Here is a 142,145-nt window from a genome sequence, read left to right as displayed (position 1 = left end):
CACACAAATGTAATGAATTTCTCAGAAGAGAATGCACTCCTGGGCAATAAACATTAAGAAAAGATGTCAATTTTTAAAGAGAAATGCACATTAAATGCACAATGCTATACCATTTTACAACCACCAAACTATCAGAAATCTAAAAGTTTAAATATTCGCAAGTGTTAGTGAGAAGGAGGTCAACAGAAAAATGCATACTTAGAAAATTTAATCTGTAAAATTGAGCATTTACACATTTTACTACCCAGTTTAAACAACTGGGACACATCAAAGACACTACATCAAACAGTACATTTCATAATCATAAAGTTAAGTAGAAAAAAACAAGTCACAGAATGTTATTTAGATTAAGCATAAAAATGCCAAACAAAAATTATTTGGGAATATATAGGGTCTGGCAGAAGTAACGCTTGAGTGTGGTTGGTAGGGTAATAATATGATTGTAATAATTTATGGTTTTAATTTGAACATTTCACCTAAAATGTCATATGGTGTGCTTGAGTGTGATAGTTATGATACAGAATTACATGCTCATGATTTTGTAATTAAAAAGGGGTGTTATTTGTGTTGGACCCTGTATATTGAAGTGGTAGAATTATAATGGAATATTCAAAATAGTAATGTAGTCCTGGCTGGTGTGGCCCTGTGGATTGAGTGCCAGGCTGCAAACCAAAGGGCCACTGGTTGGATTCCTAATCAAGGCGCATGCCTGGGTTGCAGGCCAGGTCCTCAGTAGGGGGCATGCAAGAGGCAACCACACACTGATGTTTCTCTCCCTCTTTTTCTCCCTCCCTTCACCTCTCTTTAAAAATAAATAAAATATAAAAAAATAGTAATGTGATGGGAGGGGGCACACAGATCTCTAGAAGCATATTAATGTTTCATTTCTTAAATAAATGGTGAATATTTGAGTATTCATTTTACTGTCTTTTAAGTCACATCTATATAACATTTATTTTTATATATATATGAAAGTGTTTTTAAGTAGATATGCAATATAATATGTGTTAGGTGTACTATGTAGTGATTAGACATTTATATACCTTACAATATGATCACCACACTAAGTCTGTCACAATGCAAAGTTATCACAATATTGTTGATTATATTACCCTTCACCTCTTTCACCCATCCCCCCACCCTCTCTCCTCCCCTCTGGCAACCATCAGTTTAATCTCTGTTACTTTCTCCATTTTTGTTTTGTTTTGTTTATGTGTTTTGTTTTTTTAGAATTCACACATAAGTGGAATCATATGGTTTTTGTCCTTCTCCAACCTATTTTAGTTAGCATAATACCCTATAGGTTCATCCACATATAAATTATATATAATATATAATATATATAAATTATATATATATATAATTGTGTATCTTACATCTTCACCCATTGTTTCCATATCTTGGCTATTATAAACAATGCTGCAATGAACATAGGGGTACATATATGTATCTTAATTAGTGCTTGAAATTTCTCCAGATAAATAGTCAGAAGTAGGATTCCTGGGTCATATGGTAGTTCTACTTAAAATTTTTTTTTGAGAACCCTCCATACTGTTTTCCACAGTGGCTGCACCAATTTACAATCCCACCAACAGTGCACAAGGATTTTCTTTTTTTCACATGCTCACCAACAGTTGTTATTTGTTCACTTTTTGATAATAGCCGTTCTGACAGGTGTGAGGTGGTATCTCATTATGCTTTTGACTTGCATGTCCCTGATGATTAGTGATGTTGAGCATCTTTTCATATGTCTGTTCAACGTGTATATGTCCTCTTTGGAGAAATGTCTATTCATACCCTCTGCTCATTTTTAATCATATTGTTATTTATATTTTTGTTACTGAGTTATGAGTCTCATATATTTTGGACACTAACCTCTGATTGGATATATTATTTGTAAATATATTCTCCTATTCAGCAGGTTGTTTTCTTGTTTTGTTGATTCTACACTTTTCTGTGAAGAAGTTGTTTAGTTTGATGTAATCCATTTGTTTATTTTTGCTTTTTATTTTCTTTGCTTTAGGGGACATATCCAAAAAGATATTACTGAGAGCAATGCCAAAGAGTTTACTTCCTATGTTTTCTATTAAGAGTTTTATGGCTTTAGGTCTTCCATTTAAGTCTTTAATCCATTTTGAGATTTTTTGGTATATGATGTCAGTGATCTAATTTCCTTTTTTTGTATATATCTGTCCAGTTATTTTCACTCATTGAAGACACTGTCATTTTTCCATTGTACATTCTTGACTCATTTGTAATAGATTAACTGACCATATAAGTGAGGGTTAATTTCTGGGCTATCTATTCTGTTCCATTGATCTATGTGTCTGTTTTTGTGCCAGTACCATACTGTTTTGTAGTGTAGGTTGAAGTCTGGGATCATGATTCCTCCAACACTGTTCTTTCTCAAAATTGTTTTGACTTTTTGTGGTCTTTTGTGATTCCACATCAATTTCAGGATTACTTTTTCTAGTTTTGAAAAGAATATCATTGGTGTTTGATAGTTATTGCACTGAATGTTTCTATTACTTTCAGTAATATGGACACTTTAACTATTTTAATCCTTCCAATCCATGATTATGGTATATCTTTTCATTTATTTGTTTCCTCCTCAGTTTCTTCCTTCAGTGTCATAGTTTTCAGAGTACAAGTCTTGCATCACCTTAGTTAAATTTATTCCTAGATATTTTATTCTTATTCATGTGAATATAAATGAGATTGTTTTTCTTTATTTCTCCTACTTATAATGAAATGTGATGGATTTTTTATGTTAACTTTTATCCTGCTGAAATCATTTATCACTTCTAATAATTTCTTGGAGTCTTTAGAGTTTTCTATATATAGTATCATGTCATCTGCATTGAGTGACAGTTTTACTTTTTCCTTTCCAGTTTGGATACCTTTTATTTCTTTTTCTTGTCTGATTGCTGTGGCAAGGACTTTTTTTTTAAAAAAAAAGATTTTATTAATGTTGTTTTAGAGAGAGGGGAAGGGAGGAACAAAGAGAGGGAGAGAAACATCCATGTGTGAAAGAAACATCAACTGGTTGACTCTCAAATGCACCCCTACTGGGGACCAAACCTGCAACCCAGGCATGTACCATGATTGGGAATCCAACCAGTGACCATTTGCCTTACAGGACAATGACCAACCAAGCCATACCAGTCAGCACTGTGGCTAGAACTTTTAATACTGTATTGAATATTAGTGGTGAGAGTGGCATTCTTGTCTTGTTCCAGATCTTAAAGGCTTTCAGCTTTTCACCATTAAATATGATGTTAGCTATGGATTTGTCATATATAGCCTCTGTTAAGGTAAGATTCCACATTACACATTTTGTTGAAAGATTTTATTGTAAATGGATGTTGAATTTTTTCAATGCTTTTTTCTGACTATATTAAGATGATAACATGATATTTTATTCTTATTTTTTTTAAAGTAGTGTATACATTAATTGATTTGCTGATATGGAGCCCTCCTTGCATCTCCAAATAAATCCCACTTGATCATGATATATTTTTATGTACTGTTGAATTCAATTTGTATTGAGAATTTTTGCATCTATGTTTATCAGAGATATTGGCCTGTAATTTTCTTTCTTTCTTTTGTTTTCCTATGATATCTTTGTCTGGTTTTGGTATGAGTATACTGGCCTCAGAGGATGAATTTGAAAGTTACTTCCTCTTCAATTTTTGGAATAGTTTGAGAAAGACAGGTATTAATTCTTTAAATATTTGCTGAAATTCACCTGTGAAGCCATCTTGTCCTGGACTCTTGTTTGTTGGGAGTTTTTTTATTCCTGCATCAATTTTATTTCTAGTAATTGGTCTGTTCAATTCTCTGTTTCTCCCTGGTTCTGTCTTGGAAAGTTGAATGTTTCTAGATATTTATTTCTTTTAGGTTGTTCAATTTGTTGGAATATAATTGTTTACAGTCTTCTTTAGGAGACGTTTGTATTTCTGTGGTGGCAGCTGTAACTTCTCCTCTCATTCCTGGTTTTATTTATTTGGGCTCTTCTTTTTTCCTTAATAAGTCTGGCTAAAAGTTTGTTGGTTCTGTTTGTTCTTTCAAAAAACCAACTCTTAGTTTTATTGATCTTTTCTGTTGTATTTTTTTAGTCTCTATTATTTTTTCTCTCATCTTTATTATTTATTTTCTTCTACTTACTTTGGGTTTTGTTTGTCTCTCTCTTTTTAAAGCTTTTATTTATTTATTTTTAGAGAGAGGGGAAAGGAGGGAGAAAGAGTATAGTGGTGCAGACATTGGCTCACAGTGTCCAAGTAATTATGGATGAAATGAGACATTCACACAGATGACCGAGTCCAGTGGAGGAAAAGGGACAGCATGGCTTTTCTCTCAAGGGGAGTAAAAGCCTTGGCCCTTGCTGTGACCAGCCTTTATTGGGTTTCTCGGCACATTACATGATGGTTGTCATTTATTATGTACAGGTTCACTTTAGGTGGTTACCTTTTGCAGAAAACAAAGGAGCCAATGCCGCTAATCACATCACAGAAGAGGAATATTTGCAAATGAAAAGGCAAAAGTGGTTGAACCAGTTACACTAATCCTTGGAAGGTTTAGCAGGGATTTTAGGAAGTTACTTTGCAGTAAATGTCCTCAATTCAGGGTGAGGGAGTTTTTTAGCAAGAACAAGACTCAAAGCGGCCTAGGCACATTGCAGGCCTGATTCCCCATGGGAGAACCTATCCGTGGGCGTGGGTCCTGTGCATCTCTGAGTAGGAGCTGGGCCCACACCACGCAGAACAGTCTCCTACAGTATAGGGAACCAATCAGTACAGCAGTGGCAAATGTAGCCCAGTACTGATCTGGAAAATCGATCATTGTGAGGCAATACACAGGAACCAGGTGTGCAGATCGGCATTCCCATGGGGAATCAGGCCTGCATTGTACCAAGGCTGCTATGAGACTTGCTTTTGTTAAAACTCCCTCACCCTGAGTTAAGACTACAGATGTTTAATGTGTATCTCTGAAGCAACTCCTTAAAGTCTGTGCTAAGATGTCCCAAGGACAAAATGTAACCAAATCAATCATTTTTATCATTTCCTTGCATTTGCAAATTTTTCTTCTTTTTTGTTGTCTGTAAGAAGTAATCACTTAACTAAATCTAGAAATAATGAGAACCTTCTTTGATGTAATATGACTGGGAAGCAATAAAAGCCTGTCTAGGCAAGGGTCGGGGTGCTCTCCCCTTGAGAGAGTAGCTGTGCCATCCCTTTTTCTCCACAGGACTCGGTAGTCCATGCAAATTTGCTTACCTCAACCATAACACACAAACTGTGGAGGGCCAGAGTCTGCATCAAAAGAGAGGGAGAGAACACACCAATGTGTGGTTGCCTCTGATGTGCCCCCTACTGGGGACCTGGCCTGTAACCCAGGCATGTATCCTAGACTGGGAATTGAACTGGTGACCCTTTGGTTGGCAGGCCAGCACTCAATCCACTGAACCACACCAGCCAGGGCTTGTTTTTCTTTTTCTTGTTCCCTTAAGTCTAAAGTTAAATTGTTTATTTGGATTTTTCTCATTTATTGAGGTAAGCCTGTATAGCTGTGAACTTCCCTCTTATAACTACTTTTGTTGCATTCCCTAATTTTTAGAGGGCTGTGTTTTTGTAAACCAGGTGGTGAAAGACAAATACCATATGATCTCATCATTAACAGGAACCTAAACAACAAAAGAAACAAGCAAGCAAAGTAGAGCCAAAGACACTGAAATTGAGAACAGGCTGACAGTGATCAGAGGGGAGAGGGGAGGAGACAAAGGGGGAAAAGGGTGAAGGGTTTGCAGGAACAATTATGAAGGACATATGGACAATAACAAGGAGGGGTGGAAATGGAGGGAAGTGGGGACGGCTGGGGTGGTGGGGAGGGGTGGGGGGAAAAGGCAGAAAACTGTACTTGAACAACAATTTAAAAATATGTATGTATAAAAAAGAAAGTTGTGTTTCCATTTTCATTTCTCAAAGTATTCTTGGATTTTCTGATTGATTTCTTCAATCCACTGGTTATTTGGTAACACATTTTTTAGTCTCCATATTTGTGTGGGTTTTTTTTTTTTTTCAGTTTTCCTCTTATAGTTGATTTCTAGTTTCATGCCATTGTTGTCAGAAAAAAATGCTTGATATGATTTCAATCTTCTTGAATTTATTGAGATTTGTTTTGTGGCCTGATATGTGATCAGTCTTGGAGAATGTTTCATGTGCACTTGGAAAATAAAATGTGTTCTGCAGTTTTTGGATGAAAAGTTCTATAAATATCTATTAATTTTTTATGGTCTAATATGACATTTAAGACCATTATTTCCTTTTTAATTTTCTGTCTGGATGATCTGTCCAGTGATGTTAGAAGTGTACTAAAGTCCCCTACTATTATTGTGTCACTGTTAATTTCTCTTTATGTTCATTATTACTTGGACATTATATTTATGTGCTTCTATATTAGGTGCATAGATGTTTGTAATTGTTATATCTTCTTGGATTGAACACTTTATCATTGTTGTACCCTTGTCTCTTTTTACAGTCATTGTTTTAAAGTCTATTTTGTCTGATATAAGTATTGCTACCCAGCTTTCCTTTTGTTTTTATTTGCACGGAATATCTTTTTCCAACCCTTCACTTTCAGTCTGTGTGTATCTTTCAATCTGAACTAAGTCTCTTTTAGGCAACCTACAGATGGGTCTTGTTTTTATCTATTCAATCATGCCATGTCTTTTTATTGGAGGATTTGGTCTACTAGCATGGCCTGTTGCTTTGATTGCTATGGAAGTCCTGCCTGAACTGGACAGTCCCGTGGGCATGAGCACCTTCGTGCCCCACCAATTCTCCCTCACTCTGTGCTGGCAGGGCTGCCAGGCAGTGTGTATACTGTGGCTCCATGGTGGTCCCACTTCTGCTGTGGGAGGGGCAGCCCAGTGGGTACGCACAGCAATGGCCTGGTGTGGGGAAGCCTCAGTACCCTGTTAGATCTACTAGATCAAGCTCCAGGTGGGGAGCTCTGTGTGTAACCACTATGGTACCTTCTTGTTCCTACTAGAGCTGGTTCAAGGAGTGGGGCATGACAAGAGACACACTCCTGCAGCCTTGCAGGTCAGCAAGAGCACCTGGATGGAGCTCCCACATGTGCTATCCTAGTGCAGGGGGAATACAAACAATGGCACTCAGCGGCTCCTCAATCCTGATTGGTTCCCTCAGATTCTGCACACACCCTGCAGCTCCCCATCTCTATGCACCTCTAAGCATTTTTCTTCTTTGTTGTACTGAAGCTGTTGAGTTGTCTTTCAGTTGTCTCTAAGGAGAAATTGCTCTAAATATAAATATGCATTTGGTGTGTTCATGTGAAAAGGTGAGCTCCATGTCTTCTTAACTGCCTGGACCCACCTCTTGGACCCATCTCTCAAATTTTTGTTTTAAGAAAGTAATAATAATAAAGTAAATCTAGATACTTATTTAAATCTAGATACTCTGTTCCAATTGCTCAGGTGGGATGCTCTGCTTTGGGGACATTGCTGAGTGAATGTGAGATGAAAGTGTTGCCCCTTTGGAGTCCACTCTGGGGACACCTGGGGGCTGTAAGGGCTCTGAACAAGCCAGGGCATGTCTAACCCAGTGGACAAATTTCATGACATTGTACAGAACATAAACTCAACAGTGACCCCACAATGGCAGGGTCAGGAGCACCAGTGCTGGTAGACAGATTAGACTTTACAAGTCTCTCACTTAGTGAGGTTTGGAAGCAAAAACCCTAGGAAAACCCCCAGGGTTCTTGTGCAATTTGGGGTAGAAGGGCAGAGTCAATTTAATAAGGGCATTTAGGAGCCCATGGGATTAACTGGAAGAAAATTAAGGCTTTGTCTCAAACTGCTGGGGCAGATGATGATGGGTACATTTGAGGGAGGGCTGGCTGTCTCACATGCCTTCCCATGAGCTCAGGCAGCAGGTGCTATAGGGCCGTGCCATGACCCTGGACCTTTCCCACAGCTCCTCTTCCATGGAGAACAGCCCTCTCCCCAGCTGAAGCCACCTCAGGATGAGAAGTTAAGGTTTGATGGTAATTTAGAGCTATCAGGAGATCCTCCATTTTGCAAAATCCAGATTTGAGCCATAAACAAAATTTTCTTCAGGAAACAAAAATAATTTCCAAGACATGGCTGGTAAGAAACATAGGTTTAAGAGATTAGGATTAAAAACCTTAATAGTAACATTGCTTGATTCTCACATTCCTATCTTGGTAGAATTACCTGAAACAGGTTATTTTAGCTTTATGTACATATTTTCTGTTTAGGGCCTAATAGAATATTCAAAATCAAGAATTTATCATTTTAATTGTAGTTGCTCTGGCTCACACTTGAGCATTTGACCTTTATTGCAACCCCTCTGGCACAGAGAGTGTTGTCATTTTGCCTTCCTGAAGGATGAAAAATCTCACGAGGGCTTCTGAAATAATAGTACTTCATACCAAGGGTAGGTGAGGTGCTGGATGCAAGCGAAGCCCATGAGCCATCACTGGTTCTAAATGTCTCTTTGTTACCTGTATCACCACATATGATGCTGTGGGTCTCAGGCTTGTGAGATCTTAGGCCAGTTCTTTCCATTGTGGGTTTCGTATGAGTGTGGAAAAGAAGAAAACATAACTTTATTCTTATAATCAGATTGATATTTGTCAGGGTGTGGCCATGATTGAGGGCAAAAGTCAGTTCCCTTGTCATTCAGCTTACATCATCAACTACTTTTATTTTTACAAGAATAGGGTTAAAATCTCTCACCTGGAATAACAAAATTGTATGAGACTTTTAAATACATTTTTAAAGATTGTATCTATTTATTTTTTTAGAGAGAGGGAGGGAAGGAGAAAGAGAAGGAGAGAAACATTGATGTATGAGAGGATTGCTTCTCACACATGGCAAAGTGGGCACGTGGTCTGCAACCCAAGCATGTGCCCTGACCAGGACTTGAACCAGTGAATTGAACTGATGACCTTTTAGTTTGTAGGCCAACATTCAATCCACTGAGCCACACAGCAGGGCAAGACTTTTTAAATTTTTGTTTGTTTCATCTTCTCAGGACATAATTTATTCCATCATATCTTTGAATTGCATGTATTGTAAAATCTAGTGAAAGAGAACTTTGCAAATTTCTACTTAAAACAGTTTAAATGATCACTATTTTAAGAGTATGCACTAAAAATCTTATTTCTCAGCTTTAAATGTGGTGATATACTTAAATATTTGCCAATAATTTTCTCTAAATTATGAGCAAGAGGAATTTTTTCCCCCAGGAAGGTTTTTCTTTTCCTGACTTAGGTAAGAAAGTGCTCATCATGTAAGCCCACCAAGAACCCTGGTCTGTCAAAGGATCCTGGAAGAAAGTGGCTGTGGATGAACTGCACAAGCAGGGCTGCCACCATTTCTGATCTCTATGCCACGGACTTTGAGCCGAGAGCCACAGGGAAAGATGCGAGTTACTGGACTAATGTTTTAATCCCTTCTTTAAAGGTTTATTTTTTTTTTCTCATAAGAAATTGTTCAACCTGGCTTGTGAGGTTCAGTGGATTGAGCACCAGCCTGTGAACCAAAGGGTCACCAGTTCAATTCCCAGTCAGGGCACATGCCTAGGTTGCAGTCCAGGTCCCTGGTTGGGGGCATGAGAAAGGCAACCACACACTGATGCTTCTCTCCCTCTCTTTCTCCTTCCCTTCCCCTCTCTCTAAAAATAAAGAAAAGAAAAGAAGTTCTTCAACTATAACCACATATTGAATGGTAAAACAAGGACCAGGAATGGGGGTTCCTGGTCCAGTTCCTGGGGGTTTGGGAAAGGAACCAATGGTGCCCCCTTAACATTTCAGTTATAAATATACATCTCCAAGTTCTCCCACAGGCTCTAACTGGGGGAGCTGCCTCCTAACTACAACATGGATCAAAGTCACACCCATCTCCCTGGCTCTGTGCAGGCTGTGAAGCCAGCCTACTGTTATTACTATGCAAAATAAATCTCAATCCCTGTGCTGTAGCTTTTCCCAGCCCCCAAGCCAGGCTTATGGGGCAGCCGGGGAGGGAGGCCTGCAGCCTCTCAGCCTGTATCCTGCTTTGAACCTCATTCCATACCCGTTACAATATACACCCATAGTTCAAGTGCAGACAATGAGCCATCTGAACCACTGCCCAAGAATTAGTCAGCCAAGTGTATGAGCTAAAGTGGATTTTCAATATTATGAGACTATAGCAATCCCATTAGGACCAACAATTTGTATCAATCCTGTTTGCATTTCTCAAAGCTCCTCCCAATGTCTAGTACAGATATCTAAATAGAGTAAGGGTACAAAAAATTGTCAATTGGCCAATATAGCATTGTGTGATATAGCATTAGCTGATATTAGCTAATAAGACTCAAATGTCTACCTAAAGTAAAAACACTGATGGATTTTTTTAGAGATTTTATTTATTTATTTTTAGGGAGAGGGGAAGGGAAGGAGAAAGAGAGGGAGAGAAGCATCAATGTGTGGTTGCCTCTCATGCACCCCCAACTGGGAACCTGGCCTGCAACCCAAGTATGAGCCCTGACTGGGAATTGAACTGGCAACCCTTTGGTTTGCAGGTCCACATGCAATCTAACTGAGCCACACCAGCCAGGACTGATAGATTTTTTTCATAAATACACTATCTTGTATACCATTGTTCTCCTTTTTCTACCCAAAGAATAGCAGGTTAAAAAAAGAAGACAGCACAGCAGAGTTGTTGTTTTTTTTTAAGTATGACATTTCCTGCCCTAAGACAAACCAGTATTTGTCAAGTCCTAAACAAATACAGGAAAGCTTAATGATTTTGATTTCTGAAACTGTACAGATTTGGGTTTGAGTCCCATTGCTGCTACTTACAGACTCTGTGACATTAGGCAAATCATCTGTCTTTTCAATGTCTTGATTTCTTCATCTGCAGGGTGGAAATAATAATGACCCCATGGAGGTTATATGTTACTTTAAAAATGTCTCTATGCCAAAGGTATTTAGTGTAGTATACTTTCTGCTGGGGAGTAAATGCTCAATAAACAGTAATTCTATCAGTCACTTTCAGGGCCACATGCATGTTCAGGGAATAAATTGAAGTAGTCTTCCTATTAATCGTGGCGATACTCCAGCTTTCTAGTCTATAGGAAGCAGTCCTATAGATAGATGCTTTTCTGTAAGTCTGTGCTAGCCATCCTTGCTTTCTTCCCCCTTACCAGTGTCTGAGTTTAGTCCTTATCAAATCTCACCTGGAGAACACCAGTGCAGATGGAGGAAAAAGTCAGTGACACCTAAGTGTTCTCAGCCCCTCTGCCACAAAAAGGTTTCATCTTTATCTTCAAAGTTTTCCACCAACTTCTGAGCAGAGCCAGATCTTGCCAGGGCCAGTTTCCAGATTCCTGTGGTACAAAGATGGGAAACTGGGAAGAAGGATGTAGGCCAGGTGAGCCAAGGGTGGGAGGAACTGGGTTTGCAGTGTGAGAGGTTTGCACCATGAAGTGAATATGTGCACAGAGATTATTAAACTCCCAATGCTATTCTAAAAGTTATGGATACAAAAGAAAGCAAAACACATCATTCCTACTCTCCAGTTGCTCCCATTTAGGGAGTGTGGATTGCTGAAGAGGAAAAACTGCCACAATGTGTAGTTACGTGCCTTGAATTGTATTTCCTTTAGCATTTTTTTGAAGCACAAGGAAAGACTAGAATTCCTTTTGAAGAAAGTTACTTTTAAAAATAACTTTCAGCTACTGCATTTTGTTTCTCAGTGTGAAACCCTGATGAGGCTGGGCCACAGGGGGCTCTGTTAGTCTGTTGTTGTTGTTGTTTTTAAGATTTTATTTATTTTTTAGAGAGGGGAAGGGAGAGAGAAAGAGAGGGAGAGAAACAACAATGTGTGGCTGTCTCTCGAGTGCCCCACACACTGGGAACCTGGCCCACAATCCAGGCATGTGCCCTGACTGGGAATTGAACCAGTGACCTTTTGGTTTACAGAAAACCAGCACTCAACCCACTGAGTCACACCAGCCAGGGCTGTAAGTTTTAATTATTATATACTCATCTCCTAACCAGTTGCCCAACCTCCAACTTTGCCCTTTTCTACATTGCTACCAAAGGATGTCACTAAAACACAAATCTGACCATGCTCTAAGTTAATCTAGTGCTAACACCTTCCGTTGTTGTCCATTGCTTCCACAACAAAGTTTAAGACCTTCCATGGTATGGCCCTACCAACTTCTAGTCTGCTTTCTCGTAAAGGCTCCCTGATTTTCTCTTGGCTGCCACAAACTCTGGCACAGTCCACCCCTGGTATACACAGACCATGCACTCAAGGAGAATTCTCAGTACATTCAAGTGCTTTGCATTCAATGACCTCATCCCTGCTATCTCTCCCACTCATCTCTGGAAATTCCTAGGTATCCTTCAAAATTCCATTCTAGAATGTCCTGTCTGGGAAGTCTTCCTGACTCACCCTCAGTAGAGCTAATCTCCCCACCCTTCTCCTCACATGCCATTGCCTTGGATTTTCACTATTGATTGTGAGTGATTCTGGCTGAAATTTCTGTTTTCCAGGGTTGCTTGGACAAAATAACTGGCTAAACATGCTGCTCCTCCTTCCCACATTGCTACATATCTTTTGGCTCCTTTTTACTCATCTATTCCTTCTAATATGTTTGTGTATATCAGGAGAATACAAACCAGGATTGGAAAACTCCATATGCCCAGCACACACCAGAACTCCAATAAATATATGTGGAGTGGAAGAGACAGGGTTGTTTGGGCCCTGTCTGCTGGGGATAGTCTCATACTTGCTTGGGCTGCCACTGTGTTTGGGGGCCAGATACCTAGGTGTGTGCCATATCTCTACCCAGGAACTCTCTGCCACCTGAGTCTTCATTATGAGTTGGAAGGACGTGGAGGCTGTAAGAAAAGGTCTGCAGCCAGAGATACACTTAAGGAGCAAGAGAAGATTCAGGAAGCTAATCTGAAGATATTTCAGGATTGTTTTCCCCCTATTAAATATATTTAATATTTTTTAATATGGGATAAGACAGGTATCTTCAGATTGCAGTGTAGTGTAAATATCATACATATCTTTAGTGAAGTGCATCAAGAAATGGTACTCACAAATCTGATTGCTTAGTCAGAACTGCAAAGATCACAGATTTTAAATTTCAGGTCTCCAGGCTAACTATAACAAGTTGTAGGCTGGGAGGCCCCAGGACCTCCCAAAGGAGGGCTTGTAATGGGGTTCAGAACTTGGGGTGTCTGGGAATATAGGATATCCCCTCACACACTAGTCTAGCTAGGGGATGGGAAGTGTGCAGCATGGCCATTGAGATTTGCATATCAATAATAGCTAGTTTCATACCCATATGCAAATATGGGTATTTTGATATCAACAGCAGGCTAGCCAGGGAGATGGGCGTGACTTTGACCTGTGATGTAGCTGGGAGGCAGCTAGATACACCCCTGTCTGCCCCCCACCCCCCCTTCCTGGATTACAGAGCCTGTGCCAGACCTTGGAGATGGTTCACTCCATATTGCTGGTCCGTGACTGTAAAGACTAACTATGGCAGCCAAAAAAGGCAGATTACGGAGTGCTGGCAGGTGTACCCAATTGTGGGAGGAGTCAGAAATAGGGTTATGGAGGAAGCTCCTGGCTGGGATTTAAACAAAAAGGCAGGCCTCCATGTGGGACAGAGACAATGGGGGACAATGGGGGACAATGTGGGACCATGTGGGAAGGAAAGGGGTGAAAGGACTCTCCTTGGAAGCTGTGAGGAGGTGCCACGTGGTTTTGGATTAAGAACTGGAGATGGTGACGACACAGCTGATGCTGCTAGGGACTTCAGGAGACCTGCCCAGACAAACATGGATTATTGGGAGGAACTGGGAGTCTAGCCAAGCTACAGACTTCTATTTCTTTTTCCTGAGATATGGTCCCCTTGTCACAGGTGGGCACAGGTAACCAGGTTCTTAGTGATCGGGACAAAGAATTGAACAGAACACCCAGAGTTCATAGAAGAGAACATGGGAGCAGGCCAACTCCAAGCAGAGATTGACCTTATGGGCTGGAGGGACTTTATTCTTATAGGGAGGATCCTTTCTGGCTAGTTTTGGTGGGCTTTTACTGAGTATATACAAGTAGTTGCATTACTTTAAAGCTACTGCACATGTGGTTTCCCATGATCCTCCCCGATTGGCCACCAGGGAAGAGGGTCCCACAGTGCTACAGAATTAATCCCCGTTTCTCCTGGGGTCCCCTGTACTAGGTTCACCTTTCCCTAAGCCAGAGAATTATAGCTCTCCATGCTAGAGACTGGTGAAAAAGAAAAGAGTTATTATTCAAGTTATACAGACTAAAAGTAATGACTTAATGTCTTTGTTAAAATCCCAAAGTCCCTTGAAACACCCATAAACACACAGTCCTTCCTTCCCCGCTTTGCCCAGTCTGGGGTACCGTATCTTAGGAAAATAGAAGTCTGAGGCTTAGGCAGCTCTCGGTTTTTCCTAGTAATTTGTGCTCAGCTGGCAGGCCTTCCTTAGTTCCCAGCACCATTGGTTGTGTTGCCAGGAGCTCCAGCTAAAGCCTTGTGGTGATTCTTCTCATTGCTGCGGGGGGAGGGGGGAGGGGGGGAGGGGGGAGGGAGGGTGATCTCCCTTTCTGGGAGAGCGGCGGCAGCAGCAGCAGGAGCACCCAGAGGGCTAGGGTGGAGCTTGTCGTGTCCTGGCCAGAGCAGGTGGCTTCGAGGTTGGCTGAGCCCGAGCAGTGAGAGGGCGGGCGCAGTGAGTGGAGGCCTGGCGGTGACCTGGTGCTCCCGAGTCACTTACTGGTGGCCCCTTCTCAAGGCCGCTGCTGCAGAGCTGGCTGGGACTCGGAGCCAGGCAGAGGAGCCACAGGCGGCTGCATCGTGGACGGTGTCTGCACGGCTGCAGGAGTCCCCACTCTGCTAAAGCCGCATGGTTCTCTCCTTGGTGGCTGCGATCCTCCCTGCACTGCCACAGCTGCGTGATTCTCCCTCCAATGGCTGCCACATCTGGGTTTAAATCCCCGCGTCAATCTTCCTCTGCAGCCCCATTTCTGACTCCTCCCACACTCGGCTTCACATGCCAGAACTCATATCCTTCCAGCTTTACTGGGCTGCCATCATGAGTCTGGGCAGGCGTGGCCCCATGTCATGGAGCCAATCTTCTCTGAGCTCCCATGCAGGCAGGCGCTATAACTCAGGGGACCTGCCCCCCAGTTACATCTTGGTGGGGAAGTTACTTCCATTCCCCTGGCTCAGAGCTGGTCACAGCTATTTAACATATCTATGGAACCAGTTAAAGGTTATAGATATGTTAAATGACCACACCAGAGGGTAGCTGCAAGGCTGTTGCTATGTGAAACAGCTCTCAATGGCCCTGCTTCATTTGTCCCTTTCCCCAACCCTCACCTGGGGTGGAGGGTGAGGACATTCTATATATTTTTCTAATATTTCCTGGACCTTCCTTTGGGCACCCTCCTACACCCTGACTGGCCTGGTTTAGCCAGGGGAGGAAGGACTGTGTGTGTGTGTTTGTGGGTGTTTTAAAGGGACTTTGGGATGTTAACAGTGACATTCTGCCATTGCTCTAAACCTGTATAACTTTTGAATAAATAGTTCCTTTCCTTTTTACCAAACTCTTGTTACAGAACAGACAAGGGGGGCCTGGGATGATATACTGTTATTTAAAAGGCCCCCAGATCCGTCATGTCCGCCGCCAGAGGAAAGACATCTCTCAATGCTAGAGATTCGTGAAAAGGAAAGGAAATGTTTATTTAATGCTATACAAACTTAAAGTAGTGACCTAATGTCTTTATCAAAAATCCCAAAGTCCCCCAAAACACCCACAAACACACACAGTCCTTCCTTCCTTCCCCCTTTGCCCAGTCCAGAGTACCGTATCTCAGGAAAGGAAATAGAAGTCCATGGCTCAGGCAGTCCTCTGGTTCTTCCCAATTAGTCTTCCATCTCGACTGGGAGACCTCCCTGGGTTCCCAGCACCCTCCTCTGAGTTGCCGGGATCTCTGCTAAAACCAGGTGGTGGTTCCCCTTCTAAAGCTGTGGGGGTCCCCACTCTGTCCAGGCCTCGTGGTTCTCCCTCTCAGGGCTGCGGGAGTCTCCACTCTGTCAAGGCCGTGCGGTTCTCTCTCCTAAAGCAGCACGGTTCTCCCTCAATGGCTGAGCTCCTCCCTATTCTGCTAAAGCCGCATGGTTCTCTCCTCTCAGGGCTGCGCATGGCTCACCTCCTCAGGGCTGTGCATGGATCTTCTTCTCAGGGCTGCACATAGTTCTCCCTCTTCTGCTAAAGCCCCATGGTTCTCTTTCCTAAAGCAGCACGGTTCTCTCCCAATGGCTGAGGTCCTCCCCATTCTGCTAAAGCCGCATGGTTCTCTCTCTCTGGGATGCGGGAGTCTCCACTCTGCTAAAGACGCATGGTTCTCCCTCCTCAAGCAGCATGGCTCTCCTTCTTAAAGCAGCATGGTTCACCTCCTCAGGGCTGCACTTGGCTCTCTCCTAAATGGCCACCAAGTCTGGGTTTTAAATCCCCGTGGCCAATCTTCCTCTGCAGCCTCATTTCCGACTCCTCCCACACTCGGCTTCACATGCCAGAATTCATATCCTTCCAGGTTTACTGGGCTGCCATCATGAGTCTGGGCAGGTGTGGCCCCATGTCCTGGAGCCAATCTTCTCCGAGCTCCCACTCAGGCACTGTAGCTTGGGGGATCTGCCCCCAGTCACGTCTTGGTGGGGAAGTTACTTCCATTCTCCTGGCTCAGAGATGATCACAGCTATTTAACATATCTAAGCGACCAGCCAAAGGCTATAGATATGTTAAATGACCACACCAGAGGGTAGCTGCAAGGCTGTTGCTATGCAAAACAGCTCTCAATGGCCCTGCTCCATTTGTCCCTTCCCCCAACCCACACCCTGGGTGGGGGGGATGGAGACATCTTAAAATCTCCTGGACACCTTAAGTTCTGGACCCCATTTCAAATGCCCATTTGGGGTCCCCCTTCTTGGCTGCACCCTGTAACACTCTGGCATTGAGAGCCACAGTTCCTACCTGGCAGCAGGCAACACAAACCTAGAACAGAAAGATCCCGGGGGAAGGGGCTTGTTTTGGTGACAGTATCTTGGGCCCCAATGGATACATTCTGTAACATAACTGTGGCTAAAGGGCCCTTTGTCCCCTGCGGTGAGTTAAAGACACCTTCCTCAGGTTAACCCTGCTCCTTCCACAGTACAGGCCAGCTTTGACCTGGCATAGCCAAGATGAGATTATCAAGGTCATTTAGGTTTACAATCCACCTGACAAGTCTGGAGAATTTAAGAAAAGTTCTCCGTGTCTCTATTTACCTCGGTGATCATTACATAGTATTGTTTTGTTTTTCACCTGATTCTCAAATTCATAACTGGGCTAAGTGAGTCAACATGTCCCAAGATACTGATTCTAACCTTGTGGCTTGGCCTGTTCTTTGGTCAAGCCACTTAGTGTACACTGCGCATCCTGGGGCACTCTGTACCCATGCCTGCATAAAAGTGCCTAGGCCCCAGGACCTCTGGATCTCAGCTAACAGTTTTACTCACTCCCAAGGACTGGAGTTGGACCTAGACAGCCAGGCTGTGCGTATGCTGCCCTCTGGTGGCGAGTCCCGGAGGAAGCCTCGGGTTCAGGGTCGGCTCAGGCCAGTTCATTTAAGGGATTCCATGTACTCTAGCTCTGCAGAAATGGGTGCCTCACAACTCCATTCTCAGACTGTTCCTAGACACCTAGCCTAGGGGTAAGCTCATTTTTTCATTGAACACGGATCATAACAATGGCTAAAGTCTATAGAATGCCCAGTGTGCTATGCACTGTGTGACATAATTTACATGAAATGTGTCATTACTCTTCACAAAAAGGCTCTGAAGTAGGCATCATTAGTGGTATTCCTGTACATAGATGAAGAAGGCCTGCTCTTACAGCCATGTGTCATTGCATCTGACCTTCCCTCCACTTCCTGCCCCACCTCCAAGCAAAGCAGCTGCTCCTGGGTCTTTGATGATCAATTAGTTTTTGATTCTGGATATAGAAATACAATTAGGATTAGAGATGCTATTTTGCCCGAATCATTCTCAGTCTAGCACTGTGTGAAAAAGCTCGATGGCTAGCTGACACTGCCCTCTGAGAACTGATGAAGTGAATCTTTTTAGATGGAGTCGAATACTACTAATCTTTTGTGCTATGTTTTCTGCTGTGTGGCAAATTGAGCACACCTATGCTGAGGCTTCAACAAGCTGATAAATGCCAAGGAGAGTCCAGTGTCTCAGCGTATTTGAAATAAAGCGCAGCTTGACAGAATTGCTTCAGGAGGTTGATCTTAAAGGAATACATGGTAGGAGAGAAACATTCTAGGGAAAAAATGTTTCAACTTAAAAAGAAGATTGGTTAGTGGTTTTAAGAACTAAATTCTAAAGGAGTGAGGGGCTTTAGGCAATTACCACAGGAAGCTGCCTTCTCTCTTTACTAGTATTTACACCACAATTTGTCCCTGCCACAGTCAGAAATCAAAAAAGTTGTAGGTATCTTAATTACAGGAAGACTTGCACATCCTCTGCCTTTTGACCTAACATAGGGCTGGTTTTTAGTTAACTGGCACTTAATCCTTCTTGAAAGGGCTTTGGAGAATTTGTATCTCTGAGTGGACCTCTAAGGGGGTGGTTTCTAGCTATTTTTTTTCTGACTTTGTGACTTTAACACTGTGTGCTGAGATTCTGTGAACTGAAGTCCTTTCTTTACCCCTCAGATAAGTTTTGCTCCTGAGGTCACACCAGACAAAGACAGGAAAGAGATGGTGGCACTGTGGGCACAGAAGCTGACAACCATCTGAAAGGAAGAGCCTACCTACTGCATGCCCCCTTGGTACCTTGGCCAATGACATTCAACACAGCCCACCAGAGGTATATTCTACCTCCAAAAAGTTGATTGAATGTACTTACTGTGTTAGTTATCACTTTATTGCCTCTTGGACCTGAGTGCCACCTTTAATATATTTGTTGTGTGATGAACAGAATTCCTTTAAGCATGAAGGCACTTGTGGCCCAGCTACCTTGGTCCCTCCCAGCTGATGATCGTTTTGCAGATGTTGCTCCTCTACCTGCACTCCCCAAAGTGGACTGTTACTCGTCCAGCGACTCCAGACCAGCTCCAGCTTGAGCTAACCAGCACATTTCTCTGCCCTCTGTGGGCTGAGCCATACCTGCTCCAACAGGTGTGAACTCTCCACCATTTGTCCTTCCATGTACACTGTCCCTCAGCCCAAGGGAACCTTATGGAAGTTCCCTTATATCTTATGCCTTGTATCTTAGTCACGTTTTAAAAATCATAGTTAATAATTCTTTTATTTAAACTGCTCCTGTTTAACCCCTTGTATGCTTTCTATCTCCTGACTGGACCCAGATTGCTAATCATGATGTGAACACAGGCTTTATGATAATTGCCCCAAATGCTAAAGAACTCGCGTGAATTAGTGAGCTTTATGTTTTACACAGCACAATCAAATTTTTCTAACTCTGTAAAGTCTATTCTGAAGATACCTGGATTCATAGCCCCATGATACAATCTGGGGAACATATTCTCCACTTATGATTATTTTAACTATATTTAAAACTATGATTATAGTTATGATCACAGAGTTACATTTTCTTCTACTATTACTATTTTTTCCTTCAAGACAATTTTTCTAATATGACAATTTATTCTTTCTAACAAGACAACTTATGAAGAAAAAAATCATTATATTTAATACTCTTAATACATTCTTGAGAATTTATCCTTTAAAATTACTTTAAAATCACCAAGTTATATATTGTTTTTAATTGAGGGAATGAATCGTAAATATAGGTTGATTAAGCACACTATTTTGTTTATTCTTGACGTGCAATCACAGTATAAACCTAATAGAAAAAATAAGTATAGTATTCTGCACAACATATAAAACCTGGTCATGAAAAACTTCATATGTAAGGAATACTATATAAGTCTCAAGATCTGAGCAGGGTCTAAAGTTTTACCCTATCTACAAGCCAAGAAGTTAGCCTGTCACATCCAGTTTCACAGATGCTAGCAAAGTCCATTTTATGCTCTTGCCTCCTGTGTCAAATATTTTTTCTTTTTAAATTATATTTTATTGATTATGCTATGACAGTTGTCCTGACTTTTTCTCATTTTTCCCTGTCCACCCAACATCCCCCATTCCCTCTGACAATCCTGCCACCTTAATACATGTTCATTGATTGTGCATTTTTTGGCTACTCCATTTCCTATGCTGTACTTTACATCCTTGTGGCTATTCTATAATTACCTATTTGCACTTCTTAATCCCCTCACCTCTTCACCCAGTCACCAAATCCCCCTCCCATCTGGCAACCATTAAAACACTCTGTACCCATCATTCTGTCCCTGTTCTTCTTGTTTGCTTAATTTTTTAGATTCATTTGTTGATAGATTTGTATTTATTGCCATTTTATCATTCATAGTTTTGATCTTTTTTTCTTAAATAAGTCCCTTTAACATTTCATATACTAATGGGTTGGTGATGATGAACTCCTCTAGGAAGCTCTTTATCTGTCTTTTGATTCTGAATGATAGCCTATCTGGGTAGAGCAATCTTGGCTGTAGGGCCCTGCTTTCCATGACTTTGAATATTTCTTGCTAACCCCTTTTAGCCTGTAAAGTTTCTTTTGAGAAATCAGATAACAGTCTTATGGGAACTCCCCTGTAGGTAACTAACTTCTTTTCTCTTGCTGCTTTTAAGATTATCTCTTTATCTTTAACCTTTGGCATTTTAATGATGATGTGTCTTGGACTGGGACTCTTTGCCCCTTTATTTGGGACTCTCTGTGCTTATGGGAATTGTATGTCTATTTCCTTCACCAAATTAGGGAAGTTTTCTTTATTTTTTTTCAAATAGATTTCCAATTTCTTGCTGTTTCTCTTCTCTTGCTGGAATTCCTATGATGTGAATATTGGAGTGCTTGAATTTGTCCCAGGGGCTCCTCACACTATTCTCATTTTTTTTTTAATTCTATTTTTTTCCTGTTGCTCTGATTGGTTGTTCTTTGCCTCCTCATGTTCCAAATCATTGATTTGATTCTTGGCTTCATCTACTCTACCATTCTCTCTCTATAAATTGTTCTTTACTTCAATTAGTTTTTCCTTTGTTTCTGACTGCATCTGTTTCATGCTGTTGAGGTCCTCACTATGTTCCCTGAGCATCTGTATAACCAATGTTTTGAACTGTGCATCTGATAGATTGCTTATCTCCATTTTGTTTAGTTATTTTTCTGGAGTTTTGATCTGTTCTTTCATATGGGCCATGTTCCTTTGTCTCCTCATTTTGGCAGCCTGTTTGTTTCTAGCATTAGGTAGAGCTACTATGACTCCCTGTCTTAGTAGCATGGCTTAATTTAGTAATCGTCCTGTCCCTACAGGACTGTGCCAGTGGCACAGCCTCCTCTATCACCTAAGCTGGGTACTCAATGTGCACCCTCTCTGTAGGCTTACACTTTCCTCTTATAATTGCACCTTTATTGTTGTTGGTAGATCAGTGGGAGGGATATACCCAGGCCAGTCAGCTGCAATGACTGGCTGTGACTACTGACCACTAATCTCTACCCTCTATGCAGGATCAGCTGTATGGGGGCAAGGTGGTAGAGCTCCAATGTGGTCAGTAGCTGTTCAATGGGTGCACAGGCCCTCATGTTTCCCAGGTGGTGCACACCAAGGTGTGCCCCCACCTGTGTTCTGCCAGAGGCCACCCTGACTGAGCTATAAAGCAATCTGAGATGGCTGGGCTTAGAGGTTCCTAGGCAAAGCCTAGATGTGAACCTAGGCTCCCTGCTGCTAGTGCAGGGTCTGGGACCACTTAGCAAGAACTATGAGGGATGGGTGCTCACTGAGGCTGGCTGTTGCTTATTTGAGAGAATTTAGGAAGCTGTGAAACACAGCCAAGACCAGCCATTCACATGGAAAGTCCTACTGTTAACAGCTTGGGTGGACTTGTAATTTGAGTGTGGCAGAGCCTCAGGGATCTCCAGGGCAGGAAAAACAGTGTTAGCCAGGTAGGTGGAGTCTTAGATGTGGCACCTTCCTGCCAGTTCCATGACTCGGTGGGGGTACGGTCATAAATGGGACAATGGCCTCTGCCTGCCTTTCTGTCTGGGAGAAAGCTGTCCCCCAGCTCTCACCTTGATGCCAGACACTTCAGGTCCTCCCTGTATGCCTCTGGTGCCTTTCAAGCTGCTACCCCACTGCTAGAGCTCAGTGGGAACGAGTCTGAATAAGTCTGTGTGTATGCTCTTTAAGGGGAACTGCTTGGGACTCTAGGAATTTCTTCCAACAACTTAATTTCTTGCTGGCTTTTGCATCCTGAAGTTATGGGGACTCATCTTCCTGGTATGGGCTGAGGGGCCGGGTGTGGGGTTGAGGGGCCTGGTGTGGGGCTGGGACTCCTTGTTCTTGAGTTATCTCTCTCACATTTTTATCCACCACACATGGTTATGGGCACAGCCTATTTTGGTTCTCCATGTCTCCACCCCTCCTATCAGTCTGTATGGATGTGGTTTCTTTAATTGCACAGTTCTTGGACTTCCAGTCAGCTTGATTTCTGACAGTTCTGAGTGATGACTGTTCTGTAGTTTAGTTGTAATTTTGATGTGGTGTGTGAGGAGGCAAGTCATGTTTACGTACCTCATTATGATTTTGATTCATATTTCCCTAGTGACTAAAGATGTTGAGCATCTTCTTTTATGCCTATTGACCATTTATACATCTTATTGGGGAAATGTTTATTGAAGTCCTTTGTCCATGTTTGAATTGGGTTATCTTCTTTTGTTGAGTGGTAAGAGTACTTTATAAATTCTGGACATTAAACCCTTGTTAGAGATATGATTTTCAAATATCTTCTCTCACTCTGTAGGTTGTCTTTCCACTTCTTTGGTAATGTAACTGATGCACGAGTATTTAACTTTGATGAAGTCTAAGCAACCTATTTGTTGTTGCTGCTCACACTTTTGGTGTCATGTCTAAGAACTCACTGCCAAATTCAAGGTCATGACAGTTTATCCTTATATTTTCTTGTAAGAGCTTTATGGTATTAGCTTTAATATTTAGGTTGCTGATCCTTTCTAAATTATTTTTATATGGTTTGATGTAGGGATCCTACTTAATTTTTTTGCACATGGAAATCCAATTGTCATGGCAACACATGTTGAAGAGACTATTCCTTCTCTATTTAATGAACTCAGATAGCCATAGATATATTGGTTTATTTTTGACCTCTATTCTATTCTGTTGAGCTCTGTGTCTACCCTAATGACAGTACCATACTGGGGGTTTTTTGTGCATTATAAATTTTATTTAGTTATTTAATTGTTTTATTGTTGTTCAAGTACAGTTGTCTGCATTTACCTTCCACCACTCCCCCACCCCAGCCATCCCCACCTCCCTCCCCTGATTCCACCTCCCCTTAGTTTTGTCCATGAGTCCTTTATAATTGTTCCTGAAAACACGCCCCCTTTTTCCCCCATTATTCTTTCCCACCTCCCCTCTGGTTACTGTCAGATTGTTCTTAATTTCAATGTCTCTAGTTTTATTTTGCTTGCTTGTCTGTTTTGTTGATTAGTACCATACTGTTTTGATGTAGTTTTTAGTTAAGATTTTTTAAACCAGGTAATGTGAATCTCTGCCTCTATTCTTTTTCAAGATTGTTTTTAAGGAGTCCTTGCAATTACTTGTAAATTTGAGAATTGGTTTTCCACTTCTATAAACATGGCTGTTGGAATTTGATAGGGATTGTATTGGATCTGCACATCGCTTTGGGTGGTACTGACACCTTAACAATATTGTCTTTCTAGAGCCTTAATCATGGGCTGTCTTTTTATTTAGACATTCTTTATTTCCTTTCAGCAATGTTTTATAGTTTTATTTGCACAAGCCTTCCTCCTCCTTCGTTAAATTCATTCTTAGGTATTTTATTCTTTTCAAAGTTATTGTAAATGGAACTACATTTTAAATTTATTTTTGGATTCATTGCATGTATTTAGAAACCAAGGTGATTTTGTGTATTAATTAGGTATCCTGCAACTTTGCTGAATTTGTTTATTACCTCTGGTAGCTTTCTTTTGGATTTTTAGAGATTTTTATATGTATACAATTGTATCACCTGTGACTTAGAGATTAGTTTACTTCTTCCCTTCAACTTTAGGTGACTTTTATTGCTATGGATAGAATTTCCAGTACAATGTTGAATAGCAGTGGTGAAAGTGGGCATCCTGGTCTTGTTCCTGATCTTTTGAATACAGTTTTCAGTCTTTTACCATTGAGTATCATTTCAGTGTGATTTTTTAATAAATGCAGTTTATCATTTTGGGGCAGTTTTTTGCCTTTTATACCATATTTTGTTTTATTTTTAAAAAAACATTAGCCCACCTGAAACTTTGTAAATGTTGCAATTTAATGCAAGGCAAAATTATATAAATCTCAAATTTTTGTTAAGTAAAAATTAATGTATAACCATCAAAAAGAAGTTTAAAACTCTAAGGAGCTTTGAATATTCTTTTAAAGGTTTTAATTTCTAGAAAGACAGCAGAATGACCATTCCTACTTATAAGACTGTGAAAGGTTTCACTGAATTATGAAATATAGTGTGATTAAGATGGATTGAAGAGGCAGGAACCAAGATCATATAGCTTTCTTTTTCAATATAATGATAAGTGATATCAATTAGGAAAATAGTAAATTATTGAGTGTCCTACTGTTTACATTTTTACATAGTTCTCATTTTGTACATTATAAAATGGCATATTCCCAAAATTATTGTATGCAGAGAACACTCCTTTTTCTAACCCTTTATGTCCATATATTCCCATGGATATCAACACGAAAGTGTTTGATGCCTTGAGCTCAATCAAGGTATGGCATGTTTTAATGTGAACCCTTTGTTGTCCTGTAAGGTTATGATATAACTGCTTTTATGTAGAATAGGTAGTTCTCATTTCTACTTGCTTGGCTTCCACACTGAGTTACAGTATGACAGTTATTCCTATGTCCTCAGTGACCAGCCTCACTCCACTTCCAGAAGCCTTCTGGGAAAGGAAGTAGAAAGGCTGTATAGGGATGTGTGGTTCTCAGTTTTCATGATACAGTCAAATAAGACCTGTGAACTGCAGGACTGAAAATCCTCTTCAGGACACTCCCACTTGGACACTGAAGAGCAGCAGTGATTTTTACTTCTCCAGCTGTTTCAAGAAAGCCTCCAGGCTCTTCAGGTATGTCTGGAAACTTCTTTTGCATGGACTGTTCAGCAGGTGGTGAAACTTTGGTTGAAGGCTTAGGCAAGTTCCATCTCTGCTGCTTTTCCATTTGATGCTTCCAAAGATGTCTCTCATTTTCAAGCACCAAATCTTTACCGCCATAGGTCGGGGATTCCACAACAGAGCTCCAGACACAAGAGGGAGAGTGCAGAGTGGAGAAAAATGCAAATGACCCCAAAGGATGCCATTGTGGTGGAAAATTGAGAGGTCTCTTGATATCCTTAGTTTCTGAAAGTTTTCAGGGTAAGACAATGAAAAGATCATACAAATTGTTGACAAAGACTGCACCATTCTGAAGTCCCCTCTTCTTTATTCTGTGTTCACTTGGATGCTGTGAATCTTTGACATTCTCACAAAATTGTGAGTTTGTTCTGACAGTTTCAGTCTATTTTTTAAAAAAGTCTTTTGATGGAAGACAAGAACATAGGGCCCCCTGCTCTGCTATTGAACTGACATCACTACAGATAGAATTTTTATGATTGCTTCTCTACAGGTAAAATTGTTTATTTATTTTAACTTGGGCTTGTTTCAAGATTTTCTTTTTGTATTTGATATTCTGTATATACTTATATGTACATTCCTTGCTATTTGTCCTTGTTGAAATCCTCTGAGCTTCCTAGACATGTGGTTTGGTGTATGTCATTAATTTACAAAAAAATCTACCATTACTATATCAGGTATTTCTTCTGATCTTACTGTTCTTTCATTTCATTCTGATGTTTCAATTACATGTATGTTATATTTACAATTGTTCCATAGTTCTTAGATTATTTCCTATTTTCTCCAGTCTTTTTTCTCCTTGTATTTCACTTTGAAAAGTTTGGATTGACTTATCTTTAAGTTCACTTTCTTTGGTCATAATACAATCAAAAGCAGTCTTTATTTCTTTTATCAAGTATATTTTATTGATTATGCTATTACAGTTGTCCCAATTTTTATCCATTTGCCCCTCTCTGCCCAGTATCCCCCTAATCCTCCCACCCTTAGTTCATGTCCATTGGTCATATATATGTTATTTGGCTCCTCCATTTCTTAAACTGTTCTTAACATCACTGTGTCTATTTTGTACCTGCCAATTATGCTTCTTAATCCCTGTACTTTTTCCCCAATTTCCCCTTTCCCTTTCCCTGTTGATAACCCTTTGTGTGATCTCCATACCTATAATTCTGTTCCTATTCTAGTTGTTTGCTTAGTTTGTTTTTGGTCTTTTTGTGTTCAGTTGTTGAAAATTGTGAGTTTGTTGTCATTTTAAGGTTCATAGTTTTGATTTTCTTTTTCTTAAATAAGTCCCTTTGATATTTCATATGCTAAGAGCTTAGTGATGATGAACTCCTTTAGTTATATCTTGTCTGGGAAGCACTTTATCTGCCCTTCCATTCTGAATGATAACTTGGCTGGATAGAGTAATCTTGGTTATAGGTTCTTGCTTTTCATCCCTTTGAATACTTCTTGCCAGTCCCTTCATGCCTGCAAGGTTTCTTTTGAGAAATCAGTGAGAAATCAGCTAACAGTCTTATGGGAACTCCTTCATAAGTAACTCCCTTATTTTCTCTTGCTACTTTTAAGATTCTCTCTTTATCTTTAAACTTTGGTATTTTAATTATGATGCATCTTGGTGTGGCCCTCTTTGGGTCCAACTTGTTTGGGACTCTCTGTGCTTCCTGAACTTGTATGTCTATTTCCTTCATTAAATTATGGAAGTTTTCTTTCATTATTTTTTTCAAATAAGTTTTCAATTTCTTGCTCTTCCTCTTCTCCTTCTGGCATCCCTATGATTCAGGTGTTGGCATGTTTACAGATGTCCCAGAGTCTTCTTAGTCTCTTCTCATTTTTAAAAATTATTGTTTCTTCATTATGTGCTGGTTGATCATTTATGTCTTCCTTAAGTTCCAAATTGTTTAGTTGAACCCCAGCTTCCTTCCCTTCACTGTTGGTTCCCTGTGGATAGTTCTTTATTTTATTTAGTGTAGCCTTCATTTCTTCCCTTATGCATTTGCTATACTCAGTAAGTTCTCTGAGCATCCTTATTACCAATGTTTTGAACTCTGCATCTGACAGTTTGGCTATCTTTGTTTTGCTTAGTTCTTTTTCTGGAGTTGTGATCTGTTCTTTCATTTGGGCCATATTTCTTTGTCTCATTAATTTGATAGCCTCCCTGTTTTTTGTTTCTGTGTATTAGGTGGAGCTGGTTTGACTCCATTTTGTCACACCTATTATGTTATAATGGGTGGAGCCTCAGTATTTGCTAGGGTGGGGCAAACTGCTTTGTGGAGCTATATGTGGGGGAGGGGTTGGCGAGGGAACAATGCCACTTGCTTAGCTCTCACCCAGTTTTCAGTCACTTCCCCCACTTCCCATATGTAATTGGCACCCCTCTAGCTATTGCCTTGGTGGTGGTTCCCAGAGTGGGAGAGTTTGTGTACATTCTAAGATCATGTGAGTCCTTTAAATGGACTCTCCTGAGAGACCAGTAGTTTCTTCCACCTCCACAAACCCCACCTGTTTTTACAGCCAGAAGTTATGAGGCTTTATTTCCCAGTGCTGGAACCCTGGGCCACATGGTGTGGCCTGAGGCTGGGATGACTGGCTCCCCAGGTGGCCCTCCTGGTTTTTATCCACCACATGTGAATATGGGGCCACCCTTTCCACCAGCTGCCACCGCCACTGCCTTGCCACTGCTTCCCTGCCACCACTTCCTCATTGCTGCTACTCTGTGTTCTCTCTACCCTGGCTACCAGTCTCTGACCTTCCTACCTGTCTGAATATTTCTTCCTGAAATCTTTGGTTGTTGGATTTCCATTCAGTTCAATTTTCTGTCAGTTTGGTTGCTTTTGTTTTGAAGTTAGTTATGATCCTTATGGTTGTGCAAGGAGGCAAAGCATAGGTATTTACAACTCCATCTTGGCTGGAAATCTACCATCAAAAGCAGTCTTTATTTCTGTTAGTATTTTTGATTGCTAGCACTTCTTTTTGATTCTTTCATATAGTTCCATCTCTACTTAAATTACCATCTGTTCTTGAAAGTTTTCTACTTTTCCTATTAAAGCTTTTACCATATTACGCATAAATCTCATTTCTGGTGATTCTAAAATCACTTCATTTGGTTCTGATGCTTGCTTTATCTTGTCAGACTGTCTTTGTTCTTGTTTTTTAGCATGCCGTGTAATTTTCTGTTGATAGTGGACATAATGGACAAGGTAATAGAAATGATGTAAATATGTCTTTAGTGTGAGGTTTTCTGTTAATCTGCCTAGGGGTTGAGCAGTGTTGAATATTTGCTGAAGCTGTAGGTGTCAGAGGCTTTAGTTTCCTTTTCTCCCACTCCACTCTGCTGTTTTGAGTTTTCATAAGAACTCTCATATTGAGTTCATATCTTGTAGGTCTTTCTACTGTAATCCACTATTACTATACTGGAAACCTTTTGATGTAGTGACAATATGTGAAGGCAGGGAAGCATTTTATAATCCTATTATTAAATCTTGGCCTTTCAGTTTTAAGTGGACTGATTTTTCTTCCCCCAAAAGGCTGTGGTATAGTTGTTTCTTTTGGAGGGCAAGTCTTTGATATGTTGAAATCCTGGATTTCAAAATGTTTGTTTTTTCCCATCTCACTGTCAAAAACATGAGGGAATTTTCTTGGTGCTTTACCTTGAGAACCTGATGAGGTTTCTAACAGTAAAAATCATAAAAGTATGGAGGCCCCCCAAACTGAGCTGTCAATAATTTCTTACTCTCAAGCTAATCCATACTCATCCCTCAGCAATTCATCAAAATTACTATTTAATGGTTTTACCAGTTCATTGCTCCAGCAGTGTCTGCTCCAAATATCCTGATATTATCTGTCATTCCCTATATTCTCCTTCCTCTGTGGATTTCAGGGTACAGGTTTGTACTATGACTTCAGTTCTCTGTTGGGCCTAAAGAAATTGTTTATTTTCAGTTTGCTTACTTTTTTTTCTTGTTGTAATGATGGGAATAATGACTTCCATTCTGTTCACATGTGGAACTTAAACTGTATGTGCCAATTGAGTTTTGAGAAAGGTGAAAAGGTAATTCAAAGGATATTTACAACAAATTCTGTTGAACAATTGGTCATTTGTATTAAAAAAAGAACTTGGTTAAAATTAAATCATTATATAAAAATTACTCAATAGTTTCTCTACTTATTAAATATACAGGATAAAACTTCTAGAAGGTTCAACATCCCCTCACAAAAAAAAACACACACACACAAAGAAAACAACAACAAAAACAAAACAACAGCAACAACAACAACAAAAAAACAATCCAGAATAAAATCTGGAGCTGTAAAAGGACCAGCATTAGACCCAAAGAGGGTTTATCCAAACAAGTGAGACAGGTAGGTGGGAGCTGTGAACACCAGGATACCTGCTGGAAGAGAAAACCCATCAACAAAGGAACCACCAACAGATAACAATGGAAGAAGGTGAAGGAGGGACTGGAAGCCACACTAACCTCCACCCTAGACCGATATAGAAATACAACTAAATGGTGGAGAAATTACCCAGAATAAACAACTAAACAATAGTGAGAGAAAAGCCTCAAAACCTCATATAGATAGAAGAACCAGCTTCAACACAACCTGTCCACACCCACACAACAGAATATAACACATGGTGGACAGAGCAACCCTCAGTTAACCAGCTGGAGAGAAGGACCTACCAAAGAAAGGCCCAACAACGATCAAAACCCAAAGATATACAGAGAGCCAACATAAATGACAGCCTAAAACCAGAGAGCTCAGGAGAGCAAGGAGACTGCACCACTGAATCTCACAGGTCTTCTACCATAGAAGTTCACACCAAAAACCCGGGGAGTCAAAACAGATCAATTTAAGAAGCTGAAGCTAACGAGAAGAGTCTCACAAATAACAGGAAGACAAAGAAACAATTCCCAAATGAAAAAAAAGGAGGAAGCCTCAGAAAGAATGCTAAATGAAATAGAAGCAAGTCAACTATCAAATATTGAGTTCAAAGAAATAGCTATAAGGAAGCTCAATGAGCTCACAGAGAATTACCAAAAACTACAGGGAAACTACTATGAACTCACTGCAAACTATATCAACATGAAAAAGGAAATTGAAAATATCAACAAGGGCCAAGAGGAAATGAAGAATACAATTTCTGAACTGAAGAACACAGTAGAAGGAATTGAAAGCAGGCTAGCTGAGGCAGAGGATCGGATCAGCGAGCTGGTGGATAAGGTAAAAAGAAACACCCAGAAAGAGCAAGAAAAGTAAAAGTGACTCAAAGAATGAACAGGTGGTAAGGGGACTGCAAGACAACATAAAACATAATGATATTCATATAATTGAGATACCAGGAGGAGGAGGGGGAGGGGGAGGGGGAGGAGGAGGAGGAGGAGGAGGAGGAGGAGAAGAAGAAGAAGAAGAAGAAGAAGAAGAAGAAGAATAGGAGGAGGAGGTGGAGGAGGAGGAGGAGAAGAAGAAGAAGAAGAAGGGGAGGAGGAGGAAGAGGAGGAGAGGAAGGAGGAGGAGAAGAGGGAGGAGGAGGAGGAGAAGGGAGGGGGAGGGAGAGAAGAAGGAGAAGAAGGGAAAACCTGTTTGAAAAGTAATAATGGAAAACTTCCCTAAGTTGATGAGAGAAAAAGTCACACAAATCTGGGAAACACAGAGAGTCTCAATCAAGAGGAATCCAAAGAGGCCCAATTCAAGACACATCATAATTAAAATGGCAAAATTCCAAGACAAAAGGAGAATCTTGAAGGTAGCAAGGGAGAAACAGGAAGTAACATACAAGAGAGTACCAATAAGACTAGCAGCTGACTTCTCAATGGAAATGCTCCAAGCCAGAAGGGACTGGTAAGAAATATTCCAAGTAATGAAAACTGAAGGCCTGAAACCAATACTACTTTATCCCCCAAGGCTCTCAATTAAAATGGAAGGCCAAATAAGGAGTTTCTCAGACAAGAGAAGCCTCAAAGAATACACCTCCTCCAAACCAGCTCTTCAACAGATGCTAAAGGGTCTGCTTTAAGAATAGGAAGAAAAACAGTGAGAGAGAGAGGAACAAGGTGTGAAAAATGGCAATGAATAACTACCTATCAATAATAACCTTAAATTTAAGTGGATTAAATGCTCCAATCAAAAGACATAGAATAGCTGAATAGATAAGAAATCACGACCCACACATATTCTGCCTACAAGAGACCCACCTCAGAACAAAAGACCTACACAGACTGAAAGCGGAGGGCTGGAAACAAATATTTCAAGCAAATGATAAAAGAAGGGAAAAAAAGCTGGAGTAGCAATACTCATATCAGATAAAATAGACTTCAAAAAAAGAGCCAAAAAAGAGACCCAGAGGGTCACTTCATAATACTCAAGGGAAGAATCCAAGAAGACATAAACATTATAAATATATATGCACCCAACATAGGAGCACCCAAATACATAAAAAAAAAATCTTGGAGGACTTCAAGAAAGATATTGATAGCAACACAATTATAGTAGGGGATTTTAACACTCCATTGTCAACAATGGATAGATCTTGCAAACAAAATATCAACAAGGATATTGTGGCATTGAGCAGTGCCCTAGACCAAATGAACTTAACTGATCTATACACAGAACCTTTCATCCCAAGGAAGCAAAATACATATTCTTTTCGAATGCACATGAAACATTTTCAAAGACAGACCACATGATAGGACACAAAACAAGCCTCAACAAATTCAAGAAAATTGAAATCATATCATGCATTTTCTCTGACCACAAGGGGCTGAAACTAGAAACCAACCTCAAGGAAAAAATTCAAAAACACTCAAACTCATGAAGATTGAATACCATGCTATTGAAAAATGAATAGGTCAAGAATGAGATTAAGGAAGATATCAAAAATTTTCTAGAAACAAATGAAAATGAACTCACAACAATCCAAAATTTATGGGACACAGCAAAGGCAGTCCTGAGAGGGAAGTTCATAGTGATACAGGCCTACCGAAACATTTCAAATAAACAACCTAACTCTATGCCTACAAGAACTCAAGGAACAACAACAAAGACAGCTCAGAGCAAGTAGAAGGAGGGAAATAACCAAGATCACAGCAGAATTAAATGACATAGAGACTAAAAACACAATTCTAAGGATCAATAAATCCAGGAGCTGTTTCTTTAAAAAGGTAAACAAAATCGACAAGCCTTTAAACAGACTCATCAAGAAAAAAAAGAGAGGACTCAAATAAACACAATTAGAACAGAAATACAAAGGACTGTAAGAAATCACTACAAAGAACTATATGCCAAGAAATTTGAAAACTTAGGTGAAATGGACAAATTTCTTGGAAAATATAATCTTTCAAAACTTAATGAAGAAGCAGAAAGCCTGAATAGACCAGTAACAGCTGATGAAACTGAAGCAGTAATCAAAAAGCTCCCAACACACAAAATCTCTGAACCAGACAGTTTCACAGGAGAATTTTATAAAAGCATTTGAGGATGTGCTAACCCTTATCCTTCACAGATTATTCAAAAAAATTCAAGAAGATGGGAGACTCCCAAACTCTTTTTATGAAGCCAGCATCATCCTAATCCCAAAACCAGATAAAGATGTAACAAACAAAGAAAACTTCAGGCCAATATCACTGATGAACATAGACACTAAAATCCTCAACAAAATATTGGTAAGCCGAATCCAGCAATACATTAAAAAGGTCATACACCACGATCAAGTGAGATTCATCCCAGGGATGCCAGGATGGTACAATATTGGCAAATCAATAAATATAATATATTGCATAAACAAAAGATAAAAATCACATGGTCATATCAGTAGATGTGGAAAAAGCATTTGATAAGGTAAAGTATGATTTATGATAAAAACACTTAGCAAAGTGGGAATAGAGGGAGCATTTCTCAACATAATAAAGGCCATATACAAAAGATCTACAGCCAACATCATACTCAATGGGCAAAAACTTAGAGCTTTCCCACTAAGATCAGGAATAAGACAAGGATGCCTGCTTTCACCACTCCTATTCAACATAGTATTGGAAGTCCTAGCCACAGCCATCAGACAAGAAAAAGAAATAAAAGCCATCCATATTGGAAAGGAGGAAGCAAAACTGTCATTGTTTGCAGATGACATGATAGTGTACATAGAAAATCCTATAGACTCCACCAAAAAATCTGCTCAACCTAATAAGTGAATTTGGCAAAACAGCAGGATACAAAGTCAATATTCATACATCAAAGGCATTTATGTACACCAATAATTAAATATCAGAAGCAGAAATCAGGAAAAAAATCCCATTTGATATAGCAACAAGAAAAATAAATTACCTAGGAATGAACCTAACCAAGGAGGTTAAATACCTATACTCAGAAAACTATTCAACACTGAAAAAAGAAATTAAGGAAGAGACAAACAAATGGAAGCATGTACCATGCTCATGGATTGGAAGGATTATCATAAAAATATCCATACTACCCAAAGCAATTTACAGATTCAATGCAATCCGTATTAAAGTACCAATGACATATTTCACAGATATAGAACAAAAATTTCAGAAATTTATATGGAACCATAAATGACCCCGAAAAGTTGCAGCAATTTTGAGAAAGAAAAACAAAGTAGGAGGGATCACAATACCTGATATCAAACTGTATTACAAGGACACTGTAATAAAAACAACCTGGTACTGGCATACGAACAGACACATAGACCAATGGAACAGAACAGAGAGCCCAGAAATAAACCCAAGTCTCTACAGTCAATTAATATTTGAGAAAGGGGGAAGAAGCAGAAAATGTAGTAAAAATAGCCTCTTCAACAAATGGTGTTGGGAGAGCTGGACAGCTACATGCAAAAATATTAAACTTGATCACCAACTTACACCATACACAAAAATAAATTCAAGGTGGATAAAAGACTTAAATATAAGTCATGACAACATAAAAGTCCTAGAGGAAAACAGCAGCAGGAAAATCTCAGACATTCCACACAGCAGTATCTTTACTGATATGTCCCCTTACTCAATGGACATAAAGGAAGGAATAAACAAATTGGAACTCATCAAATTAAAAAGCTTCTGCATGGCTAAAGAAAACAGCATTAGAATAAAAAGAGAACCACTATATGGGAAAACATATTTGCCAAGGATACCTCAGGTAAGGATTTGATCCAAAATATGTAAAGAACACACACAACTCCACTCGAGGAAGACAAACAACCCAATTAAAAAATGGGCAAAATATACAGGAACAAATTTAAAGGACACATGGACAAAAACTAAGGGGAGGGGAGTAATGGGAGGGAAGTGGGGAGGATTGGGTGGGTGGGATGGAATGGGAGTAAAAGGGAGAAAACTGTACTTGAACAATGATTAAAATTTTAAAAAATGGGCAAAAGACTTGAACACACACTTCTCCAAAGAGGACATACAGAGGGCCCAAAAACATATGAAAAGATGTTCAGCATCACTAGCCATCAGAGATGCAAATTAAAACTACAATGAGATACCACGTCACACCAGTCAGAATGGCCATCATGAACAAATCAACAAAAAAGTGTTCAGAGAGGATGTGCAGAAAAAGGAACCCTAGTGCACTGTTAGTGGGGATGCAGACTGGTGCAACCACTATGGAAAACAGTATGGAATTTCCTCAGAAAACTAAAAATGGAACTGCCTTTTGACCCAACAATTTCACTGCTGGGGTTATATCCTAAGAGCCCTGAAACACCAATCCAAAAGAACCTATGCACCCCAATGTTCATAGCAGCACAATTTACAATAGCCAAGTGCTGGAAGCAACCTAAGTGCCCATCAGTAAATGAGTGGATCAAAAAACTATGCTACATTTATACAATGGAATGCTACCCAGCAGAAAGAAAGAAGGAGCTTCTACCCTTTACAACAGCATGTACGGAACTGGAGAAATAATGCTAAGTGAAATAAGCAAGGTGGTGAAAGACAAATACCATATGATCTCACCTTTAACTGGAACCTAATCAACAAAAGAAAAAAGCAAACAAAATATAACCAGAGACATTGAAATTAAAAAGGATCTAATAGTAACCACAGGGGAGGTGGGAGGGGATAATGGGGGAAGGGTTTTCAGAAACAACTATAAAGGATACATGGACAAAATCAAGGGGGGCTGAAAGCAAGGGAGGGAGGTGGGTTTGGCTGGGGTGGGAGGGAGTAGTGGGGGTAAACGCAGACAACTGTAATTGAACAACAATAAAATAATTTTCTAAAAAATACAAGAAAAAAAAAACCAATCCAATTGAAAAATGGGCAGGGGATCTGAATAGACAGCTCTCCAAAGAGGACATACAAGTGGGAAACAGACATATGAAAAGATATATGGTGTCAGTAATTATCAGAGAAATGCAAATTAAAACCACAGTGAGATTTTATCTTACAACTGTCAGAATGGCCATCATCAATAAATCAACAAACAACAAGTGTTGGTGAGGATGTGGAGAAAAGGGAACCCTTGTACACTGTTGGTGGGAATGCATATTGGTGCAGCCAGTATGGAAAATATTATGGAGGTCCAATTCCGCTTCTGGGTATATATTCAAAGAAACCCAAAGCACTAATTCAAAAGAATATATGCACCCCTGTGTTCCTTATAGCATTGTTTACAATAACCAAGATATAGCAGCAACTAAGCACTCATCAATAAATAAGGGATAAAAACCTGTCATAGACATGGTATATACAATGTTATTTTACTAGTCCATAAAAAATAATGAAATCTTACCACTTAGGACAGCATGACTGGACCTAAAGAGTATTATACTAAGAGAAATAAGTCAAGACAGATAAAGACAAATGCCATATGATTTTACTCATATGTTCAATCTAAAGAGCAAAATAAGCAAAATAGATACAATCTCATAGATACAGAAATCAGACTGATGTCGTCTGTCAGAGAGGAGGGGCATAAAGGAATGGATGACAAAGGTGAAGGGATTGTGAAGTACAAATTGGTAGTCACAAAATAGTCATAGGATGTTGTTGGGAACCACTCTGCCTGGTTTCAGAAGCTGTAACCCCCCCATGGCTAAGGTTGAGTGAGTGACCTTTGGACCATAAGCCACTGCAGAGATAAAACTTATCTCCCTGGCAGGAGCGCTGCCTCTGCTCCTTTTACTTCACCCTACCCAGTCCTCAATGCTTTATTGGTTAACCAATGATGGATAAGATTCCTCAAGGGAGGGATGATCTAAGACAGGCACGATCATGAGAGACCCCAGGGGAGGACTTGGGGACTATAGAAAAATGGGGTGCTGGACCCTCACCCCTCTGCTTTGACATAGCCTGAGTCCTCACTCTGTCTGCAAGAAGTCTTTAGCCTAATCTCTTGGCTGCCTTACTTCCCCTGCCTGACTTAAGCCTGGAACAATGCCTTAAACCTGAAACAATGCTGGAGGTAGGTGCTGCCTTGTGCTGGAAAGGGCGCGTTCCCTAGGGTGATCAGGCCTAGGAAAGAATACATAAATCCTGTGAAGCATACTTTGATAATACCCTCAATCTAAATAATAAGGGTCCAAATAATAGTTTGTCCCCCAAAGTTTTATGGCCCTTTAACTATGTGACTCTGACTCAGAATAAGCCCTCAGAATTCTTTGAATGTTATCTATTGTTTAATTAGTTCTGCCTGACAATGACTGATAAACTTTATTCCTGTGCAAACTGAACCCAATAAAAGCCTGTCAAGGCAAGGGTTGGAGTACTTTCCTCTTGAGAGAGAGGCCGTGCTGTCCCTTTTCCTTTACAGGACTCAGTAGTCGGTGTGAATTTATCTCGTCTCATCCATAACGCCATGGACACTGTAGGCTGGTGTCCATGTCAGGATGTAAAGTACAGTATAGAGAATATAGTCAGTAATATTGTAATAATTATGTACAGTGCCAGGTAGGCACCTGAAATAGTGGGGGACCACTCTGTAAAGTATATGGTTATCTAACCACTGTGCTGTACACCTGAAACCAATAGAAAATAATACTGAATTTTTCAATATTGAAAAATAAATGTAATTGAAAAATAAAAAATAATAAAAATTAAAAAAGAAACTTTTAGAAATACAGGAATAAACTTTGTGACCAAAAGGTGACATCAAAAGTACAATCTATAAAAGACAAAAATGATTTTAGATTTAACATCTTAACATTGGCTCTTCCAATTCAGAAAGAGGAAAATTTTTTTTATTTATTTAGGTCTTTTGTCATATCTCTTGGTGATATTTTGTAGTTCTTTTTTAGCGGTCCTACATATTTTATACTGTATTAGTTCTACTGTTAATGCTATTGTAAATGCTGTGGCTCTTCTATCTTTAACTTTTATTTGCTATTTGCTAGATACGGAAATACAACTAATTTTTAATATTTATCTTGAATCCAATGATCTCACTAAAGTCATTTATTAATTTTAAGTTTGCTTTAGATCCTTTTGAAAGGTCTACACACATAATCATGTCATCTGAAAATAATTATACTTTTACTTATTCCATTTTATTATTTTTATATTTTAATTCTCTTCTCCTTTTATAAAAGATTTTATTATTTTATTTATTTTTAGAGAGGGTAAGGGAGGGAGAAAAAGATGGAGACATCAATATGCGGTTGCCTCTTGTGCACGCCCCTCACCAGGGACCTGGCCTGCAACCCAAGCATGTGCCCTAGACTGGAAATTGAACCAGCAACCCTTTGGTTTCCAGGCCGGCACTCAGCCCACTGAGCCACACCAGCAAGGGTGTTAACTCTCTTTTCTTATTGTACTGACAAGAGCTACCAGTACAATTCCAAAGAGAAGTGATGATAGTGGGCTTTCTTGTCTTGCTCCTAATTGCAAGGAAAAGTGTTAAATAGTTCACAATTAAGTATGATGTTGTTTATAGATTGGTGTAAATGTTCCGTATCCAATTAGAAAAGTATCTTCTATTCTTAATTTTCTGAGAGTTTTTATCATAAACTCTTGAATTTTTATGCATCATTTTTCAGCATCTTCTGAGTAAGTAGATCATGATATTTTTTTCTGTATTTTGAATTGCTTTGATTTTTGAATGTTAAACTTACTATAAATTGACATTGCATTTATAAAATAGAACCTAGTTGATCATGATGTACTGTCCTGTTAACATGTCACTAAATTCAATTTGATATATAATTTAGAATTGTTTACATTTATGTTAATGAGATATATTGTAGTATCATTTTCTATTCTGCTGCTGTTTTTGTCAAGTTTGGCTACCAAGGTTGGGTTGGCCTTATTAAAAACATTTAGAAAGATTCCATTTTTTCTATTCTCTAGAAAAGTTTATGTATGATTTTTATTATTTTATCTTTAAATGGTTGGGAAAAATTACCAGTGAAGTCATTTGAGTGTGAACTTTTTTTTTGTTTTCTTTGATTTTTAATGATGCATTCAATATATTCAACAAACATAGGAATATTACAGTATTCTATTTCTTCTCTGATCAGTTTTGGCAAGTTGTATTTTTTAAGAAATTTCTCCATTTCATCTACATTGTTAAATTTATGGCACTAAAGTATAATAATTTCTTATTTTTTAACCCTTTTAATTTTTATATTGTTTTCTTTTTCATTCCTGATTATCAGTGGGCTGTCTCTCACTCTTTTGAAACAGGGCCCGTCTTGCTGGGGAATTATTAATTTTAATCTTTACAAAGGACAAACTTTTGTTCTTGCTGGGGTCCTCTGTTGTATGTTTCTTTCTATTTCAATTATTTACTCTTAAATTTATTAGAATCTCACTATATTTTACGTTTAATTTCCTGCTTTTTGCAGCTTATTAATTAAAAAATCTCTATTTTAAATGAAATTAGTATTTCCATACTTTAGGATAAAGCAAACACACTTCTTTAAATCCATTACTTTAGGTAATAGTTATTTCCATGAATAGAGTTACTGAGTATCACTTGAATATTTGCCTATATACTTGTTGGAAGCTTCTGTATCCTTTTCTTGGTAGGAATTCCAGTTTTTCTGAATTCTTCCCTTTCCTTTAGGTATTCCATTTCCCATTTTTCATGGAAGAATTTTCTTTCCAGCATTTTATTACCATAAGGATTCCGACTCCTTGCAACATTTGGTAAAATTTTGAACTGTTTGAAACATCCCTGTCAGATCTTTTCTTTCATTATTTGAGGGAACAAAACATCTTTTTCAACATCTCTGAGGTTCTGCTCTGCCAGATCAGAGCACCACCTCAGCAACAGAGGAAGGCAGACATGTGGTCACCCCCCAGGCAAGAGGTATGGACAGTTTTTTGGAGCTTCTTGAGATGAACATTCAAATAATTGATTTTCAACCTCTCATATTTTTAAAATATATGAATTACAAGTCAGAAATCTCTCTCTAGTGCTCTGACTAGTGTGGCTGATTTGTTGGGCATCATCCTGCAAGGCGAAAGGTTGCCAGTTCAATTCCCAGTCAGGGTACATGCCTGGGTTGCAGGTTTGGTCCTAGTTAGGGCATGATAGGAGGCAACCCATCGATGTTTCTGTCTTATATTCATGTTTCTCACCCTTTATTTTTCCTTCCCTTCTCTCTAAATAAATAAATACAATCTTTGGCGGTGGGGGGGGGTGGAGAATAGGAGCCCCAGCCAAGATGGAGGCATAGGTAGAAACGCTTTGCTTCCTTGCACAGCCAAAAGAAGGATAACAACCAATTTAAAAACAAAGAACAAACAGAACTGCCAGAACTTTAAAGTGCATGGAAGTCTGACAACCAAGCAGTTAAAGAAACATTCATCCAGACTGGTAGGGGCAGACATGGGCAGCCAAGCTGAGAAGACATGCAGCAAGGCAGTGGCTAGCAGACCACGCTGGAAAGGTGATGGGTAGTGGACCAGTGGATCCCATATTCGCCTGCCAATAAGCAGGAAGAACAACTGGGTAGTAAGACAGACCACAGAACCCAGGGTTTCAGTGCAAGAAACTAAAGACTCAAAACCTCTGGCTGTAGAAATCCGTGGGGGTTGTGGTTATGGGAGAAACTCCCAATATCACAGGAGAGCCCATGGGAGAGGCCCATGGGGTCTTAGAATGTACATAAACTCACCCACCTGAGAAACAGCACCTGAAAGGGCACAATCCACTTGAGGGAAGTGACATAAAGTGGGACTAGAGTGGAGTGAGTGGCACTGCTCCTTCTCTGACCCCTCCCCCACAGACAGCACCATAATACAGGCAAAGAGGGTTGCCCCACCCTGGTGAATACCTAAGGCTCTGCTCCTTATGATGTAACAGGTGAGCCAACATAAATAAATATGGCTCAAAAGAAAGAATGGATCAAAAATCCAGAAAAAGAACTAAGCGACAAGGAGATAGACAACCTATCTGATACAGAGTTCAAAACAATGGTAATAGGGATACTCACAGAAATGATTGAGCTCAGTCACAAAATGAAGGAAGAAATGAAGGCTATGCAAAATGAGTAAAGCAAAATATACGGGGAACCAATAGTGAAGGGAAGGAAACCAGGACTCAAATCAATGATTTGAAACAAAAGGAAAAAATAAACATTCAACCAGAACAGAACAAAGAAACAAGAATTCAAAGAAATGAGTAGAGGCTTAAGAACCTCTGGGACAACTTTAAATGTCTGAACATCCAAATCATAGGGTGCCAGAAGGAGAAGAGGAAGAGCAAGAAATTGAAAAATTATTTGAAAAAAATATTGAAGGAAAATTTCCCCAATCTGGAGAAGGAAATAGACTCCAGGGCCCCAGGAAGCCCAGAGAGTCCCAAAAAAATTGGACCCGAGGAGGAACACAGCCAAGACACATCATAATTAAATTATCCAAGATTAAAGATAAAGAGAGAATCTTAAAAGTAGCAAGAGGAAAGGAAAGAGATACCTACAAAGGAGTTCCCATAAGACTATTAGCTCATTTCTCAAAGGAAACCTTACAGGCAAGAAGGGCTGGAAAGAAGTATTCCAAGTCATGAAAGGCAAGACCTACATCCCAGATTACTCTATCCAGCAAAGCTTTCATTTAGAATGGCAGGGCAGATAAAGTGCTTCCCAGATAAGATCAAGTTAAAAGAGTTCATCATCACCAAGCCCTTATTACATGAAATGTTAAAGGTACTTATCTAAGAAGTAGAAGAGGATCAAGAACTATGAATAGTAAAATGACAATATAACTCACAACTATCAACATCTGAACCTAAAAAACAAAAACTATGCAAATAACTAAAACAGGAACAGGATCACAGAAATAGAGATCGATCACCTGGAGGGTTATTAGTGGGGAGAGGAAGAATGGGGGGAAAACATACAAGGAATAAGAAGCATAATTGGTGAGCACAAAATAGACAGGGGGAAGTTAAAAACAGTGTAGGAAATGGAGAAGCCAAAGAACTTATAGGTACAACCCATGGATATGAACTAAGGACAAGGGAATGCTGTAGGGTGGTGGGGTGCAGGGAGGAAAGGGATAAAGGGGATGCAAAAATTGGAACAACTGTAGTAGCATAATCAATAAAATATACTTAAAAAATAAAAAATAATAAAAAAATAAAAAGTACTCTAAAAAAAAAAGGAATATCCCTCTAAGAAAAAGTTTAGCTTCATCTCAAAAGAGATACATTACATATATATATTTATTATTGTTTAGCTCAATATATTTTCTAATTGCTATTTTAATATTTTCTTGGTCAGTCGATTATTTAGAACTGTGATAATTAATTTATGTATATTTAGAGATTTCTAGTTACCTCTCTTTTATTGACATCATTTAATTTCACTGTTGCTAGAGGACATACCCTGTGTGATCTCAATTCATAGAAATTTGTTGAAACTTATTTTATTGCATATTATCTACTTTGATAAATATTTCATGTGCACTTAAATAGACATCCTGCAGTTGTTACATTTAGTTTTCTATATATGTCAATTGGTTCAGTTTGGTTGTTCAGGTTATTCAAATATTTCTAAGTCCTTACTGATTTTTTGGTATGCTTTTTCTATCCATTACTGACAGAAATTTGCTAAAATCTCAAACTATTACTGTGGATCTGTTTTTTTTTTTCTGTCAATTTCTTTTTATGTTATTAGGTACACACAGACTTAGAATTATGATAAAATTCTGTTGAATTGACCCTTTTAAAAAATTTATTTATTTTAGACAGAGGAGAAAGGAGGGAAAGAGAGCGAGAGAAACATTAATGTGTGGTTGCCTCTCATGCAACCCATACTGGGGACCTGGCCTGCAACCCAGGATGTGCCCTGACTGGGAATTGAACCAACAACCTTTTGGTTTGCAAGATGGCACTCAGTCCACTGAGCCACACCAACCAGGGCTCTTCTTTTGTCAAACAATATCTCTGGCTTTAATTTCTTCTCTGTCTGGTATTAGAATAGTTACGCTAGTTTTTTTTCTGGTTAGTGTTTACACTATATATATTTTCCATTATTCTACTTTCAAAGTTTCTGTCCTTATATTTAAAATGTGGGTTTTTTAAACAGCATATAGTTGGGTTTTGCACTTTTTCTTAGCATGGCATTATTTGTGTTTTGCCTGAAATGTTTAAACTATGTACATATAATATTATTAACAGGATTGAGTCTCAGTTTATCATATTGCTATTTGCCATTTATTTATACCATCTGTCTTTGTTCCTTTATTTCCTCTTCCTTGACTGACTTTGGATTAAAATGTTTTCTATTATTTTACCTTCCCTGTAGCTTCCCATTAGCTTTTTACTTATACATTTTTATATTAACCCTGTAGAGATTATACTATTTATTTTGAGATATGTACTGCACAAATTAGTATTTTTACAATTGCAAACAATTCTAGAAACTAAAGACAGTTTAATTTCATCTGCTCATGTCTTACCCTTTTGTACGATTATCATTTATTTCTACATATAGCCCACAAGGCATCATCATTATCATTTTAAACATTCAACACTTATCCACATTGTTCCCCTTTTCAGTATGTTTTTTTTTTCCTTCCTGTCATTCTGTGTTCTCTCTGAGATCATTTTCCTTCAGCAAATAAAACCCTCTTTAGTATTTTTTTGTAATGCAGCTCCTTGGGCAAGAAATCCTCTAAGCTTCGGTTTGGGGGAAAAAAGTTTATTTTGCTTTCATTTTTGACGGATACTTTAGCTAGTTATAAAACTTTAGGTTGGAATATATATACTGTGTTTTGCCATGTATAATAAGTATGCATTTTGGCCCAAATTTTTTAGGAAAAAGGATGCACATTATATATGAATCTAATGATTACATACCATGGGTATAATATTAGGTATAAGAATCCCATGTATAATGCACACCAAGCTGTGGGTGTGCATTTTACACAGCAAAATACAGTGTATTTATTTTCCTTATCAATACATTAAAGGTGACAATTTCTTGGTTTCAATTTGTTAAAAAAAGTCAGTCATTTGTAACGCTCTTGCCATCTTGAAAGTAATAGGTCTTTTCTCTCCAGCTGCTTTTAAGATTTTCTTTTTGCCTTTTTTTCAACTGACTATCCTATGTCTAGGTATGATTTTTTTATATTTATCTTGTATGAGCTTGTAGTTTTTATTTACTGTGTTGTTTAAGGTTTTCCATTACATTTTTTTTTTTAAGCTTTGGACAGCAATTTTTCATGTATGTCTCCCATCCAGTTCTCTTCCTCTGGTATTTCAACAGTATAAATATTTGATTTTTCACCATGTTCCATGTGTTTCTCATCCTCTTTTCTTTCTAGTTCCATCTATTTTTCTCTTGTTCTTCACTCTGGATATTTTTACTGACCTATCTTCCAGTTCACTAATCCTTTTTTTATCTGCTTTTTAAACCCATCCATTTGCTTTCTTAAGTTCAAGTATAATGTATTTCAGGTTGTAGAATCTCCATTTGACTTTCTTTAAACAGCTTCAAGACTTCTGGTGAGATTTTTTTATTATTTCATCTATTTTGTTTAAAATTTTTATCATAATTCTCTGATTATCAATATCTGTATTTCCAGTGGTACTATTTCTTTTCTTTTTTTTTTTTCAAAATAATTTCCCCTATATTTAGCATGTTAATACTTTTTATTGGATGCCAGACATTATGAGAAAATGTAGAGATGCAGAATAATGTTGTCTTTGTTCAAAAGGGGTTAGGTTTTCTCTGGAAAAAAAAGTTTACTAGCAAATTACTGAGGTTCTGTTTCAGGTGGGTTGCTTTGTTAGAGCTGTGCTATTGTGCCTTTATTCTTGAGCCATGTCTTATTTTGAGGACATTGCTATGGACTATATTGGGTCCCCCACCCCAAATTCTTATGTTGATGCCTTAAGCCCCAGTGTGCTGATATTTATAGATGGGACCTTAAGCAGGAAATTAGATTTAGATAAGGTTGTGAGAGTGGGGCCCTCATGATGGGATATGTGCCTTTATAAAAAAACATACCATAGAGCTTTTTCTCCACACATGAACACGGAAGAGGTCATGTGAATGTACAGAAGGTACCTACAAGTCAGGGAGGCCTAACCAGAAACTAACCATAATGGATGGCATCCTGATCTCAAACTTACAGCCTCTAAAAGAGTGAGAAAATAAATGTGTTGTTTCAGCTACCCAGTATAGGCAGGTGAAGACAGGCATGGTCCTGACTCATAAGGCCTGCCCCTTCTCTGAGATACCAGTAGGAAGACTAGGATGTTTTGCAGGGCCCCTCTGTTGGGAACTGCCCTGCCTGGTATCAGAAGCTATAACCCCCACCAAGGCTAAGGCTGAGGGAGTGGTCTTGGACGATAAGCCAGCAAGGAGACAAAAGCTTATCTCCCTGGCAGGAGCACTGCTTCTGCTGCTTCATTCATAACTGAACCCCAAAGCTTGGTCAGTTAGCCAATGACGGGTAGGATTCCCCAAGGGGGGAATGACCTAAGACAGGCACAATCACATGGGAGGCCCCCAAGAATGGACTTTGGGGGCTACAGCAAAAGGGGGTGATGGACCCTCACTCCTTGGCTTTGACATAGCCTGAGTCCTCAAGTCTGGGAGAAAATCTCCTTATCTCTTGGTTGCCTTACTTCCCTTGCTCCACCTAAGCCTGAAACAATGACAGGGTGGTGCAGCTCTGTGCTGAAAAGGGCAGTTCCCCGGGTGATCAAGCCTAAGAAAGAATATGTAAAATCCTGTGAAACCTGCTTTGTTTAGAATGCTCTCAGTTGAATGATAAGGGTCCAAGGAAGAAGTAAGTTTGTTCCTCAAAGTTTTACAGCTCTTTGACCCTGACTCAAAATAGGCCCTCAGACTTCCTTGTTATCTATTGTTTGATCTTTACTTCCTAGCAATGAGTAATGAGCTTTTACCTGAATTCTTATTCAAACAAAACCAATAAAAAGCCTCTCTGGAGGGGGAACAGGGCACTCTCCCCATCAGGGAGGGTGGCCAAGCGGAGCACTTCCCACATGAGGAGTGGCCATGGCGCCCTCCGGGAGAGAGGGTGGCCAGGGTGCTCCCCATGTGAGGAGAGACCCTGCTGTTCCTATTCCCCCACAGGACCTGGTTGTCTCTGTGTATGTTTTTAGCATGTTTTGATGAACATCGGCAGCCGAGATGGATACTGCTGGCTGGTATCCTCCACACCCCTCCAATCTGACAGTGCTTGAACTCCAACATCTATTTCCCTACTACTATGAAGCTACTGAAAACTCTTCTCAGCTTTTTAGCCTCTGACATGCTCTTGCCTATTGGGTTTCTTCGAGTCTGTCCCTACATATGTACGGTTCAGTCATCAGCCAATCACTGAAGTATAATTTCAATGGACAGTTTTGGAGTTATTTCTCTTTAGTTCTCTCCTGAGATTTGCTTCTCAAGTTCCAGACTCTGACCTACTCAACCACTGAGACTGCAACTTTCTGCTTGGGTTCTATTATCCTCTGCACAGAATTAGAAATGTCCTCAGAGAAAAAGCTGTGGTGAATGAATATGGAGCTCACTCCATATTTTTTCTTCTCAAGGACAGTAACCTTGTTAGTCCTCAGTGTGTTAGCTGCTCTCCAATGCCTATGAACAGTCATTTTACTTATTTTGTCCATGCTCCATTATTTTCTCAATGGAAGGATTCATTCTACATGCTCTGTCAAGACCAGAGTAGGAATTTCTCTACTCATATTCTAAGATTAAACCAATAGTGACCCCCCTTGTGAAGTATTTCCTTATCTTTTTTCCCTCGAGTAGAATTATTATCCTCTCAATTAGAACCTTTTCTTGTTGCCATAGCACCTGACACATACCTCCATCATTCCCCCTTATTAAATAACATTTTTATGAAACAATTTTCTCTCCAATGGACTGTGAAGTACCTTAGAATAAATATGAGATCCTAGTATTTTTACACCACTTCCCCCTCCATTTATTGCCCTATTCATCCCATTACCTTTTCTGTAAAATTCCTTTTAAGACCTAACTATATTCACAGTCTCTCAGCTTTCTCCCCATCTCCTCCAACATTTTTCTTGAATCTACTCCCATATCACTAAAACTTACATTATTTTGGTCTTTGACAATGTCCAGGTTGCCAAATCCAATGGTGAATCTCATTCCATCTTTCTTGACATTATTAGCAGCATTTGGCACAACTGATCACTCTCTTAAAGATCCTCACCCCCAACCTGGTTTCTCCCTATTTTCCTGATGGCTGCTCTTCATCTCATCAACCTCTAAACACTGTAGGATCTCAGAGCTCATTCTTAAGACTTCTTTTCTATCATAATTTCCTTCCTTGATATCTTGCCTCATAGCTTTAGAAACCATCCATGTTCATGGCATTCTAACTTAAATTTTCAACCTGGACTCCTTCCTTGAACTCCATATTCATATACCCACCTGCTTACTTTACATCTCCACCTAGATGTTTAATAAACATCTTAAATTAACATGTTCAAACAGAGCTCAGTATTCTTACAAACTTGCTGTTTGCACTATGCAACTCTGTAATTCAAATATGCTCAGGACAAAGACTTTCCAGGTTTCTCCCCCCACACTGTTTCTGATCTCTAAGCCAATCCTGTCACTTCCACCTTCATATTATACCCAGAATCTGACAATTTCTCATTACCTCTGTTGCTATCGCTCTCACCCGTCATCCTCATCCCGTCTGTATTACTGCATTAACCTCCAAATTTGTCATCCTGCTTTGCTCTTGTTCCCGTGCAGTATATTTTCAAACTCAACAGCCTGAGCGATCCTATTATGTAACATGCTCCTCTTCTGCACAAAACCCTCCAATGACTGCATTCAGAATAAAAGGCAAACTTCTTAAAATCACCTACAAGTCCTCACATAATCTTCCCTACTCTCTCTTCCTTACCTTTCTAACCTTATCCTGTATTACTACTTTATGTCTTGTTCCTTCCACAGGTACCTCCTCCCTCTGCTCCAATCCCCGAGATTTTGGCCTTGCTCTTCCCTTTCTTTGCCCTGTATGCTGGTCCCTAGGATACCCTCATGGCTTACTCTGCGACTTCCAATAGTTATTTACTCAAATGTTACCTTTACAGTGAGGGGTTTTTTTTCCCCCAAAGGGGAAGGGAGAAAAAGAGGGTGGGAAACATCGATATGAGAAACATTGATCGGTTGGCTGCATTCAGTATGTGCCCTGACCAGCAACCAAACCTGCAACCCAGGCTTGTGTCCCAAATGGAATGGAACTGGAGACCTTTCAGTTTGCAGGATGAACCCCAACCAAGCTACACTGGCCGGGACTACAGTGAGATCTTTCCTGGCCACTCCATCTAAAATTGTGGTACACTACCCATACTTACATGAACATCTCCTATCCAACTTTGGTGTTCTTTTTCTCCCTTAACACTCACTATTAATATATTACATAGTTCATTCATTCATTCATTCATCTTCTCCATTAGAACATAAACCCTGTAAGAGTAGAAATTTTTGATTTATTCACAACTGAGTCTTTAATGCCTAAAAGAGGTGCTATGTAATTATTTATTGAATGAATGCCTTTTGTATCATTTGTATCTACCATCAAATACTCCTGTATCTAGTATATACTTGGTATATAATAGTTAGAAATATTTGTTAAATTAATAGGTACCCCTTTCATCATATATATGTAACTTTATTTTTTACAGAAATTTTAGTTTCACAGCAAAAGTGAGTGGAAAGAACGGAGCATTCCTACATATTCTAACTACGTTCCCCAAGTCCCACAAAACACAGCTTCTCCCACCAACATCTGGCAGCAGTGTGGTACATTTGTTACAATTTACCAACACTGACACATCATTAAGTCCACAGTTCACATTTGGTTTCACTCTGTTATACATTTGTGAGTTTGGACAAATGTATAACATATCCACCATTACAGTATTATACAGAATTTTATTGTCCTAAAATCCCGGTTCTCCTACTCATCAATCCCTCCACACAAATTTAGCAACCACAACTTTTCTGTCTCCACAATTTTGCCATCTTCAAAATGTTATATTGGGTTGGCCAAGAAGTTCATTTGTTTTTTTTCTGTAAGGTGTCTCTAGTAGCGCTTAGTTGTCTTTAACTTCATTCGAAACAATTTTGCCAGATTGTATTGCGACAGCTGTCACATCAGTGTACATTAAAAAAACTTAACCAAATCAGTGAATTTTTGTGTAGCCATCTGAATATTGAGATAGAAGAAAATACACATTTTTGGCATATTATGCTTTATTATTTCAAGAAAGGTAAAAATGCAAAAAAAGATTTGTGCAGTGTATGAAGAAGGTGCTGTGACTGATCAAACATGTCAAAAGTGGTTTGCGAAGTCTCGTGCTAGAGATTTCTCACTGGACAGTGCTCCACAGTCTGGTAGACCAGTTGAAGTTGATAGTGATCAAACTGAGACATTGAGAACAATGCACATTACACCACATGGGAGATAGGCAACATACTCAAAATATCCAAATCAATAATGTTATTGGTGAAAATGAAAAATGTGATTTTTATTTTATGGAAAAAACCATATAGACTTTTTGGCCAACTCAACAGTTGGAATAATATGAGTTTTTTAAGATTGACTTTTTTTTCTAAAAATTAGGAATTAAGGTTCCTCCATGTCTTTTTGTGGCTTGATAGCACATTTCATTTTAGCACTGAGTAATACTCCACTGTAAGGGTGGACCAGTTTTGTTTCTTTTTGCCTATTCACCTACTGTCATCTTAGTTGCCTTCAAGTCTTGACAATTAGGAATAAAGATTCTATAAACATTTACGTGCTGGTTTTTATATAGATATAAACTCTCAACTCATTTGGTTTAATATCAAGGTGTATGGTTGCTGAATCATGTGGTAAGACCTTTTTAGCTTAAAACACACACACACACACACACACACACAAACCTGTCAAAACTTTCTTCCAAAGTGGCTGTACCAATTTGACTCACATGAACAATGAATGAGAATCCCTGTTGTTCTACATTCTAATATTTGGTGTTGTATTTTGTATTTTGGTCATTTTAATAAGTATGTAACATGGTATCCCATTGTGTTTTTCAAAATTGCAGTTCCCTATAATGGTGAGCATCTTTTCATATGCTTATTTGCCACCAGTATCATCAGATATCTATTTACATCTTTTGCCCATTTTCTCATTAGGTTGTTCCTTTTTTTTTTTTTTAAGATTTTACTTATTTAATTTTAGAAAAAGGGGAAAGGAGGGAGAAAGAAGAGAGAGAGAAACGTCAATGTCTCGTTGTCTGTCCCACACGACCTACTGGGGACCTGGCCTGCAACCCAGGCATGTGCCCTGAATGGGAATCGAACCAGCAACCCTTTAGTTCACAGGCCTGTGCTCAATCCACTGAGCTACACCAGCCAGGGCTAGGTTGTTCCTTTTCTTAATTGTTGAGTTTTAAGAGTTTTTAGTATACAGTTGACTCTAAAACAACAGGCATGGGTGCAGGGGCACCCACCATCGAAACAGTCGAAAACCTGGGTATAACTTAAGTTGGTCCTCCAAACATGAAAATACAGTTGACCCTTGAACAAGTGGGTTTGAACTGCGTGGGTCCACTTAAAAACAGATTTTTAAAATCTCCATATTAGTAAATGCACACAGCACAAAGCAAAGTTGTTAAGGGTCAAATGTACGGTATTCTGAGTAACAATCTTCATCAGGAATGTCTTTTGCAAATACTTCCAGTTTGTGGCTTCTCATTCACTTGAATATACATTTTTACAATATGCAATCATTGCAGTGTGTATACTTTGCTTTTTAATATAATACCATAGCAAATTTCCCATTTTGCTGGAGACTTCCAATTACCATTTTAAAGGACTGTAAAATAATATCACGTTTCTCCTTCTACAGCCCCAAAGAGGGTTGAATATCCTCAACTTACAGGTGAAGAGATAAGAGAATGGTAATTTGCCTAAGGGCCTAAGGGCTGCTAAACGAAGAGCTCAGACTTCCCACCCCCTGGGAACCCATCCAGCGCCTTTCACTAGGCCAAGCTGCATTTCCCTCGTGGAGAAGGTTTCTCTGACCAGGTAACATTTCCGCTTTCCTTCTGACCTCCCAAAGCTCTTTCAAACTTCGTAAAGCTGGGATGCTTTGACTGACAGACCTCTGGATATAGGTCCCTCCGGCCGAAGGGCGGGCACTCTCTCGGTCCTCCTCCTCCGCGGGGGCAGGGGGTGGAGGCAGAGCGAGGAGTCCACGCCCCGCGGCTAGTCGCCAGCCCTGAGCTCACTCAGTCGACGCACTGAAGGCGCGGACAGCGGACCCGACCTCCCCAGCGTGGCGGTTCCAACTCACATCTCCAAGTGCCGAGCGCGCTGTCCCACCGAGACGAGGGAGCGCGGGCTGCTCGGCTAGACGTGCGCAGCACCGCGGGTTCCTCGGAACCGGGCGCGGTGAGCGCAGGGCGGCGCGGCCAATGCGGTCTGGTCTCCTCGAACCAGGGGACCTGGGTCCCTTTTGACTCTCCGTCAGGCCCAGGCGTCCTTCCCCAGTCTACTACTAAGAGGCTACCGCGAAGTTGGAGTAATTCCTGATCTCCACAGCTGTTCCTTTCCTCATCCGGACCTGAGGAAGTTTGCCGCAGAAACGAAAGTAAGTAACTCCTGGGTGCGTCTGCGCAAGGACGGTTACAGCAACCGCGAAGTTTTCGGGACTCAGCTTCCAAGCGGGGGCGGGGCTTCCGGGCCGTCGTGTGGGTGGAGACTGCGTGCCCCAAGGCGGGCGGCGAGTGGCCAGTTATGTGGTGGGCGGGGCTCGCGGCTTCCCCGGAAGTTCCACTGAGTGAACCTGTATTCTTGGAAATTGGGTGGTGGTTCGGATTGACCCCGTTATCCTTTCTGCCGGGAGGACTAGGCCGGTGGGGTTTGTATTGTCTTAAAATTCCCAGAGATCTTTCAGTCAAAGGACCCTGGCTTTACTCTGTTTCAAAGCGAGCTGGGAGGATGAAAGGAAAGAGGAACGAGTATCTCGTGTTAGAATCCTCCGCGGGAGTACCCGAAAGTCGGGCGCAGAATTTCTAACTGTCCTAGGCTCAGCCGCTCTCTTGCTGGTCAGAGCTTTAGGTGTAAATCCGTACAGAGGCGGATACCTGTCCTGGAGCCACGGTAGCAGTGTGACGTTGGAACACACCCTTCGTTTTTGTTATTTTGGTAGGAATGGTGGGCCTTCACTGCAGTTTCAGTAAGTTACAGTCGTTGCATTAATAGGGTTAGTAGGTGTCTCTGGCTGGGACTTCGAACCCTTGAGAGAACCAGTTTGTGGCAGTTGGGGCTGCTGCGCGTTGCAAACACAATAAAAAACATTTCCACATAATCTTAGACGTGTACTAGCAAATGGGAAAGAAGGGTCAACAGCCACACTGACAAAAGGGACAAATGTCATAACCCTAGCAGGCTTCTTCAGTGGTCAGTGGCATTTGCTTCTATGAAGTGCTACGGAATCTCTTCAGGGTTTTGAAAGAGTATAATTAGCTCCATCCCTCTGAGCATTTGCCAAAAAACCCACAAGGAGTGTTTGTGTGTGTGCGTGGGCGGGGGGGGGGGGTGATGTTCATTTATTTCTGTCTTGATGGTTTGTCTCTTCCTTGCTGAGAACTCTTGTTTATTTTGGACAAAGCCTGAGACTTATACTCTACCAACTTTGCGGAAATCTTTTCTTCCCTGTTTTACACTTGAAGAAATCAAGGCTCAGAATGAACTTTGGAATGTAGAGTGACAATAGTACTTGTTTTGCGTCTTATAACCACCTGGCTGATGGTAGAGTAAGGAGGAAATTGTGATCATAGAAATGTGGAAAACTGCAGCTCTTCTAAACAGAAAGCGAAGACTAAGCCTTTAAAATTTAGGGCATTTCATTATTGTTACTGATAATACAGCAATAAAGATTAATTTTCATTTTCTTCAGTCTGCACTATGTTGCCCACTAGACATATATTTCTACTTTCAGCATTGTAAATATTAATAGGAATTAATAAAAACTCTTTTTAAAAAATACTTATTTATAGAGAGAGGGAAGGGAGAGGGAAAGAGAGGGAGAGAAACATTGATGTTTAAGAGAAACACTGATCACTTTGCTTCTCACATGCCCCTAACTGAGGACTTGGCCCACAACCTAGGCATGTGCCCCGACCTGGAATTTAACTGGTGACCTTTCTGTTAGAGAGAGAATGCCCAAACCCACCGACACACCAGTGAGGGAAAAATTTATAAAAATTTTTAAAATACCAACTTCCAAAATTGCAAGCTATTATTTGGGGCTTATTAATCCATAACATATTAATACCACCAATATGATATGGGAATTTGAAAAATATACCTTCCCATGCTTTAGTTGAATATTATAATCTGGAAAAAATTATTGTATTAACCTTAGAATATCGATTTTGAACCATATATTTTCATGTTTTTAAAAATTTAGGCTGTACATTCCCCATGTTTCTGATTGTAGCATATTCATTTAATATAGGTAAGCAGGACTATCAGATTAGGTCTTTGCATATTATTTTAACATAGATTATTGTTTGCTATATACACAAAGTAGCATGGGTTGGTGAATTAATAGGGGAAGTTTGAGTAGAGAGTCAAAGATTTCTTCCAGGATCTGCCACTTTAGGTGAATCATTTAACTCCAAATTTTAGTTTCTTTATTTGTGAATTGCAATGATAAGACTGAAACTTCACAGGATCATAACACGCTCATGTACAAGATAATGCAGTTAAACTCTTTCAGTCTTGTCTCTTGTTCATCATTTGGGTCTTCCTTGTTCAGAGCTCTTGTTTATCAAGTTGTATAAACAAAAGCATCAAGCTGTATAATCCAAAAAACTTGAGAGAAGTCCACATGAGATACATGAGTAAAATCAGAGTCCTATTAGCAGGGAAAGGGGACAGGTGGTAATAACAGGTAGGCAACCAACATTTTTGTCAGGCTCCTTATGGTCATCATTGAATTGAAAAAAATTGTCCCCTACCTATGAAAGATAAATATGAATATTTTTAAATAATTTAAAAAACTTTTTTATTTATGTATAACATATAGACAAAAGTGCACAGATCATAACTACACAGCTCTATGTAGTATTACAAAGTAAACATTACCCAGATTAAGAATTAGAACATTGCTATCACTCCTGAAACCCACCCCCATGCCTCCTCTCATTCACTACCTCCTGTCTCCCACCTAGCAGTAACCACTACTGCTAATTTATGATATTAGCAGTAACCACTACTGTTAATATCATAAATTAATTCTGCCTATTCGGGGTGTATTAATTATTTTATTTGTATTTTTCCTCAGTTTTATTGAAGTATAATTGATAAACATATTTTTATATAGATCTGAATATTTTGATATATAGGCTCACTCTGCCTTATAGATAATTTGTGGAATTTCTTGGAATTTTTAGTCAATTTGGGGGGTGGGACTTGCTTCTCTGTGTCTCTGAATTAATATCCATTTATCCCATTGAAATGGACACAATTAGCTGAAATTAGGTGTTATTACATGATATAATAGGCCAGTGTGCTTTCATTGATTATTGTGTAACAGGGCTCTATAATGTGGTTTCTACCTGTTTAGGTTCACAAGGCCTTCGTAAGATATTCAGTGCTTCTAAAGTTGAATTTTTCATGGGAAAAAAGAGTGAAAAAAAATCATTTGAAACAATCAAAAAGATTCATAAGATTAAGAAAGACTAAACTAAACCAGCAAACTGCAAGACTATAAGAATTGACTTGGGATGGGAAACACCTCATAAAGTGCTGCAGACCCACCTGGAGGCCACCTGAGTTCTATCATGCTTGCTGAAGGCCCTTTAAATCTTAGTTGTCTTGGCAAATTTAAGGAGGCAAAACCTGGACAGAAGGAGAGATACCAAATATAACTCATAAAATTGAAGTTTTATACCCAAATGGGCATATTTCAGAGCATGGTTGTAATTCCTTCTGTTTCTTTATTCTGTGAGTATTTTTAAATGTTTTTAAAACATTCACCTATAGCATCATTTCTGAAACCTGATAGATATATTTCAGAGTATGGATGGGCCAAAACTTATTCTTTCCTCTGGATGTGTAAATTATTCTATATGTTTTTTGCTCTTTGTAATGTTACTAGGAACATCATTGTATGTACATAATCTTTATCAGCATCTCTAATTTGATTCCTAAGAATAAAGAACTTGTTAGTGAAAGCATTATTTCCTTTAAAGAATAAATTTTAGCCTTACCTGGGTGGCTCATTTGGTTGGAACATCATCCCATGCACCAAAAGGTTTTGGTTTGCTTTCTCTCCCCCTTCCTCTCTCTAAAATCAATAAACATTCTCGAGAGAGGCTTAGGAATCTCCGGGACATCTTTAAACATTCCAACATCCGGATCCTAGGGTGCCAGAAGGAGAAAAGGAAGAGCAAGAAACTGAAAAGTTATTTGTAAAAATAATGAAGGAGAACTTCCCCAATCTGGAAAAGGAAATAGACTTCCAGAAAGTCCAGGAAGCTCAGAGAGTCCCAAACAAGTTGGACCCAAGGAAGCACACACCAAGGCACATCATAATTACATTAGCCAAGATTAAAGATAAGGAGACAGTTTTAAAAACAGCAAGAGAAAAGCAGAGAGTTACCTTCAATGGTGTTCCCATAAGACTCTCAGCTGATTTCTCAAAAGAGACCTTACAGGCAAGAAGGGGCTGGAAAGAAGTTTTCCAAGTCATGAAAGGCAAGGATTTACATCCAAGATTGCTCTGTCCAGCAAAGCTTTCATTTAGAATGGAAGGGCAGATAAAGTGCTTCCCAGATAAAAGTCGGGTTAAAGGAGTTCATCATCACCAAGCCCTTATTATATGAAATGTTAAAGGTACTTATCTAAGAAGTAGAAGAAGAGCAAAAACTATGAATAGTAAAATGACAGTAAACTCACAACTATCAACTTCTGGACCTAAAAAACAAAAACTATGCAAACAACTAGAACAGGAACAGAATCACAGAAATGGAGATCATCTGGAGCGTTATCATTGGGGAGAGGAAAGGGGAGAATGGGGGGAAAATGTACAGAGAATAAGAAGCATAATAGGTGGGCACAAAATAGACAGTGGGAAGTTAAAAATAGTATAGGAAATGGAGAATCCAAAGAACTTATATGTATGACTCATGGACATGAACTAAGGTGGGGAAATGCAGGTGGGAGCAGGGGGTATAGGGCAGAGGGGAATAAAGGGGAGAAAATAAATGGGGCCATTGTAATAGTGTTTCAAAAACATATATTTAAAAATGCACATAAAATCAATAAACATCCTCAAATGAGGATTTGAATTTTTTAAAATAATTTTTATTATAAATGTAATTGTGTTTATTGCAGAAAATGTGTGGAATCTAATAAAAATGTAAAGAAGAAGTAAAAATCATCCTGCCATCCATATATAATCCTTGCTAACATTTTGGTATCTTTTACTATGTCATTTTTTTGTACATATGTATATGTAACTTACAGACTACAATTTCAAATGACCATATATTCCATTTTATGAATATGCTATAATTCATTTAAGTGTGTCCTTCATTTTGGGACAATTAAATAGTTCTTTTAAAAGTTCATTTAATGATCAACTACCATGTGTCAGGTTGTGTGCCAGGCACTGGAGATACTGTGCAAGAGTTTCCTGCCTTCTGTGAGCTTAATTTTAAAAAACTCTCAAATTACATCTGACTTAACTGTTTCAAGGATGCTGTGAATATATAATGGAAAGACTTAGGATGGCTTCCCTGAAAATATGCCAAAGGATGAGCAGCATCTGGCCAGGAGAATGCACGCTAAAAAGGTTGCAAGGGGAGAGTGGGATAAATTACCCTCATAAGATGGGTTTTTAATGCTGCAGAGAATCTATAGGAAATGGAAAAGGAGGCCTAAAACAAATGCTAAAATATGTTTTATTTTTACACCCTCCAACCCCACTCATTCTCACGAGGATTGTCAGGAGAACTGTTGAGCAGAGTGATCCCAGTGGCACCTTGCCACTCTCAAAGTCTAGTAAATGTGGATGAATGTGGGTGGCAGGGCCAACTGTAGCCAGAGCGATAAAGCAGGCAACAAATGAGTTTTCAAATATTCTTTTTTCATATAATACTTCCTGGTCCAATGAGGCAGTCATTATTTCCTTTTCAAAATGAGAAAATTGAGGCTTCTGTAAAGTACCCAAGGCACAGGGCTAATAAATTATAGGGCTAGATATCATACAAGAGATAGAAGGGCCTGTTCCCATAGGTGCCCATGGTCAGGGTGGCAGGGCCCACCACAGCCTTTATACAAGGTGAACGTTGGTTACCTGAGCCCAGCTGCCTAGACCGCTGTCATCCTAGGCGTTTTCAGAGACTTTTCCAGGTACTTTTATTTTTTAAAACTACCCCCAACATTTTATTATAAAAAATTTCAAAGTGCAAAGTTAAAAAGTTTTTACAGTGAACTCACATATATCCACCTTCTATGCTATTTTACACTGCTTACTTTATCAGATAACCACCCATCACTTATCCCTTTGTCTATTCACCAGTCTATCTGCAAAGTACATCAGAGATAGCAGTATACTTCCCCCTAAATATTTCAGCATGCATATCACTAACTAGAGTTCAATATGTTTACAGATTTTTCTTTTGATGTAAAATTTAATTTTTTAAATTTAATTCTTGGGTATTGCCTGCTGAATATTGACAAATACTTAAGCCTGTATAACCCTAAACCCCCACTGACATGCTAGAACTTTACCTTTCCCCTAGAAAGCTCCCCTATGCCTCATCCCAGTCAATCCTTACCTTGTTCCCAGGCAACCAGCATTCCTTTAACAACACAAATTAGTTTGACTGTTCCAGAACTTCATGTAAATTGAGTTATATAGTATATATTCTTTTGTATAAGGCTTACTTTACTTAGCACAATGTTTTTGTGACTCACGTTGTTGCGCGTATTATTAGTAGTTCATTTCTTTTTATTGCTGGGTAGTATTCCGTTGTATGAATATACTACAGGCTTTTTTCTTTGTTTTACCCATTCTCTTATTGATGGACACCTGTCTCCATTTTGGAGTTATTACAAATAAATCAGCTGTGAACACTGCACAAGTTTTTTGGGACAAATGCTTTTATTTCTCTTGGCATTGGAATTGTTGGGTAATAGTGTAGGTATGTGTTTAATTTTATAAGAAATTGCCAGACCTTTTCCCAAAGTAGTTGTACAAATTTATACTCCCACCGACAATGTATGGGAATTCTGGTTGTATCATACCATCACCAGTATTTGGTGGTGTCAGCCTTTTCAATTTAGAATATTCTGGTAGGTGTGTAGTAGTATCTCATTGTGCTACCCCATGGATTTTTATTCATCATTTCAGTTTAGGAAAACTGAATGAATGAAAGCAGAGAAAAATGTAGCAAGCAAATAGTTCTCTTTTGAGATTGTATACATTGTATATTTTATAGTACTGATGTACAAATTCTCCAAATTCTCATCCTTTTTACATCTTCCTGTTCTTTTGACATAGTGTATTGTTCCTTTTATATTCTTTAAATTTTTTTTTGTTGTTCATAATCAATGTAAGGCTATTCTGCAGTTTAATTACCTGAAGTTCTTTGGTGCCTAACATTGCTCTTTGTTGTATCCACTGAGTTCATTTATGATGAACTTTTTCTTTTGTATTTTATAATTTTAGAAAGGGATCTCATGTTAACTTAGTTCTTTATTTCTGGGAGTTTTGTGTGGCCTGGCTTGATTGAGTTTTGTTTGCTTTAGCCTTATAATCCAGGGATGCCATTAGTCTGTGATCACTTTATATGTAAAAGTTCTTAGTTTGGGGGATCTTAGTTATAAGAGGTCTCTAGATTCAAGGTTCAAATCTATCTAAGGATAGGCCCAAGGTTATTAATTTACAGAGACTTTTTTTTATACCCTATACCCAGTCTAAGACAAGTTTCTGTACTAGTGGACTGCTTTTTTCTAGTCCATCCTTTCATTGTAGGGTAGGGTAGCACATTGAGGAGTGTCACATTAAGGGGGGAATCTTTCTTTCAACCCTCTTGCATTTCCTGATCTCAGCTCTTGTCCTTGTCTGGGCTTTAAACTCTGACCTCTGAGTAGCAAGGTTAGGAGTACCCCAGAGAGCCACTGTCTTATCAGTCAGCTGCTATAACAAATTACAGACTGGGTGGCTTAAACAATGGACAATTCTCACAGTTCTGGAAGCTGAGAAGTCCACCATCAGGGTGCCAGCAGATTCATGTGTGGCAGGGGCTCACTTCCTGGACATCCCCTCATGGTATCCTCACATGGTAGAGAGAAAAAACTCTGTTTCTTTTCTAAGGACTCTAATGTCATCCTGGAGGACTCCACCTTCATAACTAATTATCTTCCAAAGGCCCCACCTCCTAATACAACCACATTGGAGATAGGACTTCAACAGACGAATTTGGGGGTGGACACAAACATTCAGTCCATAGCAGCTTCCACGTAGGCCATGTCCCTGTGGCCAGCACCCTGTTTGTTTTCAGTCCCAGTGTTGCTTGTCCTTTCTGCTGAAACTAGCTGTGCATTGAAATAGGTGTTTGTGTTATGTTTCCCAACATATATAAGTCCTTTGTAGTAGGAGGACTTTCAAAATTTTTTAGTCCTCTGTGTTACCAGAAATGAAAGTCTAAGGAATAAAAATTGTTGTCTTCTGTAATTCTTAGAAATATGAAAATAGTTCATCATAGAGACTATGAGTCTATCCTCAAAAAATAAAGGTATACTTCATTTTTTGAATAATTAATTTGTTGCACTGAGATCTTTTCTTGTTTTCATTACAGGGAACAGCTCTGAGGTGAAAAAACGTGGTGTATTTTTGAACATTTGGAGCATTTGGAAGGAAACCAGACATGTCCTTGGATGATATTAAGATGAAATCTAGTGACTTCCTGGAGACGGAGCCTCTAGACAGTGGGGGCTTCGGACAGGTGTCTTTGTGTTTACACAGATCCCATGGACTCGTAATACTGAAAAAGGTGTACACAGGGCCGAAGTGCATGGAGTGAGTTGGGAACAGGGTGGTGGACAGATTGCGGGCTGGTGGTAGGAAGCAGTGTTTGTGGAGATGCAGCAGTGGGTAGTGGAAAAGGATGGCACAGGCTTTAGAATGAGGCAGACCATGGAGTAATTGTCAATATACGGGCTTCATGTCAAATAACCCTGAAAGGTGGTTGTTATCCCTAAATGGCCGATAAGGATTCTGAGGCTGGCTAATGAAAAGTTTACAGCTGGTAAATAATGAAAGAGAAGGGAAGGAGACCAAGGGTGACGAGGAAGGCAATGAAAAGGAAATGGGAGGGATCAGTGAGATAGATTTGCTTCACACTTTTGGTAAGCACCAGTCCTAAGTATGGAAAAGAAAACAAAAGTGATTCCCTGATTAGTGGTTCCAGGAACCCTCTTTTTAAAACAAGTGGTAGTGTTGTTTTACTTCTTTCCATTCTTACCAGAGTGGTAATGAGAGAGGTTGCATTTTTTGTTATACTGTCCAGCACAGCCTTTTTTTCAGGCAGGTGTGTCATTGCTGCTGTTTATTTAATGTTCACTTATTTGCCCACCACTTTAACATTTCTTGAACACTCACTGCGAGTCATTGGGAAGGAGAAAACACTCTGCCATCTAAAGCTTGTAGTCAGGGAGTAGTGGGGGTAAAATGGAGACAACTGCACTTGAACAACTATTTTAAAAATATGTTCTAAAAATAAATAAATACATAATAAAAAAAATAAAGCTTGTAGTCAGTTCCTGGCAGAGATCAGCACATGAACAAGTAGTGACAAAAGCACCTGGGATGGAAATGCCCTGAAGACGTGTACTGTGTTTGTCGGGGACACAAAAGGAAGCAGGGCTAACTCAGCACCTTCTCCTCCCATAGGTACAACGAGTCCCTCCTGGAGGAGGGCAAGATGATGCACAGGCTGAGACATGAGCGGGTGGTGAAGCTGCTGGGTATCATCATAGAGGAGGGCAACTACTGCCTCGTGATGGAGTACATGGAAAAAGGCAACCTGATGCACGTGCTGAAAGCTGAGGTATGGGGGCCTTTGCTGCGCCTGGTACAGATGTGGTGACTTGGGTGTTCTTGTCTGTTAGGGTTATTACTCATTTTCTGTGGTTGCTTGTTGGTGTAAAATAATCCTTTTGTGAATTGCTAGATGTTTTGGATTTTCTGGTCAATCCCTCATTAAGTCCTCCTTGATTTTCCCTGCTCAGGAAGTAATCTTGCCCTTCTCTCAGTCCCTGAAGACAGGTGTCCATGTCCCTTTTGTCAGTCACTCTAAGATCCACAATTCAGAGACAGGCCCTGTCTTCATGAAGCACATGGTCTGATGTGGGCTATAGGTATAATGAATAACAATTAAATATTGACTGAGTAAAGAAGTTATCCTATGAAGACTTATATGACAGGAAGGGATATCAATGATTATATGCAGATACCATTTAAGAGACGTGTAGCTTAAATCTACAATATTCGAGCCAACAACAGGAAAATAAAAACTTTGCCAAACCAAGTAACTCAAAACCATTTTTAAAAGTTTTTGTATCTGGACTTCTGCCCAACATGGAGGCTTAGGTAGATACACTTTGCCTCCTTGCACAACCAAAATAAGGACAACAACAATTTAGAAACAAAAAACAACCAGTACTAATAGATAATTGAACTGTATGAAAGTCCTACAACCAAGGAGTTAAAGTAGACACATTCATCCAGACCAGTAGGAGGGGCAGAATTGGGTGGACAGGTGGAGAGGGTTCATGGCAAAGCGGTGGCTGACAGACCCCAAGCACACAAGCCAGCAGCAGGTGGACCCAGTGAGGCTGTGGATTGTGGAAGGGCGTGGCGCACAAGGGGGCTGGTGGACCAGGCAATCCCACATTCATGTGTAGATAAACCAGGCAAAACTGGGGAGTAAGACAGACTACCCAACCCAGGGTCCCAGCACAGGGAAATAAAGCCTCAAAACACCAATTGAGAACACCTGTGCGGGTTGAGGTGCCAGGAGAAACTCCCAGCCTCACAGGAGAGTTCATTGGAAAGACCCACGGGATCCTAGAACATACACAAACCCACCCACACAGGAATCAGCACCAGAAGGGCCCAATTTCCTTGTGAGAATCAGGGGAAGGGACTGAAATCCAGCAGAGCGCAGAGCAAGTGCCATTGTTCCCTCTCCGACCCCTGCCCCACATACAGCCTCACAACCAGAGAATGGGCTGCTCCGCCCCTGAACACCTAAGGCTCCCCCCTCATTACATAACAGGTGTGTCAAGATAAAAAAAAAAAAGGCCCAGATGAAAGAACAGATCAAAGCTACAGAAAAAATACAACTGAGTGATGAAGAGATAGCCAACCTATCAGATGCAAAGTTCAAAACACTGTTAATCAGGATGCTCACAGAATTGGTTGAATTTGGTCACAAATTAGATGAAAAAGTGAAGGCTACACTAAGTGAAATAAAGGAAAACGTACAGGGAACCAATAGTGATGGGAAGGAAATGGACTCAAATCAATGGAGTGGACCAGAAGGAAGAAAGAAACATCCAATCAGAAAAGAATGAAGAAACAAGAATTCAAAAAAATGAGAAGAGGCTTAGGAACCTCCAGGACATCTTTAAACATTCCAGCTTCTGAATTATAGGGGTGCCAGAAGGAGAAGAGGAAAAGCAACAAGTGAAAAGTATTTGAACAGATAATAAAGGAGAACTTCCCCATTCTGGAAAAGGAAATAGACTTCCAGGAAGTCTGTCTAGGAAGCTCAGAGAGTCCCAAACAAGTTGGACCCAAGGAGGAAACACCAGGGCACGTCATAATTACATTACCCAAGATTAAAGATAAGGAGAGAATCTTAAAAGCAGCAAGAGAAAAGCAGAGAGTTACCTTCAAAGGAGTTCCCATAAGACTCTCAGATGATTTCTCAAAAGAGACCTTGCAGGCAAGAAGGGGCTGGAAAGAAGTATTCCAAGTCATGAAAAGCAAGGACCTACATCCAAGATTGCTCTATCCAGCAAAGCTTTCATTTGAATGGAATGGTAGATAAAGTGCTTCCCAGGTAAGGTCAAGTTAAAGGAGTTCATCATCACCAAGCCCTTATATGAAATGTTAAAGGGACTTATTTAAGAAAAAGAAGATAAAAGACATGTACAGTAAAATGCCAGGAAACTCACAATTATTAACCACACCTAAAACAAAAACAAAAGAAAACAAAGCAAACAGCTAGAACAGGAACGGAACCACAGAAATGCAGATCACATGGAAGGTCAGCAACAGGGAAGAGGGAGGAGGAGAGAGGGAGAAAAGGTACGGAGAGTAAGTAGCATAGATGTTAGGTAGAAAATAGACGGGGAGGGTAAGAATAGTATGGGAAATGTAGAAGCCAAGAACTTATAAGTATGACACATGGACATGAACTAAAGGGGGGGAATGTGCGTGGAAGGTGGGTGCAGGGTGGAGGGGAGTGAAGGGGGGAAAATGGGACAACTGTAATAACATAATCAAATATATTTAAAAAAATAAAAAAGAATAAAATTAGAAGGAAAGTTAAACAGAATTAACTATGCAAAGAAGAAGTTTTTCTATCTGTTAAGAGCAAGGCCTTGTGCTAGTTGTTCAGGAAGCAGTAGCAAATACACAGACAAGTAAAGGGGACAGATAGTCAAGGGAATGGGGTGCAATGTTTTGATAGACAACCTCGTCGTGTGCTATGGGAACAGAGGAGAGGCACACACCCTAGCATGTGGCATATAAGAGGATTCCAGAAGAAGGATGCTTGAGCCAAAATCTGAGGGACAAGTAGAGGTTTTGAAGCTGAGAATTAGGAAAGAAAGTGTTCCAGGCAGAGAGAATGGCATATGCAAAAGAACGAGAGTATGCCAACTTTGGGAACCTGCAAATAACTGGGCTTGACAAAGCATAGCTTGCCTGTGGGAGTGGTTGATATGACTGTCTTTATTGCAGATGGCCCTCTTTTCCCCATCTTTCCCCCTGACCTCACAATTGCTGAAACTGTGGCAGTTCTTCTTTTAAATCACAGACAGTTCTCACAAATACCTGTGGGAAAGATAAAAGATAATCACTTGTACACATTGTCATATCATTTGATCAGATTGCTCTTCTCCCCAAAACTAGATCAGGTGCATGAACTAAGTAGGCTTTCTGGGGGTCAGGCAAAGACAAGGTGCACAAATTGGGGCTAAAGAAGAAAGTCAGGAGGATGGAGGGAGGGAGGCACAAAGAGATGAGAAAGGGATCTACCTGGCATTTTCCTAAGTCCAAAGGTATTCCATGAAAGACCCGAAAATCTCTGGCAATTTTTTTGTATAGTAGCAATCAGCATAGATACTGGCATTCAGCTATATTATGAGTTAGATATGGTTTGGGGGGTTGACATGGGAATCTTACAGCCATCATTTACATTTTTTTCCTGTTTACCAATAACCAACATATCCATATGTTTTTAGGAAACTGCCTATTTGTAAACTGGGGGCTGTGTGTACGCACACACACAGAGTGAGAGTTTGTGTTTTTTGATGTTAAGCAAATCTAATGTTTACCTACTCTAACTAGAAACTGGAATTCTCTATGTTAAACATAGATGTTCATATAACTAGAATACAATTGTAAGACTGACCTGGGACTCTATGAAGACCTGAAGTACCTGATAACAAATCACAGAATAGATATTAAATTCATTTCAGAATTAACTGCATTATGTTACCTTGTAGATTAATTTTTACATATTTCTAATCAGTAGGAGCACATTCTCTTATATTCTTTTTTCTTTTAACATTATTTCATACATATATTTCCATGATATTTTTCACATATTTAATACATATTAGAACATTATATTAGTATATCATAGAGAATATCTGGGATTTGGGTGGGGTTTTTTTTGTATATTTATCTATTCATCCACCAATCATTCCAAGCACCATGCTAAGTAGTAAGCATACATCCTAAATAATTATGATGATGATGACTTTTTCTCAAGGAGCTTAATTGTTAGCGTTTTTATATAATGCCATATTGTCATGGAAGTTTTAGTTTTATACTGAAAAAGACCATTAATACCCTTAGCACATAGGATGAACTCTTTCTTCGAAGGGGGGCTTGTTTTACAACTCCAGCAGTGCTGCAGAGTGGGATAGAAGGAACCTGGTAACTGTATCCTCCGGTGCAGACCCCACTACTCTGGAATGAAACCGTTGCTTTGGCCAGTTTGAATACTTTTCCGTTTCATAGACTTAATGTTACTTGTTTTAGATCAGTATCCCCCTTTCTGTAAAAGGAAGGATAATTCTGGAGACCATTGAAGGGATGTGCTATTTACATGGAGAAGGTGTAATACACAAGGACCTAAAGCCTGAAAATATCCTCGTTGACAACGACTTTCACATTAAGGTAAACCCGTAAACTGTAATCTAAAGGCTTGTAGAAGATTGAGGCAATTTTAGTTTTAATTCTTCACTGTAAACCCATTTTTGTACGTGGTGACTCTAAAGGGAGACCTAGCCCAGTTTCTAACTGGTGGTGGTGCCCAAAGGCTCTACCAAGGATTGAAAAGGAATGTACACACACTTGATGGAGTTTGTAGTTTTTATGCATTCATTTACTTTCATCTGTACTTTTTAATGTTTCATTTTGAAAGCAAGGGAACAAGAGAAAGGGATTTTGTTGTTCACTCAAGGAGACCAAGATTTACCTAGGTGGGGTCATCGTAGCTTACTGGCTCTGGCAGCAGGAATCCAAGTGCCAGCATCTGACAGGGGAAGCAGTCCAGGGGTCAGGCCTCTGGGACTGCTTTCACAGGCATCCCTCTCTGCTGGAAGGTTCTGCCTCTAGCATTTAGCTCTAGTCCTGGGCGGATTTTTATTCCTGTCTTAAAAAGAAGCTTCCTTCTTTATATTAATAGCACATCTCTTAGAATCTGTGGATTTAACAATAACCACATACCAAAATTCATCCTCAAATGCTTGGATTCCTGGAGGCAAAAGTGAAACTGTCACCTTTGATTTCTTCTTAACTGTATTCTGTATACAGAATATACTGTACTGTATCTATACTGTATTCTGTATACTGTACTCTGTATTCTGCCATTTTCCCCTGCCACTTATCTCTGTGTTTTGTGTCTGACCTTGATGTTTTTCTCTCTGCTTTTTGTCTGTTTTTCTCCTCCTTCCCTTTCCATCTTCTCTTAGGTTCAGGCTACCAACTCAAAACAAGTAGCACCACAGCCCTTATCCTCAGTGTGGCTTTGGAATCCTTGGAATCTTGCATCCATGGGCTTTTGGGCACCATTTGGGAAATTAGAAGGTGCAGTACCTAGTCACTGTCCTCTATACAAATCAGCTGAGAAGAACTTTTTTCCCCCTACCTCCAGAAATAGTTGAAAAACATAAGCAGAGTCAATGAGGAATTAGAACACACATTCTGTTGTTCATGTCAGAAATGCCTTCTGTTCTGCCTCCTTTCTTCCCCTCCTATCAACCCCTCCAGCAAAATTCCTAGGTTTTTAAAAATTACACAAGAATTGAGATACCAGGATTTCACATGGACATTTCTTAGGGGAGATTTTTCTAGATGGCTGGGGAAATACGAAGTTTCTGTGAATGTTCAGAAGTAGCTGTTTTAACCCTATCTAGTGCAACCATTTCTGGAAAACTCACTGTGCCTCACATCTACTGGATGGGCCCCAAATTTAAAGACAAATCTGATTTGCATGTAGCCTTCACAGAACAATCTCATTGTTCTGTTTAATCGCTTGCAGATAGCTGATCTTGGCGTTGCTTCCTTCAAGACTTGGAGTAAGCTGACTAAAGAGGAACATAATGAGCAGCGAAAAATGAATAGTCTCTCTAAGAAAAACGGCGGCACCCTCTACTACATGGCCCCTGAGCACCTGAATGACATCAATGCCAGGCCTTCGGAGAAGTCAGATGTGTACAGCTTTGCCATAGTCCTTTGGGCAATATTTGCAAATAAGGAGCCATATGAAAGTAAGACATTTATGAAGGAGTGAGATTTGTGTATTCATCAAAATTGTTAAATAAAATAATGGTCTTCAATGAAGTCAGTTAAAATTTAAAATTGTTCATCAAATGTCTGTTTTACCCACTAGACTATAAGCTCCCCAGGGTCTTGGACCACACCTGGTGTATTCACTGCTGTTTCTTAAGTATCTACATACATAGTGCCAGGAACATAGCAGGTGCTCTATAAATTTTTGTAATCTCAGTTTAGGAATTGAGGGTCACAGGACAAATAGGAGCCTGGATGATGTATCTAAGCTTGGGAGGTACTGTAAAATTTTAGGATTCTTCATGGACAAGAAAGTGCTTGCTTATATTTATGAGGACTTACCCTTTCATACTACAAGGCATACATGTCATACTTTCATCTATTCACTTACTCCATTCAAAAATTATTTCAGAACGTATATAGGCACTTTAATCAGAATTGGGAATGTAAAGATGAGACAGACATGGTTCATGCAGGAGAACGGATACATGAGTAGTCATTCTTCAGTTTGTTAAGAGCCTAAACTAATGGACATTTTCCTACCCATTCTTTGGGGGATTATTAGCTCCCACAGTTTAACAACCACCACTTTGCCCAATGCCTCTCAAATCTCTTATCTCTAGCCTTGGCCTAGATATCCATTTGTCTGTTAGATCTATTATATGTACCAGAAGAACCCCAAAGCAACATCCCCCCAAACAAATTTATCTTCTACCTGCTCTCCCTGTAGCCCACTCAGCTTTGCACCTCTTGTTATGTTCAACAATGGCATCGCCATCCATCTTCTGAGTTTCCCATTGAAAAACACTCATCATCACAGACTCAGCCTTGTTCCTCATCTCCCACATCCAGTGAGACATCAAAACCTATAAATTCAAAGTATACATAATTCAAGATACATCTTGAATCATCCACTTCTATCACTACTGGACTTTATTGAGTCAAACCCTTTGTATTTCTGCTGTAGGCTCCTCATATGCACTCACCATTCACACTGCAGCCCAACTGGTCCTCCCAAAGGAAATGTGGCCATCTCGTCTATTTAAAATCCTTTCAAGACTCTCTGTGGCCTTAAGGATAAAGTTTAAATTCCTCAGTATGGAATACAGGGTCCTATCTGATTTGGGTTTTGCTTCTTTCTCTAGCCTTATTCCTTACCTCTCTTTCTTAGTCAATATTCTCACTTATACCAAACATAATTTCTGGGATACATCATGATTTATGGAACCTCCAATATGTTTACACCCTACTTCCTTAGCCCGTAATCCTCCCCACCACGTCCTTTTTCCCCATTCTTTACTTGGATAACTCCTTATTTTTCTGCACTCAACAAAGCCTTCTCTGACCTTCTAGTAAAGGTCCTCATACTTCCTTTTGCTTTTTTAAGATTTTATTTATTTATTTCTTAGAGAGGAAGGGAGGGTGAAAGAGAACGAGAGAAATGTCAATGTGAGAGAGAAAGATCAATGGTTGCCTCTTATATGCTCCCTGACTAGGGACAGAACCCATAACCCAGGCATGTGCCCTGACTGGGAATTGAACTGGCAACCTTTTGCTTTGAGGAACAATGCCCAGCCAACTAGCCACACTGGTCAGGCCTCTTGTTACTTCTTGAATGTTACTCTACATCTTAAGTCACTCTCATTAATATTCCATTTGTTCTGCCAGTAGGCAGTTTTCTTGTGAATTTTCTCTTTCATCTACAGAAGTTAAGACATTGTGTGGCTCCTTGCCACAGTACCATTCTTCCCTGTGCAAACAAGGCTGCTTTACTAAAAGCATATCCTAGGCAGAGAGAGGTTAGTGGCATTGTCCAAGTTCTGTCACCTCCCTGCCTGAGAGGAGCAGGACCTGAAAGAAAGTCTAAACTTAAGTTTCTCTTTGCTTTATAGATGCTATCTCTGAGCAGCAGTTGGTAATGTGCATTAAATCTGGGAACAGGCCAGATGAGGGGGACATCATTGAGCACTGCCCAAAGGAAATCATCAGCCTCATGGAGCAGTGCTGGGAGGCAGATCCAGAATTACGGCCAACATTTGCTGGTAAGGGCATCTTTTATGACTGTACCATTACCGATGTGGCCATTTTTCCTATTATCACGAAGTTGCTTTGAGTCTTCAGAAAATTGAATTTCACTTTTGATTTCAAACTGATTATCTAGATTTCAAACATTTTCTTCAATGAAAAGATTCCATCCCTCCCAAAAGCATGTTTTTTCATAATTAACTTTTTAAAAACTGTGTTGAAACACACATATATGCAAGGTCTGTCCGGAAAAAGTCCAGCCATTGTTAATTTAACAAGTGGTTTGCATGACATTGATATAACTTGGTAGCCAAGGAGCATGGACTGGAATGTGCCTCTGTGAACAATGACGACATCACTGTACTAGTCATTTGGAGTGGTAGACATTCAGTGAGCATGTGTACTGTGTGGCCATCACATTCAAAATGACTGAGTGAGTAAAGCAACACATCTGCATCACATTTTGTGTTAAACTTGAACATTCCTCTGTGGAAACTATTTGGATAATTCAGAAGGCTTCCAGAGACAATGCAATGAGTGTAGTGCAAATAAAAGTGTGGCACAAATGCTTCAAAGATGGTCTAGAATCTGTTGAAAGTGACCACATTCTGGAAAGCCTGCAAAACCAGAACACCTGAGAATGTTGAATGTACACAGGCTGCAGTCAACAACGATCGGCAGCTGACAGTGCAAGAACTAGAAGCTGATGTGGGGATTCCAAAAACTACTGTGTCTGAGATTTTGATGCAGGATCTTGGTGTGAAAGGTGTTGTGGCAAAATTCATTCCACAGCTTCTGCTACCTGAGCAGAAGGAACATCGTGCTGCAGTTGCCAGTGACTTCATTCAAATTGCTACTAATTAACCAGATTTTCTCAATAACCAAAGGTGAATTGTGGGTCTACAGCTGTGGTCCAGAAATGATCCCAGTGGATGTCACCTGGTTCTCCATGCCCAAAGAAGACATGGCAATGTTGCAGCAAGATCAAGACCATGTTAACTGTGTTTTTTGATTGGGAAGTTGTTGTCCATCACAAGTACACCTCTCCAGGCCAGATAATTAATAAGTACTACCTCATTGTTCTTCATTGGTTGATAGATGCAATACAACCAAAACAGCCAGAGCTGTGGGCAACTGGTGATTGGCAGCTTCATCATGACAATGTGCCTGCTCATGCATCATGTCTACTGCAGAGTTTTTTTGTGAAATATCATATCCCCCAGGTGACTTAGCCCCCTACAACCCATATTTGGCACCCTGCAGTTTCTGGCTTTTCCCAAAAGTAAAATCACCTTTGAAAGGCAAGAGATTTCAGACCGTCAGTGAGATTCAAGAAATACGATGGAGCAGCTGATGGTGATTGGGAGAACTGTGTGAGGTCCCTAGATGCCTGCTTTGAAGGGGACTGAGGCATCATTGTCCTGTGTACAGTGTTTTTTGTATCTTCTTCAATGAATGTCTCTATTTTTCATAGTTCATGGTTGGATACTTTCTGGACAGACCTTTGTAAGTTACCATTTTAACCATTTTTAAGTGTACGGTTCAGTGACATTAGTGCATTCATACTGTTGTGCAACCATCACCACCACTCATGTCCAGAACCTTTTCATCTTCCCCACTGAAACTCTGTCCCCATTAAACACCAAATCCCCAGTGTTCTTCTCTCCCAGCCCTTGGCAACTACCATACCACTTTCTGTCTGTATGAATTTGACTACTCTGGGTACTTCATTATAAGAGGAATCATACACTATTTGTCCTTTTGTGACTGGCTTAGTTCACTTGAGCATAATGTCTTCAGGGTTAATCTGTGTTGTAGCACATGTCAGATGTTCTTTTTATTGCTGAGTGGTATTTCACTGTATGGATATGCCACATTTTTTTATCCATTCATCTGTTGAATGATACAACTTGGGTTGCTTGCATTGGCCTTTTTGTTTCTTAGCTTCTTTTATTTCTTTTCCCTCCTTTTGTGTAGCTGGCATCTTTGGATATATATTTTGTCATTTAGATTGGGCCTATAGTAGAGGAAGAAGGTAAGGATATGGGTTTGTCACATGCTTGCACCTCTTCCCATTCCTCTGTGTTACCAAGGATCTTGCTAAGATCCTAAAGGCAGAGGAAAGAAGAAAATCAGATGAAGAAAAAATAAATAGTGGGAAAGCACTTAGGAGCCTGTAAAGCATTTTGTCCTTATATTTCAGCTATGAGAAAACAGAAATGAAGCCCCACCTACCACTTACTACCAAAGGATTAGAAGAGTACTTTGATTTAGTTGCCTATTTGCTTATTTGTTCAGTCAGCCTGAATATTCCTCTGGCTTGATTTCCTTTTTCTAACTTCTTTTTCACTTTTCTTAAAAATTATATTTATTTTTAGAGAGAAGGGGAGAGGGGATGGGAAGGAGAAAGAGAGGAAGAGAAACACAATGTGTAAGAGAAACATGGACTGGTTGCCTCTTACACACCCCCAACTGAGGACCTGGCCCACAACCCAGGCACGTGCCCTGACTGGGAATCAAACCTGTGACTTTTCAGTTCACAGGCCAGCACTCACTCCACTGAACCACACCAGCCAGGGCTCTTTTTCACTTTGTTTTTCATTGAAGTTCTTACTCTGAGATAATTTTAGATTTATATGCAGATGTATTATAAAGGATACAACTCAGGAACAGCCAAGTGGAAGAGAAGCATAAAGCAAAATATTTGCGGGGGTAGGAGGTACTTAAGAGCTCCCATGCCTTTTCTGGAGGTACCACTCTTCCAGAACCTCAGTGTAGTCTCTGACCCAAAAGCTCTCTAAACTCTTGTTTAGAGATTTTCATGGAGGCCTCAGTAGACTAGGCACAGTTGACTAAATCATTGGTGACTGAACTATCTTCAGTCCTTCTTCCCTTCATGGAGGTCAGGAGGTGGTGCTGAAAGTTCCAACTCTAATTATGATGAGGTGTTTCTGGTGACAGTTCCCATTCTGAAGCTGTCTAGTTTCCCCTCACCCCTACCTCTCCAGCCAGGAGCCATCTCACTAGCATATACAGACATTCTTATCATTTAGGGGATTCCAGGGATTTGGCAAACTCCCTGCCCAGAGCCAACAAAAGCTGATGAAAAGACCAAATGTGTGTTATTTTTTCATATTGTACATTTTATTTCTTCCTCCTTTCCAAGGTATCTTCTTTTATCATTTTTCTTTTTGTTTAGAGAACTTCCTTTAGCTATTCTTTTGTGGTATGTCTTCTGGAGACAAATTCTCTTAGTTTTTCTTCATTTGAGAATATCTTGATCTCCCTTTTATTCCTGAAGGATATTTTTGCTGGTGTAGAATTCTGGGTTGATGGTTATTTTTTCAGCACTTAAAAAATATTGTGCTACTTCCTCTGGCCTCCATGGTTCCAGTTGAGAAATCTTCTGTCATACTTTTTTTTCTTTGAAATTTTAATTTTTTATTGTATTTTTTCCATTACCATTTAACCTCTTTATACCAACCCCCCACCCCGTAATCACCACACTGTTGTTCATGTCCATGAGTCCTTTTTCCTTTTTTTGCTCCATCCCTCCAACCCCTTGGCCCTCCTGCCCCCATAGCTGTCATCCTGCTCTCCATCTGTGAGTTTGTCTCTATTTTGCTTGTTAGTTCAGTTTGTTCATTATATTCTACATATAAGTGAAAGCATATGGTATTTGTCTTTCTCTGGCTGGCTTATTTCACTTAGCATAATGTTCTCCAGGTCCATCCATGCTGTTGCAAAGGGTAGAATTGTTCTCCTTTTTTTTTATGGCTGAGTGGTATTCCATTGTGTAAATGTTCCATAGTTGTTTTATCCACTCATTTACTGATTCCTCTGTCATTCCAATTGTTTTTTTCCTTATAGGTAGTAGTTTTCTCTGACCACTTTCAAGGTTTTTATGTTCTCTTTATTTTTCAGAGGTTTAATTGTTATTTGTATTGTTATGGATTTTGGGGGGTTTATTCATTTGAGTTTTGATCAACTTTTCTAATCTATAGGCTTATGTATGTTGCCAAATTAGAGTACTTTTTTCAGCCCTATTCCTTTCCTTCCAAGATTCTGATGACAGAAATACTAGTACTTTTCTTATAGTCCCACATGTCCCTGACTCCTGTACATTTTTTTCCCTGAGTTTATTTCTCTCTCTTGATCAGATTGGGTCATTTTTATAGTTTGTCTTCTAATTCACTGACTTTGCTCCGTATCCTTCATTCTGCTGTCGAGCTCATCCACTGAGCTTTTAATTTTGGTTTACTGAATTTTTCAGTTAAAAAGTTTTATTGAAATTTCTTTTATATGTTCTATTTATTTATTGATGCTTTCTATTTTTCATTTCAAGCTTATTTATAACTGATATTGAAGCATTTTTATTGTGGCTGTTGAAAAGCCCTAGACAGGTAATTCTAATATCTCTGCCATCACAGTGTTGGCATTTATTGTCTTTTTTTTTATTCAGTTTGAGATCTTTATGGTTCTTAGTATGATTAGTGATTTTTCTATTGAAACTTACACTTTTTCTTACTATGTTATGAGATTCTGGATCTTCTTTAAGTTTTCCGTTTTAGCTGGCTTTATCCGACATGATTTTGGCAGTGGGATGGTTTTGCCACCTTGTTGGTTCCAGGTTGAGGGGAGTGCAGGTTCTCCACTTAGCCCTGTTAACATCTGAGGTGGAGAAGCCTCCTTGTTACTACTGGTCAGGTGTGGAAGTTCCTGCAGAGTTCACGTGGTCTCCATGGACACTGCAATGGAGTGAAAGTCCTGACTCCCCACTATGCCTCTTCTGACACTTACCCATTAAGATAGAGAAGGGGCTTTTTGTTACCGCAAGGTGAGGGTCAAATCCAGTCTGCCATTGTAGTTCACTGACACCACAGAAGCGGAGGGGCTCATTACCATCTGGCAGAAGGGAAAGTCCTGGTTTCCTATTTGGATCTCTCTGACATCACCCTCGTTGGTGCATTGGGGCACCTTATTACTGTCTTGTGAGGTTGGAAGTCTCAGCTCACAATCAGCCTTTGTTGGTAGGGGTGGCGATGGAGCAACAGTTTTTTTCTGTCCTTTGGTTGGAGTGTGGTTATTGACTAAAGGTTTTATATCTTGCTAGGATGCCCCTTGTTTAGTCCTCTGGATAGAAAAAGTAGCTTTGCTGGATTTTTTTGGTATTGGGTTGCCAGCTTCTTCAGGACTAAGTCTAGAATCTACGTGGCAAAAAAGAAATCCCAGTGAACTCATTGTCATGTCTTTTCTCAGATCCCAAAGTCCCTAGCTGATCTGCCTTTGTCTCTTCTCCTTTCAGAGTCTCCTTATATTTGTTTTATGTATAATATGTAGGGCTTTGTGTTGTACTTAGAGGGAGAAATAAGGAAAAGTATGTCTACTATATCTTCCAGAAAGTGATCATTGCTTTTTTCTTTTAAAGCCAACAGCTCTAACACTTTATACCAAAGTTTTGAGTGAATTTTATTCTGAGTATTTTATCCTCTGGTAAATCTATCAGAGGGACAGAAACAAAGAGTCCACCCATCCTTGTTCACTTGGAAATGAACTCACAATAGCTAGGGCTTTATGCTTCACAGCCAGAGACACTGCATGCCAGTTCACAGGAGTGCTTTGTTGTACTATCCCTTGTTCTGTCACCAAGTTATTAATCTTGTTAGTCTTTTTCTGAAAGCCAGTGATTTGGCATTTAAAGTTTTGTTTTACTGCTTTCCCACAGATTAAAGTAAATGCAAAGATAATAGATCACTAATATTTTAATTTTATTTCAGAAAATATTTAAGAAATTTAAAGTACTGTTTTTCTTAATATAGGCATTGAAGAAAAATTTAGACCTTTTTATTTACGTCAGTTAAAAGAAGATATAGAGGAGGATGTGAAGAGTTTAAAGGTAGGTAACATAGCAAATGCTAAAAATGTTAATATATCAAAGCATATATTTTAAACCATGAAAATCAAAGCAATGTAATTTGTGACTGAGATTTGAGGTAAGCTAGCTTGGTAACCACATAAAACAAAATGAGCAGTTTTATGCAGATATCAACTTGGCATTCTGGACCCATTCCTCCTTCAAAACTAATGAAATGAGAGAAAATATACATAGTAATATGAAAACAAAAGCACAACTTCTCTGTAATAAAACAGGAAATATCCTGGGTGGATTAGTCATTTTGAGGAATTCTTGAAAGATAGAAAGCCAACAAAAGTATATTTGCTGAAACATGTAACAGAAAAAGAAAAGCTAACCCAGAACATAATGCTGAAGGAGAGCTAGAGGAGCAAGTTTTGAGTGAATATAGAGAGGCAACATCATGGTCACCTGGGACATTGACAGGGAGTTATTTGAGATCCACAGTTATACCAGTCATAAAAGTTGGCTTCTCCCCCTAATTCCATTATGCTAAGCCACAAATGGGAGCAGCATCTGCTTTTGAGCTGAAGCAGTAAGTTTGAGGTCTGGAGTCAGAGAAGTATGTCAAATATTGTTACCAATTAACCAGCAAAGAGGAACAGAAACTTGCCCAACATACACATTCAGGAAAAAAGCTGCTGTCATAAGTCTTACAGCAACATAATGCTAGAATCGTGAAAAGGAGACTACAGTAAACAAAACAAGTAGACAAACAGCAATTTTAAAATACAAAAAAAGAAAAAACTTGGACAGTCAGAAAAAAAAGGATTGTCAGCCTCTTACACTTAAACAGAGATATCTAATGCAAGCCAAGAGCAATCAAATGGACAGCACGAGCGATAGTCACTAAGGCAGTAAAGTATTACTACTTAGTAATATTTCATGATAATAAAAGGTTTGATTCATCAGAATGATAATAGCTTTAGATATCTATATGGTCATAAAATCAAAATATAGAAAGCAAAAATTGGCAGAACTCAAAGAGTAAATAGACAAATCCACAATCACAGTTGGAGATATTAATACACATTTCCCTCTAATTGGTAGAAGAAACAGAAAAAAATTGTCAGTGAGGATATAGAAAATTTGAACAACATAATTAACACATTTGACCTAATGGGAATATATAAAATATTGCATCTAATTACTCCAGAATACACCTTTGAAGGCTTTTCAAGAACGTATGGAACATTTTCAAAAGTTGACCATGTACTGGAAAATAAAAGGAGTCTCAACCAATTTGAAGGACTGTAATCATGTAAAGAATGATTGCATTCTCTGACTACATTTCAGTTATGCTAGAAATTAATCTTAAAAGATAATTAGAAAATCCCATTGGTTAGAAGTTAAGAAATATACTTTTAATTACCAATTGGGTTAAAAAATAATGAAATTTAGAAAATATTTGGAGCTAATAAAGCACTACTTATTAAAGCTTACAGAATTTGCAAAGGAGTACTTACTAGTAAAAATAGTCTATATATATATTTATGAAGGGCTGAGAATGAATTAGATAAGCATTCATCTGGAGAAGATAGCAAAATAAACCTAGAGCAAATAGAAAGCAGTAAATAATAAGAGAAGAGCATAAATTAGTGATATAGAAAACAGCTAATAGAGGATCCAAAAAGTTAAATGTTGGTTCTTTAAAAAAACTAATAAAATCAACTAATTATGACTCATCAAGGAAAACAGAAAACATTAATTAGCACAAAACAGTTGTGCTAATTAATTTTAAAACAAATAAAATGGGTAAATTTTAAGGAAAAAATAGAACTTAGCAAAACTGACTTAGATAGAATTAGAAAACCTGAATATTCCTGTAGCCATTTAAAAAGATTGAATCAGTGATGAAAGTTCTTGCCATGAAGAAAATTCCATATCCAGATCATTTTACCAGTGATTTCTTTTTTTTTTTTTTTAGGATTTTATTTATTTATTTTTAGAGAGGGAATGGAGGGTGAGAGAGAGAGAAACATCAATGTGCGGTTGCTGGGGGTCATGGCCTGCAACCCAGGCATGTACCCTGACTGGGAATCGAACCTGCGACACTTTGGTTCGCAGCCCGCACTCAATCCACTGAGCTACGCCAGCCAGGGCTTTTACCAGTGATTTCTATCAAGTATTCAATGAATAAATCATTCCAATCTTACAAAATTTGTCCAGATAACAGAAAAGAGGGCACACTCCCAGACTCATTTTATGAGACTAGTTATATCCTTGATCCCCAAACTTGAAAAAGAAGATAAAAGAAAGGAAAATTATAGACCAATCTCACTTAACACAAATGTGAAAATCTTGAATGAAATATGACAAAATGAATCCATCAATGGACAGTGAAGTTTGGAAAAGATACTTGGCCTCACTAACAGCGAAAAGCAAAATGAATTTATTATAATTTTTTTATCTATTAGATTAACATTTTTGAAAGATTGGGAATATCAAGTGTTGGTGAAAATGCAGACTAGTAGGCAGTCCCTGTGCAGTATTGGGTAAGAGTATGAATTGGTGAAGTTTATTGAAAAATGAAGCATCTGTCAAACTTTTAAAAAAGATTTTATTTATTTACTTTTAGATAGAGGGGAAGGGAGGGAGCAAGAGAGGGAGAGAACATGAATGTGTGAGAGAAACATCCATTGGTTGTCTCTTGCATGCTCCCACTTGGGGACCTGGCCTGGAGCCCTGGCATGTGCCCTGACTGGGAAGGGAACCAGCAGCCTCTTGGTTTACAGGCCGGCACTCAATCCACTAAGCCACACTAGCCAGGGCAACCTATCAAACTTTTAAAAGCATATAACTTTTGCAGCAATTCTGCTCTTAGTAGTCTATCCTGTTCACATGTATTCTCAAAGATTTATCTCTAGGAGTTTTTTATACCTTAGTTTTGTTTTATTTGTAAGATTTTATTTATTTATTTATTTATTTATAGAGAGACGGGAAGGAAAGAATAAAGAGAGGGAGAGAAACATCCATGTGTGAGAGAAGTATCAGTCAGTTGTTTCTCACATTCCCCCAAATGGGGACCCAGCCTACAACCCAGGAATGTGCCCTGACAGGGAATCTAACTGGAAACCTTTCAGTTCACAGGACAGCACTCAATCCATTGAGCAACACCAGCCAGGGAGCACCTTAGTTTTTGAGACTGAAAAATTGGAAACAACCCACATGGATCATAAGTAGATATACTAAATTTCGAGTCATTGAAACTACAGAATATATAGCCATTTAAAAGAGGCAGAAACTAATATATAATGACACAGAAAGATCTTCATGATTTGTTATTAGTAAAAAAAAATAAGTCAAAACAATACTTAAGAGTTTGATCCTTTTCTTCTATATTTAGATCCTATATCTTCTATATATTTTATGTATACACAAACATGTGTATATATGTACGTGTGTGTGTGTGTGTATGGTCTGTCCAGAAGGTATCCAGCTATATAATATGAAAAATGGAGATATTTACTGAAGGATATTTATACAAAAATGAAGATATTTATACAAGAAACATTGTACTTAGGACAATGACACCTCAGTCCCCTTCAAAGCAGGTGCCTTGAGACCTTACACAGTTCTCCCAGTCGTCATCAACTGCCCTGTCATATTTTCCTGAATCTCACTGACAGTCAAATATCTTTCTTTTCAAAGGTGTTTTTAGTTTGGGGAAAGCCAGAAGTCACAGCGTGATAAATTGGGGCTGTAGGGGGGCTGAGTCACCTTCAGCAATTTGATATTTCACAAAAAACCTCTGCACAAGACATGGTACATGAGTGGGCTCATTGTCATGATGGAGCTGCCAATCACCAGCTGCATATAGCTTCAGCCTTCTGAATCATCTGAATAGTTTCTGGAGCAATGTTCAAGCTTAATGCAAAATTTGATGTAGATTTGTTGCTCTTTTTGCTCAGTAATTTTGAATGTGATGGCCACACAGTACACATACTCATTCAATGGTGTCTACTGCCCCCACTGACTAGTACAGTGAAGTCATCATTGTTCACACATGTGCGTTCCAGTCTACTGTCCTTGGCTGTCAGGTTACATCAATGTCACACAAACCATTCTCATTATATTAACAATGGCTGGACTTTTAGTGGACAGACCATATGTGTGTGTGTGTATAAATTTCCAGAATGTATATGCAAATACCTAGAGAGAATAAAAGGATAAACCACATATGCTGTGTGAGGGCAGGGATCCTCAACTCTGGGCCATGGACCAGTACCAATTGGGGGCTGTTAGGAACTGGGCCGCACAGCAGGAGGTGAGCTTGAATGTAATGCACTTGAATTGTCCCAAAACTGTCTCCTTCACCCCAGTCCATGGAAGAGTTGTCTCCCATGAAACTGGTTCCTAGTGCCAAAAAGGTTGGGGACTACTGTTCCAGGGAATGGAAGAAAGTGGTGGTTGGAATAAACAACTAAAGTGCTGCTGTATGTGATTCTGCACAATTTGATTCTTTTTAAATGGAACCTGTACTTATGTATTTTGTATAATAAAACATAACTATAAAAATAAACAATTGCTTTTATAAATTAAAATAACAGACTGTTCAACTTCCGGCGAAGATGGAGGCATAGGTAGATATATTTTTCTTCCTCGCACAACCAAAAGAAGAATCACCACCAAAGTAAAAACAAAATACAAATGGAAGTGCCAGAAAATCTAACTGTATGGAAGTCCGACAACCAAGGAGTTAAAGAAGAAACATCCAGACTGAAAGGAGGGGTGGAGATGGGCAGCTGGGGCAGAGAGGATGCACAGCAAGGTGGTAGCTGGCAGACTGGGAGGATGAGGCGGTGGCAGGTGTACTTGGTGATCCCACATTTGTATGTGGATAAACTGGGAGGAACAACTGGGGAAAAAGACAGACTGTGCAACCCAGGGTTTCAGAATGAGAAAATGAAGCCTCAAAACCTCTGGCTGTAAAATCTGTAGGGGTTGTGGCAATGGGAAAAACTCCCAGTCTCACAGGACAGTCTGTCGAGGGACCCATGGGGTCCTGGGACATACACAAAACCACCCACCTGGGAATCAGCACCAGAAGGGCCCAATTCACTTGTGGGTAGTAGAGGAAAGCAGGCTGAGAGCCAAGCAAGCAGCATTGTTCCCATTCTGACCCCTTCTTCACATACAGTGTCACAATGCAGGGAAATAAGTTGCCTCACCCTGGTGCACACCTAAGGCTCTGCCCCTTACAACAACAGGTGTGCTAGACAAAGAAATATAGACTAAATAAAAGAATAGATCAAAACTCCAGAAAAAGAAGTAAGCAAAGAGGAGATAGCCAACCAATCAGAAGCAGAGTTCAAGACACTGGTAATCAGGATGCTCACAAACTGATTGTAGGTGCAAAATAAAAGAAGTGAAGGCTATACAAAATGACGTAAAGTGGAATATGCAGGGAGCCAACAGTGAAGGGAAGGAAACGAGGACTCAAATCAACAATTTGGAACAGAAAGAATAAACATTCAACCTGAACAGAATGAAGAAAGAAGAAATAAAAAAAAATGAGAGACTTAGTCACCTCTGGGACGACTTTAAATGTTCCAACATCTGAATCATAGGGGTGCCAGAAGGAGAAGAGAAAGAGTAAGAAATTGAAAACTTATTTGAAAAAATAATGAAGGAGAACTTCCCAATTTTGGTGAAGGAACTAGACATGCAAGTCCAGGAAGCTCAGAGAGTTCCAAAAAATGTGGACCCAAGGAAGCACACACCAAAGCACATCATAGTTACATTACCCAAGATTAAAGATAGGGAGAGAATCTTAAAAGCAGCAAGAGAGAAGCAGAGAGCTACCTACAAAGGAGTTCCCATGAGACTCTCAGCTGATTTCTCCAAAGAAACCTTGCAGCCAAGAAGGGCTGGAAAGAAGTATTCCAAGTCATGAAAGGCAAGGACCTCTATCCAAGATTACTCTATCCAGCAAAGCTGTCATTTAGAATGAAAGGTCAGATAAAGTGCTTCCCATATAAGGTCAAGTTCAAGGAGTTCATCATCACCAAGCCCTTACTATATGAAATGTTAAAGGGACTTATCTGAGAAAAAGAAAATAAAAAACTATGAACAGTAAAATGACAACAAACTCGCAACTATCAACAACTGAACCTGAAAAACCAAAATAGCCCTGGCTGGTGTGGTTCAGTGGGTTGAGTGCTGGCCTGTGAATCAAAAGGTCACTGGGTTCAATACCCCATCAGGGCACATGCCTAAGTTGTGGGCCAGGTCCCCAGTTGGGGATGTGCAAGAGGCAACCGATTAATGTATCTCTCATACATTGATGTTTTTCTCCTCTTTCTCCTTCCCTTCCCCTCCCTCTAAAAATAATAAATAAAATCTTTTTAAAAACCCAAAAACAAACCAAGCAAACAACTAGAACAGGAACAGAATCACAGAAATGGAGATCACATGGATGGTATCAGAGGAGAGGGGGAATGGGGAGTATGGGGGAAAAGGTACAGGGAATAAGAAGCATAAATAGTAGGTACAAAATAGACAGGGGGAGGTTAACAATGGTATAGGAAATGGAGAAGCCAGAGAACTTATGTGTACGACCCATGGACATGAACTAAGAAGGAGGGTGCTGGAGGTAGGGGAGGTAAAGGGTAGAGCGGGATATATGTGAGAAAAATATGGGACAACTGTAATAGCATAATCAATAAAATATACTTTAAAAAATAATAAAAATGCTTATCATGTTAAATAAAAAGCAACATACAAAATGTTCTAAACTATGCACATAATTAATATTCTCATTCTTCTCTAAATTACTCATAATGTTCATTCAGTGAATGTTTTTGACCACACACCTATGTAACTTGCAGTGTGTTAGAAGCAAAATGTAAATATGACTAGGAAAATGTCCTGAAGAAATACCAAAATGTTAATTTTTTAAGTGAAGGCATAATATGTAAGTTTCTTTTCATTCCCTACATTTTCTATAATGAATATTATGGCTTTTATAGAAAATTTCCTTTTTTATTGTGGTGAGATACATACCATAAAATTTGCCATCTTAACCATTTTTAAGTATCCAGTTCACTGGCATTCAGTACATTCAGTGTTATGCAGCCATCATCAATATCCATTTCCTTTTTTTTAATCCCAAACAGAAACTTTAACTCCACATTCATTTCTCTCCCCATCCCATGGTAACCTCTGTTCTACCTTCTGTCTCTGAATTTTCCTATTCTAAGTACCTTGTAGACATGAAATCACACAATATTTGTCTTTTGGTGTCTAGCACATTCACTTAGCACAGCGATTTTCAACCTGTGTGCCACAGCACACTGGTGTGCCACAAGAATTTTTAAAACATGCAGTACCTGACTGTCAGGGGCACTTACTTCTTTTCCCTTAGATTGTCAAATAAAAAAATGACAAGAGCCAATACAATAGCTGTCCAGTGTGAATGAATCATAATTATACCTATTTTTTATCAGATCAGCAAAAAATATATTTTAGTGTGCTGTAAAATTTTAGTAATTAGTTTATGTGTGCCATGAGATGAAAAAAGTTGAAAATCACTGACTTAGCATAATGTCTTCAAGATGCATCCATCCTGTAGCTTCTACAAGAACCTCATTCCTCTTTAAAGCTTAATTATATTCCATCATATGTACATATTACTTTTTTTCATTCATCTGTTGATGGACACTTGGGTTGTTTCCACCTTTTATCTGTAATGAATAATGCTGCTATGCATGTTGGTATATGAGTATTTTTTTTGAGCCCCTGCTTTCAGTTCTTTCACATATATGCCTAGGAGTAGAACTGCTGGACTGTATGATAATTCTGTTTAACTTTTTGAGGAACCAAGAAACTGTTTTCCATAAGGCAGCACCATTTTACATTGCCACCAGCAATGCACAAGCATTTCAATTTCTCTTTCTCACCAATACTTTTTATTTTTCTGAGTTTTGGTTTTGTTTTTTGTTTTTTACATAATCGACATTCTAATCGGTATGAAGTAGTATATATCTCATGGTGGATTTGATTTGCATTTCCTTAATGACAATGAAGTTCAGCATCTTTTCATGTACTTATTGGCTATTTGTATATCTTTTTTTGAGAAATGTCTGTTTAAGTCCTTTCCCCACTTTTGCATTGGGTTGCTTTGTTGTTGTTGTCATTAAATTATAAGAATTTTTTATATATCTAGATAGTCATCTCTTATCATATATATATGATTTGCAATTTTTTCCTATTCAGTGAATTGTTTTTTACTCTCATAATAGTGTTCTTTGATACACAGAAGTCTTTAATTTTGATGTAGACAAATCCATCTTTTTATTTTGTTGCTTATGCTTTTATTGCCATATCCAAGAAGTCATTGTCAAATCCAATGTCCTGAAGCTTTTCCCATGTTTTTCTCTAATAGTTTTATAGTTTTAGCTCCTAAATTTAGGTTTTTGATCCATTTTGAATTATTTTATATATATGTTTAAAGGTAAGGATCTAACTTCATTCTTTCACATGTGGATATTCAGTGTTTCCCCCATTGAGTGGTCTTGGCACCCTTGTCCAAAATTAATTGACCATGTATGTAAGGGTTTATTTCTGGGTTCTTCAATATATTCTGTTGGACTATATGTCTGTCCTTAGGCTATACCACTCTGTTTTGATTACTGTAGCTTTGTAGTGAGTTTTAAAAATCACAAAGTGTGAGCCCTCCAACCTTGTTCTTTTTAAAGATTGTTTTGGCTATTTGGGAAATGCATTTTTTTTTAAATATTTACTGTTCGTAAGAGCTACCTTATGTGAAATTTCTACTTTCTGAAAAGACTTATTTTTCTTATAATAATCTTCTGGAACTGACTATTTTCTGCTATTTACTGAAGTATGTAGTTTGCTCTTTATTATAGAAAGAGTATCCTGGCCAAAATGAAATTGTGAAGAGAATGCAGTCTCTCCAAATGGATTGTGTAGCAATACCTCCAAGCAGGTCAAATTCAGGTAACTTACACTATGATCAGAAATCTGTTTATTCACTTATTTGTGTACTCATTCACACACTTTTCTCTCTTAAATACTATTCACAACCATATGAGAAGAAGCAGCAACTAAAAAATTCAACGCCTACCTTAAAAGAATATATAATATATTCAGGAGTCAAGATACATATATTTAAAATGTTAAGCACCATTGAGTTCACCAGAATGATAAAGCACCCTGAATAAAAGAGTCCTAATATATCCGATAGGGAGAAAGTGATGGTTCAGGATAAAGAAGGGGGCATATGTAGGAGCAAGTGCTTGAGAACGTCAAGGATGACGAGATCCAGAGTATCAGCAGAGAGGCTGGTCTCAGATTCAAGCAGGGATACTTTTTTCCTTACAACGAAAGGGTAGGCAGAGTACAGGGTTTTGTAGCCACCTATTAGCTATTTCTTATGGAGCAAATTACTTAACCTCTTAAACCTTATCCATTAGATCATGATAATTGCTCTTACCCTTATTCTTTAAAAAATGAAAGAATGAAAAAATCCATGGAAAGTGATTAGCATAGAGCTGCTGCTATTATTTTCCAACCCTGCACCAACCTGTACCTCCTCTGCTGCAACACAAGTCCCTTTCTTCCTTTGTCATTCCTGCAACACCCATTTTTCTGTTGCTTGTTATAATTTCCCTAATGCTCTCTCATTGCTAGGCATGGGCTCCTACTTATTACATATAAAAGAGGGCCCATGTAATACATGCTTTTTACTTGTTCTCAATGTTTACAGTATGTGACTGTGAGGTACAGATTCATTATGGGGCTCAGGTTTCATTTTACTTTTTAATGTTTCATGAAACTCCAATGGCGATCATTTCTTCTCAGCCACAGAACAGCCCGGTTCACTGCATAGTTCACAGGGACTTGGGATGGGTCCTGTGGAAGAGTCCTGGTTTGCTCCCTCTCCGGAGCACCAGCAGGAGGAGAATGACAGGCTGCAGAGTAAACTCCAGGAGGAAGCCAACTACCATCTTTTTGGCAGCCGCATGGACAAGCAAACAAAACATCAACCCAGACAAAATGCAGCTTACAACAGAGAAGAGGAAAGGAGACGAAGGGTCTCCCATGACCCTTTTGCACAGCCACAACCTTATCAGAACCCAGGGGCAAAAGACCTTGCTTCTTCAAATACAACCAGTCATGGTAATGAAGTACACCAACCAGTTGGACTGACCAGCCAAACTCAAGGACTACACTGGAACAATGGATCATATAATCCACATGGTTTTAGAACAAGATCACTAGATCTGGGAACAGTAGGTTCCAGAGTTTGTTATGGGCCAAATCTAAGCCACATGCCAAGCCTGCATAAAACTCCAGTGCCTGAGACCAACCTACTGGGAAACACACCCACCATTCCATTTGTCTCCCTGTCTTCAACAGGTAAACAGGCCTTTCAGTCTAATCTTATCTTTTTAAAAATTTTTTCTGAAAATAAAACAGCTGTTAGCTCTGTTGTAGACTACAAAGGGCCAGTTCAGAGTCTTCTGCTGCCAGATACAACTTGCCATTGTGGAATAGTCTCCATATGATCACGTGGCCTGGGCATATTTCAGTTTGGGTGGGATTCAGTGCAGCTGTCTATAAGTGCTGGTTTATAGGTTTTGTAACTGGTAGGCATCTCCTACTCTAGCTTGAATCATAATAGTCCCATTATACCCAATCTCTGATGCAAGTGAAGGTATCTGCTTTTTTCTTTTATTTGGTTGCTATTTTCTGAAGGTAAGAAATAAGTCTTAGATATTTTTATTTCTTATCTCATATAGGCCAAAGACTGCCATTTGTGATGAAAACCGCATTGTTGGGCTGCCTTCACCATCAGCCATTTTCAGAACTCTTTTCACCTTCCCAGGCTGAAACTCTGTACTCGTCAGACAGTAAATCCCCATTCTCCTTTCTCCTCCCAGCCCCTGGCAACCAACCTTCTACCTTTTATGTCTATGAATTTAATTACTGTAGGTACTGCCTATAAGTGAAATCATACATTATTTATCTTTACTTTACATAACATAATGGTCTAAAGGTTCATGTAGCATGTGTCAGAATTTCCTTTTTAAGGCTGAATAATATTTCATTGTATGTATACACCACATTTTGTGTATCCATTCATCTATTGATGAACACTTGAGTCGCTTCTACTTTTTGGCTATTGTGAATAATGCTGCATGGGGGTATAAATACCTATTTGCAACCCTGCTTTCAATTTTGGGGGGTATATACTTAGAAGTGGAATTGCTGGATCATATAGTAAGTCTATTTTTAATTTTTGGAGGAACCACTATACTGTTCACCACAGTGGCTGCACCATTTTGTATTTCCACCATTAGCACATAGGGTTCCAATTTTTATCAGTACTTATTATTTTCTATTTTTATGATGGTAGCTACCCTAATTTTTAATAAGAAAAACAATTTTTTAAAAAATTTTACAGGATGGCATAGAATAAGTAATTTAACTTAAACATTTAGAGTAAAGCCCTGCCTTTTTACTGTGTTGTATTTTTCATCTTACTTTTTTAAAATTTTTACTTATTAATTTTAGAGAGAGGAAGGAAGAGAGGAGAGGGTAAGATAGAAACATTGATTTGTTGTTAAACTTACTTAGGCATTTATTGGTTTATTCTTGTATGTGCCCTGACCAGGGATTAAACCCACAACTTTGGCAGGACAACACTCTAACCAACTGAACTACCCAGTCAGGGCTTATCTTACTTTCCATTTAGATGTACTTAGCTGTGTGCTTCTCTCTATTCAGGTGAGTCTCTAAAATGTTCCATATATAACAGTACTGGCATTCAGATTGGAGACAAGAATTACATGGAAGTTGGTGGAGTGAGTTCACCATTACTGGACAACATGTACATGAACTTGAAAGAGCCCGCTTCTAAGTACCAAGATATCTTTGGTAAGATGCCTTTTAAGGGCCCATTGTCTAGCAACCTTGAACTTTCTTACTCGGTGAGAGGGATATAATGGAATCCTAAAATTTCTCCCTGAAAGTTGTCCCATGTTTCCTATGTGAAATATCTGTGTAATTCCCATATAATTTCTTTGTAATTTATTTATGTTTAATATGGAGAAATTTACAATATCTAATTCATGGATTGTTGTGAGAATTAAATGAGTCAATATGTATAAAGAACTTAGAATATTGCCTGGTACATAGTAAGATCTAGAAAAGTGTTAAATTATTATAGTCATCATCATTAATGCTACTACTCAGACGTAGGAGAGATAGCTCCTTCAGGTCCTTATCAAAAGGGATTTTGTAAACTATTAGGTGACTGTCCTCAGTGGCACATCCATAACAAAAACAAAGACTTTCCCACTAGGCAGGCTCATAACATTAATCCCAAAACACAACCTGGCAAAAGCTATCATGAGGCCAAAACAATGTAATGAAAGAACCTCACCCTCTGGTTAACACTAGGACTGGCAAATTTTTCTACTAAGTTCTAGATAGTAAATATCTTAGGCTTCAGTGGCCTTGAGGTCTCTGTTGCACTACTCAGCTCAGGTTGCCGTGAGTCGAGCCACAGACAATATGTACATGGATGGCTGTGCTCCAGTAACACTTTGTTTACCAAAACAGGCAGCGGGCCGGCTCTGATCCGTGTGGTGTAGTTTGCCAATCCCTGATCTAGTCCATTTGAAGGGTAGACTTTAAAATTCCTGGAGCAGAAGTTCCTAAATTGCGGGGAGGCAAGGGTATTTTTGATAATCTGATGAAACTCAGGTTTTCCTCTCCTGAAGAGGTACTGACAAAATTTGAGAAATATCTTAGGAGGTTCTTGGACCACTGACATACAATGGTGATAATAAAAGCTGCACTGTGGGGATCTGAGGAAAGAATGGGAGTTAAGAGGCAAAAACGATTCAGCTTACTGAGATAGGATGGGGATCAAGGAGTGTGGTTTGTTTGTGGTGGTCATTTTATACTTTTGTTTCCTTTTGTTACTTTTGTGAAGGCCTAAGGGGAAGGAACCAGTAGAAAGAGAGAGGTTATGGCTATAGGAGAGGAGAGATAGCAGTTGGGGCAGGGGAGGGATGAGTCCAGAAATAGATATTGAACAGTATAGATGCCTAATCCCTTAAAAGAAAGGGAAGACATTTTGATTGAATAGGTAGGTTTGCACTTGCTGGTCTCAGTTTCCTTGATTAAGTAAGGTGAAAATGAATTGTTGGGTGAAGGGGTCAGGGCTTGAGTGACCTTAATTCTGGCCATATGTAAGTAGAAAATGCCCCAAAGGGGAAAAAATTGTGTTTTTTCCCTTTATATCAGAAAGCTCTCATGTAAATTACACTGCTGCCTAAGGTTGAATAAACAACCTAATAGTCAGGCAGGGGTTTTAATCCCAAAGCCATCAGCTGTGGCTCAGAGATGCATCTGCTAGGAGGAAGAGGTCCCCTGTTCTAATTTACAAAAATTCCTCCAATGGGCTAGTTGAACCATCATCCAATGAGTCAACAGCTATGTAATTAAGAAGTTGTCTTTTCCACTGTGCTCCAAGTACTCTTCACTTTATACAGGTTTTTGAAGCTAGGATGTTAAAATGAGTTGCAGCTTCATGCCGCCTTCTGTTTTCTTTTTGGCAGATAATACCACTAGTCTGACTGATAAACACCTGGACCCAGTCAGGGAAAATCTAGGAAGGAGCTGGAAAAGCTGTGCACGGAAACTGGGCTTCACTGAATCTCAGATTGATGAAATTGACCATGACTATGAGCGAGATGGATTAAAAGAAAAGGTTTACCAGATGCTCCAAAAGTGGCTGATGAGAGAAGGCAATAAGGGGGCAACAGTGGGAAAGCTGGCCTTTGCACTCCACCAGTGTTCAAGACTAGACCTTCTGAACAACTTGAAATATATCAGCCAGAACTAACTCTAAAAGGAGCTTTGGCAGCAATAAGTAAACTCCTCACTTAGTGAGTAATCCACTGAAAATGTGCTGCCGCAGATCATCCAGAATTCTTTCCTCATCAGTATGGATCCTGTACTTGCATAAAAACCATGTTCTGCATTTCACAGTTAGACAATGGGAAAGAAGTCTACAGCAAACAACCTGCTACACAGGAAGACTTATTAATGGCCAAGCCTTAATGAAAAGAAGAAGCCTAAGTGGGTTTGAAAAGGAAAGAAAAGATATTTGAGAAAGATCATTTTCTTTTACTTTATCCCATAACCTTCAGTTCTGCTATTCATTCCGTTTTCTGGAATTTTGTTTGAGCGACAAAAGAAATTTCAGAGAATGTAAACTAAATCAGCTTTCTTATTTTGTGCTCTTTTTTCCACATAGGCTCCTGTTATAACCAAAGTACAGAAAAATTCTAAGTTCTCTTCAAATACTATGATGTTTTTTGGTATTACAACCACAGTTCATTCCAAAATTATGTGTTCCGTTACTTCAATATCAAATTCTGTATCAGTCATTACAGGCTTCAAGAACTGCACGCAATCTCCATAAATTAACTGAAGGGATTTTATGATTTACTAAGAAGGGGGGAAAAACAAAAAAGCACAATTTCCCAGGCAGTCATTGCAAGAAATTGCTACTAATTGTGACAATTACAAAAAGTCTTAAGTTTTTCAGTTCCTCCCTAGTGTTCTGGCACTTTAGGCACTTTCCCAACCTGTGTGCCCCGCAGAGGGAGCAGGTGTGCGAGGAATGTTATCTTCACCTTGGCTGTGACTGGAGCCTTGGAGCTGATCACTGTTGAACATCTCTCCAGTTTACCCCCAGGTGCTGTATAAATATTTTAATTTTTTTTCTGTGAGCTACAATGTAGAAAAAAGGCCAGCTTCACAATCTGGTAATTGTGCTTCTAGCACTCAACCTTTCAAAGCCCACATGAAACTCAGGAATGAATGAAGAGTCTGGAAGACTGGAACACTGAAGCCAACTGGGCCACCCAGGATCACTGTCAGAACTTTGCTAACCGGAAAGGGTATGCCATGGAGGAAAGGAGAGGGGTGCGGATTGACCAGTCGGGCTGTCTGAACAGATTCTAGTGCCGGGTGGGTTGATAACAGAATTGTTCATTCTGATTCTAATCCTCCTCCAGCTCAACCCAGCAGATAAACACACACACCTGAAGTGGGACTGTAAAGAGTTTCTCAGCCTCGGCACTATTGGCATCTTGGGCTGGATAATTCTTTGTTGTGGGGAACTGTCCTATGCATTGTTGGATGTTTGAAAACAACCCTGGCCTCTACCCACTAGATGACAGTAGCACTGTTCTCCCTCTCTTCCCATCCCCAGTTGTTACAAAGATGTCTCTAGGCATTGCCAGATGTTCCCTGGAAAAGTGAAATTGCACCAGCTGAGAAGAACACTGTTACAAAGTAATGAACCTCAATTTTCTTACCAACACATACACAGGCTCACTCCTTAGTTGCCACACAGCTCTGATCACAAAGACCAAAAGCAAAACTAAAGGGGGAAAGGGTCCCAGGCTTTGCTAGTGGGAGTTGGATGCTTTCTTTTCTAAATGTATCCCTTGTACCTTGTCTTAACAGTGTTCTAAAATCTTTAACTTCCAAAGAGATTGAATGATCCATAATAAGGGGCAAAAATGAAAAGTATTCTGACTCTTCAAAAATAAAATTTTGTACCTTAAATACAAGCCATTGAAATGATGTGTATTTGTATAAATGAGACAGTTTAGGTTTCTCCACTGAGACTTTACCATTTCAGTTGGCAGTTCCTATACCTAATCCTCTTTTCACTGCCTGCTATTGGTAGGAGAAAGGAAGCACATGGTAAAAAGAGGAGAAGCTTCTGGACAGAGCATTGTGTCTCTCAGTATGAAAGCTCACCGCACTGAGAGCCTGCAGCACTGCTGTCCTGTCAAGTTTCAGAGGCCTTTGCTTCAGTCCCAACCCTAAAAACTGGGCTGAAAAAAGTCAAATTTGTATCTGAGGAGTTTCAGGACAAGACCCAGGCACCACAAAAACACTAGTCTTCAGAGAAACCAACTAAGTGAACTGACACAGACTACAAAATGAGAAAGAAGATTATCCATAGTGTTCCAAAAAACTATAGGGTTCCAAAAAAGATAGATCCTAAGGTTACTGCTGGTAAATAAGACACACTTCCAGCTCGTTCTTGCTCAGCAGAATGCCACTTGTTATGCTCATAACCTTTGCTTTGGATCTAGAATATGAAGTTAGGTCTTCAAAAATAAGTTCTTTTTTACAAAATGTTTTAAATAGTATTTTGCTGAATGTTTTAATGTGTGTTATTTTTAGAGAACAGTTTTTCTTATTAATGCTAATATAAAAAGTTAGGTGTTTATATGATGATTGCAGAGGCTTCTGATCGACAAATCATTGAAGGGCAGTGCTACTGCAATGAATTTTATATGATGTAATAATCCACATACAGGGTCCTGAAATCAAGCAGAATTAAATTCCCCTTTGCCACCCTTTAGCTCTATACCTAGGGCATGCTCCCTAACCTCTCCTAACTTTAGTTTCCTCATCTATAAATAGAAAGGGCAAAGTACCTGTGGTTGGTGTAAAGAATAAAATAAAATATTGCATCATAAGGTGCCTGGCACAAAAATAGTAGCTATTTTTTAAACTGTATGCTTGCATTATACAAAAAGGCCTAGCTCTCAAGTGTGTACCTTAAACTGTGATACCAATAATTTCACAGTACCACCATTTTGCATACCAGTAGGATAGCTGGTATTAAAATTATAGACAATTATTTTTAACCCTCATCATCTCTGAAAAGAAATAATAATCAACATTTCAGGAAAAAATAAAGAAATGTTGACCCCAATTTTGATTTGTGAAATTCAAGTGACAGTAGTCAGCTGAAATACATATTTTCTTTCTATGCAGAAAATTTGATGTGACAGATTTATATTGAAAGTAGAACATAAATATTTTTACATATTCCATAGTTAAGCCAAACCTGCCTTTATTACTCAAGGAATTCCAATGGGCCAGTAAGGATACAGCAGGTAACAAAACTTTCCATGGCTGTAACACTTAAAAGCACCATGGGTCTCTTGGAGGAAAAATAATGTAATATGCAAGGAAGCTGTTGTCATCTTGAGTCACTCAAGCCAAGATTCTGCCAGTTATTCCCCGTTAAGGGGAGGCATAGTGTTATTATTAAAGGGGTGTTGTTTTTCTCCACTGAATCTTCAAGTCCAGATGTTTATAAAGCTTGAATTTTATGGTCTTGAAAAAATATTTTAGCATAGCAAAATACACGTAACATAAATTTACCATCTTAACCATTTTCAATTGTACAACTCAGTGGCATTAAGTATGTTCACACTGTGCTACCATCACCACCATCCAAGTCCGTCCTTATTAAACACAAACTCTCTGTCTCTCTCCACCTAGTCACTTACAACCACTATTCTACTTTCTATGTTTATGAATTTGTCTCCCCTGGGGCCCACATGTAAGTGGAATCAGCCAGTAACTGTCCTTTTGTGATTGGCTTATCCACTGAGCATGATGTCTCCAAGTTTCAGAATTTCCTTTTTAAGACAAAGCAATACTCTGTTATGTGGATACACATTTTATTTATACTTTCATTCATTGATGGACAATTGAGTTGCTTCCACTTTTTGGCTATTGTGAATAATGCTGCTATAAACTGGATGTATCAATATTAATTTGAGACCCTGATTTCCATTCTTTGGACTGTATATGCAGAAATAGAATTGTCAGGTAGTCCCATATTACTTTTTTGGCAAATGGACATACTATTTTCCACAGCCACTGCACCACTTTACATTCCCTACAATGCACATAGTTCACAGTTCCAAATCTCACCATATCCTCCTTAACATTAATTTGTTTGTTTGTTTAATCTTCACCTGATGACATGATTACTGATTTTAGTGAGAAAGTGAGGGAGAGAGAAAGGGAGAGAAACATGGAAGAGAGAAACATCTATTGGTTGCCTCTCGTTGGCACCCCCACCAATATATGCACCTAGGCATGTGCCTAGACTGAGACCTTTCTTTGTGGGGAGAATGTCCCAACCAACTGAGCCGCACCAGCCAGGGCTGGTTTGTTGTTTGTTTGTTTGTTTGTTTTTAATAGCCATTCTAATGAGTGTGAGGTGGTATGTGGAGAGCAGGATCAATAAAATGGCATTGGTCTGACCAAGATAGCATAAACTACATAAAATCGAGTCACTCATGTCAACCAAAATGGCTGTCAGTCAGACAGGACAGTTTGATTCAAGAGGGAAACTATCTAAGAGCAGACATGTCTGGCAAAGAGACATGCCTAAGACATTTGCACATGTGACCAGAATAGTGATGTCTGCAGAGCGGGACCACCCATAGATGGGCTCCTGGGGAAATTCCACACTGGCCAGCAGGGATGTTGAGCAGAACAGCCATGTAACACCCGTTGGCTCCTGGGGAAATTCCACACCTGGCATCAGGGGTGCGGGGACATCTATCGAAAAGACCCAGAAGGGTGGCATACACCACTTTGAAGGTATAACTGAAGCAGGCTCCAGACCACTGCTGAGACAGCCAAGCTCCACACTCCAGAGTGCTGCTCCATGCCACGCTGATCTCCCTTGGCATGGGCTGCCCCAGGCTCTGCCCTGTTGGACTGGGGACATCTGTCCTGCTATGCACCTGGCTCTGGAGATCATTCCTTGGCAAGACGCTGGCAAATCCCTTGCCCACGATGTCTCCAGAGCCTGCACACGAGACTCTGGTTCATTATCCCCCATTGATTGTGTGTGTGTGAGTTACATTTCTCTTAGATTGTTAGAGTGTGAATAGGAATTAATGTATGTTTCAGTGGTACTTTGAGTGAACCTGCATTCAACAAAAGTGAGTGAATAGCATAGTTACTGGGTGTGACTCTTGTCTATTCCTTTGTGCCTGGCTGCTCGGCAGACAGCTAGCTGAGAAGTTCCCCAGCTGACTTATAGGAAAGACTATATTGGGAACATATGCTCATGACAGTATGAAGAATAAAAATGGTCTAATTCTATCGTCTCTAGAAGCAAATATACTGCAAGCCCCTATTTCTCAGGGATCTGCGAGAATTTAGCGAATTGTCAGATTGGGGCGGAGGAGGTAGGGAGCAATAAGAAAATGTGAGGCGGAGCAAAGCAAGCGAAAGCTGGGCTGCCTAGGGAAGGGGGAGCGGCCTGGCGCTTGCGAGTTTCCTAGCTAGCGGTGTCAGCTGTGGTTGCCCAGGGAGGCTTGCAGGTGTCCACGCATGCGCTCCCTGGGTTCGTGCGACCTGGGACTATGGCGAAGGCGCTACGTAGCCGAGGAGCGCTAAGTCTGCGGCTCCTTCTTTCGGCTCTGAAGTCTAGTGTCTCCGTTCCTCTGACCCGGACCGAGGCCTCCTTCGGGTAATGGCTCCCACTCCCCTGCGGGAGTTCCCGTGGCAAGTTCAAGAGTTGGGGGCTGAGGGTGGGGGCAGGGTGAGAGTGGAGAGGACGCTATGCGGGGAGGGCACAAGCTGGCTGGAGGGGTTAGGAGCTGGGAGCAGGGAGTGCGGTGGAGCTGACCTCCCGCCCCTCTGCTGGCCCTGCCTTGGCACTGGAGCAGTGCAGCGCCTTCAGTTCTGGAACTCTGGAGCCTTGAAAGATCTTGTGGTAGAGCCCAGCCCCTCTGTTATGCAGACCAAAGATGGGACAGGTACTAAGCCAGGACAAGTGAAATAGGGAAACTGAGACGGATAAACAGCCGAGCAGTTTACAGCCAGGTAGTAAATCACAAATCTTCTGTAGCCAAGCCAAGGACACTTAAAAAGAAATGATTTACACTTCTCCCCAACCAGAGGGTAAATAGCTTAAATCACTCTAGCCAGGGAAATACATAGCAGAAATCCAACTGGTACCATTTGTGCCAACCATACTCAAGGACAGGTGAAGTTAAGGGAATAAATCTCATTTTAGCACATCAGCATAAAATTGATGAATATTCTACTGAGATCCTTCCCAATGGCCTTTAAACTCTCAGACTTTAAAAACCCTTAAAAATAAAGGGTCCCAGCATGCTCTTCCTCCCTGGAGTACACCTTCACCTTTCCCTTCCTCTTCCCCTCCTCTTCCTGCAGGAGCACTCATTCTCTAAACCCTAAGGGACCTCAGTGAGACTTGCAACCTGGGGAGCAATGGGCAGCAGCAGCAGCTCCTCCAGGGCTAACTCCATGAACAAGTGTCCAAGGCCCACTTTTTTTGACTTTCTTGAGAGCCAAAGCTGCCTGGCCTAGGCGCTCCTGTTACTTCTTCTATCCTAAGCTCTTCCTTGTGTCAGTGTCCCTAGCTTTAATAAATGTACTCCCAAAATCACCTGGACTCGTGTTGTGAGATCTCTGCTGTACAAAGTCAAGAACCAACACACTATAGGCTGGGCCTAGGCAGACCTGCTCAGGACCAGGTCCCTTTCCAGTAACAAAGGGGCCCAGGGAGGAAATGTTATTTGCTTAGTCACAGACATACTCCTGACAGAGATTACAACCTCAAACCCCTTACTCAGTCTGTTACTCTGTCCAGTCTCTTTAAGAGGCAATAATCTCTCATGTTTCATTGATCAGAAGCCAACCTGAGAATGTCTGTGACCTGTTAGCTGTCAGAAACACAGTCCCAAGTTCCAGAGTCTTTGCTGACCTCATGCAGGAGAATCACCTTGGGAACTGGGAAAATTCAAATTCCTGGGTCTGACTCCCAGAGGTTCTGATGTTTGTCTGTGGAGATGCCCAAGAATCTACCTTTCTCTTTTTCTGACACACCCCCTGCCCATACACACACACGAATTTTGAGATAAACCAATAACCAAAAAAACCCCTCGATTAATCTCTGACTCACTGTCTTAAAAGTGGGTGTCCTGCATCCCAAGAGATACTAGGCAGAAAATGTGGGTAGAGAAGCAAGAAGGTTGCTTTACTTTATTGCCTACCACCCTACACACACACACACACACACACACACACACACACACACACACAATGTATATGGGCAAGCTTCATTCATGACCAGGAAGAAAAGTCAAATGCTAGATAGGTACTTGGCATTTAGAACTTCACTATATGTAATGTGGAAACTTCTCATTTGAAAACATTTTTGGAAAGAGAAAGGAAAAATGTGACTGGCTTTACATTTTTTATGTTGTGATTGAGTAGGAGCTTCACATTGGATTTAGGGTCTTTTAATTATTTTAGATATTTTGGAAGATTTTTCAGGACTGTTTTGATGCAGATGGAAAAATATGTAAATGTCTGCAGCAGTGTAAATTAACACTGAAAAACGGCGATTAATCCAATTTACTGTTTGCAGAAAGGGATTGAAATAAAGTGATTTTACCAATATCAAAGTTATAATAGGTTATTTAATGGCTTTAGGAAGGAAGGTCAGTCCATTAGCACTGCAAATTGTTCTCCCTAAAACATCTCTGAAAAACAGGTTTCGCTGGATTTTGAACTGCCATTTTATAAATGTGCTTGCAAATTAATATGGCATGTCATCAGGGAAAACAAGCAGTGGTGTCGGTTAACCCTGAAACAAGGCTGCAGCCCGGTATAAGTCGGTGAAAGCACTCCTGAAACAGCCAGTGCCTGACCTGCAATTGAGTTGTGTTCCAAAAACTTGTTTGTAAGTCTGTTTTTTGGAAGGCTGGCTCTTTTCTTATTTTATAATCTATAAAGTGGTGTGTCCCAGGGTTAGATTAAAAGAGCATTTTTTACTTAGAATTGTAGGTTACATACAGTTACAATATTAATAACCTACAGAACCTAAAAACCTGCCTGAAGAAAAATGTTTTCCAAATTCAAACTCAGGATGTTCTGCCAGAGAATCAGAGACTCTCCACCTGGCGCCTGCCACCACCATCTGTCCGGTGGTCAGGGTGCATGTGCCTCCATTGCTGGAGCCACAGAAATTAGGTAGTGTGGATGCAGATTTTATTTACTGGCTAAAAGGTGTCAAGAAGCTAAGAATGAGTCACAATCTGAGGTGTCTGTGTCCCAGGGGCCTGTCAGTCAAAAATCAAGCATGACTGATATCAAACAGAACCTGAAGTAATCATCACACTTATAGTCAGGAATGTGCGGAGGAAGGATGCATTATAAAGGTGGAAGTTTCAGAAAAAGAGTTTCCTGCTTTAGTGAAACTTCCTACTGGAGAGGATTACAATTTGAAATTGAGACTTTTTAAATTCTGTAATACCAGAACAGAGCACATTTAAAGTACTTTCAACAAAATCAAAATTAAAATGAAAAGCTAGAGTCCCTGAGATGGGGAAAGCTAGAGGGGCAGGGAGGCGTGCCTAAGCCGGGACAGTGGATAGCAGGTGTAAAGAGCTCATATCCATCATCATCTCATAGAAGAAATCGGGATAAATTGGTTGGAGAGATCAAAGAAAAAGAAAAGAATAAGAAGTTGAAGGGAGATGCAGCTTTAAACAGATTATTCCAGCAAATCTATTTAGATGGTTCTGCTGAAGTGAAAGGTGCCATGAAAAATCATTCATGGGGTCTGGTGGGGCAGTTTTGAGCGCCAACCAGTCTGATGAAGGAAAAAGGAAAGTTGAAATCAGTCCTCCTGATGATGTGGAATGGAAAAAATACTAAAAAATTAATTTGCTATCACTGTAGTGTGTGTGTATATATTTATTCACTTAAAGTTCATGTAAATCCATGCCCTATGGTAGCTTTATTGTAGCCAGTGGTTACTTTGGAAAAAAAAATATGAAGGAAATAGCTACACATATAAGATAATAGAAAATATGTAGGAATTTCAAAGTGAAGCTGTATCCTATTAATAGCCCCCATTTTTATTTCTAAACAAAGCATAAAAAGTGTCAAAGGCTCTGGTGTCAGACAGATGCTCATCTTGACTTTGCAATTTACGAGCAGCATGATTGGGCAAATTGCTTAAACCATCTAATCCTCAGGTACGTCAGTGGTAGAATTTGGTGAGTATAATGTGCATCACATGGAAAAATGAATGAGATTATACCGGTGTTCGCAGTGGCTGTTATTTAGTTTAATGATAACAAAGTGCAGAAGGAAATTAGAAGGGTTTTTTTTTTAAATATAAAAAGAGATCATAAAAGCTGAAGGAAGGGAAGCCTGTTTAAGCCCATGCCTCAGCACTGACTCCTGGGGCCCTGGAGAGGAGGAGACAGCAGCACCCAGTCGTGACAACACACTGGCTTGGACATTGACAAAGTTGGTGGGGGGAGGGTGGTCATCTTATTGCACATAACATCCTCATTGTACAAATTTACAAGCAAAGAAGGGAGCCCCTCAAAAATCTTTAGTGAATGAGGAGTAAAATGTCAGGGGGTTGAGCAAAAAAGAAAATAAAGAAAAGGCCTCAAAAAGTAAACATAAAGACTGATTTACAAAAAAGAAAAAAAAACAACAGAAACCTGGCATGGCACATACCCAGTCAGAACAGACCCTGGCAGTAGCCCTAGCCTGAGACCCTCTCCGTGCCAAGCATGAGGAGTTAGATGCTGCATCATGGGAGATCTTGGGCCAAGGAAGGTCAGTGGCAAGGCAAAGGCTCTTGAGATGAGAGCTTATGGACCCAGTTATTCAACAATCAACACAGGAATATTTCACCATCTTAAAAAACAGTCTGGCTGTATCAGAGCAGACAGGCATTCCCAAGTAGAGCTGCAGGAGCTGCAGAAGCTGCAGCTGGCTGGGGAATGTGAGAAATCATATGCCTAAAGGACAGCCTTAAGATAAAGGTTGTCCTTGTGGACACGTGAGATCTGTCTCACCCTTGGGAATGCTGCCAAGGCAGCTGCCGGGGCAGGTAGCTTGTCTAGACCTGCCACGGTTCAGATGACTGCCCGGGGTCTGTGCTGCTGATGCTCCCCCTCACAGTCCATTGTGCGTCATTCCCACGTCAGCCTGCACTTTGGCACTACTGGTTTCCAGCTCACCAGGCATATGCCTGCGGGCCTGTGCAACCATTGATTTGAGCAAGACCCTAGGTACTTTCGTAGGGTCTTTTGTAAGCCCTGAGCTGTGCTGTAGGATATTCAAACATGAAGACACAGTCCAGATCTGTAGTCTAGTAAGGAAGATACAAACTCATGTTCTTTTTCAGGTTCAGAAAACTGAAGCATAAATCAAAATAGTCTGAGAAACCTGAAGAAGGTACTAGAGCTGACTCGTGTCTATAAAAGGGCTGTGTTGTCATATTACATTGGCACTGCTAAATAATAATTTTTCTTTGGGGATGGGCTTTTTCTTTTCTAGCACCTCAATAACCTCTACCAAAGTGGCTGTGAATGGTGTCGACCTGCATTATCAGCGGACTGGAGAGGGCGAGCATGCTGTCTTGCTGCTTCCTGGAATGTTGGGTCTGGAAGGTTTTAATGGAATGCTCTTGAGTGCTGTGTAATCTGTGATGCTTTCACAATATAGTTGCCAAATACTGATCATTAATTTTAGTGCTTTTATGGAAATGCTTTAAGTAGTATTTGCTACAATTAATGTTAGGTGATTTAGAAAGATAACTTTCTGGTATATGCATTATTTTATTTCTTTAAATACCTGGTTTTTCCCATGCAAATATACACTATAGTTGGTTGCCTACTATAGGGATTGTTCTGTGTGGCATGGGAATATAGCCCAGGCCCCACTCAGAAAGGCCAGTGGGGAGTGAGGTCCAGCACACAGGAGCCAGGCCCACAGATAGGTTTTCCCGTGAGGAATCAGGCCTGCATTGTACCTAGGCTGCTATGAGGCTTGTTTTTGCTAAAACTCCCTCACCCTGAATTGAGGCAACAAGTACTTACTGAACTTCCTAAAGTCTGTGCTAAACCTCCCAAGTATGAAGTGTAACCAGTTCAACCACTATTCCCCTTGGTCTGCAACATCCTTCTCTTTGAAGTAATCAGCAACATTCTTTCCTTTGTTATCTGTAAAAGGTAATGACCTATAGCAAACCTGTGCATAGTAAATGAGGACCATCCTCAATGTAATGTACCCAGAAAAGTAATGAAAGCCTGTCCAGGCAGGGGTTGGGACATACTCTGTCTCTTAGAGAGTGGCCCTTTTTCTCCACAGGACTTCTGTAGTCCATGTGAATTTGTCTCTTGCAGCCACAACACATGGATCCTGCCGGCCAGGGTTCGCATCAGGCTACAGTTTGGGAGTTAAGGAAAGGGGTGTGGGAAGAAGGGATAGATGAAGGCCAAAGACGAGTGGGTGACCAGCCATTACAGATTGCTGTTTTTAAGGCTTTTCTTGGATGGGAGACTTTCGGCGCTGAAAGGTAGATTGAGGGCCCTTCGTGGTGAACTATGTGTCCAATCAAAGTAAGAGCTAAGAGCAAAACTGAGCTTACTGACTTTTTGAAAATCAAAATTAGATTGGTATGAATGGAGTATTGTAAAGCCAGCTGAATCTCAGTCTCATTTTGCAGATAAGTAGTTTAGGAAGTTCAGGATGTAGAAAGTTCAGGAGGAAATTTTCCAATGATCTCAGAACATCTCAGATTTGGTTTTAAGGTTTTGGCATTGCATTGTTTTGTTTAGTTAAATAATCCCAATTGATACTTATTTCATTATGATGTGTTTTCTTTCTGTTAAAATGTTTCATTTACTTGGTGGTTTCACTTGGTTGAGCCTCAGCTGATTATGGTACCACTGTAGCTATTGAGGCATCCTTGTCTAGATAGTATTTAGTGTCTGTTTTTTCCCTTTAAGCTGTATAATGAAGGAGGACATTTAACCCAGTGGCTGATGTTGAACCAAAGTTATCTGTAAAAGCAATGAATAATTTACCAGCTTAGATTTCCATTATTTCAGATTGCAATCATTATCCAGGTATAAAAAACTTGACAATTTAATTTTTGTTTATGTAAAACATTAACCTCATTCAAAAATCAAAAAGTCAAACAGTGAGATTGCCCCTCCAGTCCCCTGTCTCCAGCACCCAGTTCCCCTCTCCACATGTAACCAGTGTTGATGTGTTTCCTTCTCAAGTGTCATATACTGGCAACTGTTCCTTAAAATAAACTTTTTAAGGAAGTTTTAGTATTGTTTGCACTAAAGTCTTCAAATGTATACCTGTGTGCCCGAAAGCAAGTATTGTTATTTCTGAAGTTGGTCTTGAGCTGGGCTGTTACCTTTTCCCGCCTTCTCACCTCCTGCCCCTCCGCAGTAGTCCCATGGACAAGTCCCTCCAGTTCAGGAACCATAAGAGCAGAAGGCATGAGCTTGAGATCCATTTATGTTTTTATCTTGGGTTTCTGAATGACTTACCTGATGTTGAGAAAGGCATATCTTGTCAGAACAATGATAACATCAAATGATACTATACCATTTTGAAAGACATTTTCTAGCAATAGCTAGTTTATCAAGCAAGACATTTAGTATCTCTTTGTGGTCTGAGTTATGAGTCCTCAAAAACCAAGCAGACCTTAAAGATAAAGTGCTGATGTGCCCCTGGACTGAGCTCTTTGAGGAACTGGCCTTGCACACTGCTTTGAGTGGGTGTGAGCACAACACCTGAGAGAGCTCGATGTGTGTGTGCCCGCAGTGGCCGTGACTAGTGGGCAGGCTGGGAACTCCCAGTCAAGTCTGCCACTGACTTGTTGATATATACTGTTCTATAATTTTTTAATGAAATAAACTGATGTGTTTCTTTTACACCCTGCCCTCCCCAATGATTTCTTTCTAGTTTAACTTTCTAGTTGCTAGTTATAACTGCCCAAAAGTCTTCTGGGCTATTCACATTAGCTTAGTAAAAAAACAACCGGGGGTTTAGAATTCTACTTTAAATAACTTGGATCAAATCTCATAAATTAGTCTACAGATATTGGAATCTCTCTTACTTGTAACAGCCACTTAAAAAAAGAAAAGCAAAAAATAACCCAGAAGCATATTATCAGTAAACCTAATTCTGTACAGTTTCATGATTTATTTTTTAAAGGAAAATGAGTCTAAAGAGGTACCAAAAGGGCTGGACTTTAGTAATCCCTGACCAGGGCGTCTGTCTTTCTCAAAGTGGCCACTAGGGGGCCATAAGAGGCACGTCTGAGCTCCCAGGGAAAAGGAAGTCAGCCTCCCGGTAAATGGATTCCATCCCTGCAAGGCTCCTCTGCTGATTATAATCTGATGTCTAACTTTGAGTATAAATTATTTGCTTTTTTTAGGCTTGCAATTATTTATTTTTTTTTACAGTAATGCGTTTGAAATAATGAAAGCATTCACTTGAATTAATCAAGTCGCTGTTTTTAGGAAGTGGAGAGACTGATTTTGGACCTCAGATTAAAAACCTAAATAAGAAGCTCTTCACAGTGGTTGCCTGGGATCCTCGAGGATATGGATATTCCAGACCCCCAGATCGAGATTTCCCAGGGGACTTTTTTGAAAGGGATGCAAAAGATGCTGTTGATTTGATGAAGGTGGGTCTCTTAGAAAAGAACCCAAGGGAGGGAGGATGACTGAGCCTGTCTTCATTTATTTTGGTTTTGTTTTTTATTTCTATAGGGGCGATACCATGAGACTCCTACAGAAAATTTAAAAAGTTCAAATACATATAAAGAAGAAAGTAGAAGTATCCCACAGTCCAACTATGTAGAGATACCACCACCAAGACTTTGAGACTCTGCATTTCTGGCCAGTCTTAGTCCATATGTAAATACACATGTTTATATTGATGGCATGATACTGTACCTAATGTTTTTGTAACTTACTAGTTCATTGAACAATTTGTCAAAGAGATACTTCCCTGTCAATAAATATTAGTTTATATCAGTATTATAATAGGTGCATAGTATTTCATTGTATTGGATAAACTGTGTCTTATTTTACCTCTCTTCTAATGGTAGATAAATAATTTAATTTCTTTATCCTTACCAGAGGATACATTTTATGATTTTAAAGAGAGAGAAAGAGAGAAACATCAATGTGAGAGAGAAACATCAATCAGTTGTCTCCCGCACATGCTACAACCAGAGGGACTGAACCCACAATCTTTTGATACACGAGACAAAGCTCCAACCAACTGATCCACCCTGCCAGGGCAATAACTTAATTTTTAAGTTGCCCTTTTTTGGTGATTATAAACAGCAGTGCAGTGAACATTCTGTTGTCCATGGACATTTTAGTTCTCATTTTTTTGCTATTATAACAATACTTCTTCAGGCATCCTGGACCTGTGTCCTGGTCCACATGTGTAAGAGTTCCATACATATTTAGGAGATGGTTTGCAGGCTTATAGAAGATGCATAGCTTCATTTTACAACATAGTGCCAAGTTGTTATCCATAGTAGTCATTCCAATTCTTGAACTTAATTTCCCCAATTAATTAATTTTTACCTCTAGACAGCATCTTTCAGATGTGATCTTTTTTCATTGTCCCTGTGTAACACATTTTCAGAGCCTGGTTGATTCACCCCAGGATTAGCATAACCTCCCCATGACACCATTCTCTTCCAGAGTTCCTCCAGCCACTTCTTCACAATGTTGCAGTCGGTCACTTTACCAGATGCAATGATTTTATTTCTTCCAGTTTCCCTTTCTAATCTACACAGCTGTTCTCAGAGTCTTTGCTCAGGTGTGCATGCGCATGCACTTGTCATTTGTCATGTCCAAGTACTGATCCCCATTATTTCCAGTTCCTTGAGACTTTATCCAAGGAATGAAGTGGTTCCTTCAAAATTTGAAGCAATTATATTTACACTAAATTAGTTGAGAGAAAACATTTTTCTCATCAAATGGTGAACTCTAGGATTTTTCATAATTGCCAGCTGATACTCCAAACCCCACAGTGGTATTGATTCTGTTAATTATTGATTATTGGGTTCTTTTAACAGAGGAGCAATAACCTGTGCTGTGTTTTTTGTTGTATTTCTCATAGACACTGAAGTTTAAAAAGTTCTCTTTGCTGGGGTGGAGTGATGGTGGCATTACAGCACTCATTGCAGCTGCAAAATACCCATCTTACATCCACAAGATGGTGATTTGGGGAGCCAACGCCTATGTGACTGAGGAGGATGAAATGATTTATCAGGGTAGGTTCCGTGAACTGGAGATGTCATGACAAGTAATATCTCCCTCTTCCCTCTCTCCTTTAATTCCTTTTTTAAAAGATTTTATTTCTCTATTTATAGAGGGAGGGGGAAGGGAAGAAGAAAGAGAGAGAAATATTGATGTGGGAAAGAAATATCAATCAGTGTCTTCTCATGCATGCCCCAACCAGGGACTGAACCCACAACCCAGACATGAACCCTGACTGGAATCAAACCGGTGACCTTTCACTTTTGTGAAGATGAGGCCTAACCAACTGAGCCACACTGGTCAGGGCTCCTCTTTAATTCTCATTTTGATATATAGTTACAAGTCATATCTCATCCTCTTCTGCTTTTCAATCTGAAGGTAGGAAAAATAATTTCTCAGAAAAGTAATGCAATTTAACCAGTTTATGTTTAAGAGCTTTCTCTTTTCAAAAGTGATACTTTCATGACTCAAAAAAGGTCTAAATTAGTATTTACATTTTCTACTACTGATAGTGAACTTCAAGGAAGGAGAGGTTTGATGTGCACTGTTATTTATATAACCTCATTTAAAATAATGTGAGTATAAAAGGGAACATTGTATTCAAATATGAAACCTAATATATATTTTTAAAGAGGGGAAAGAAGGGAGAAAGAAAGAGAGAGAAACATCAGTGTGTGGTTGCCTCTCGCACGCCCCCAGCTGGGGACCTGGCCTGCAACCCAGGCATGAGCCCCAGACTGAGAATCCAAGCAGTGGCTCTTTGGTTCACAGGCTGGTGCTCAGTCCACTGAGCTACACCAGCCAGAGCTGAAACCTTTTATTTTGATGAAGAATTTTTGTACTATTCACATTTTTTAAGGTTGTCCTTCAGGCTAATTTTTAAGGTTTTTAGAGACACAGGAACAGGGGCCTATGGACTAAATCCAGCTCACCATCTGTTTTTATAAGACCTAAGCACCCATCTAGGAGGCTAGCACAGTGACTTCTGGAGATCAGTATTGGGTGCCCCTCTTCATCTGCCTTTCCTCCTCCACTCCAGTGTTGTTGACAGGACCTGTACTGGTGGCCACCTACATGTTGGCAACTGTTAGTTATAACCAGGCAGACAGCCATGGAATTTCAGTTGGCAGTTCAGGAGTTGCTCAGCCTCCAGCAGGCTGTGTACATTGAGACAACGGGGCTCTTGAGAGGGCCCTTGAGAGGAGGGAGAGGTGATTCAGAATCTGGGGGTCCCTGGGACACAAAGCGAAATTGACCTGGGTTACCCTAATACCACCACATGTTAGCCTGTCTCACCAGGACCCTTCTCTTCAGGCCAATAGCTTTTTGTCCTGAGTATGTTTCTATTGGTTCCCAGATGGCCTATTCCAGACAATTAGGCCAAGGTAAATCAGAAGTTTCTCTCCTTTATCTATGTAATGTTTTTGTTTTTGCCTCCTGGCCTACAAAGCCTAAAATAAATATTTAGACTGTCTGGTCATTTACAGAAATAGTTTGCAGCCCTATGCACTAGAATACCACAAGTCTAATCTTTTTCAGTTATTCTGAAATTCACATGACTTAAGTAAGCTATTTAATGGCAAAGTTTTATTGTAGAGTCTTAGTTCTTGACAGTCCTTGTCTTTGGTAAAGAACTATGAAACTTAAATGGTAAGTCAGATTTAGTTACCAGTCCTCTTTGGTACTCCTGCCTGCCCTTATTGCATCTCCACCTGGTTCTGAGGAGAGTGCCTGTCTTATGCAAAGTAAGCTGTTTCATTTTGTTGCTGGTCCTTTCCCTCCCACCCTCTAGGACACAGTGCCTTGGTCCTTTCTACCTCTCCTTTATCATTGACTTCTCTCCCTGGATCTTCCTCTCAGCCTATAAAGGTGGGGGCATGGTTCCTCCTCCAAAAGGTTGTCTTTCTTACCTACAGTTACTACAGTGCCATTCTTTGTCCTTTTCCACAACTGACTGAAAGAGTTGTCTGCACTCTCTACTTCTACACATTCTCCTCTCATTCCTTCGCCACTGCATTCTGGCCCATCTCCCACTGCGGCCCATACTGAAACTGTTCTCACTGAGATAAGTATGATCTTGATGTTGTCAAAGCCAGTGGGTTCTTTCAGAGTTGTAAGTAGTATTCCCTTGTTACTCTTTTGTTTCTCCTTTATAACTCTTCAAAAGTTTTTAAGGGCTACAGTGATATCCTTCCTTTGTTCCCTAAAACTGATAATTTGTATAATCTCTCCTTTTATCCTGACCTGTTTAACTAGACGATTCAATTTCATTGTTTTTTTTTTCTTTTTTAAAAGTATATTTTAGTTCTGGCTGGCGTTGCTCAGTGGATTGAGCGCAGGCTGCGAACCAAAGCATCGCAGGTTCGATTCCCAGTCAGGGCACATGCTTGGGTTGTAGGCCATTGCCCCCAGCAACCGCACATTGATGTTTCTCTCTCTCTTTCTCCCTCCCTTCCCTCTCTAAAAATAAATAAATAAAATCTTAATAAAAAATCTTTTTAAAAAAGTATATTTTATTAATTATACTATTATAGTTGTCCCATTTTTTTTATCCTCTTTATCCCTGTCTGCCCTGTACCACCTCTCCTAGCAGCAGTCCCCCTGCTTAGTTCATGTCCATGGGTCGTACATATAAGTTCTTTAGCTTCTACATTTCTTATACTATTCTTTACCTCCCCCTGTCTATTTTATGCCCACCAATTATACTTCTTATTCCCTGTACCTTTTCCCCCCATTTCCCCTTTCCCCTCCCCACTGATAACCATCCATGTGGTCTCCATTTCTATGATTCTGTTCCTATTCTACTTGTTTGCTTAGTTTTTGCTTTTTTAGGTTCAGTCGTTGATAGTTGTGAGTTTTTTGTCATTTTACTGTTCATAGTTTTTTATCTTCTTTTTTTTTCTTACATAAGTCCCTTTAGTATTTCATTTGTAAGGGCTTGGTGATGGTGAACTCCTTTAACTTGATCTTATCTGGGAAGCACTTTATCTGCCCTTTCATTCTAAATGACAGCTTTGCTGGATAGAGTAATCTTGGATGTAGATCCTTGTCTTTCATGAAGTTCAATACTTTCTTCCAGCCCCTTCTTGCCTGTAAGGTTTCTTTTGAAAAATCAGTTGATAGTCTAATGGGAACTCCTTTGTAGATAACTCTCTGTTTTTCTCTTGTTGCTTTTAAGATTCTCTCCTTATCTTTCATTTTGGGTAATGTAATTATGATGCGCCTTGGTGCTTCTTCTTGGATCCAATTTCTTAGGAACTCTTATTTGAAAATCCTTCAAGGTCTCCCATGACTTTCTGGATAAGTAAGTTCAAACTTCTCAGCTTTGCTCACAGAGTTTGAGTGACCCAGGACCTTCTGTCTTTCCAGGTCCATCTCCTACTACTTTTGTCTTCCCTTCCCGCACACACCCATCTTTTTCTTCAGCCACCTGAGAATCGCTGAAGTTCTGAAAGTAGCATGGTTCTCAGCCTCCGTGTCACTGCACATGTTGTTCCTGCTCCGGTATTTGCTTGCTGACTTCCGTTCTCATGGACATAAGCACATCAGTATTTACCCTCTAGGAAGCCCGCCTAGCACTAATGCCACTGCCTGGAGCTCACTAGCCCTCTTCTGTCTTCCCCCATGCTTTCCCATGACACCAAGCACGTCTAATACCATGCTTGTTTACCAGTCCTTGACTAAACAGCAGAGACTGCAATCTCATTCAAGTTTGTATCTGTTGTGACTAACACACAGCAGACTTCAAATAATGTTTACTGGATTAACTCGCTAATTAATGATGAATAAGTGTTTTCTTCATTAAGATTCCAGCACCTGTCACAAATTATATGCTCAAAAAATATCAATTTATTTTTGGATAGAAATTAGTTGTTTTGGACCAGCAAACAGTTTGATTCAAATGGCTGTTTTATGAACTTAACTATGAAACATAATTACTACTCATTTTTGGTGGAAATTATGCTTTGGTGTAAACTGGCTTCCTCTTGAAAAGAAGAGGACAGAAGTAAATATACTAGATAAATACATAGAATTTTTTTAAGTTTTATTTTTTATTTTAGAGAGACAGAGGAAGGGGGAGAGAGAGAGAGAGACATTGACTTTTTGTGGAACAACAAACCACAAACCCTGGCATATTGGGATGATGCTCTAACCAACTGAGCTACCCAGATGGGGCATTACATAGACTATTTTTGAGTGCTTGTAATATACCAGGCACTGTTGTTAGTGTATATCCTGTCTAACTTACTTGCTTTTATGCCATAATGTTATTATAATTCTCAATTTTTAGATAAGGAAACCGTAGCACAGAGAAGTTAAAGAACTTGCTCAGGGTCTTAGAGCTAGTAAGTACAAGAGCTGGGATTCAAATTTAGGCAGTATAACTTCCAAGCCTATGTTATTAACCACAGTGCTCAATATGAACATCTGGCTTGCCTCAGCTGCAGCTGGATTTCCCTGTCCCTTGAGATTTCGGTAATGTTTATTGTGGGAGTCTAAGGTTTTGCCCAAGATTTCTCGTTCCCATAGATATCACTTGCTCCAAATGCCTGGTTCATTTTAAGGATCTCTTGCTGTCCCAAGTGGACGAATTTACATTTTCACAAGAAAAATATCTCCATACTGAACATCAGCTAATTTGGTTCTTAAAAGGTTTTTGCCTTCCCACCACAGGGGCCTTATTTACTTTGTAAAAATTTGTAAAACACATAAATTTAAAATATTATATAAAAGCTATTAAAATTATATATTAACATTAATGTATAATACTATATCATATAAGAAATAAACATTTTATATTATTATATATTTGATTATAGAATTTTTTTTTAGCTACACAAAGGGATTCTATACTGTAACTTGTTTCCTATGACTCACTCTTCACTGAACATTGTGTTTCTGAGATTCATCCATGATGTTGCTGTATCATATTTCATTGAGCAAACATGTTGCATTTTATTTTCCCTTTCCTTTATCAATGGACAGTTGTTCTGTTTCCAGTGTTGTTATGAGCATTCTTGTGTATGTCCTGTGAGGCATATGAGTAACAGTGTCTCTCTAGGGTGTATGAAATTGCTGAGTATTATGGAATGCAAATATGTCCCATTATAAGTGACAGATTGTTTTGCAAATAAATACATTTACACTTCTACCAGCAACATATGAGACACTTTATCTTAAATACTCAGAAAAACTTGGAATCATCAGACATCTTAATTCTAGCCAGTCAAAGGGGTGTAAAATGGTATTTTGGTATTTTATTGGGGGGTTCTAAATTTGCATTTTTCTATTACTAGTAGGGCTGAAAATCTTTTTGTGTGTTTATGACCACTGGGGTTTCTTCTCTACTATACCTATTCATATCATTTCTTTTTTAAGTACATTTTACTGATTATGCTATTACAGTTGTTCCATTTTTTTCCTTTATACCTATCCACCAGTTACCCCAATTCAATTCCCTCTAGCAATTCCCCCCACCCCACCACTTAGTTCATGTCCATGGCTCATGTATAGAAGTTCTTTGGCTTCTCCATTTCCCATACTATTCTTAACCTCCCCCTGTTTATTTTGTATCTACCATTTACGTTTCTTATTCCCTCCCTGTAACTTTTCCCCCATTTTCCACCTTTCCCTTGCCCACTGATATCCCTCCATATGATCTCCATTTCTGTGATTCTGTTCCTATTCTAGTTGTTTGCTTAGTTTGTTTTTGATTTTGTTTTTTTTTAGGTTCAGTTGTTGATAGTTGTGAGTTTGTTATTATTTTACTATTCATAGTTTTACTCTTCTTCTCTTTCTTGGATAAGTCCCTTTAACATTTCATATAATAAGGGCTTGGTGATGATGAACTCCTTTAACTTTATCCTATTTGGGAAGCACTTTATCTGCCCTTCCATTCTAAATGATAGCTTTGCTGGAAAGAGCAATCTTGGATGTAGGTCCTTGCCTTCCATGACTTGGAATACTTCTTTCCAGCCCCTTCTTGCCTGCAAGATCTCTTTTGAGAAATCAGCTGACAGTGTGATGGGAACTCCTTTGTAGGTAACTCTCTGTTTTTCTCTTGTTGCTTTTAAGATTCTCTCCTTATCTTTAATCTTGGGTAATATAATTATGATGTATCTTAGTGTATTCCTCCTTGGGTCCAACCTTTCTGGGATTCTCTGAGCTTCCTGGATGTGTATGTCTACTTCCTTCACCAGAATGGGGAAGTTTTCTTTCATTATTTGTTCAAATAAGTTTTCAATTTCTTGCTCTTCCTCCAACACCCCTATGATTTATATATTGGAACATTTAAAGTTGTCCCAAAGGTTCCTAAGCCTCTCCTCATTTTTTTTTTTTTGAATTCTTGTTTCTTCATTCTGTTCCAGTGGAATGTTTATTTCTTCCTCTTATTCCCAATTATTGATTTGAGTCCCAGTTTCCTTCCCTTCACAGTTGGTTCCCTGTATATTTTGCTTTATTTCACTTTGCATAGCCTCTACTTCTTCCTTTGTTTTGTGGTTATACTCAATCATTTCTGTGAGCATCCTGATTACCAGTGTTTTGAACTCTGCATCTGATAGACTGGCTGTCTTCTCGTCACTTAGTTCTTTTTCTGGAGTTTTGATCTGTTCTTTCATTTGGGCCATATTTCTTTGTCTTGGTGCACCTGTTACATTGTAAGGGGTGGAGCCTTAGGTATTCCTCATGGTGGGGCAACCCTTTTTGCTGCATTTTGGCTCTGTCTGTGGGAGAAGGGTCAGAGAGTGAACAATGCTGCTTGTTTGGCTCTCATCCCACTTTCAAGAAACTGGAAGTTTCTCCCACCACCACAACCCCCACAGGTTTATACAGCCAGAATTTCTGAGGCTTTATTTTGCCCATGCTGGAACCCTGGGTTGCACAGTCTGTCTTGCTCCCCTGTTGTTCTTCCCGGTTTATCTGCACACAAAAGTGGGACCACCTGGTCCTCGATCCACCTCCTTGCTGCATGTCCTCTTGCCTCAGCTGCCCGTCTCTGCCCCTCTTACCAGCTTGAATGAATGTTTCATCTTTAACTCCTTGATTGTCAGACTTCCATGCAGTTCAATTTCCTGGCAGTTCTGGTTGTTTTTTTGTTTTTGAATTGGTTGTTCTCTTCTTTTGCTTGTGTGAGGAGGCACAGTGTGTCTACCTACACCTTCATCTTGGGTAGGACTCTATTCCTTTTTATTGATTTTAAAATTTTTCTTTTGTAATAGTTATACATATAATATAGTATATGTAACAGGTATATCTTATCAGGTGTAACAACATACAAGAACACTCCTAATATTATTTCAGTGTTACTGGTTTACAGAGGGGTTGTTTTTCATTTTTTAATAATAACTCTTGCTGGTTAGTAATTGTGTTAGTAGTTATGTTGTATAGCTTGTAGCTTTTCTTTGCCTATCTTTATGGACAGAACTGTTTGATTTAAAATAAGGAAATATTACAATGTCTTATTTTCTCATTGGCTTAGTGAGTTGTATTTGTTTTTACATTTACCAAACTGTTAATTACTTTACTCACCTTTCCTTTTTTCATCTCAGACATTCTTTCTAAAATCTTCTCTCTCTTTCCTGAAGTGGTTCTTTAGACGTTCTTTAAGGGCAAGTCTGGTAATAGTACACTCAGTTGTTACCCAAGAATGTGTTTTATGTCACCTTCACTCTTGAAAGATTGTTTAGCTAAGAATACAAATATCAATGAAAAACTATTTTCTCAAATGTTACACTCTCTTCTGCTTTCCGTAGCTGTGGTTGAGAAGTTTTGTCAGTCTAATTTTCCTTCCTCTGGAGTGATGTGTCTTATATCTGCCTGTTGTTCAGATTTTCTATTTTTCTTAGATATACTGCTGATTTACCATTCTGTTTCTAAGTGTGCCTTCTTTTTATTTCTCTTATTTGAATTACATTTTGTTTGTGGATTCTTATCTTTTATCACTTCTGAAAACATTCTTGCTTGTTCCTTTCAAATACTTCACGTCTGCCATTCTTTCTTCCTACTTTTCTGGGACTGATTGGACTTTGTGGACCTTATCTTTCCATCTTTCCTATCCCTGGTTCATTTTCTTATCTCTCGGTGTGGTGTTCTGCATAATTTTTAAAGCTTTCTCTTCCAGTTTTCTAGTTTTTTCATTAGCTTTGTAAAGATTCTGTTTTGGGATCTTTGATTAGGAGTAAATGCTTATTCTTACTTTGGAAACAAACAGAAAACCAATGAACATTGTTGAGATTGCTTTCCTTCACCAATGTGTGTATTCACTCTTGGGAACCACAGGGTCAGACCAGGTCAGGGCCATTTTCATCTCAGCCTAACCCAGGGATCTCAGGTTCAGCTCTACCCTCCCAGCCCCAGTGATAGTCACTTTCCCCCCAAAAGCAGCCCTGTCTTTCAGTAGCCTTACCACTCTTTCCTCTACTTTCAGCATTTACTTTCTTTTACACATACATATACTCATAATCTAGTCCACTAATTACTGTAATTCCAATAATGCAACAAAAACTATGTGTTATAAAGATCTAGTTGTCTCACTGTAAGAGGACCTGTCAGAGGGTGTGGTCTGCTATATAGCCAGTAGTAGAAATATCTACAGGGAGATTTTTTAAATTTATTTTTAAATCCCTCCACTCCCCTTTCCCTCTGGTAATCACAATAGTGTTGTCTGTGTCTATGAAGTCATTTTTTTTTTTTTTTTGCTTAATCCCTTTATCTTTTTCACCCAGCCCCTCTGCACTTCTGACAGCTGTCAGTCTTTTCTCTGTATCGATGAGTCTGTTTCTATTTTGTTTGTTAGGGTTTTTTTATTCATTATATTCCACATATAAGTGAAATCATCTGGTATTTGTCTTTCTCGGACTGGCTTATTTCACTTAGCATAATGTTCTCTAGGTCCATCCATGCTGTTGCAAAGGGTGAGATTTCCTCCTTTTTTACAGCTGAGTAGTATTGCATCTACAGGGAATTTCTGACTGGCCATCTTCACACCATCTTGCTAGCACCCCTCTCCATTCCCCTCTTTTCAACTCTCCTTTTTCTTTTTCCCAAACCTCCTCCTACCTCTTAACTTTCAGGTTCTCTCTACACCCCTTTCTGAAGTCTTTTCACTTTTGCACAGAGAATTTCAGCTCTCCTCAGCCTCTATATTCAATTCTGGGCATACCTCTGCAGAGTTAAACCAATCTCAGAAGAAAGGCAGGCACTATAACAGGATCTTCCTTCCTTAGAAGGCAGTTATAGTTGTATGTAGAAGTTTTTTCTCCATTTCATTATTTCCATTTACTAAGTATATATTAGGTGTCTACCTGGTTCTTGGCACTGTCCGGAATGCTAAGTTGTTGTTCAGTGTGAATTCATATCATTACGTCATGGTATATTTAAGGTGCACCTTGTATCATAAGCACTGTATTAAAAGCTCTACATGAGCAATTCTTAATATGCTCAGGAGGATTAGAATCTTTATTTCACTATACTTAAAGTATGGAAAAGATTAGGCTAAGTAATAGAATGTGTTTATTTATTTTAAAGGTGTTTTTTGGCTATCATTTCCTTTTCTAATAGTGAATCCTCTATACTATAGTTTGAAGTTAGTAGTTAGCCTTTCATACCCATATCTCTTCAGTAGAAGAAATTCATATAAGTAATTTGTGTGCATTTCTCAATGTACATAAATGCAATTCAGAAATAAAAAACCCTCTATTGTAAATAATGTCTCTCTTACTCAAGTGACCCTAATTAGAGGAATGTCTTTTTTTTATCATATACCTTTAACAGAATGATTAAAGGCAGATCTAATGTCTTGCACTTTGTAAGAATTTGTTGTGTGCCTATTTTGTACCAAGCACTGGTCTAGGCCCTGGGGGTACAGTGGGGAACAAAACATAGCCCAGTCCCTTACACTGAGGCTTACATCCCAGTGGAGAGACAGATACTCAGCCACTGACATAGAAAACACTGCAAAGTAGTGGGACATGCTAAGCGGAATAGCTGGAAGGAGAGTGGTCAGGAAGGCAAGGCCTTACTGCCCTGGATGAAGTGAGGAGTGAGCCCTACAGAAACCTGGGGAGGCATTCCAGGCAGACAGAACAGCAAGTAATGGCTTTAAGCTGGACTATGCTTAGAATATTTAAAGGTAAATTTCAATATGACACTAAACCTGTTCTTTCCACACTTCTATTTTCAGGTATCCGAGATGTTTCTAAGTGGAGTGAGAAAACAAAAAAGCCTCTAGAAACCCTATATGGGTATGAGTACTTTGCAAAAACCTGTGAAAAGTGGGTGGATGGCATAAAACAGTTTAAACATCTTCCAGATGGTAGGTTACATGAACTATTGAATGGTTCCTTTGCTGATTATAAAGGTTGCTTTAATTCCTCCCCTGATGTTCCAGAATTCCTCAGGGTTTAATGCATTTACCCACTATCCTTACACCCTGATGTATGAATAGAGAATACTAGTGCCTATATATAGTACAAGTTCTTGTGAATTAAAGCCACCTTTAACTAGAGACAGATTGTATATAGTGTAAAGGTTTATAATGTTGAGTCTTTAATAGCAGACTGTCCTTTTTTCTTCTACTCCTTTGTGTGTGATGACAAAATAATTCTCCAGAAGCCTCAAATAGTCTTTATTTTCTAATTTCAGAATGAGTAATTCAAAAACAAACAAGCTGCAATATATACCATAATTTTTTCTTTTTGCACATTTAGACAAGTTACCCTAGGACATAGAAGGAGGGACTTTCTGTCATGACCTTTAGCCCCAGCAGCATTAGTTTGAGGAAGAGAGTGTTCACTTCTTTTTCCATCTTCAGAACTAAATTATATGACTTCAGCCCTGATCAATGTCTCCCTGTGTTTATCTGAAAAATTGACATGGTGTCCAATTACAGTAAAAATTAACATCTTCAAGAAAAAATCTAAAAGTATTTTATATAAATATTTACATTTTTAATATCTCATTTTTCTTTTTTTAGTTGCTGAAAGAATATAAAGTAGCTAAAATCTAATCTTGAAGCACATTCAGTTATAAAATCATTGTGATTGAAGGATCAATTTGATGTCTTAACTAATAATTTCCAGAATGAGTCATCTGTCAAAACCTTCACAATGAACAGGACATTTGGAAAAGTTACTTTCTTGGTTTAAGTTCAAAAGAGCATATATATGCTGTTCAAACACAGTATCCACTCATAGAAATAGGTCCCTGGAATCTGTTTTCCTTGGCTTTTAAAGCAAACAAAAAAACTGCTATAAAACAATATCAGAGACAGTTCTGTATTAAAGAAGGCAACTTTGTGAAATGTAAACTTCTATGTTTTCTTGAAGAGAGTAGGGGAAAATGTCAGATTGCCAATAGATAGAAGAAGAATTAAATTAGTTAAAAAAATATGTCCTGTATTTGTTAAAATTAAAAACTTGTGCTCTGCAACAGACACCGTCAAAAGAATGAAAAGACAAGCCACAGACTGGGAGAAAATATTTATTAAAGACCCATCTGATAAAGGGCTGTTATCCAGAATACAAAGAACTCTTAAAACTGAACAATAAGAAAACAACCCAATTAAAAGATGGACCAAACAGAAATGAGATCCTACTCTTCACCTATTAGAACAGCCACAGAGAGGAATTTCAGGACAGTGAAAATGCTCTCTATGGTACTATACTAGATACGTGTCATTACACATCTGTTGAAATGCACAGAATGCACAGCACCAAGGGTGATCCCTGAGGGAAATGATGGACTTCGGGTGATGATGATACGCCATTGGGGGTTCGCTGTCTGTGAAAATGCACCACTCGGGGGTGTTGGTAGTGGGGAAGGCCACGTGTGGGGGCAGTCTCTGTACCTTCCACTCACTTTTGCTATAAACCTAAAACTCTAAAAAATAAAATCTTTTTTTAAAAAAGGGAAATAGAGTGAAAAAATGTCGTAATACAAAGAATCTAGCAGTATGTCAATCATCTTACAGCAAGATTGTTAATGAAGTACTTATCTCCTTCTGTACTAGTTAATTTGAGAGGAGCCCTTTTTTCTGGTTGCACACTCGAGTTTAAGGATGCTCAGACCTAGCACAGGGACTGACTGCACAGATTTGGAGTTAGACAGGCCTGGTGTGCATTCTGGTTTTGCCACTTGGCTTGCTGTTAGAATGGATGCAGGCAAATCACTTAGCTTCTCTAAGCTGCAACTTCCTGTGTGAGAACTAGGGATACTAATAACTACCTCATAAAGTTGTTCTGAGGACAAATTGAGTTGTTTAGGTTCAGCTTTGGTACAGTACCAAGTACAGAGTAAGTGCTTAATAAAAGTACTTGATTTATAAATAATTGTACATACTAAATGAGTTAAAACATGCACGTAACTACCATAAGTGTTTTATGGTTATTAAATCATTTGAACAGTTCCTAACATATAGTGAATACTCAGTAATGCCAGCTTTAATCATCTGAGTATACAGTTGGCAGATGCGTGTCATCTCAGGGACAGGAGGGGGTCATCTTCAGAGACCTAGAGAAGTATTACCCTGTTCTGCCTGTCACCTTCTCATTCAACCCCCCAACTGAAGAGGAGGGGGCAACTCCCCCTGGGCTGGCTCCTAGCTTTCTCAGAGCTGCCATGCTTTCTTTCTGACACAGGCAGGGGAAGGCAGGAGGGAGAAGGAGCTGGCTCTATGGAGTATCTGCTGGGTGTCAGTCGGTACTATGGCATCTCTTTTTAGCCCCTTGGCCACCCAGGGAACTATGATTTATTCCTGTTCCACCAGAGGAGAAGGTTGAAACTCAAGTGGCTAAGGAACCACTAAAACTTCACAGGTGGAAGGTAGGTGGGGAAAGGAACTTAGAAATGTTGCTATGCATGGGAGTGAATCTTCTAATCTTTCAACTGTATATGAGTCAGGAATGTCAGAGAGGTAGGAGGGATGAGGAGGAGCTGTAAAATGTAACTTCATTGTGAGGTATATGACCTTTGAGGTCTAGCTGGGACCCCAAGGACCAGTTCAGACATTATTTCGCAGGAGGAGCTTATCAGATGGCCAAGCACCTACTGTGGTTTTGCCAAATGGGAACTGCCTCTATGTCATATAAAGAGCTGTGGGTTTTTGTTTGTCTTTCTTACTGTTTTACATGAATTTTGAATTAATTTATTTTTTACGGTTAAAATACTGTATTTTATTTTTTAAATATATTTTATTGATTATGCTCTTACAGTTGTCCCTTTTCCCCCCTTCACTCCCCTCCAACCTGTGCATGCCCTCCCACCCACATTCCCCCCTCCCCTTAGTTTATGTCCATGTGTCATACTTATAAATTATTTGGCTTCTACATTTCCCATACTATTCTTACCCTCCCCCGGTCTATTTTCTACCTACCATCTATGCTACTTATTCTCTGTACCTTTTCCCCCTCTCTCCTCCTCCCACTCCCCTGTTGATAACCCTCTTTGTGATCTCCATTTCTGTGGTTCTGTTCCTGTTCTAGTTGTTTGCTTAGATTGGTTTTTTTTTCTGTTTTTGTTTTAGGTGTGGTTGTTAATAACTGTGAGATTATTGTCATTTTATTGTTCATATTTTTTATCTTCTTTTTGTTAGATAAATTCCTTTAACATTTCATATAACAGGGGGTTGGTGATGATGAACTCCTTTAACTTGACCTTATCTGGGAAGCACTTTATCTGCCTTTCCATTCTAAATGATAGCTTTGCTGGATAAAGCAATCTTGGATGTAGGTCCTTACCTTTCATGACTTGAAATACTTCTTTTTCAGCCCTTCTTGCTTGTAAGATCTCTTTTAAGAAATCAGCTGAGAGTCTTACGGGAACTCCTTTGTAGGTAACTGTCTCCTTATCTCTTGCTCCTTCTAGGATTCTCTCCTTCATTTTAATCTTGGGTAATGTAATTATGATGTATCCTGGTGTGTTCCTTCTTGGGTCCAACTTCTTTGGGACTCTCTGAGTTTCTTGGACTCCCTGGAAGTCTACTTCCTTTGCCAGATTGGGGAAGTTCTCCTTCACTATTTTTTGTTCTTCCTCTTCTCCTTCTGGTACCCCTATAATTCAGATGTTGGAACATTTAAAGATGTCCTGGAGGTTCCTAAACCTCTCCTCATTTTTTTGAATTCTTGTTTCTTCATTCTTTTCTGATTGAATGTTTCTTTCTTCCTTCTGGTCCACACCATTGATTCGAGTCCCAGTTTCCTACCCATCACTATTAATTCCCTGTACATTTTCCTTTATTTCACTTTTCATAGTCTTCACTTTTTCCTCTAATTTGTGGCCAAATTCAAACAATTCTGTGAGCATCCCAATTACCAGTGTTTTGAACTATGCATATGATAGGTTGGCTATCTCTTCATTGCTCAGTTATATTTTTTTCTGGAGCTTTGATCTATTCTTTCGTTTGGGCCATTTTTTTTGTCTTGACTCGCCTGTTACAAAGTGAGGGGTGGAGCCTTAGGTGTTCCCCCCAGGTGGCGTAACTCTGAATTGTGATGCTGTATGTGGGGAAGGATCTGAAACGAAAAAATGCTCCACTCTCTGCCGGATTTCAGTCACTTCCCCCACTTCCCACAAACCAATTGGGCCCTTCTGGTGCTGATTCCCATGTGAGTGGGTTTGTGTACATTCTAGGACCCTGTGGGTCTCTCCAATGAACTCTCCTGTGAGGCTGGGAGTTCCTCCCAGTGCCACCTCAACCCCCACCGGTATTTTCAATTGGTGGTGTGAGGCTTTATTTCCCTGTGCTGGGACCCTGGGTTGTGCAGTCTGTCCCGCTCTCCAGTTTCACCTGGTTTATCTGCACACAAAGGTGGGACCACTGGGTCCACCAGCTGCAGCCTCATGCGCCCCGTTCCACAATCTGCCGCCTCACTGGGTCCTCCAGCTGCCGCCTTGCCACGAGTCCTCTCTGCCCAATTGCCTGTCTCTTCTCCTCCTACAGGTCTGGGTGAATGTTTTTTCTCTAACTCCTTGGTTGTCGGACTTCCATACAGTTCGATTTTCTGTCAGTTCTTGTTGTTTTTTGTTTTTAAATTGTTGTTGTCCTTTTGGTTGTGTGAGGAGGCACAGTGTGTCTATCTATGCCTCCATCTTGGCCAGAAGTCCGAATTTTTAATTTAAATTAGGCAAAACTGCTTGTTCACTAATAAAGTGTTAAAATAAAATTTTAAAAAACAGCAGAGAAACAGAAAGGAAAACCCAAAGAAGGGTAGAGCTGGTAGGCCCTCACACCCCACCTAATTTAATGCACTGGGTCACTGAGGTCTAAAGGGAGGTACAACTTGCCCCAGCTCTCGGCTTCTCCTTACCCTCTGAAATGGTCACCGTAAAGCCCACTATCTGTGCATTTGTTTTTCAGGTAATATCTGCCGGCACTTGCTGCCCCTGATTCAGTGCCCCACCTTGATTGTGCATGGTGAAAAGGATCCTCTAGTCCCACGTTTTCATGCTGACTTCATACACAAACACGTGAGCGGGTCACAGTAAGTCCAGTCTCCGTTCCATCATTCTGTGCCTCTACGGCTTCTGAAGAAAATGGGAGAAGCTATAATAACAAAAAGAATGATGAAGGTTGAGATCTTTTAAAGTGGACCCCGACTCCCATTTTGCCAATGACAATAAGCAGTACCACTGTATATAGGGTCCAGAGACATAGGGAACAAAAGGAGCCCTGATTTGTGGGTAACCAGTAATCACAAGGAAGGGGATTCTCAGGTAAATATCTCTTGTTGTTGCTGTGAACTATGCTAATACATACTAAGTTCTGTGACACTGGTGACAGGTTAAGATTCATAGGAATCATTGTTAACTAAAACAATTTTGTATAATTTGGGAATTTTAACACTATTATTACAAAACCACTCCCTTTCTAATAAGGAAAATCTGTAAAATCAAAAGAAGAAAATAATAGCCTTTTGCTGGCCAATCATTTAAATTCTTTTATTACTAGCATTTTTGTGTTTCTTTTTTTAATATAAAAATAATCACATTCTGTATTCAACTCTGATGCTGCTTTTTTCCACTGAAAATTATATTCTAAATTTTTTGTGTTATTTTAGCCTTAAATTTGTACATATCAGATGATTAAATTATTATGCAGAATTATAAAACCAACATATACCAAACCATGTTGGTGGCTCACTTGATTAAATAGTAGATACATGTTGCTTATTCTTTGCATTTTTGTTTCTGCCAGCCAGCTTTGGGTATCACCAAAACTTATGTGTCAGCAAAATTTTTATTTTTCATTTCCATACATTTTTGTATGGAGAACAGAAATTTATATTTTAAATATTTTGGCTGACACAAGAGCAAGCTTTTGCCAATTCAAATATATAGCCAGCTGTATCAAGATGAAAATTCAAAGTTGAATAAATTCAGTATCTCCCTCACATGCAAGGGATGCATATCCTGAAAGAGAAAATGAGGTGTGAGTGGAAGACAGTGACCTCAGTTTTTATCAATTATACTGGAAAATAAAGACCCAGGTGAGCCTTGACCCCTTCAAAGACTATGTATTAATTTCAGAGATACTGTCATTACTCAGGACATCTTTGCTATGGAATTCTTTTGAAATTGACCTTTATTAGCAGCCTAAGAAAATCCTTCCTCCCTCACTCTCTCCTCTTTACCTCACTCCTTCCATTCCTTCCCCTCTCTCTTTCTCTCTCCCTCTTCCTCTCTCCTTTCCTTCCATGAGCCAATTTATGATGCCTGCTGTGGGCCAGCACTGCCCTGAGAGCTCCCAGAGTGCAGCTGGGAAAGCAGATGCAGAAACAGTCCACTACTTCCTAATGATACTATTCCATGTTGTGTTTCTTAGAAAATATTCAAGTATGGGGAGCATGCTTCTTATTCTATAGTAAGATATTAGTATCATAAATCTATATAATTTCTATCTTTATATAGCATTTTATATTTTAAAAGGCATTTTACATACAAAATCTAATTATACTTTACAGCTATGAAAAACAAATATTTCTTATGAAAAAGAAATATTGTCCCCATTTTATAGATGAGAATATAAAGACTGATGCTAAGTAATTGCCCAGTGTTGCATAACCTGTTAAAGACAAATCCTAGGTTTTTTCCCTCCTATTTCAGTGCTTTTCCCCTACAGCACAGCTGTCTCTCATAAATATATTCTTATTTTAATATGATGGTAAGATGTCTGCATTACATACTTGCTGATCTGGTTAATTGTTTTCTAGCATCAGAAATGACAAATTTTTGTATACTGACTCTCACAGTAAAGACATGTGTTCCCTTGGAGAGCCAGGTTCAATAAAAGTCAGTCTGCAAGAAAGTTTAATGTAAGAATTCTCTTTCAAACCCATCTCCTAACAACAGAATACATCAACATGGTAGAAAAATATTCCCTCACTGTTTAGATGTTAATGTTTCAGTGGGCTATTTTATGGAAGGTCATTTTCTTAGAGCAGTATTCTTTGGAACAAATCAGTTGAAGGTAAAGTGTTATGAGCAGTGATTGTCTAAAACTGGTTTGCATTTTACACCTACCACCTTCCTCTCCTACAACAGCCCTTTATGTTTGACATGAATTTACCTAAAACAGGTGTGGTTTATTGTGAACCCAACAAAAGGAACTTGGATTCCTTAAGCACCAAAGTCATACTGTGACTCGGTACACCATGCCCCTTGTCAACATGGCACAGCGGTTCTCGGTGTAGCAAGCTCCAGTGAGCTCAGTGTTTTACTACCTTGCAAGGTACGTTTATCACTAAAGTTTAAGCCAGTCTGTCCCACAAAGATTTTACCAACAAATAGCATATATGAAGCCAATGCCTTTCTGTCCTCAGAAGGAGGCTAATGAAGGGTGGGGTTGTTCAGCAGGCCTGCTTCCTGCTCATGTTAATTTGTCTCTGGTTTCTCTCTGTGGGAGAAGAATGATGGAGTCTCTTGGAAGCAAAGAGGCATTAGAGATCATTCAAGTTTACTATTTTAAAATTTATTTTTAGGCAATTGAACCCTTTCTCCTAACAAACTCTTGCAAAGTAAGAGCTGTTCTTATTACAACAGTGATAGGGAACAGACCTTGCCCCTTAGTGGCTCCTTGTCCTGTCCCAACCCCTGTGTGTCCCCTGCTTGTCCAGCCCGCCTTCTGAGATGGAAAAGCACTGACATCACTCACCACCTGTCTAGCTAGTCAGCCTCTGCTCAGGTGTCTCCTTTTATGAGACATGCATCACCCATGAGGCCAGCCCCAGCTTGTTTTCAGAGAATTTGCATTGAGCAGAGGTTGGCACACGTCAGACTCTTTGGAGGTAGGGTGGATGGGCTCCGGGAAGCAGTGGGACTCGGACATCTCAGAGGAGTTTATGACTGCATAGCTTGTTGAACCGCGTGTCTGCTCGTTATGTGCATTAGTCTGCAAGGGCTGCTATAATGAATACCAGAGACTGGGAGGCTAAATAATATGTTTATTTTCTCACAGTTCTGAAGGCTAGAAGTCTGAGATGAAGGTGTCTGCAGGGTTGATTTCCTCTGAGGCCTTTCTCCTTGGCTCGCAGACAGCTGTCTTCTCCCTGTGTCCTCACACGGTTTTCCATCTCTGTGTCTATGTCCTAATCTCCTCTTCTTATAAGGACACCAATCATATTAGGGTGGTCCCTAACATCCTCATTTTAACCTAATTACCTATTTTTTAAAAATCCTCACCCAAGGACAAAGACCTTTTTTTCATTGCTTTTTTAGAGAGAGAGGAAGACAGAGAATAACATCCACACAGAGAGAAGCATTGATTGGTTGCCTTCCATATGTGCCCTGACCAGGAATCAAATGTATAACCTTTCAGTTATGGGACGGTGCTCCAACCGAACCACACCAGACAGGGCAACTTAATCAACTTAATTATCTCTCTAAAGACCTATATCCAAATCAGGTCACACTCTGAAGTACTGTGGGTTAGGACTTCAACATACAAATTTTGGGAGGATGCAGTTCATCCCATGATAGTATGTTTCTAAGGAGATGCTCAGATGTCAGGACTTATAGGCCCAACAGAGGTCAGGGTCTGGATCTGAGACCCAGCTGCAAATGACCAGCGCCCTACCTGGAATCCTCTACCCCCACCTCCTTTGGTTGCCTGGCCAAGTGTAGTCATCCTTCAGAATGAAACTCAGATGTCTTCTCCTCCTCCACTTTCTCCTCCTTCTCCAATTACTTATCTATCTGAAGCCACACTGCTCCTTATTTATACCCCTTTACAGCTGTTAGCATGTGAATTTAGTGTTCCTCCTGTTGAGCATGTCAGTACCTTTCCCAAGATGTATTGTCGTACCTGCCGAAAGAAAGAGAATGTGAGAGCAAAAGAGGCACATGGGACCAAGCCTCTGTGGATGGCCAGGGATTACTGACTGGTGACTCCAGGCCAAAAACTATGGTCCAACTTCATGTTCTGGGTTTGGGGCCAGAGAGCCAGACCAGCTGGGAAAGAATGAGGGATAACACCCATGTGCACATAGTGGCACCTGGGGCCAATGTCACCCAAAGGGGAGGTGGGAAATGGGGTCTCGCCTGGGCAGCAGAATCGGTATTTTGGGATCCTGAGCAACATTCACAGCAGTGGTGGTGAAGAGCACCAGCAGCATTCAGGTGGGTTTGGATGCTGGCTCAGTCACTCATTTAGGCAGTGAGTATATATTTCCATGCCCCTGTTTCCTTGTCTGTAAAATGTGGGTGATAGTATCTACCATTCAAAATATTTTTTGAGGGATGAGTACATATTTGCACATTTAACACGTAAAACTCAGCACACAGTAGCTGCCAGTTCTGTGGATAGAATGCTGGCATGAGTGCAGGTGATCAGAGGCCCAGGAGACAACCAGGATATAGCTTGATAGGTTAGAGGCAAGTTGTCCTCCGTCCCAGTGTTCAGCATTAGTATAGGAGTATGGGTGTATTTGTTAGTCAGGGTTCTCCAGAGAAACAGAACCAATAGGACACACACACACACATACACACACATAGGTTTATTTTCTATAAGGAATAAGGAATTGTTCACACAGTTATGAAGGCTGAGAAGTACAAGATCTTTGGTTGGCAAGCTGGAGCAGAGTCAGGAAGGTGGAGACCCAGGACAGATGAGGCACAGCTGCAGTCTAATTCTGAATGCCCGGGAACCAGGAAGAGCCGACATTTCAGTTTGAGTCTGAAGGTATGAAAAAGCTCATATCCTTGTTTGGAGGCAGTCAGGCAGAAACCTACTTTGGTTTTCAATTAAAACAAAAATGCTCACAGACTTACTGGAAATTCTGTGGGTTCATAACTAATTTAGAGTATTATCATATCCCAAGTGGAGAAAGAAGCTGCAGCACATAATTTATGGCCTTGTTCATATCTGTAGCCCTCAGAGCTTAATTCAAAAACTGTGGAAGGGTCAACTGAGGAAGGGATGCTAACATCATTTCTCCTTTGCTACCTGAGATGTAAAGAGTGAGATCCTAGAAGGACTGTATCAAGAAGTAAACTGACCACTGGATTTATACTGTGAGGCTAGATATTTTAATTCCTCAAAAGATCTAGAATCACATCTTTTTCTAAAAGTGCCAAATGCGACAAGGAACCTGCATTGGCAAATAGGAACTTCTGTTTACCATCTTGATGCCCCTTAATTTCCAGTTGTTCTCCTGGGAAATGTGCTTGTTTGCAAAACATTCTCCATGGATCATATGATTAGATCCCTTTGTTACCTGGGTGAGAATCTTGGTCAGCAGTAGAGTTGCTACATCACCTTCACAGCCTATATATTTACTCCTGTCTAGTGTGGTACTTTGCCAAAGAGGAACACACATAGGCTTTAAGTATAGTGAGTCTTGTGTTAGACCTAAAGGAGGATGTATTAAAGAACTTGAAATGATCCCCAAAAAGTAACAAGGAGAAGAGCAACTTTCTTTATACTCATCCATCTGTTCATCCACCCATAATTCAGTGTAGGTCCAAATGGAGATGACTCAGAACAGATCTCCCATATTTTTAATGAAAGGGACCTCATTTTTATTTCCCTAAGACCAAGAGATTACTATAGTAAGAATGCAGACAGAAAAGGCTAAAAAGAAGGGATTCACTGCTGGTGTTTCTCCTTCCTTATTAGGGATTTGCATGAATCATAGAAATGAGGCCTACCTCATGTGATAAGCGGCATGGCTATCCACAAAGGAGGACTTACAAGTTGGGCAGATTGGGGTCTCTGCTTAGGAATCCAGTTTAGTACACATTAGAAGATGCAGTTTGGCCTAGACATGCCCTTCTGTGACCTTTTAGCATCCTTGGCAGTTGGTTCTGTCTCCTAAAAACGAGGCCTTGAGCATCCCTGCAAGCCCTGTTTCTTGTGTAGGGCAACTGGGAGCCTATCTTTGGGGTTGATGTGGGTTGCCATACTTTTCTGAAGAGCATTAAAACTGAATTTGGAACATTCTGGTTACTATAAATGGCATTAACTTTCCTGAGAGCCTGAGAAAGATGCCAATATAGCCCATCCTCCTTTCAAGTAAATGATCTTGATTATCTGGGTACCTCCACCCCACACCCATGTGATTGGGCTGCAAGGACAGCTCGGTTCCCAGGGCCCTTTCCCAGGTTCTCCCCAGCACTGAGAGCTCTCAGACCCCAGGTGCTGAAAAACCAGAGAATTAGGCAATGCAGTAATTGGCATTTTGCCCTAGTATAGTCCTTGTAATGTCCAATTCTCATTGTGGACAAGACAGCTCAAGCTCACACTTATATCCTAGAAGCTTTAATTGTGCTTTTGTAACCAATAAATAAAACATACAACTCAGAGAAGGCTGCCTTTATTAAAGAAATTGCCAACCAGCCACATTTGACCACAACCCTATAGCGAGGAAGAATCCTTATGACAGTAAGGTTTGTCACAGACATGTAGTGACAGCTGGAGGAGACTTGCTGATGCAGGCTGCCACCACCCACACAGTCCTAAGGAACACTTACTCACCCTTTGTCTAGAGGTTTATATTTAGTTGCTCAACTCTCCAAAAATGACAGGGTGATTTTGAACCTTGAACAAGGGTCTGGTGGTGGCTGGACTGATTTGGGTTTTTCCACTACAGAGATGCCCCAAGAAACCCACCTGTTCTAACCCAGTGGATTCTGGACATTTTCTATTTTATTGTCTCTCCAACCTTCTTTTAAAAAATCAACCTTATTAAAATGAATTTTTTTTAGCTAACCACCAAATCATATGTCATGTGCCCCACTCTCAAGCATGTTCAGTTAAACCATTTGTTACATGATACAGTTCCAAATACAGTGTGTGCTGGTCCCGTCAGGTTAACCTCCAGGTTAGTCATAAACTCCAAGAGGCTTTTACTCTTTAATATTCTGGAAAGGTTATACTATGTACCTTACATTTTCTCCCCAAAAGTGGTCATCCAAAAAATGTGGCAGGTTTTTACTTTAGATTTTCATGTTATGTTAGGGAGGGTAGGAGGTTTTAACTGGTATGCCATTAATCATAAGCTTTTTCTTTTTAGGTTGCATCTGATGCCAGAAGGCAAACACAATCTCCACTTACATTTTGCAGATGAATTCAACAAGTTGGCAGAACACTTCTTACAATGAACATGTGACCTGGTGATTCCTTAGCAAGAGGCTTCATCTGCCTGTTGCGGCCTCTGGAACCCACCCCCACATCACACCCCAGTTCACCTTCCCTCTAGGCTTTCTGTTCCTCCCCACAACTGCTGTTAATCCAATAGGAAAAATAACATTAAAAACATCCTCTAATAGCTACAAAAATTAAGTCTGACTTTTTAACATTAAGTTTGGATCTCTACCATTGTCTTAAAACATAAATTCCTTATGGTGATTTATTTATTTGCAAATAAATGTTAGAGGAGCACTTGAGCTCCTGGCTGCTATTTTGGGGTGCTGTGAACCCATGCTGTGCCTTCTGAAAGGTGCAAGCACTCTCTTGTCTCTGTAGTCGTGTCATTGTACAAAGCCAGAAAAGAAACACAAGAAAATCCTTGCCTAAGGTCCTCAATTCTAGATTTTTACCGGATCTATAACTCCAGCAAAGGGAAGAAGGTTGACTTTACCTCAAATCTATTCACTTCCTTACCTTTGCTGGATTCCTTAACTTTCATATTTTGGACCAGTGAAAATGAAAAAATTATTTATCTCTTTATTAATAGAACTATTAATTAAACATTAAGTACATGATAACAACATGATTTGACTTTGGGTGGTGGACACAATGCAATATATAGATCATGTGTCATAAAATGTACACTTGAAACCTATGTGACCCCATTAACCAATGTCACCCAAATTTAATTAAAATTTTAAAAAAGTAGAAATTCTATTTTGTTATGATTAGTAAACCCATAATCATATTCAAGAAGTATCTAGTGAAAGAAAAAAAAGAAAGAAACCAGAAGATTTTAGACACATGCTTTATAATTAGTATGGATATCTTAGAATTTCTGACAGAGGCAAAACTGAGCACCATAGTATACAAATAGAAAAACCATGCTTGATTGAGGACAAAAGAAATTCACTAACAATGCACGATGTATTTAAGAAGTTCTTAAGCCTCATCCTCGCCTTCCTCCTCCTCGAACTCCCCCTGTTCGTCGGCCGTGGCATCCTGGTACTGCTGGTACTCAGACACCAGGTCGTTCATGTTGCTCTCGGCCTCCGTGAACTCCATCTCATCCATGCCCTCGCCCGTGTACCAGTGCAGGAAGGCCTTGCGCCGGAACATGGCCGTGAACTGCTCCGAGATGCGCTTGAACAGCTCCTGGATGGCCGTGCTGTTGCCGATGAAGGTGGCCGACATCTTCAGGCCCCGAGGAGGGATGTCGCACACGGCCGTCTTCACATTGTTGGGGATCCACTCCACGAAGTAGCTGCTGTTCTTGTTCTGCACGTTGAGCATCTGCTCGTCCCACCTCCTTCATGGACATGCGGCCCCCGGAAGATAGCGGCCACCGTCAGGTAGCGGCCGTGGCGGGGTCGCAGGCAGCCATCATGTTCTTGGAGTCGAACATCTGCTGGGTGAGCTCAGGCACTGTCAGGGCCCGGTACTGCTGGCTACCCCGGCTGGTCAGGGGGGGCGAGCCGGGCATGAAGAAGTGCAGGCGGGGGAAGGGCACCATGTTGACAGCCAGCTTGCGCAGGTCTGCGTTCAGCTGGCCTGGGAAGCGCAGGCAGGTGGTGACACCGCTCATGGTGGCTGACACCAGGTGGTTGAGGTCTCCATATGTGGGGGTGGTCAGTTTCAGGGTGCGGAAGCAGATGTCATACAGGGCCTCGTTGTCAATGGAATAGGTTTCATCTGTGTTTTCCACCAGCTGGTGGACAGACAGGGTGGCGTTATAGGGCTCCACCACCGTGTCAGACACCTTAGGTGAGGGCATCACACTGAAGGTGTTCATGATGCGGTCTGGATACTCCTCCCGGATCTTGCTGATGAGCAGGGTGCCCATCCCCGAGCCTGTGCCACCCCCCAGCGAGTGGGTCAGCTGGAAGCCCTGCAGACAGTCACAGCTTTCTGACTCCTTCCTCACCACGTCCAGGACCGAGTCTACCAGTTCAGCACCCTCTGTGTAGTGGCCCTTTGCCCAGTTGTTCCCGGCCCCGCTCTGGCCTGCCAGAGGGAAAGGAGAATACTAGACACTAAAACGTAAGGAATTTCAAGTTGTTACTGTGACACTGTGCTAGTCTTAGAGTAGCAAGTTCTTCCCTTTTAGATACCTTTTATAGCCTACAGAAAATTTTTCTTTATCAGTGACACTCAAAAACACTAGAGATCATAATAGAACAAGTTTAGATCAAAGGAGGTTGTTAATGGAACAAAACAATATTCTTAAGAACAGAATATCCTACTGGGTTGGCCAAAAAGTCCTGCTATGTTTTTTCCATACAATGGCTATAGTAGCACTTAGTTGTCTTTAACTTCATTCAAAACAATTTTGTTAGGTTGTATTGTGACAGCTGTCACATCAGCATGCATTAAAAAATTATCAAAATTGGTGAATTTTTGTGCAGCCATTTTAATATTGAAGATGGAAGATATGCAACATTTTCAGCATGTTATGCTTTATTGTCTCAAGAAAGGTAAAAATGCAATGGAAACAAAAAAAGGTTTGTGCAGTGTATGGAGAAGGTGCTGTGACTGAACATGTCAAAAGTGATTTGTGAAGTTTCTTGGTACTATTCTGGCCAAATAATTCTTTGCTGTGGGCTATATTGTACATTGGAAGATGTTCAGCAATGCCCCTGGCTTCTACCCACTAGAAGCCGATAGCAGGAGATAGCCGACATATTCAAAATATGCAAATCAATAAAAGTATTGGTGAAAATAAAAAATGTGTCTTTTATTTTAAAGATAAAACAAAATGAACTTTTTGGCCAATTCAAAGAAAAGGTAAATTCGGTCCCATTAACAGGCAAGGGCAAAGGCGCAATGAGATAAGACACGTGACTACTGGTCACAACCTGTGCCTTTGCCTTTTCTGCTTGAAGGGGCCACCTGTTGCCAAAGATGCTCTGAAATTACCAGTAGCCTATTGACTCCTGTTTGAAGCTTTTTCATTGCCCTTTGTTCTTTACCCTTCACAGGCTGCTCTGTAGTGGGAAGCCTACAAGCAGACCTCTGCAGCCTGACACTGTCCTTTGCTGAGCTGTCCAGAGAGTTCCACCCCTGGGCTAGGTGGAATTAGGCCATGACTCATGGCTACCTGTGGACACGTAGTGTCCACCTGGACAGTCAACACTAAAAACTGTGATTTCCACAGTGTTTAGGAAGAGGAAGACTCATTGAGCCAGTTCCCATTGCTCAGGACTACATACCAAACACGAAGTTGTCGGGCCTGAAGATCTGGCCAAATGGTCCAGACCTGACCGAGTCCATGGTGCCTGGCTCCAGATCCACCAGGATGGCCCGAGGTACATACTTGTTACCTACAGGAAAGAAGATCTGGATTTAGACCTCCGGTTGACAAAGGAATCAGACAACAGAATGTTCTACGCACCTTTCACAGCAGAATTCATCTGGGAAAATTCCCACATGTGAGACAAAAGTACAAGAACAGGGGACTGTTTCTACTTTTAAAAAAGAGCCCTGGCTCTGGTGTGGCTCAGTATACTGAGCACTGGCCTGTGAACCAAAGGGTCGCCAGTTTGATTCCCAGTCAGGGCACATGCCTGGGTTGCAGGCCAGGTCCCCAGTAGGGGGCACATGAGAGGCAACCACACACTGATGTTTCTCTTCCTCCCTTCCCTCTAAGAATAAATAAATAAAATCTTTAAAAAAGGGGGTGGGTGGTCATGCTTAGTCATGGCAAACATGCATGAATCTTAAGGAACTATTAGCAGTTGATATTTAAAATGAATGCAAGCAGCATTTCTTTGTCATTTGTATGTTCCTAGCACATTGCATCTGTCCACAGTATGGAAAGCAAGGTTGACAGAAAAGCAGAAAACATTCAAGTAATCACCAGCAGCTTCATTGTAGTACACGTTGATTCTCTCCAGCTGCAAGTCACTGTCTCCATGGTAACTGCCAGTGGGGTCGATCCCATGCTCATCACTGATGACCTCCCAAAACTGGAAATTTTAAAATATGTATATCACATGATGGTATGGCATCATAAATATCAGTAAGAGTGGCCCTTTTCTTCCTCTCATGTCCTTGGAGTGGTGGCCACTGTGATCAGATGGTTAAGGGAGTCCTAGAGAGACCAGGTAGCTGTGCATCCATGTTCCTCCAGCAGAGGCTGCTGAGGGGCTTGGAAACCAGCAGAACACCAGCCATATTATGGCGACAGCCTGAAAAGCTGGGAGGGGCACTGCAGGAGGAGAGTGGGCACAGCAGATCTTCTGGGGCAGCTGTGGAGGCTGTCACCCCCCAGGCAGGGCTACTGTCCCAATGTCCCAGCATCACAGCATCTCACTATGCCAGCTGGTGGATGGGTCCTGGCAGGACCCAGATCCAGTTGGATCCCACCCTGTGGCTGCCTTACAGGAAGCAATGTCTCCTGGCACAAATCCCACCCAGCTCTCCAAGCAGTGCAGTGTATGCCACTAACATCCATATTGGCCTCTGGCCATTGAGCTTAGTGAGCCATGGGTGGGGAAGGGCAGGAGGGAGTCTGGGAGCATGACTGGGGGCAGTGAACAGAGCTGGCCTTGGAGAGGGCACAGGCTCCATTGTGAATCCGCAGCAGGAAGGGGGCGGGGAGGTTGGGGTGGGCAATATGGCGGTGCTGACAGAGACCTCGTCCTTTTTCAGACCTTGCCCACACCCATGCACCATGCCCGCTCTGGCCTGGCCCAGTGCTGTGGGTAATTGCATCCCAGATACAGTCAGTCACCTGCCGCCTGGGAGACAGGAAGCCAGACTGGCATTAAATATTATCATGTCTAGATGGTGCTAGTACTAGGGAAATTATCTAACATTCTCGTCTTTATATCCCAACGAGTAGTCTCTATAACATCTGTCACCTCAATGACACTGCATGTTTTTTCATTCAAACTCTGAGGGGAAAATGTCCAAATTAAGTTCTACATGAAGCCACTGGATTAATATGGACGAAGCGTCTGTCCAAATTTCAGAGGCTAATACACTCAGAGAAATGCCAACTACATGCAGCTGAGGGGTCGGTTACGAGAAAATTTCAAAGGGCCTTGATTAAAGGAACATACAGCTGCCTCGCCTGGCGTATCGCAGCAGGTGGTGTGGCTTCCTGGCCCCGCAGGGGGCTGCGCCGAAAATGCGCCACTGGGGCAGGGAGCCGCCGCCTTTGCCTCCCCCCCACTTCCCGGCCCCGGCCGCACCCTCAGGAACCGCTGCGCCCCACCCTCGCCCAGCTGGCACCCTTGGGGCCCGCTGCACCTCCAGCCCCGGCCCACACCTTCCGGGCCCACCGCCCACTCCCGGCCCCTTCTGTCGGGGCGCGCCCACCTTGGCGCCAATCTGGTTGCCGCACTGGCCCGCCTGGATGTGCACGATCTCGCGCATGGTGCCGGCTGCAGAGCGGGTGGAAGCGCTTGGCCTCGGAACTAGGAGCAGGGTACGAGGGGCAGCTCTAGAAGGAAGAGAGCGATCACCGCCCCTCAGCTCCGCCTTTTATACCAAAGGACCCGCCCGCCCTGCATTGACGTAATGGCAGGAGGAGCTGCGGGGGGAGGTGCGCCAGAGACTGCGGCACCACGAGGGGGAGCCGGGGCGCGGTGCGAGGTGAGGGGGGCGCTAAGGTTGGTCGCCACGCCAGCTGGGCCCGCGTAGTGAACCCAAACCGCCCCCCCGAGGGCCTCAGACTCAGCCAGCCGCTCTTTCCCTCACTCACGGGTGCCGCTCTACCCTGGAAAGGGTCATTCAGGAAAGCTGAATCCCCACCCAACCGCGTCCACTCTGGATCCCTGAGAGGGACTGGAGACCTAGGTCCAGCAACCTGGGGGAGAGGCTGCCTCCAAACAGGGTTCTTGTCTCCAGGGAGAGGGCGACAGGCATCCAGCACCCTTTTGGAATAGGGAACCCAAAATTTTCAGTGGGGTCTAGGGCAGTTTGCTAAGTTTTCCTGTGTGCTGGGCAGGATCCTGGACTCTGGGCCTCGTTCACTTTCTATTCGAGGTGGGAATTCACAGCCAATATGAGCGCCGGGAGGGCCTGCAGGTGGCTAGGAGTGGGGGTTCCCCGGTGAGAACTGATAAGCAAGGAGCTGTCTTCAAGAAACGCGAGAATGGCAGGGTGGGCAGCTTTTTGCTTCTACATGTAAGGAAAATGGCCCGTTTGGCAGGGGTTGGGGGGTGTTAGGAAAAGGGGCACGGTGCTGGATTTGTCTCATGTTGTACTTTGGGTCTTGGTTCTTTGTAAAGGCCACTTAAATGTGGAAAATGCTGCGTGCCTGTGTGTCAAAGAGAGAGGGAGGGGAATGAATGTGAATAGCCAGGTGTCAGCCAAAGTACGTGTGCCTTACATACATCCTCACAGCAACCTTATAGACCTGGGCAGTCCAGTTCAAAGGCCACCAGCCACATGTGACTATGGAACATTGAAATGTGGGTAGTCTGAATTGTGATGAGCTTTCAGTGTAAAATACTCAGAGGATTTCATGGATTCCATAAGAATATAAAATATTCCTTTACTGATTTTGTATATTAATTTCCTTTCAAAATCTTTTGGACATATTTTAAAATTAATTTCACTTGTTTCTGTTAACTTTCTAAATGACTTCTAGACTAGTAGTGACTACTAGAAAATTTTCAGTGACTTCTGTGGTTCACTTCACATTGAGGTGGGGTAGTAAGAAGCTGGGAAAATTTTTTGGCAAGTGGAATGGGGAAACTGAGACTGATAGCTAAACAAACTGGCCAAGCAATTTACAGCCAGATACAGAAGGTCACCAGGGCAAAAAGCCCTATGTGCCTAGCAATGGGCAAAACTGGCACTCACCCCCAGGGTGGTCTTTCCTCCTCTGGCATACTGCTGGTCCAGCAGTTTAAACTGCCCCACCCCACCCCCCTTGCTAGAGATAACATCTAGGCCTCAGTTGTATCTCAGCTCCACGCCCAGAAAAGCAGCAAAATCAGGCAGGTGATGCCAAGACCAGCTGCAGTGACCAATGACCAGCTGCCCTGGCACTGACTAATCAGTGGAGACCACAACCCTGAAAGGACACACCTGGAAAAGCTGGTGAATATTCTCTTGAGATTCTTCTCTAAGACCTTCCCGAAATTCTCAGCCTTTAAAACCTTAAAGACTGACCCAGAGCACACTCTCCCAGGAGCACACCTATGCCTTTCCCTTCTTTTTCCCTCACAGGCACGCAAATCCTGAACTCTAAGGGACCTCACCAGACTTGCAACAAGGAGCAATGGGCAGAATCAGCTTGTCCCAGGGTCCATGGATCATTCATACCTGGTCTTTGACAAGTCCCTTCCCCTTCTTTGAACCATTACCCTCCTCCCACCGCCCTTCTGGCCACTGTCAGACTATTCCATGTTTCCGTGTCTCTGGTTCTATTTTGCTCATTAGGGTTTTTTTTGTTGTTCATTAGATTCCTCTTATACTGACGGGTTTATTTTTCACTTAGCATGATATTTTCCAGTGCTGCCCACACTGTCACAAAAGGTAGGGGTTCCTTAATAAACATACTCTCAAAATCACCTGGACTCAAAGAACCCACACTCTAGAGGCCAGCCAAAGCAGACCCACTCCAGGCCCTGTCCCCGTCCAGTAACGACATTGTGTTTCTATTGAACAGCACTGTTCTAGAGCAAACATTACTACTATTCCAATTTCATAGTACCGAAAGGAGGCTGAAAGAGCTGACTAGCCACAAAGCTAGTAAATGAAGTTATCTAAATTTCTGCTACAAAGAAAGCCAGGTGAGTTTCAAAGGCTTGGTCAGGGTGAGGTAAGGCCCAACCTTATTTCTTTTCAATGATGACCTTAAGAGTGGGCTAAGTGAGCAGGGACCTGGAACTGCTTTTGTTCCCTAGCACATCCTCCTTTACTCTCTGGGGCCAGTTTCTCCAACTATAAAATGTTGATAATTATAGGAACCACACAGCCAGCTTTGTGAGCAGGAAATGAGCAGCTCTATATGAAAGTGGGTCAAGTTTATAGAGCAAAAATGCCCCATAAAACCCAAGATGATGCTGTCACAAATACTAAGCCTATTTGTCATGTTAATCATAAGCATATATCTGAGGTGGGTGGGCAAAATCATGACTTCATCAGCCCTGCTTTACAAAGTTAGTCTTTTGGGGTGGCCCCAGCACACAGGCAAGCATCTGGGGCCTCCTCTCAGGGTGGAATGGTTTCCTAGACTTTCTCCTCCTCTTTTCCTGCCCCACATGGCTGGGGCCCCTTGTACAGCCCATCCTATGGGTGCTGTTCCCAGGTTCCTAGGGTTGGGCCTCCACCTGCTCTCCACCTTTATTGCTAACTCCCACATCTTAGGCTCTTATGGCCAGCTGGAGTCTTCCAGCGCCTCTCCAGAGAATGGCCCTGATCCAGGTAACTTTACTGATTACACAGTTGCACAAAGAGTTTCTGGAGATAACTGCCTCTTGGCCTTTGTGGTCCCATTCATGGTAGGAATTTGGGGCCAAAGAAGAGCAGAGGATAAGACTAGGAAGGGATGATATTGAGGATGTGAGGACTACAAAAGGTGGACATCTCCCTACCTGTGGAGGGGTAATCACCTTGAAGGAGTGTGTCCACTTTGCTCCATCATGATTGGGTCATTAAGCAAGTCGCCTAACCTCTCAGAGCCTCTGTCACTATATCTGAAATATGGAAATCTTGTCTTATGATGTGTGAACATGAGAGACAATGTCTGTGAACTGAACCTTTGGTGCATGTGAGTCGGTAAGTGACAGCAGTTATCACAGCAGGTCTAGGCACTGAGGACCACTTGCTCTGTGGATCACTGGCAGCAAATGTTGGTCCCAAGGCTGCCTCCTCCTGCCACCCAATAGAAACCCCAGCCTGCTTACTTGTTTGCCCACACCTTCCCCATCACCTGCACCTGATGTCTGAGAAGTATGGTAAGAAGTTAAGATAGCCATGAGCAGAGTGAAGACAAGGAACCAACTACAGAAAGTCACCAGGGCAGGAAGCCCCAGGTGCTTAGCAGTGGGCAAAGTTAGGGAAACAAGGACATCACCCACAGAGTAACTTTTCCTCCCCTAGCATATCACTGGTCATGCAGTCCCCACCCTCCCCTTACCATCCTCCCCTGGCATGTCACTAGTCATGCAGTAGACCCCTTTGGAAGAGGAACAAGGGACCAAAGAGTGGCCTCATGGGACTCCCATTTGGACCCTTGCATGACCACTCCCTTAAGCATTAGCCCCTAGGGATAACATCTAGGTCTCAGTTGTGTTTCAGCTCCAGGCCAGGAAAAGCAGCAAAACCAGACAAGCTACGCCATGGCTCACAGCAGGACCAGCTGCCCAGACTAATGACACTCTTGGCACTGACCAGTCAGCAGAGACTATGACCCTGAAAGGATACACCTGGAAAGCTGATGCACAGTCTATTGGAATCCTCCCTTGAGATTCCAGATAAATACCCTCAAGCTGAAGGGCCAAGTGAAACTCTTGCCCTCCCCCTCTTCTTCCCTCCAGGCACATTACCTTTACCTTTCTCTTTCCCAAACACTTAAGGCCCATCTTTGGCCTCTCTAACTTGTTTCCAAAACCCATGTCCAGCTGGCTCACTTTTCCTACCTCCGTGAATTTCCACATAAACTTTTTTTTTTATAGTTTGAGTCTTGAATCTGAATTCTTGGCTGGAACTCAAGAACAGGGCTTGGTGAACCAAGGTCCAATTTCCTGTGATATGCTGGCACCGTTTCATCACCACCAGAGGCACACAGGCAGATTTTTAAATAGAGTTCACCCAACCTAGAGTTACTCATCTGAGGGCTGTGAGCTTCTGCTTCCCTCCACCATGTGCTTATTCTAACCACCAGGCATCACACAGCAGTGCTATTCTGCACAGCACTCATGAAGGTAATTACAGGAGGAAATTGGGCCAACTGGTCCTCCCCTTCCCTGTGTAACCAGAAAAGCTGGTGTTCATGCGGCCTGTCATCTACAAGACCCAAGAAGCAGAGACAGGGATTGAATCTTTATGGGCACTTTATTCATTTGGTCGGTGATCTGAGAAAATGGCAGGTTTGTATCCTAACAGTCTTAAATTCCATTTTAAAATGGCCCTTTTTATAAGGATAACAAAGTGCAGGTAAGGGGTTTGGAATTGGGGAGAGGGGGGGGGGAAAGTTAATTGGATTTAAAAAATGCAGCATTCTCACCCTGAGGGCATCTCTCCCTTGAGTACAATGGCTCAGATACCATCTCGATTGCTTGAGACCTCTTGAGGTACAAAGTTGGACTGGTTGTGGCCGCTTGGAGTCACGGTGGGTCATACCTTCAGTTCCTGGAATAGCTTTTACATACATTGATTACTAAGCTTATTAGCTGTTACTTAAACTAAAATCTTCCAACTTTCTCGTGTCTCCTATCACTTGGAATGGGCTTTTGATGAGCTCAGGGAGAAGGGTGGCTTTCCCTCCACTCTTTTTTCCCTCTTTCTCTATGCATCTAAAAAGGAGCAACTCTTCTGGTTCCGCTGGGCGGGGAAAGGGGGGAGAGGAGCCAACATTCTGTTGGCACATTTCATTTCCTGCTTTGGAGCTGTTCTCACCAACAGTGTTTGAGCCACCCTTGTCCTGAAGGCATTTTGAGGTGATGACGATAAAGTTCGGACTGCAGAGGGAAGGCGTACATTCCTGGTACGAGGCTCCAGAATGCAAGTTACAAATGGACCCAGTCCCTCCTCCTTGTCACCCCTCCAACCCCCACTCCCACCACTAGCTGTCATCCTGCTCTCCCTCTATGAGCAAAAAAGGAAAAAGGATTCATGGACAGCAGTGTGGTGATTGCTGGGGAGAGAGGAATATAAGGGGACTAAATAGTAATGGAAAAAAATACAATAAAGATTAAATAAAAAAATAAATTTAAAAAAGAAAAGTACTCTGGATCTTATCCTTCTCGCTGCCTGCCCTGCCCCTTTTGCTGCCTTCAGTGAGTAGGTTCCGGTGAAATTGCCCTCTGAATACTTAGTATTATGATCCTGATAATTAATGCTACTAATTAATGCTGTTAATTGATGCCATCTTTAAAATGACAGATGTAATCTAGTTGAAATATATTTAGTTGTGAAATATATTTAGTGTGAAATATATTTAGTGATCTAGTTGAAATATATTTAGTTGTGGGTCCTGAAAATTTGAGAACATCAGTTTTCTCTGCAGAATAATGAAAACTCAAGAACCATCTCAGAAAAAAAATTGTCTCAATTATTCTGGAACAGTCTCACATCCTATTTGATTGTTCCCTTGTAGAAGGCACAGGGGATGAGGAAGCCCAATTTCTCTTTCCTGTACACTGCCTGCTCCTTTAATTGTAAGCACACATTTTCAGGCATTTAATTTCAAAAATCTCTATATGAAGATGGAGGAATTTGGCTTACAGCATTTAAGATGCTTCCTTTTTAAAAAGACTGACTAAAGCACAGACAGTCTGAACTCCAGTTTAATTTACTTTTGAAAATGTCAACTCTACCAAAGTTTATAACCTTTTGCACCAGACACTGATAATTTGGAATAAATATATAGTAACATTTTTCAGCCACCTTCTAGAATGTCTGGTGTCCTAGTATGTGTTATTTTTACTAGAATTGTCAATCTAGACATTTCAAAATGGAAAATATATGTTTGAGTATAATATACACATACATTATATGTACACATATACTTATTATGTAAGAACACTTATTTTATATATACACATTTTCTGATTACAAAATTTGAAAATTTAGAAAATACTAAAAAACACAAGTATGTCTTCCCAGTTTGCTCTAGATGTATTTTTTCACTATTCCTGTTTGATGTAGTGTCTTCCTTTTTCTTTCTTTTCATGGATTGTTCAGGTGTTTTTGTTTCTTTTTAACATAAGTTTAATTATTTTTGCCTTCAACATAAAGAATGTAAAAATACTATATTTTATTATGCCATAATTTAAGTCAGACATAATCTTACAAATTCTCAAATATATGTAATCTTCTCTAAACTGCTACCATTTTCCCTATAACCTAGAGTGCCTGGGCCATATCCAGTTTTCTGGGCAAACTGTCTCTGCTTCACAAGGCCAAGGCTGTTCACATTACTGGAATAAATTTCCCCCCATTCAGCCCACCCCACATTCCCTGAGTGGTTAAAAGCACAGGCCCTGGACAGAGTTGAAGTAAATCCTGACTATGCCACTTATTTGCTATGTGACCTAAGGCAAGTTACTTAACCTCTCTGTGCTTCAATGACCTCCTCATCTGTAAAGTGGGAATAATAATAGTACCTATCTCCTGGGGTTGTTATAAGGATTGAATGAATATGTAAAAGCACTCAGAATACCACCTGACCCACTGTGTTATATAAATTTTAGCTATTACCACTGGTATTACTATTTCCTTCCTTCCTTCTCTCCCTTCTCCCTCCTTCTGATCTTTTTTTCCCACCCCATTCCAGAAGCTCTTCTTCAAAAATCAGGGCTCAGCCTTAATGTCACTTTCTTGTGATGCTCCCCTTTGTGCCCATAACATTGTGTACACACCTCGGTATTATAATTCTTACCCTTGGTCAATGAGGCTGTCCACAGCAAGGAACCGAGCAAGCAGCACAACTGTTAAGCAGTGAACTGAGGCAATGTTTGAATGCTCTTCCTCTTGAAACCAGAGGGCAACAGACTCCAGGGCTTGTGTTGTCTGTCACAGAGCAGCCAAAAAGCAGAGACAGGGGTTGGATTGTTAATTGTGCTTTTATTAATATCAGAGGCTAGCAGTTTTAGAAGGTGGTAGGTAAAACCCTAACATCCACTTTAACTTGATCTTTCAGAAGCAAGTTTATATAGTGGAAATATGGGAATTTGGGAGAGGTAAATTCTCAGTGGGAAGCACAGACATGCAGTTTCTCTTTCGAGGAGGAGCTGAAAGGGAAGTCCAAAGCTTCTTCCCAAACCAGCTCCTTCGTTCCTGAGTATCTCTTCATTCGCATTAGAATCCCTCTTCCTCTCTTCCCCAGAGGCCTGTGGTTTATGGCTATGTATTCTCTGGTTAGAGAGGAGAGTATAAACTATTTACTCTTAAGTGTCCATGGTTAGGGGAGATAAGGTCTTGTGATTCACTAGCTGGCTGTAAATTGCACAACGGTTTGCCCGGTTTAATTTTCCTGTCTCAGTTTCCCCATTCCACTCGCCCAGAAATTTTCCCAGTTTCTTGCTGGTGCTGCCCCTATGGTTCTCACCAGAACCCCGAGGGTCTGCCGGGTCAATGGGTGGTCCCATGCTTTGAGATGGTTCTGGGACCAACCGCCCACAAAGGCAGGATAGGACCGGACCAACGGCCGGAGGGGCCCTGGAACCCAAGACAGCCTGTCCCGGTCACTTCCAAAGTTTGGACTCCCTCATCACCCATGTTCTGAATACAGCTTTTTCTCACGCCACAGTCTGAGCAGGCAAAGAATTTAGGTGTGGCCAACCATGCTGTCTTCCACCGGGCCAAGCCGCCAAGTGCGCTCAGAAAACGTGCTGGTCATTTTCATAGCGGCTCCAGAGCCCAGGTTTTATTCTCTTTCAGGGCAATGACTGGAAAGGTCAATGTGAGCATTTTCCTCCCAAGTGGTGGAAAAGCCGGTCAGCCCGTGCTGAGCCTAGCAATTGTCATCTACTGAAAGTGTGCTGGGAAAGGCTTAGGGCAAGCAGGTGCGCGGGCGGGGTGAGTGGGGAGCGGGAAAGCTGCCGCCCGCGAGCCTGCGTTCAGGCCCAGGTTACATCCCTCCCGTCTCCGGTCACCGCCCCTCACCCAGCTCTGCTCTTCTGAAGGGGTTTCACCTTCCCCCCTGCCCATCCAGAACTCCTACAGAAATCTACGGCTCTCCCCTCCCCCCACCCCCACCCCACTCTGCTCCACCACCAGTATAGCCAGTACAGTTTTCTCAAGAACAGTCTTTGCGGTGGGAGCAACAACCAACCACCAAACTCATTAACCACCTTTGGAAAACATGCGCTCAAAGTATAACATGCCATTTTTTAAGATGTGGAAAGATCCAGTTTCCCAGGGACCCTCAGAGGGCCCCCAAATTGTTTCTTGTTCATGGTTTCCTGCTTTATTTTCCATCTAAATCCCAGAAATACTTGATTTGTCTGTGTAGAAATACTACTACTTCTTTACTATCAGTTATTATTTATGCCTTGTCACATAGTACAAAAATTGTAATAGGCATCCTTTCAAATACGTGGTGTGTTGATTTTTAAAAATTTATTATATGAGTATACCAAATTTTGTTGAACACTCACAGTCTAATGCTTGTGTAACATGCTGCCAATATTCTTTTGTTTCTCTTAATTAGAAGGAATATTTACTACTTCCACATTTTAATCTTACCAACAAGGTTAATTTTACCATTAGCCACTAAAAGATCAGCACTTACTAGTTTTCAAGACCTAAGATGTTTGAGATGGGGCAGGGGTGTGGGTGATGGGGGCGTGGCAACTCCAAAATATGAAATAGTAAACTGCAATAGTAAAATTATGTCTACAGAACATATCACATCAATTAGTCAAATGCAATTTAACTTTTAGGTCATAACATATAAATTGTAATTAACGTAAAAATTGTGCAAAATAGAAATATAAATATTTATGATATGACATGGGGTTGTGCCTCCAAAAATAAGGTAACTTAGACCTACGAAGCTCTTAAACTGGCTTCACCCATCACTCATGATTAGTAGTAGTTTCTGGGTACAAGAAAATAATTAGAATTTTTTATAACTAGAAGAAAGAAGAGATTAAAAAATACGGAGACAAAGTGTTGGAAAGGCATTCTCTGAGAGAGTTTTGACAGAGCTGCGAGTGTTGGAAGAGGAAAGGGAGAAGTGGCTGTGTGCACAGTTACCTTGGAGAAAAATCAAGGAATGGGTTAGGTCGTGGATCAGTCATTTCCCCTTACTGGCCAGCAGAGGGCTACTGGCCAAGACAAGTTGGTTGCAGTATTTTTGTTGGGGGAGGAGGGGAGAGGTAGGACTTTGGGTGAATTATAAGATAGAGTAGCTGTGTACAAGCAGAAATTTCTATGTACTGGGTATTTCAAAGTTAAGTTTTTGTTAATTCATTTAATACTTGGATACTGTGGTGATTCACAAATGACCTTTGAGGTTGGATAATTTTGCAGTTAATGAAGTATGTGTATATGTATGACATGATATTACTGACATTGGGGAAATGAAGCTGAAAATAGGGCAGAGAGGCTCACACCATCCATAGTGGGGAGAGCGTAGGCTGGATTTGAGACAGTAAGGAAAGACCAAGGACCAGTAATATCAGAAGCTGAGTCGATAAATGAACTGTCAAGTCTGAGCAGAGATTTATGCCAGGATTAGAACCTGCTGTCCAATCTTAGATCTAGGCTAAAAGGAAGCAATGAGAAAGCAGGACAATGAAACCAGGTAGTACGTATAAGATGTAAGTTAGAATGGGACCTCTGCCTCAGGAAATCTTACATTGCTGCCATGACCCCAGCCTAAAACAGAAATTTCCATTGTAGCTACCTGCAATTGCAATTTTAACTCACTGAAGTGGAACTAGTCCTAGGTCAGGGGAGTCACACTCATTTTCACCAGGGGCCACATCAGCCTCAAAGTTGCCTTCAAAGGGCCGAATGTAATTTTAGGACTGTATAAATGTAACT

At 40.3% G+C, this 142,145-nt stretch overlaps 2 protein-coding genes and 3 pseudogenes across 7 annotated transcripts; 3 read left to right on the top strand and 2 right to left on the bottom strand.

Moving 5' to 3' along the window:
• Positions 1–39,341: 39,341 nt before the first annotated feature.
• On the bottom strand, positions 39,342–46,652 carry LOC123820739 (annotated as a pseudogene).
• Positions 46,653–51,073: 4,421 nt separating this feature from the next.
• On the top strand, positions 51,074–90,493 carry RIPK1 (receptor interacting serine/threonine kinase 1). Of its 4 annotated transcripts, none has more exons than XM_045841707.1 (11): positions 51,074–51,463; positions 59,694–59,914; positions 60,788–60,944; positions 65,177–65,314; positions 66,681–66,909; positions 68,824–68,973; positions 74,776–74,852; positions 83,741–83,831; positions 84,696–85,253; positions 86,625–86,774; positions 88,466–90,493. In XM_045841707.1, exons 2-11 carry the CDS (start codon positions 59,763–59,765, stop codon positions 88,750–88,752), a joined length of 1,989 nt encoding a protein of 662 aa, XP_045697663.1. In that variant the 5' UTR covers positions 51,074–51,463; positions 59,694–59,762; the 3' UTR covers positions 88,753–90,493. The 4 variants fall into 4 exon arrangements, with proteins under 4 accessions (XP_045697663.1, XP_045697665.1, XP_045697662.1 ...); XM_045841709.1 differs by lacking the exon at positions 51,074–51,463 and adding an exon at positions 85,637–85,825 and having other exon boundaries at positions 59,741–59,914; XM_045841706.1 differs by lacking the exon at positions 51,074–51,463 and adding an exon at positions 85,637–85,747 and having other exon boundaries at positions 59,773–59,914.
• A 3,555-nt stretch (positions 90,494–94,048) lies between these two features.
• Positions 94,049–126,852, top strand: BPHL (biphenyl hydrolase like). 3 transcript variants are annotated; one of them, XM_045841678.1, is made up of 7 exons: positions 94,053–94,227; positions 99,096–99,199; positions 102,086–102,252; positions 103,710–103,863; positions 114,033–114,164; positions 119,205–119,328; positions 126,405–126,852. In XM_045841678.1, the coding sequence occupies exons 1-7, from the start codon at positions 94,121–94,123 to the stop codon at positions 126,406–126,408; spliced, it is 792 nt and encodes a 263-aa protein (XP_045697634.1). In that variant the 5' UTR covers positions 94,053–94,120; the 3' UTR covers positions 126,409–126,852. The 3 variants fall into 3 exon arrangements, with proteins under 3 accessions (XP_045697636.1, XP_045697634.1, XP_045697633.1); XM_045841677.1 differs by having other exon boundaries at positions 94,055–94,227; positions 126,355–126,852; XM_045841680.1 differs by lacking the exon at positions 114,033–114,164 and having other exon boundaries at positions 94,049–94,227; positions 126,355–126,852.
• LOC123820724 lies at positions 96,333–97,448 on the top strand (annotated as a pseudogene).
• A 412-nt stretch (positions 126,853–127,264) lies between the features above and the next one.
• On the bottom strand, positions 127,265–131,951 carry LOC123820752 (annotated as a pseudogene).
• Between the last annotated feature and the right edge of the window lie 10,194 nt (positions 131,952–142,145).

The sequence above is a fragment of the Phyllostomus hastatus genome, unplaced genomic scaffold (assembly GCF_019186645.2).
Source record: "Phyllostomus hastatus isolate PE091 unplaced genomic scaffold, TTU_PhHast_1.1 phas_contig_37, whole genome shotgun sequence".
NCBI classification, from domain to species: domain Eukaryota; kingdom Metazoa; phylum Chordata; class Mammalia; order Chiroptera; family Phyllostomidae; genus Phyllostomus; species Phyllostomus hastatus.
This window is presented reverse-complemented; position numbering and strand designations above follow the sequence as displayed.

What these genes read in the sequence shown, in the direction of transcription:
- RIPK1 (XM_045841709.1), top strand. Translation starts at nt 59,763, where the DNA reads ATGTCCTTGGATGATATTAAGATGAAATCTAGTGACTTCCTGGAGACG. An exon ending in ACAGGGCCGAAGTGCATGGA is followed by an intron (nt 59,915 to 60,787) that starts GTGAGTTGGGAA and finishes CTCCTCCCATAG; the next exon opens with GTACAACGAGTCCCTCCTGG. An exon ending in TGCACGTGCTGAAAGCTGAG is followed by an intron (nt 60,945 to 65,176) that starts GTATGGGGGCCT and finishes TACTTGTTTTAG; the next exon opens with ATCAGTATCCCCCTTTCTGT.
- BPHL (XM_045841677.1), top strand. Translation starts at nt 94,121, where the DNA reads ATGGCGAAGGCGCTACGTAGCCGAGGAGCGCTAAGTCTGCGGCTCCTT. An exon ending in GCTGCTTCCTGGAATGTTGG is followed by an intron (nt 99,200 to 102,085) that starts GTCTGGAAGGTT and finishes CGCTGTTTTTAG; the next exon opens with GAAGTGGAGAGACTGATTTT. An exon ending in GTTTAAACATCTTCCAGATG is followed by an intron (nt 114,165 to 119,204) that starts GTAGGTTACATG and finishes TTTGTTTTTCAG; the next exon opens with GTAATATCTGCCGGCACTTG.